The 144,179-nt window shown below is 44.7% G+C and overlaps 1 pseudogene; it reads right to left on the reverse strand.

Moving 5' to 3' along the window:
- Positions 1–26,290: 26,290 nt before the first annotated feature.
- Positions 26,291–89,336, reverse strand: LOC148534869 (dynein axonemal assembly factor 1-like; annotated as a pseudogene).
- Positions 89,337–144,179: the final 54,843 nt, after the last annotated feature.

A 144,179-nucleotide genomic window follows, 5' to 3' on the forward strand; every position in this document is an offset into this window, starting at 1 on the left:
GCCTGGAGTGGGGGGATCAGGCATAACCTCAGTATAGAAGGGCGTGCACATGTAAATATAATACTTGCCCTGGTGGTGCTAGGAGGTACTGCATGCTGTATGTGCTATCTTGCCTGGCAGATCTGTAAATTATAGACACCTCCACACCAACAGATGGCCAGCCCAGTGGCTAATGCAGGATTTCTAGAGGAGGGTTTCCAAATGCGTGATTTTAGAGTGAGTGTAGCCAGTCCATGAAGAGGGCATAGTTAGCACTTATCCAGCTGTAATATGCATCATACAATGTGTATTGTGTGTCATAATTCCAGCATATACAGGACCAGAGATCACAGTAAGCCATTAAATACTGCAGTAGGGCCATCCTGCCTGAGCTGAATGTTTTTAGTTTAGATGTGAGCACCATTCCAGGGCGTGGGAGCAAGTCCGGGAGTCTGGGGGAGCAGCAGAAGAACCTAGCACTACCCTGGACATATATGTACATATTGGGCTCTATAGCAGTGCATCCCTAACAGTGCATGTCTTCCAGATATCCTAGTTGGTGCACAGGTGTATTTATTACTGGCTGATACATGTTAAAAGATCCACAGGTGGTGCTAATTATTTCATTTGTGATACTGAGAAGAACATGTAGCACTAGTCAAATTCTATTATATTACTATTTCTACTGTGGTCATGGTATGTGCTGGGGAGGGGGGGTTCCAGGCAGACAGAAACCCCCCCTGCGTTTGCCTATGCCAGCCCAAGGCTAATATTGTAAGCACGGTATGGCGCTACAGGTATCAGCCTGCACTGACATAAACATACTGATAGAATAAATGTTTTTTTTTTTTTTTTTTTACAAAAATGGACCCTTGTTTGGGTGATAAAACATTAGACTATAAGCTCCAATGGTGCAGGCACTGATGTGAATGGTTGTATAGAACAGCAACTGGGGGCGCTCAAGATGGCTGCCTTACCCTCTGCAATACCGCAAATCGCTTTCTGCACTATTGGGAGAAATTAGTTATGCAAATAAATAATTTTACAGTATTATTACTGACTATTGCAGTGAAACACGTGGGCACTGCAAGTGATGGCCCCCTTAGTATAAGGAATACCTGGCAGTGCCCACTTTCTATAAGAAAGACATCATCATTATTATTACCTGGTTTAGATATCTGGCGACTCAGGAATGCCTCTATATCGTCTTCCGAGGTTTGACGTCCGGTAGGTGTTTAGCCAGGTGCTCCGTCAGGTGATCCCTCAGCTGTTCAGTCAGCTCTTCAGACCGATCGCTCAAACACTCTCTTAGGGATTTGAAGCTGAATGGTAAATATAATGAGACGCTTTCAGATGATAACAGCACACGCAGCACGGCCCAGAAACTGGTTCCCCCAGTTTACCCATCACTGAGTCATAATCTTATTCCCAGCATCTTTGTGTCCTGTACACTATCTATCTTATTTATTGTCCTTCTGACGTTATGTCACTCCCATAATGACACCTTCACTTAAGGCAGAGGTTTCCAAACGTGGTCCTTGAGGCACCCTAACAGTTCAGGTTTTAGAGATATCCATGGTTGAGCACAGATGGATAAATCAAATTGACCAAGGTACTAATTTAGTCACCTGTGGACCGGCATGGATATCTAGTGATCATTCTAGCACCTGTCACAACCCGTGCCATTCTTCTTTCCTGCCTGGGGTGTCGCTTTCTGCCCTGGCGCATCAGTCACCTACTGACATTGGAGGCAGCCATTTTGCGGGTTAAACCAAAATTCACGGGAATGCAGCCGAACAATTCATTGGGTACCAATGATATTACTGAGGCACCTCCTGACCAATATTCACAAGGCAACGGTTCCTGTTGAATTATTAGGCTGCATCCTTAAGAATATTGGTTAAATCTGCAAAATGGTTTCCTCCATCATGTTTATGCAGCAAGTGCACTTCAAGAATAGTAGATATTTGAGGTTAGAGTGCCTATAAAATAATGTAATATAATGTCTATAGAATGTTAGTAACTTACCAGGCACGACAGAAAATACATGCTCCCGCCAGTATTGCGATGCACAGGAGGCCTGTGCTAGCCACCACCACCTTAGCCACGAAGCCTCACCCTGGTATAACTGATCAGGAAAGAAAGAAAGATGAGAGAAGCACGTAGGGAGACTGGGATTTGTGTGAGGTGTCTATATATACTGTAGCTGATATCTGCCAATTGTGCTGGTACCGTAGCATGTGGCTACTGCAAACAGCTGTGGTGCCTATCGGGAAGATGGACACTGCACACATAACTGCTGTCTACCTATCACATGTGGTTATTTATGACAAGGCTAAGAATGGAGGAATCTTGTCTAATTCAGAAACTGAACAATAATCCTGTCACAGCACCGTGAAAGAGACAGTGACATGTACAGGCCTATGCGTGCTGCCTGCAGAGAGGTTCTATCTGCCTGAGGTGGCATCTCTTACACACACTACCATCCATATGGGAACTATGTGCACTTTAGGGGGCTATTATAATGTAGTTTCCAGCCCACCAGGTATATACCACTAATTTAGACTTTTACATCAAGTGAATTGGGGCAGGGGATAAAATAAAATAATTACTGTACTTGAATCCCAATTAAAGCTCCTCTTTTCTCTCAGATGTTCCCTGGTAGCCTCTGCTGATCCTTTAAAATAAACAGAAATACAATCATAATATATATAAATATATATCTATCTGGGCACGTGTCTTTATTAAGAAAATATGTCCCACTATAGGGCATGCTAATGAAAACTTGCTGCCAGCCCCCCAAAATTATGATTCCCCTACTGCTCATGCCCAAAACACTGGGGAAAATGGCTAAGGCGGCCATTTTCCAGATGTTTATGAAGAGCTGCTACATCTGACCCGAGACTTTGGAGAGGTAAGTATTAAAAATATGGGTGTGGGGTGTGCAGTGTGCACCACACACCCTGCACCCATTATAGATAGATGCGTCCCTGCCCAGTCAATATATTGTATATATTCAGCATATAATAACATGGAAATTGCTGTGTAGGTGGCTTATTACAGTATTGGCTATTATAGTGATGACCAGGGCCGGACTGACATTACTCAGCCGCTTCAGGCATACTGGCCCAGGGCAGTAATAGTAACATACTGCTTAGCTGGGCCAGTCTCTGTGGTTTTGTATGTACATTAGCCGCCTTGTGCAGCTACAGTGGAACTGAATGCCCATATATGTTCATTGGTTTCTGTATTTCCAGCAAAGCTAAACCTGTGTATTGTGGTCATGATTTGTCCCTCTGCAAAAAAGCTAAATCAATAAAATTATTATTATTGGTATTATTATTATCAGTGGCGGATTTTACCTATAGGCCGTAGGGCTGCAGCCTCCTCAGTATAATCCACCACTGCAGTGACATCACAATGGAAGCGCTCCCTGCTGATCAAATGCTGTACAGGCTGTCCCCTGCTATTACACCAGCCCTACCCGGCTTCTAGGGACTGCAGCCAATGCATTCCCTTGAAGTCAACTTGCTGAGTTGTGCGCATACGCAGGATTGTGATCAGTGGCGGGCTGGGCCGGGGGGCAGGGTGCCATGTGCCCCCCGGGCCGCGGTGCAGACTGTGTCACTGTGACACAGACTGCACCACGTGTGTAGCGCTGACCGGACGGAGTTCGGTCAGCGCTACGCAGCACAAACACACAGCCGCCAGAGCCGGCAGCTGTGTGTTTGCTTTAGCAGCTGATGAGAGTCAGACAGACTCTCATCGGCTGCTGCTCCCACTGCCAGAGCCGGACATCTTCCGGCTCCCACAGTGGGTAAAATGTGAGTGACGCGTCACTCCCATGACGCGTCACTCCCATAATGCAAAGCGACGGACGGAGGAGCTGATCTCGGCGGCGGGACCAGGAGCAGGAGCGGGTGTCAGGTAAGTGTGTGTTTTTTTTTTTTTTATTATGTCTCTACTGCGGGGGGGACGGACTACTGGGAGCACTACAAGGGGGGGACTCCTGGGAGCACTACAAGGGGGGGACTCCTGGGGGCACTACAAGGGGGGGGACTCCTGGGAGCACTACAAGGGGGGGACTCCTGGGAGCACTACAAGGGGGGGACTCCTGGGGGCACTACAAGGGGGGGACTCCTGGGGGCACTACAAGGGGGGGACTCCTGGGAGCACTACAAGGGGGGGGACTACTGGGAGCACTACAAGGGGGGGACTACTGGGAGCACTACAAGGGGGGGGACTACTAGGAGCACTACAAGGGGGGGACTACTGGGAGCACTACAAGGTGGAGACTCCTGGGAGCACTACAAGGGGGGGACTCCTCAGAGCACTACAAGGGGGGGGACTCCTGGGGGCACTACAAGGGGGGGACTCCTGGGAGCACTACAAGGGGGGGACTACTGGGAGCACTACAGGGGGGGAATACTACTGGGGGCACTACAAGGGGGGGACTCCTGGGAGCACTACAAGGGGGGAACTCCTCGGAGCACTACAAGGGGGGGACTCCTGGGGGCACTACAAGGTACAAGGGGGGGACTCCTGGGAGCACTACAAGGGGGGGACTACAGGGGGGGATACTACTGGAGGCACTACAAGGGGGACTCCTGGGAGCACTACAGGGGGGGGAATACTACTGGGGGCACTACAAGGGGGCGACTACTGGGAGCACTACAAGGGGGGGACTACTGGGAGCACTACAGGGGGGGGAATACTACTGGGGGCACTACAAGGGGGGAACTCCTGGGAGCACTACAGGGGGGGAATACTACTGGGAGCACTGCAAGGGGGGGACTACTACTACTGGGGGCACTACAAGGGCAGGACTACTACTAGTGGGGGCACTACAAGGGGGGTACTACTACTGGGGGCACTACTACTAGGGGCACTACAAGGGGAGGGGACTACTACTAGGGGCATTGCATAGGGGGGAGGGGACTACTACTAGGGGCACTACATAGGGGGGAGGGGACTACCACTGGGGGCACTGCATCGAGGGACCACTGCTGGGGGCTCTATATAAAGGGCAATAGTGGGGGTACTGCATAGGGGGAAGACTACAACTGGAGCCACTATTTAAGGGGCACTGCATAAGGGTTACCACTACTGGGGGCACTATATAAGGGGCTTACTACTGGGGGCACAAGGGGCACTGCATAGGGGGGGATCACTACTGGGGGCACTACTCGAGGCCTGCATAAGGGTGTCCTCCTGTGGCACAGGGTGGCACTGCATATGGGCACTACGACAGGGGGCTGCCCCATATATTTATTTTTACCTTACATTAATCCCATATGGACCCGCCTCCTCCCTAGAACGCTTGAGGGGGGGGCGCCGTAGCACGCACGTTTTTTCGAGCACCCTGGCTACACGCTACTCCTCTGCCAGGGCCGCCTGCATGCATTTGCCCCCCAGGCTAAAAGTTGCCAGCCAGCCCCTGATTGTGATCCTGTGCATGCGCATATTTACAGCCCCCCTCGGCAAATATTGGAAAGACACAGCTGATTATTATTATTATATTTGGATATTGTTAATAAAACAAAAAAAATGAATTAATTAATGTTTAAAAAGCAACTGCTATATGTTATTTTAATTATAAACATAATTTCAATACTAATACATTAGAAAAAATGACAGGACTAAAGTATTGTTGATGCTTTTGCTCTGGCAATGACATAATAGGATGGTGTACTCAGAACAGGAATTACAGCGGTACTTTTATCACTGCGACATACAGCATGAGTGGGTAAACACTTTGATAAATAGGGCTGATTTAATCTGCAATAGGGCTCTCCTATGATAAATAGTTATCCTATATGAATTAGTTTAGCAATCCTTATAACTAGAAACAAGTCATACAAATAATTCTCCCTTACCTACTGCTCTGTAGATAGGACGGCCTTCAGTCTCTGCGGTGATCAATATCACCAAAAAAATAAACTTTAACAGCATAATTGCTATCAATTTGCTCTATGACTCCTCCTCTCCAGATAACCACGCCTTCCCTTCCTGTTATCAGAGTCACACCACACAGTAGCAGCAATTTATTACCCCCCTAGTGTCTGTGATGTCATAATGACACCAGTGACCTGCTGCAGGTGGCCAGCTAGCTGGGATTAGGCCCAATAGGTTTAAATGGTGTATTAAAATTGCTGACAAAGCTGATAATATGTTTCACATCCATTTACTAAATTTTAGTTTAATACAATCAACACGTGGTTTAATTTATTTTATTAATGATTTGTAAAAAATATATCCATATCTAACTTATATATCTAGATGACATCTCATCATAGGGACAAGAGATATACAGGCTACTTTGACATAATGATGGAAAACACTAATATAATATAGAGTTCTCTATAAATAATGATAGTAGCACATGTTCGGGTATGCTTGCTAAGGAAATCATTTGATATCATCTAACAATTATTTACCAAATCCAGTGGCAGAAATGTTTTCCTTAGGGCAGATACTGTAGTTTTGCCCCTATACTGTAATTAAATTATACAAATCACTTCATTAATAAATGATCTCTAAGGACAACGAACGCTCCATACTAAGGAGTCTATTTACTAAGCAGTGTTAGGAGACAGAGTGAAAAGTGATAAGGTACCAGCCAATCAGCTCCTAACTGCCATCTCATAGGCTGTGTTTGAAAAATGACGGTTGGGAGCTGATTGGCTGGCACCTTATTATTTTTCACTCTGTCTCCTAACACTGCTTAGTAAATAGACCCCTAAATGATATAGGGAGGCTAGAATCCTGCTACAGATCTAGTAAGAATTAACTTGTCCCCTGGCACATAATAATGTTAATGTGTCACACCGCTCACTATAAGTTTGTACTCAAAATATATGTAGCTCACCTGTCTAAATTAGTGTTTCTTATATAGTACCAGTAGCACCATCATACCTATGTCTGCCAGAGCATTCTGAAACTTGGAGAACTACAAATGACAGTATTCCTTTGCAGCCATGGTATGGAAGAACCAGGGCCAAATTAAGATTTGTGGGGGCCCTGCAGCAACTAAGTTGTAGGGGACTTCTTCAAAAGAATTGACACCCTGCCACTATGTCCCTTGCCTTGCCGTATAGTGCCCCCCTTAAATGCCACACAGTGCCCACCCTCAATATCCCCCACAGTGCAACCTACATGCCACATGACGCACCCCAGTATGTCCGAAAGGCCCCCACCTGTGCCCCTAAGTACTCATCTCCCGTGGCCTGCTCCTCTTGAATGGTTCTGTCTCTGTGTTCTGCATACACATTGTATACAGTGCAGAGCATCTGTCCCCACAGGGGCGGTTCTAGGGATGGGCTAACAGGGCCATTGCCTGGAGCACCGGCCCCTAGAGGGCGCTGCTGAGCCCCCATCATTTTCAGGCTTTTTTTTTAAATTTTAATTGCTGGCTGCCGGGCAGCTGCTATTACTGGCAGCCTGATTTGTATAGCAGCTGCAGCAGCATACTCAGAGTCTCGGAGGCTGAGCTTGAAAAGCTCCGCCTCCTTCAGCTCTGAGGCCCCCATTTACAAACAAGTTTTAGCACCAAAACGAGTGATAAATGTCATTGTGTATGATAAATGATGCTCCAGCCAATCAGCTCCCAACTGTCAACTGTTAGAAAATGACAGATGGGAGCTGATTGGGTGGAGCACCATTTATCATACACAGTGACATTTATCACTCATTTTGGTGATAAAACTCATTAGTAAATGGGGGCCTGAGTCTACTCTCAGTGCTCTGGGAGCTTCCCGCCCAGGCATGGCTGCTTGCATGAAGGAAGGAAGTGTGTGGGAGGATGACAGCAGTACAGTGTACACAGCCAACTCGGACCGGAAGGGGAAGACCAGCATCAGGTAAGGATTTTTTTTTAAGTAGTGTACACAGTTGTAAGTGATGCTGGGGTGTTGGTAAGAGGGGAGGGGGTGTGTTGCGCTGGGGGGTTAATAAGGGGGAGGGGGGAGTGTGCTGGTGGTGCTGCTGGGGGGTTGGTAAGGGGAGCAGAGCATACTTGCCAACTCTCCCTCATTATCAGTGAGACTCCCTGAAATAGCAGCAATCTCCCTGTCTCCCTGAAGAGTCTACCAATCTCCCTCATTTCACCTTACCCTCATTATGACACTGTTATATAGAAGAAAAAACAGATATATATAAATTCAAATGGGATCATTAGTATAATGTCCCTGCATTGGTTATAAAGCACAATGATCCCTATGGTTACATGTATTTTCTGAGAAGTATGTGTGTTTTCATCAACAAGTAGATCTTACCAACTGCTTTGGGGCTCATTTACATGTGGATGTAAATAAATGTTATGTCACTCCTCTCAGATGTAACAGTACACGCCCACTTTACCGCCACGCTCATAGGTGCTGTTTTCACAATCTCCCTGAAATGCTTTTTAGAGATGAGCGGTTCGGATTCTGTGGGGATCTGAGTCCACCTGAACGCTGTTCGGGTGTTCCCTGCCTGACTCGGATCCCTGTTCGAGGCCGAGCCGCAGCCTCCTGATGTCGGATTCTCGCGAGAGAATCCGACGTCAGGGCTCCTCTAGTGTAGGGCAGACCGCTGTGATAGTGGTCTGTCCTACACAGATCAACCACACAGCCGCCAGCGGCAGCTGTGTGTTTGTAATAGCAGCCAATGAGAGTCACACAGACTCTCATTGGCTGCTGCACGGAGGGAGCCAGTTGGAGCTCACTCATGAGCTCCGTCTTCCGGCTCCCTCCGTGCGTTATCCAGCAGAGCAGAGCAGATGGCGGTGGGAGCGGGGATTCAGGTAAGTTTTTTTTTTTTATGTGTGTGTGTGTGTAAGGAGGCATTACTGGGGGCTATACTACTACTGGGGGCCTGCTAATGGGGGGCATACTACTACTGGGGGCCTGCTAAGTGGGGGCCTGCTAAGGGGGGTACTACTACTACTGGGGGCCTGCTAAGGGGGGGCATACTACACTGGGGGCCTGCTAATGGAGGCACTACTACTACTGGGAGCCTGCTAAGGGGGGGCACTACTACTACTGGAGGCCTGTTAAGGGGGGGCATACTACTACTGGGGGCATACTACTACTGGCCTGCTAAGGAGGGGCATACTAATACTGGGAGCCTGCTAAAGGGGGACATACTACTACTGGGGGCCTGCTAAGGGGGGGCATACTACTACTGGGGGCCTGCTAATGGGGGGCATACCACTACTGGGGGCATGTTAATGGGGGCACTTCTACTGGTGCACTACTACTAGTGCCAATAAGTATAAGTACTACTAGTAACAATAAGTATCCCCCAAATGTATGTACGGGGGACTGCAGCAGATATTGGTAATGTCTGTTGCAGTCTCCCATTTTCACACAGAAAAGTAGCCCTCCATAGGATTCAAAGCACAGGCTGATCCTGACTGTAAGGGATGTTGGTTGCTCCTCTTTTATTCCTGACTGGCTTCTGGATACCACAGAGGTACAGACAGTATTCTTACTAAATATCTGGGAAGACTGGCAAAGCAAATCTTCCTCAAAACTCACTGCCTGGAGACAAACAAGGTGGCAGAGTGGTCCTCACTGTCACAATCCGGTGAAAGTGATCCTCTGTGGAGGACGGTGAGCCGGGGGGTTCAGGCGACTATCGGAGTGACTGTGGCTAGACCTGTTTGCGGCCGAACCCAGGTTTGGCTAGACCTGCCCAGAGGCGCGGAGTCTAACTCACTTGGTGGTTTTCTCCAGTGACCCCTCCAATTGGGATTTGGTTTTCCGCTGCACCAAGTGAGCAGGTCGCGGCCCTCTGGACAGGTACCTGGGAATGGCAGAAGACCGGAACTATATTACGTTAAGTTATTGCTAGAACACTGGAGATACACTGGAACACAATTAGAAATCCTGATCACCGGCTTGCATGAGATTACTGAGAATGTACTAAGAATCACTAAGAAATCCAGGAGCTGACTAGCTCAGCAGCTCAGGGAGATGTGGAAACAGGCAGGTACTGGAGTTTGCTAAATATGCAGGAAAACACAAACATATACTGGGGATTGCACATACAAGAGTAGAGTGGACTCAAGGAATATATTGGGAATGCTAGAAATGTGGTACTGGACAAAGGCCAAATACTAGGAGAGCTAGAAATGCTGGTACTGGGCAAAGGCAAAATACTGGGAATAATTATATATGCAGGTGCAGATTGCACAGACAAGACATATAGAGAAGATAGGCATACACTGGGAGAGTGCTAACTGCAAGTGCAGATTTGCACTGACAAGACACAGAGCAGATTGACACAGACATGTGCTGGGGGGTACAGCTGTGAGCTAATTAATACCAGCAGGTAATCTGACACTTCAGTGATACAGGGTAATAGCCACAGAAAAGCTGCAATAAAATTAGCAGCACATATACAAAGACACACAGGGAAGGGACATGAAACACTGAAGTACTGTGAGAAAGCTAAAGTCTCAGAGTAAGGTTTAGCATGGAAGCTAATACAGGAAACTGGGAAACTGTGAGCAGGCTGAAGCAACACGCTGAAGGATTTAGCACAGAGCAACAGTGGGAGTAACACAGGCACTTGGAATAACAAAGTTGAACAGCATCTTCCTGAAGTTCTGGGGGCGGATTTATACCCAGGGGTAGCAGATTATTGGAGCACAGCATCAGCTGACTGAGATCATGCTACCATTGGTTAGGAGGACTGTCACATGAGAGGAACTGTCATGGCAGCGCCCATGATGGGAACTCCGATCCCCAAAACACACAGCCGACCATGGAAGTCCGCAAAAGCACCTAAGGTAGAATACTTAGCATCTCACCCCGCACCAGGCGTCTGACCACAAGGAAGTCAGGGGAAGCCGGCACGGAGGTAAGAGATAGCTGATCCTAGGCTGAACCCTGACAGTACCCCCTCCTTTTAGGGTGGGCACCGAACACCCATAAAAGCTCAGCTGGAACTCCTCAGAAAGACAAAAAAAATACTTGAAAACACAGGAAAGTCAAAAATCTTTGAAGACATAAGATGTTTTTGAAGATTAGAAGAACAAGGTACACAACTACCAGATGGTCTCTCAAACTTCAATTGGGACTAAATAATTGGAAAAAAATGGTCAACTTGTCATAGAAAGGTTGGTCACCAGGAAGTCATCGACTCTTCTTCTTTTTCCGAGACTTTTTCGAACCACTAGAAGTAGAAGACTTAAGTTGCAAAATATCTTTCACGGGAACTGCCGAAATTATTTTTTCATCGTACTCAGGATCGTAGTCAGAATCTGTATTATAATTAATCATCCTTATCCCTCCTTGAGTCTTATCCTTCGGGACAGGTTGTTTTTGAACTGGATCTTTTTGAGAAGGACTCAAAGAAATACATCTGAGCTTAATAGCAGAGGGTGGTACCCCAGAACTTGAGACTTTGTTGAGATGAGTATCATTGAGAGAACTGTAAGGATAAGTTGGACCAAATTCTTTAATGACTGCCGCAGTAAAGGCTACTAAATCTGACAGCATCGGATCCTTTGAATCATAAATAGGCTCAACCCAGTCCCAAGCTTTACCTCGGAAAGATGAAATTATAAATTTTACTACATTAGTAGCCTTGATTTCAGACCATGGAGAGGATTTCATAATAGCGATGAAATAATCCACCAAAGCATAATACTGCGTTATATCTCCATAAAAAAAATGGACATAGAAACATCAGATGGATCCTGAGGTATACCTTTAAATGTAGTGGTAGCATCATCTTGTGAACCTCTTAACGGATTGGGCACTAAAACATTTGACTTTGACACAACAATAGAAGATTATTCCTTGAGTAAAGAACCAGAGATCTTTCCTTGGGATACAGATTTTGAAATCCCTTTTTGAGATGTAAAACTTGAGACTTTCCCCTGGACTATGAGACTTGATACCCCCTGCCGGGGTACATAACTAGAAACCTCCTCTGGAGGTATGATGCTTGAACCCCCATCTTGGGGAGTAACACTTGGAAACCCTTGTTCTTGGGGTACAAGACTTGAGACCCCCTCCTGGGGTAAGACACTTGAACTCTTCTTCGGAAATGTAATACTCGAAATCCCCCCCTGGGGGATGGCACTAGGAATCCCATCCTGGGGTGAGACACTTGAAGTCCCCTCCAGGGGAATAACACCATGAACCCCATCTTGGGGCATTACACCGGGAACCCCGTCCTGGGGTAAGACACTTGAATTCCCCTCCTGGGGTATAACACTGGGAACCCCATCTTGGGATGAGGCACTTGAAATCCCCTCCTGGGGTATAACACTGGGAATCCCATCTTGAGGTATAACACTTGGAACCCCATCCTGGGGTGAGACACTTGAGGTCCCATCTTGGAGAATAACACTTGAAATTCCCCCTTGGGGCACAACACTGGGAACCCCATCCTGGGGTGAGACACTTGAAATCCCCTCCTGGGGTGAGGAAACTGAAACCCCCTCCTGGGGAGAAGAACTTGAAATAAGGACTTTCTCTTGAAACGTATCACTTGAAATCCCCTCCTGGGGTATAACACTGGAAACCCCATCCTGGGATAGGATACTTGGACCCTTGTCCTGGGGTGAAGAAGGACTTAGCACAGAGCAACAGTGGGAGTAACACAGGCACTTGGAATAACGAAGTTGAACAGCATCTTCCTGAAGTTCTGGGGGTGGATTTATACCCAGGGGTAGGAGATTATTGGAGCAGAGCGTCAGCTGACTGAGATCACGCTACCATTGGTTAGGAGGACTGTCATGGCGGCGCCCATGATGGGAACTTCGATCCCCAAAACACACAGCCGACCATGGAAGTCTGCAAAAGCACCTAAGGTAGAAAACTCAGCATCTCACCCCTCACTTCACCAGGCATCTGACCACAAGGAAGTCAGGGGAAGCCGGCACGGAGGCAAGAGATAGCCAATCCTAGGCTGAACCCTGACTCTCACCTTCAGTCACTTACTGTCTGGTTCAACTTCCTGTTGGTGTCATTTACTTACTATTTACATTGTCTTCCTGTCCTTCCACCCAGGCCATCTCCCAAACCCTTGGCAACTCCCTGTCCTTCCACCCAGGCCATCTCCCAATGCATTGGCAACTTCCTGTCTTACCACCCAGGCCATCTCCCAATGCCTTGGCAACTTCCTGTCCTACCGCCCAGGCCATCTCCCAATGCCTTGGCAACTATGTGTGCCTGGCTCACATATTTCCTATCATTTGACTTTACTAATTTCATAATAGGTGATTTTAACCTCCCTACTGAAAACCAAAGGTCACATCTACATATGCATCCTATGTGACCTTTCTTCTGCATTCACCCACTTCTCCTGCACACCTTTCACTCCATTGGCCGGACTCTCAAATCTTCCTGACTGTGAACAACACCACAGTTTCCAGTCTCTTAAGCCAGCTTCGTATTACTCTTGGCTCTGCATTACTCCTCACATCCAGTATATATTACCGTAATCAATCTTGATATTTTGTTAATCACTTACCAGGCGTTGGTGCATGGGAAGTGATGACAGGCAGGTGGGCTTCCCTGCTGCATTCTAATGTGACCGTATGCTATTTTGTTTCTCATCCTGAAGGGTCCAAGCTGTAATGTTGGCGGTAAGTGGTTTTTGTGCACCCCAGAATGCCTTTGCGATTGGCATTCTAAGGTGGTCATTCAGGGGACAAGCTGGAGAGTGAACTGAAGTTGAACATTGACCACCGATCTCAGCACACACGGAGGGGCTGATATGTGATCATCAGCCTCTGCTCAGTGGCGTAACTAAGGGGGGGGTCGAACAGGGCGTGTGCCCTGGGCGACGGGGGGGGAGGAAATGGGGGGAAGTTAGGCAGTGTAGCGCCGACCGCAGTGTGTGCGGTCAGAGCTACACATTTACAAAGGACCTGCGCTAGGCTTCCCTGCGCCCAGCGCCAGTCCTTTGCTGCTCAGCCAAGACCTTCCCACCCCCTGAGCGCTTACCCAATAGCGCCAGGTGGGTGGGAGGCGGGCGATCTCAGGCTGTGCAGTAACACACACATCACCGCCAGTGCGGTAGCGATGAGTGTGTTACCCAGCAGCCAATGAGAGTCAGACAGACTTTCATTGGCTACTGCTGCTGGCCTGCTGCACACACAACACAGCCGAGCGATATGGCGGCGCCGGGAACAGTGGCTGGAGCCGGAGCGTGGATTCAGGTAAGTGTATTTTTAAAAATTTTTTTTTTACTTGTGTTGTGTGTCTGCACATCAGGGGGGCACCATTATAGGGGGGGACCACTACTGGGGGCACCATTACAGGGGGGGACCACTACTGGGGGCACCATTACTGGGGGCACTATTACTGGGGGGACCACTACTGGGGGTGGGGCACTACTGGGGACTACAACTGGGGGGACTACTATTGGGGGCACTGCCTCAGGAGGGAAGGGAACTACTATGGGGGCACTATATAAGGGGCTTACTACTAGGAGACTAATACTGGGGGCGCTAATTAGGGAGGAAAACTACAGGGGGCACTGTATAAGGGACACTGGATAGGGGGGATCACTGCTGGGGGCCTGCATAAGGGGGACCACTACTGGGGGCACTGCATAAGGGGGGGGGACTACTGCTGGGGGCACTATATAAAGGAGCACTGCATAAGGGGGACCACTACTGGGGGCACTTCATAGGGGGGGCACTGCATAAGATAGACCACTACTGGGGTAGTGAATAAGGGGAACTAATGAGGGGCTGCATAAGGGGGACCACTACTGGGGGCATTGTATACTGGGGGTACTGTATAAGGGGAACTAATTGGGGGCTGCATAAGGGGGACCACTACTGGGGGTACTGTATAAGGGGCACTACTATGGGCCTGCATAAGAGGGACCACAACTGGGGACATTGCATACTGGGGGTACTGTATAAGGGACACTACTGGGGTTAAGGTGCATATGGAAAGGAATGTTCAGATTGACGATAAAAGCCCACTTTTTTGCCGCGCGCACATAGGGGTGGGGGGGACTCCATTTTACATTTGCCATGGGCTCCAAATACCCTAGTTACGCCACTGCCTCTGCTACATCCTGCTTCTGGGAACTGATCAGTCCCCACTGAGTTGCATGCTACACACTCTAATGTGTTGTATATATATATATATATTAATTATATATATATATATATATGTAAAAAGACAAGTTGTAGCACCCAAATGGTTCCCGTATATTACTTCCCCGGGCGCCCTCTGTAGAAACAGCTAAGCAACTGAAACAATATATAGATAGTTGATCACTCTGGTCAGTCAATAAATAGATACAAATGTGTTGATATTACTTCAAAGTTTCAGCGCTTTATTGCGCCTTCGTCAGGAAACAGCATCATGCATGCTGGCACGCCTCCAAATAACGTCACCTAGGGGTCGTGGCCTATGATAATTAGGCCATGCCCATTCTCTCCATAATACTCTCTTAGATCTGCCCCTGACCTGCACTGCATCTCCTCTCTCACCCCTACCCACATGGCTTATCCGCTGCACAGTTTTTGACTTCTGCCATGCTTCAAATTTTTAAACACTCTCTGAAAACCCACTTCTTTTATTAGAGCCTACCCTATTCACACCTATACTACTCACACTGGTACACCTTCATACTGTCACTTTATTCACCGAGCTATAATTGTTTCTCTTGTCTCCGCTTTACCCTAATCTCAAAAGGTTGTGATCAATTTGCAGGGCAGTCAGACGCATTACAAATCATCCACAACAATAATATAATAGGTCAGAGTCTCTGGATGCTGATAATGGATGCTGGATATCAGAGCCGTAACTAGACTTTTTGGTGCCCTGTGCCAGAAAGAGCATTGGCGCCCCCCTCATTTTTCAAAGGGACATAATGCACCCAAAAAAGGGGAATGGCCTCATGGGAAAGGGCCAGGGAAGAGATAGGAGAGGCCAGGAGATGCTGGGGATGAAATAAGGGGGATCTACAAGTGAGAATGAATAATAAACAGAAATTTGACAGGCCCAAACAGCGCCTCCTGACCTGTGGTGCTCTGTGCGATGGCACCGGCCGCACTACCCTAGCTAAGGCCCTGCTGGATACTGAGTTATGCGCTTGTCAAACGTTTGCTGCATGATGGTCAGGTTGGTTGCAGATTGCTGCTTACTGGTTAAAAGGTGCTGAGTGTTGATCAAATGTCTGATTCTCAAATGGCTGCTATGTAACATAGTGGCCCAATGCAGTATATTATTATGGTGGTGATGGGCCACCTGTGACATGTTATGTATTTATTTATTTACACAGTACCTTCTGTACTTTCAAATACAACCAATCTATATTTATATTAAATTATAACATGTGTACTGAATGCTATAAAACAGTGATTTTCGACCGTTTTCAACTCGCACACACCGAACAAGATTTTAAAATTGCTAAGGCACACCATCAGTCCGCGGGTTAAAAACAAGCACATTGGCCCCCACAGGAAAAAGACACTCAAAATCCCCCCCACCCACAGGAAAAAGAACAGACATTGGCCTCCACAGTAAAACAAACACACATTGAAAACACAATGGTCCCCACAGAACAAAAACAAACACACACATTGGCCCCCACAGAAAAAAAATCTAAAAGAAAATGTCCCCACAGGAAAAAAAAACAAACAATCTAATTGGCCCCCATAGAAAAAAAAACCTCAGTGACTGTGCACACAGTGCTGGGAGCAGTGTGCAGGCATCTCCATAGGTCACGGCCCAGGCTTGCCTGAGCCCCGGGCCAGCAGTACAAGTAAAGTCAGCTCTGACTGCACTGACCTCGCGGCACACTTGACAACGGCTCGCAACACACTAGTGTGCTACGGCCAGGGCCGGCGCTAGGCTTTACTGCAACCAGCGCCGTCCTGTGTTGCCGGCCCTTCCCTCCTCCACTCCCCATGAGCGTTTATCATCAAAATAGCGCCAGGTGGAGAGAGGGCTGTTCCTGCGCCAACTAATGGCACTCTGGGCGACAGACCGGCTTGCCCGTGTCTGGAGCTGCTACTGGCTACAGCACAGTGTTTGAAAAATGCTGCTATAAAAAGTTAATAGAAGATAATAATGGAAAAATAACAATGGAAACCTCCATGAGGTTATACTAATATACAGTGCTTAAAGTGGTCCTAGAGAAATGGTGGAACGCACTACCCCCCCTGTACCTTTTAAAAAAATATAAAGGGACATGGTCTCAAAAGACGGGGGCGTGGTCACACAATAGTATTCACAATTCAAATTACGCCACAGTAGCACAATCTTGATTCACCCGATTCACATGACATCACATAGTAGTGTCCCTTATTCATGACAAACAGCAGTGCCCCTTTTACATAATGCCCACATTTGTGCACCTTATACACAATGCCCACAGTAGTAGTGCCCCTAATACACATAATGCCCACAGTAGTAGTGCCCCTTACACATAATGAACACAGCAATAGCGCCCCTTATGCAATGCCCATTGTAGTGGAGCCACTTATGCAGTGCCCCCAGTAGTGGTGCCCCTTATGCAGTGCTGGTAGTGCCCCTTATGCAATGCCCCCAGTAGTGGTAGTGCCCCTTATGCAGTGCCCACAATGGTAGTGTCCCTTAGTCAGTGATCCCAGTAGTGGTGCCCCTTATGCAGTGCCCCCAGTAGTGGTGCCCCTTATGCAGTGCCTCCAGTAGTGGTGCCCCTTATGCAGTTCCCCCAGTAGTGGTAGTGCCCCTTATGCAGTGCCCACAGTGGTAGTGCCTCTTATGTAGTGCCCCCAGTAGTGGTGCCCCTTATGCAGTTCCCCCAGTAGTGGTAGTGCCCCTTATGCAGTGTCCACAATGGTAGTGTCCCTTATTCAGTGACCCCAGTAATGGTGCCTCTTATGCAGTGCCCCCAGTAGTGGTGCCCCATATGCAGTTCCCCCAGTAGTGGTAGTGCCCCTTATGCAGTGCCCACAGTGGTAGTGCCTCTTATGTAGTGCCCCCAGTAGTGGTGCCCCTTATGCAGTTCCCCCAGTAGTGGTAGTGCCCCTTATGAAGTTTCCCCAGTAGTGGTAGTACCCCTTATGCAATGCCCAGAGTGGTAGTGCCCCTTATTCAGTGCCTCCAGTAGTGGTTCCACTTATGCAGAGCCCACAGTGCTGGTAGTGCCCCTTATGCAGTGCCCTCAGGAGTGGTGCCCCTTAGGTAGTGCCCCCAGTAGTGGTAGTACCCCTTATGCAGTGCCCACAGTGGTAGTGTCCCTTATTCAGTGACCCCAGTAGTGGTGCCCCTTATGCAGTGCCCACAGTGGTAGTACCCCATATGCAGATCCCCTTCTTCAGTGCCCTCAGTAGTGGGGTCCCTTATGCAGTGCCCCCTATGCAATGCCCCCATTAGTAATGCCCCTTGAGTAATGCCCCCAGAAGTGATGTCCCTTATAGTGAAGCTGCTTATTACCTTAAGCCCCGCTCCTGCGTCCGCTGCCTCTGGTCCGCCCAGCTGCTCCTCTGAACTATGGGAGAGACGTCATGATGCCTCTCCCATAATGCACTGCACACTGCGGGAGCCGGAAACCGGAGCTCAGGAGTTAGCTCCAGCTTCCGGCTGCCGCTGCGGGGAGGGAGCCGGGCGCCCGCTGGAAACAAAATCTCAGCGGGCACTCGGCAAGTAGAGCCTCTCTGTTAATTTGTGAACAGATTTTTCCATCAAAATGAATTAAATCCTTACATGTGTGTAACATCAGTAGTTTCAGCCCAAAGCAATATTCTGTCTAACGTGCGTAGTTCAGAAAAACAAAGAGTTAAAAGTCAAAATAATGAGGTTACCACCCTTACAGTGTGCAATATTTTCCCTAGCAAGTTAGAATTTTAAGATTGTCTAACTTAGAAGGAACAGTGGACTTCATTCAGATGCGGTCGTTAGTTGTAAGAGGTCGCACTGAATCAGGGCGGCCGCTTGCATCCTGAACGGCCGCCTCCTTGTCGATCGTTAAGCTGTGGGTTACCACCCACAGCTTAATGACCGACCAGGTTGATGGTCGCGATGGTGATCACCATCACGACCATCGGGGCTTACGACCAGACCCTAAGGTTGGGTCTGGGCACTCGTAAGCCCCAGGAAGCTTTCTGCTGGCCGCTGCGCGTACGCAGGCCAAACCATCGAGTCAGTTACGAGCACATTGGCGCTCGCGACCGACTCTGAATGAGGTCCAGTGATCTAAAGATATCCAACACATGCAACAAATCAATACATCATAACTGAAAGTTCTTTTCATAAGTAATCTTTTTATGTAATGATTTATACACACATAGGACAAACCTTGGTATATGAAGCATGGGCAGGAAAGACACTGCACAATTAGAATCGCCCAATCTATCCATGTGCATGAAAGAGAACTTTATTCCAGTACTGAACTCTCACAACTTTCTGAGAGATCTTTTTGACATTATGTAACAATAAATGTAATTGTGTAGGCACCTTTACTATTAAACTTCTATTTAAACTTTATTTAATTAGTAAATATATTTGAAAATAACATTCTTCACTAAGAGTGACTTACCTAGCTGCAGATAATATCTAGCTGGGTAGAGTTTGCCCTGCATGACATACAGTTAGTACTTCCAATTATTGTATGTATAACATTCCACCAGACACTACATTTTACCTGTCCTTTGGAAAGATGGGTCTGTCATCAAGATAAGTTAGATCTTTCAACCACACTGTAACTATCTTTCTATAATTAGGAATATTCTTAATTACTTCATTTCCCATCAAGTTTAAAACATGATATAAGGAAAGAACAGAAGCAAAGATTAAGTATGGCAACATGCTACAAGGAAAGAACAGAAGCAAAGACTAAGGGCCTGATTCAGAGCCGGACGCTCTGATCAGAGCGCTCGCTCTGAATCAGGGCCCTCCTCCATGATAATGGAGCGTCCTCCTGGACGCTCGTATAGCTGTGGGTGACCACCCACAGCTATAGCGAGCGTCCATGATGATGGTTGCAATGGTCAAAGACCATCGCGACCATCGGGCTTGCGACGAGACCCTGCGGTAGGGTCTCGCTGCCGCAAGCCCAGGAGTGATTTTGGCTCTATCAGAGCCAAAGTCACTCCCACTGACATCATTACTGATGTCAGTGGGGCCGGACTCAGATGGTAGGCGTTCCCATGGGAACGCCTCCGTCTGGTAGCCACGCCCCCAGCACGCCCACCAAAGGGGGCGTGCTGTCAGTCACCATCGACAGCACGCCCCCTTTGATGCGAGACCGCGAGCGACGTATTTCTCGTCGCTCGCCGGGTCTCGCGCATGCGCAGTATCACAACATCGACCCGCTAGCGAGCGAAATTTGCTCGCGAGCGGGTCTGAATGACCCCCTAAGTATAGCAACATGCTATATGGGAAAAACAGAAGCAAAGACTAAGTATGGCAACATGCTATATGGGAAAAACGGAGGTAAAGACTAAGTATGGCAACATGCTACAAGGAAAGAACAGAAGCAAAGACTAAGTATGGCAACATGCTATATGGGAAGAACGGAGGCAAAGACTAAGTATGGCAACATGCTACAAGGAAAGAACAGAAGCAAAGACTAAGTATGGCAACATGCTATATGGGAAGAACAGAGGCAAAGACTAAGTATAGCAACATGCTACAAGGAAAGAACAGAAGCAAAGACTAAGTATGGTAACATGCTACAAGGAAAGAACAGAAGCAAAGACTAAGTATGGCAACATGTTATATGGGAAGAACAGAGGCAAAGACTAAGTATGGCAACATGCTATATGGGAAGAACAGAAGCAAAGACTAAGTATGGCAACATGCTATATGGGAAAAACGGAGGCAAAGACTAAGTATGGCAACATGCTACAAGGAAAGAACAGAAGCAAAGACTAAGTATGGCAACATGCTATATGGGAAGAACGGAGGCAAAGACTAAGTATGGCAACATGCTACAAGGAAAGAACAGAAGCAAAGACTTTTACTTGTGTTGTGTGTCTGCACATCAGGGGGGCACCATTATAGGGGGGGACCACTACTGGGGGCACCATTACAGGGGGGGACCACTACTGGGGGCACTATTACTGGGGGGACCACTACTGGGGGTGGGGCACTACTGGGGACTACAACTGGGGGGACTACTATTGGGGGCACTGCCTCAGGAGGGAAGGGAACTACTATGGGGGCACTATATAAGGGGCTTACTACTAGGAGACTAATACTGGGGGCGCTAATTAGGGAGGAAAACTACAGGGGGCACTGTATAAGGGACACTGGATAGGGGGGATCACTGCTGGGGGCCTGCATAAGGGGGACCACTACTGGGGGCACTGCATAAGGGGGGGGGGACTACTGCTGGGGGCACTATATAAAGGAGCACTGCATAAGGGGGACCACTACTGGGGGCACTTCATAGGGGGGGCACTGCATAAGAGAGACCACTACTGGGGTAGTGAATAAGGGGAACTAATGAGGGGCTGCATAAGGGGGACCACTACTGGGGGCATTGTATACTGGGGGTACTGTATAAGGGGAACTAATTGGGGGCTGCATAAGGGGGACCACTACTGGGGGTACTGTATAAGGGGCACTACTATGGGCCTGCATAAGAGGGACCACAACTGGGGACATTGCATACTGGGGGTACTGTATAAGGGACACTACTGGGGTTAAGGTGCATATGGAAAGGAATGTTCAGATTGACGATAAAAGCCCACTTTTTTGCCGCGCGCACATAGGGGTGGGGGGGACTCCATTTTACATTTGCCATGGGCTCCAAATACCCTAGTTACGCCACTGCCTCTGCTACATCCTGCTTCTGGGAACTGATCAGTCCCCACTGAGTTGCATGCTACACACTCTAATGTGTTGTATATATATATATATATTAATTATATATATATATATATATATATATATGTAAAAAGACAAGTTGTAGCACCCAAATGGTTCCCGTATATTACTTCCCCGGGCGCCCTCTGTAGAAACAGCTAAGCAACTGAAACAATATATAGATAGTTGATCACTCTGGTCAGTCAATAAATAGATACAAATGTGTTGATATTACTTCAAAGTTTCAGCGCTTTATTGCGCCTTCGTCAGGAAACAGCATCATGCATGCTGGCACGCCTCCAAATAACGTCACCTAGGGGTCGTGGCCTATGATAATTAGGCCATGCCCATTCTCTCCATAATACTCTCTTAGATCTGCCCCTGACCTGCACTGCATCTCCTCTCTCACCCCTACCCACATGGCTTATCCGCTGCACAGTTTTTGACTTCTGCCATGCTTCAAATTTTTAAACACTCTCTGAAAACCCACTTCTTTTATTAGAGCCTACCCTATTCACACCTATACTACTCACACTGGTACACCTTCATACTGTCACTTTATTCACCGAGCTATAATTGTTTCTCTTGTCTCCGCTTTACCCTAATCTCAAAAGGTTGTGATCAATTTGCAGGGCAGTCAGACGCATTACAAATCATCCACAACAATAATATAATAGGTCAGAGTCTCTGGATGCTGATAATGGATGCTGGATATCAGAGCCGTAACTAGACTTTTTGGTGCCCTGTGCCAGAAAGAGCATTGGCGCCCCCCTCATTTTTCAAAGGGACATAATGCACCCAAAAAAGGGGAATGGCCTCATGGGAAAGGGCCAGGGAAGAGATAGGAGAGGCCAGGAGATGCTGGGGATGAAATAAGGGGGATCTACAAGTGAGAATGAATAATAAACAGAAATTTGACAGGCCCAAACAGCGCCTCCTGACCTGTGGTGCTCTGTGCGATGGCACCGGCCGCACTACCCTAGCTAAGGCCCTGCTGGATACTGAGTTATGCGCTTGTCAAACGTTTGCTGCATGATGGTCAGGTTGGTTGCAGATTGCTGCTTACTGGTTAAAAGGTGCTGAGTGTTGATCAAATGTCTGATTCTCAAATGGCTGCTATGTAACATAGTGGCCCAATGCAGTATATTATTATGGTGGTGATGGGCCACCTGTGACATGTTATGTATTTATTTATTTACACAGTACCTTCTGTACTTTCAAATACAACCAATCTATATTTATATTAAATTATAACATGTGTACTGAATGCTATAAAACAGTGATTTTCGACCGTTTTCAACTCGCACACACCGAACAAGATTTTAAAATTGCTAAGGCACACCATCAGTCCGCGGGTTAAAAACAAGCACATTGGCCCCCACAGGAAAAAGACACTCAAAATCCCCCCCACCCACAGGAAAAAGAACAGACATTGGCCTCCACAGTAAAACAAACACACATTGAAAACACAATGGTCCCCACAGAACAAAAACAAACACACACATTGGCCCCCACAGAAAAAAAATCTAAAAGAAAATGTCCCCACAGGAAAAAAAAACAAACAATCTAATTGGCCCCCATAGAAAAAAAAACCTCAGTGACTGTGCACACAGTGCTGGGAGCAGTGTGCAGGCATCTCCATAGGTCACGGCCCAGGCTTGCCTGAGCCCCGGGCCAGCAGTACAAGTAAAGTCAGCTCTGACTGCACTGACCTCGCGGCACACTTGACAACGGCTCGCAACACACTAGTGTGCTACGGCCAGGGCCGGCGCTAGGCTTTACTGCAACCAGCGCCGTCCTGTGTTGCCGGCCCTTCCCTCCTCCACTCCCCATGAGCGTTTATCATCAAAATAGCGCCAGGTGGAGAGAGGGCTGTTCCTGCGCCAACTAATGGCACTCTGGGCGACAGACCGGCTTGCCCGTGTCTGGAGCTGCTACTGGCTACAGCACAGTGTTTGAAAAATGCTGCTATAAAAAGTTAATAGAAGATAATAATGGAAAAATAACAATGGAAACCTCCATGAGGTTATACTAATATACAGTGCTTAAAGTGGTCCTAGAGAAATGGTGGAACGCACTACCCCCCCTGTACCTTTTAAAAAAATATAAAGGGACATGGTCTCAAAAGACGGGGGCGTGGTCACACAATAGTATTCACAATTCAAATTACGCCACAGTAGCACAATCTTGATTCACCCGATTCACATGACATCACATAGTAGTGTCCCTTATTCATGACAAACAGCAGTGCCCCTTTTACATAATGCCCACATTTGTGCACCTTATACACAATGCCCACAGTAGTAGTGCCCCTAATACACATAATGCCCACAGTAGTAGTGCCCCTTACACATAATGAACACAGCAATAGCGCCCCTTATGCAATGCCCATTGTAGTGGAGCCACTTATGCAGTGCCCCCAGTAGTGGTGCCCCTTATGCAGTGCTGGTAGTGCCCCTTATGCAATGCCCCCAGTAGTGGTAGTGCCCCTTATGCAGTGCCCACAATGGTAGTGTCCCTTAGTCAGTGATCCCAGTAGTGGTGCCCCTTATGCAGTGCCCCCAGTAGTGGTGCCCCTTATGCAGTGCCTCCAGTAGTGGTGCCCCTTATGCAGTTCCCCCAGTAGTGGTAGTGCCCCTTATGCAGTGCCCACAGTGGTAGTGCCTCTTATGTAGTGCCCCCAGTAGTGGTGCCCCTTATGCAGTTCCCCCAGTAGTGGTAGTGCCCCTTATGCAGTGTCCACAATGGTAGTGTCCCTTATTCAGTGACCCCAGTAATGGTGCCCCTTATGCAGTGCCCCCAGTAGTGGTGCCCCATATGCAGTTCCCCCAGTAGTGGTAGTGCCCCTTATGCAGTGCCCACAGTGGTAGTGCCTCTTATGTAGTGCCCCCAGTAGTGGTGCCCCTTATGCAGTTCCCCCAGTAGTGGTAGTGCCCCTTATGAAGTTTCCCCAGTAGTGGTAGTACCCCTTATGCAATGCCCAGAGTGGTAGTGCCCCTTATTCAGTGCCTCCAGTAGTGGTTCCACTTATGCAGAGCCCACAGTGCTGGTAGTGCCCCTTATGCAGTGCCCTCAGGAGTGGTGCCCCTTAGGTAGTGCCCCCAGTAGTGGTAGTACCTCTTATGCAGTGCCCACAGTGGTAGTGTCCCTTATTCAGTGACCCCAGTAGTGGTGCCCCTTATGCAGTGCCCACAGTGGTAGTACCCCATATGCAGATCCCCTTCTTCAGTGCCCTCAGTAGTGGGGTCCCTTATGCAGTGCCCCCTATGCAATGCCCCCATTAGTAATGCCCCTTGAGTAATGCCCCCAGAAGTGATGTCCCTTATAGTGAAGCTGCTTATTACCTTAAGCCCCGCTCCTGCGTCCGCTGCCTCTGGTCCGCCCAGCTGCTCCTCTGAACTATGGGAGAGACGTCATGATGCCTCTCCCATAATGCACTGCACACTGCGGGAGCCGGAAACCGGAGCTCAGGAGTTAGCTCCAGCTTCCGGCTGCCGCTGCGGGGAGGGAGCCGGGCGCCCGCTGGAAACAAAATCTCAGCGGGCACTCGGCAAGTAGAGCCTCTCTGTTAATTTGTGAACAGATTTTTCCATCAAAATGAATTAAATCCTTACATGTGTGTAACATCAGTAGTTTCAGCCCAAAGCAATATTCTGTCTAACGTGCGTAGTTCAGAAAAACAAAGAGTTAAAAGTCAAAATAATGAGGTTACCACCCTTACAGTGTGCAATATTTTCCCTAGCAAGTTAGAATTTTAAGATTGTCTAACTTAGAAGGAACAGTGGACTTCATTCAGATGCGGTCGTTAGTTGTAAGAGGTCGCACTGAATCAGGGCGGCCGCTTGCATCCTGAACGGCCGCCTCCTTGTCGATCGTTAAGCTGTGGGTTACCACCCACAGCTTAATGACCGACCAGGTTGATGGTCGCGATGGTGATCACCATCACGACCATCGGGGCTTACGACCAGACCCTAAGGTTGGGTCTGGGCACTCGTAAGCCCCAGGAAGCTTTCTGCTGGCCGCTGCGCGTACGCAGGCCAAACCATCGAGTCAGTTACGAGCACATTGGCGCTCGCGACCGACTCTGAATGAGGTCCAGTGATCTAAAGATATCCAACACATGCAACAAATCAATACATCATAACTGAAAGTTCTTTTCATAAGTAATCTTTTTATGTAATGATTTATACACACATAGGACAAACCTTGGTATATGAAGCATGGGCAGGAAAGACACTGCACAATTAGAATCGCCCAATCTATCCATGTGCATGAAAGAGAACTTTATTCCAGTACTGAACTCTCACAACTTTCTGAGAGATCTTTTTGACATTATGTAACAATAAATGTAATTGTGTAGGCACCTTTACTATTAAACTTCTATTTAAACTTTATTTAATTAGTAAATATATTTGAAAATAACATTCTTCACTAAGAGTGACTTACCTAGCTGCAGATAATATCTAGCTGGGTAGAGTTTGCCCTGCATGACATACAGTTAGTACTTCCAATTATTGTATGTATAACATTCCACCAGACACTACATTTTACCTGTCCTTTGGAAAGATGGGTCTGTCATCAAGATAAGTTAGATCTTTCAACCACACTGTAACTATCTTTCTATAATTAGGAATATTCTTAATTACTTCATTTCCCATCAAGTTTAAAACATGATATAAGGAAAGAACAGAAGCAAAGATTAAGTATGGCAACATGCTACAAGGAAAGAACAGAAGCAAAGACTAAGGGCCTGATTCAGAGCCGGACGCTCTGATCAGAGCGCTCGCTCTGAATCAGGGCCCTCCTCCATGATAATGGAGCGTCCTCCTGGACGCTCGTATAGCTGTGGGTGACCACCCACAGCTATAGCGAGCGTCCATGATGATGGTTGCAATGGTCAAAGACCATCGCGACCATCGGGCTTGCGACGAGACCCTGCGGTAGGGTCTCGCTGCCGCAAGCCCAGGAGTGATTTTGGCTCTATCAGAGCCAAAGTCACTCCCACTGACATCATTACTGATGTCAGTGGGGCCGGACTCAGATGGTAGGCGTTCCCATGGGAACGCCTCCGTCTGGTAGCCACGCCCCCAGCACGCCCACCAAAGGGGGCGTGCTGTCAGTCACCATCGACAGCACGCCCCCTTTGATGCGAGACCGCGAGCGACGTATTTCTCGTCGCTCGCCGGGTCTCGAGCATGCGCACGACGGAGCTCCCTCCGTCGTGCGCATGCGCAGTATCACAACATCGACCCGCTAGCGAGCGAAATTTGCTCGCGAGCGGGTCTGAATGACCCCCTAAGTATAGCAACATGCTATATGGGAAAAACAGAAGCAAAGACTAAGTATGGCAACATGCTATATGGGAAAAACGGAGGTAAAGACTAAGTATGGCAACATGCTACAAGGAAAGAACAGAAGCAAAGACTAAGTATGGCAACATGCTATATGGGAAGAACGGAGGCAAAGACTAAGTATGGCAACATGCTACAAGGAAAGAACAGAAGCAAAGACTAAGTATGGCAACATGCTATATGGGAAGAACAGAGGCAAAGACTAAGTATAGCAACATGCTACAAGGAAAGAACAGAAGCAAAGACTAAGTATGGTAACATGCTACAAGGAAAGAACAGAAGCAAAGACTAAGTATGGCAACATGTTATATGGGAAGAACAGAGGCAAAGACTAAGTATGGCAACATGCTATATGGGAAGAACAGAAGCAAAGACTAAGTATGGCAACATGCTATATGGGAAAAACGGAGGCAAAGACTAAGTATGGCAACATGCTACAAGGAAAGAACAGAAGCAAAGACTAAGTATGGCAACATGCTATATGGGAAGAACGGAGGCAAAGACTAAGTATGGCAACATGCTACAAGGAAAGAACAGAAGCAAAGACTAAGTATGGCAACATGCTATATGGGAAGAACAGAGGCAAAGACTAAGTATAGCAACATGCTACAAGGAAAGAACAGAAGCAAAGACTAAGTATGGTAACATGCTACAAGGAAAGAACAGAAGCAAAGACTAAGTATGACAACATGTTATATGGGAAGAACAGAGGCAAAGACTAAGTATGGCAACATGCTACAAGGAAAGAACAGAAGCAAAGACTAAGTATGGCAACATGCTACAAGGAAAGAACAGAAGCAAAGACTAAGTATGGCAACATGCTACAAGGAAAGAACAGAAGCAAAGACTAAGTATGGCAACATGCTACAAGGAAAGAACAGAAGCAAAGACTAAGTATGGCAACATGCTACAAGGAAAGAACAGAAGCAAAGAAAAAGTATGGCAACATGCTGCAAGAAAAGAACAGAAGCAAAGATTAAGTATGGCAACATGCTACAAGGAAAGAACAGAAGCAAAGACTAAGTATGGCAACATGCTACAAGGAAAGAACAGAAGCAAAGACTAAGTATGGCAACATGCTACAAGGAAAGAACAGAAGCAAAGACTAAGTATGGCAACATGCTACAAGGAAAGAACAGAAGCAAAGAAAAAGTATGGCAACATGCCACAAGGAAAGAACAGAAGCAAAGATTAAGTATAGCAACATGCCACAAGGAAAGAACAGAAGCAAAGACTAAGTATGGTAACATGCTACAAGGAAAGAACAGAAGCAAAGACTAAGTATGGCAACATGCTACAAGGAAAGAACAGAAGCAAAGACTAAGTATGGCAACATGCTACAAGGAAAGAACAGAAGCAAAGACTATGTATGGCAACATGCTATATGGGAAGAACAGAGGCAAAGACTAAGTATGGCAACATGCTATATGGGAAGAACAGAAGCAAAGACTAAGTATAGCAACATGCTACAAGGAAAGAACAGAAGCAAAGACTAAGTATGGTAACATGCTACAAGGAAAGAACAGAAGCAAAGACTAAGTATGGCAACATGCTACAAGGAAAGAACAGAAGCAAAGAAAAAGTATGGCAACATGCCACAAGGAAAGAACAGAAGCAAAGATTAAGTATAGCAACATGCTACAAGGAAAGAACAGAAGCAAAGACTAAGTATGGCAACATGCTATATGGGAAGAACAGAAGCAAAGACTAAGTATAGCAACATGCTACAAGGAAAGAACAGAAGCAAAGACTAAGTATGGCAACATGCTATATGGGAAGAACAGAAGCAAAGACTAAGTATGGCAACATGCTACAAGGAAAGAACAGAAGCAAAGACTAAGTATGGCAACATGCTATAAGGGAAGAACATAGGCAAATACTAAGTATGGCAACATGCTATATGGGAAGAACAGAAGCAAAGATTAAGTATGGCAACATGCTACAAGGAAAGAACAGAAGCAAAGATTAAGTATGGCAACATGCTAAAAGGAAAGAACAGAAGCAAAGACTAAGTATGGTACCATGCTATATGGGAAGAACAGAAGCAAAGATTAAGTATGGCAACATGCTACAAGGAAAGAACAGAAGCAAAGACTAAGTATGGCAACATGCTACAAGGAAAGAACAGAAGCAAAGACTAAGTATGGCAACATGCTACAAGGAAAGAACAGAAGCAAAGAAAAAGTATGGCAACATGCCACAAGGAAAGAACAGAAGCAAAGATTAAGTATAGCAACATGCTACAAGGAAAGAACAGAAGCAAAGACTAAGTATGGTAACATGCTACAAGGAAAGAACAGAAGCAAAGACTAAGTATGGCAACATGCTACAAGGAAAGAACAGAAGCAAAGACTAAGTATGGCAACATGCTACAAGGAAAGAACAGAAGCAAAGACTATGTATGGCAACATGCTATATGGGAAGAACAGAGGCAAAGACTAAGTATGGCAACATGCTATATGGAAAGAACAGAAGCAAAGACTAAGTATAGCAACATGCTACAAGGAAAGAACAGAAGCAAAGACTAAGTATGGTAACATGCTACAAGGAAAGAACAGAAGCAAAGACTAAGTATGGCAACATGCTACAAGGAAAGAACAGAAGCAAAGAAAAAGTATGGCAACATGCCACAAGGAAAGAACAGAAGCAAAGATTAAGTATAGCAACATGCTACAAGGAAAGAACAGAAGCAAAGACTAAGTATGGCAACATGCTATATGGGAAGAACAGAAGCAAAGACTAAGTATAGCAACATGCTACAAGGAAAGAACAGAAGCAAAGACTAAGTATGGCAACATGCTATATGGGAAGAACAGAAGCAAAGACTAAGTATGGCAACATGCTACAAGGAAAGAACAGAAGCAAAGACTAAGTATGGCAACATGCTATAAGGGAAGAACAGAGGCAAATACTAAGTATGGCAACATGCTATATGGGAAGAACAGAAGCAAAGATTAAGTATGGCAACATGCTACAAGGAAAGAACAGAAGCAAAGATTAAGTATGGCAACATGCTACAAGGAAAGAACAGAAGCAAAGACTAAGTATGGTACCATGCTATATGGGAAGAACAGAAGCAAAGATTAAGTATGGCAACATGCTACAAGGAAAGAACAGAAGCAAAGACTAAGTATGGCAACATGCTACAAGGAAAGAACAGAAGCAAAGACTAAGTATGGCAACATGCTACAAGGAAAGAACAGAAGCAAAGATTAAGTATAGCAACATGCTACAAGGAAAGAACAGAAGCAAAGAAAAAGTATGGCAACATGCTACAAGAAAAGAACAGAAGCAAAGACTAAGTATGACAACATGCTACAAGGAAAGAACAGAAGCAAAGACTAAGTATGGCAACATGCTACAAGGAAAGAACAGAAGCAAAGACTAAGTATGGCAACATGCTACAAGGAAAGAACAGAAGCAAAGACTAAGTATGGCAACATGCTACAAGGAAAGAACAGAAGCAAAGAAAAAGTATGGCAACATGCCACAAGGAAAGAACAGAAGCAAAGATTAAGTATGGCAACATGCTACAAGGAAAGAACAGAAGCAAAGACTAAGTATGGCAACATGCTATATGGGAAGAACAGAAGCAAAGACTAAGTATAGCAACATGCTACAAGGAAAGAACAGAAGCAAAGACTAAGTATGGTAACATGCTACAAGGAAAGAACAGAAGCAAAGACTAAGTATGGCAACATGCTTCAAGGAAAGAACAGAAGCAAAGACTAAGTATGGCAACATGCTACAAGGAAAGAACAGAAGCAAAGACTAAGTATGGCAACATGCTACAAGAAAAGAACAGAAGCAAAGACTAAGTATGGCAACATACTACAAGGAAAGAACAGAAGCAAAGACTAAGTATGGCAACATGCTATATGGGAAGAACAGAGGCAAAGACTAAGTATGGCAACATGCTATATGGGAAGAACAGAAGCAAAGACTAAGTATGGCAACATGCTACAAGGAAAGAACAGAGGCAAAGACTAAGTATGGCAACATGCTACAAGGAAAGAACAGAAGCAAAGACTAAGGATGGCAACATGCTATATGGGAAGAACAGAGGCAAAGACTAAGTATGGCAACATGCTATATGGGAAGAACAGAAGCAAAGACTAAGTATGGCAACATGCTACAAGGAAAGAACAGAAGCAAAGACTAAGTATGGCAACATGCTACAAGGAAAGAACAGAAGCAAAGACTAAGTATGGTACCATGCTATATGGGAAGAACAGAAGCAAAGATTAAGTATGGCAACATGCTACAAGGAAAGAACAGAAGCAAAGACTAAGTATGGCAACATGCTACAAGGAAAGAACAGAAGCAAAGACTAAGTATAGCAACATGCTACAAGGAAAGAACAGAAGCAAAGACTAAGTATGGTAACATGCTACAAGGAAAGAACAGAAGCAAAGACTAAGTATGGCAACATGTTATATGGGAAGAACAGAGGCAAAGACTAAGTATGGCAACATGCTACAAGGAAAGAACAGAAGCAAAGACTAAGTATGGCAACATGCTACAAGGAAAGAACAGAAGCAAATACTAAGTATGGCAACATGCTACAAGGAAAGAACAGAAGCAAAGACTAAGTATGGCAACATGCTACAAGGAAAGAACAGAAGCAAAGACTAAGTATGGCAACATGCTACAAGGAAAGAACAGAAGCAAAGATTAAGTATAGCAACATGCTACAAGGAAAGAACAGAAGCAAAGAAAAAGTATGGCAACATGCTACAAGAAAAGAACAGAAGCAAAGACTAAGTATGACAACATGCTACAAGGAAAGAACAGAAGCAAAGACTAAGTATGGCAACATGCTACAAGGAAAGAACAGAAGCAAAGACTAAGTATGGCAACATGCTTCAAGGAAAGAACAGAAGCAAAGACTAAGTATGGCAACATGCTACAAGGAAAGAACAGAAGCAAAGACTAAGTATGGCAACATGCTACAAGAAAAGAACAGAAGCAAAGACTAAGTATGGCAACATACTACAAGGAAAGAACAGAAGCAAAGACTAAGTATGGCAACATGCTATATGGGAAGAACAGAGGCAAAGACTAAGTATGGCAACATGCTATATGGGAAGAACAGAAGCAAAGACTAAGTATGGCAACATGCTACAAGGAAAGAACAGAGGCAAAGACTAAGTATGGCAACATGCTACAAGGAAAGAACAGAAGCAAAGACTAAGTATGGCAACATGCTATATGGGAAGAACAGAGGCAAAGACTAAGTATGGCAACATGCTATATGGGAAGAACAGAAGCAAAGATTAAGTATGGCAACATGCTACAAGGAAAGAACAGAAGCAAAGACTAAGTATGGCAACATGCTACAAGGAAAGAACAGAAGCAAAGACTAAGTATGGTACCATGCTATATGGGAAGAACAGAAGCAAAGATTAAGTATGGCAACATGCTACAAGGAAAGAACAGAAGCAAAGACTAAGTATGGCAACATGCTACAAGGAAAGAACAGAAGCAAAGACTAAGTATAGCAACATGCTACAAGGAAAGAACAGAAGCAAAGACTAAGTATGGTAACATGCTACAAGGAAAGAACAGAAGCAAAGACTAAGTATGGCAACATGTTATATGGGAAGAACAGAGGCAAAGACTAAGTATGGCAACATGCTACAAGGAAAGAACAGAAGCAAAGACTAAGTATGGCAACATGCTACAAGGAAAGAACAGAAGCAAAGACTAAGTATGGCAACATGCTACAAGGAAAGAACAGAAGCAAAGACTAAGTATGGCAACATGCTACAAGGAAAGAACAGAAGCAAAGACTAAGTATGGCAACATGCTACAAGGAAAGAACAGAAGCAAAGATTAAGTATAGCAACATGCTACAAGGAAAGAACAGAAGCAAAGAAAAAGTATGGCAACATGCTACAAGAAAAGAACAGAAGCAAAGACTAAGTATGACAACATGCTACAAGGAAAGAACAGAAGCAAAGACTAAGTATGGCAACATGCTACAAGGAAAGAACAGAAGCAAAGACTAAGTATGGCAACATGCTTCAAGGAAAGAACAGAAGCAAAGACTAAGTATGGCAACATGCTACAAGGAAAGAACAGAAGCAAAGAAAAAGTATGGCAACATGCCACAAGGAAAGAACAGAAGCAAAGATTAAGTATAGCAACATGCTACAAGGAAAGAACAGAAGCAAAGACTAAGTATGGCAACATGCTATATGGGAAGAACAGAAGCAAAGACTAAGTATAGCAACATGCTACAAGGAAAGAACAGAAGCAAAGACTAAGTATGGTAACATGCTACAAGGAAATAACAGAAGCAAAGACTAAGTATGGCAACATGCTTCAAGGAAAGAACAGAAGCAAAGACTAAGTATGGCAACATGCTACAAGGAAAGAACAGAAGCAAAGACTAAGTATGGCAACATGCTACAAGAAAAGAACAGAAGCAAAGACTAAGTATGGCAACATACTACAAGGAAAGAACAGAAGCAAAGACTAAGTATGGCAACATGCTATATGGGAAGAACAGAGGCAAAGACTAAGTATGGCAACATGCTATATGGGAAGAACAGAAGCAAAGACTAAGTATGGCAACATGCTACAAGGAAAGAACAGAGGCAAAGACTAAGTATGGCAACATGCTACAAGGAAAGAACAGAAGCAAAGACTAAGTATGGCAACATGCTATATGGGAAGAACAGAGGCAAAGACTAAGTATGGCAACATGCTATATGGGAAGAACAGAAGCAAAGATTAAGTATGGCAACATGCTACAAGGAAAGAACAGAAGCAAAGACTAAGTATGGCAACATGCTACAAGGAAAGAACAGAAGCAAAGACTAAGTATGGTACCATGCTATATGGGAAGAACAGAAGCAAAGATTAAGTATGGCAACATGCTACAAGGAAAGAACAGAAGCAAAGACTAAGTATGGCACCATGCTATATGGGAAGAACAGAAGCAAAGATTAAGTATGGCAACATGTTATATGGGAAGAACAGAGGCAAAGACTAAGTATAGCAACATGCTACAAGGAAAGAACAGAAGCAAAGACTAAGTATGGCAACATGCTATATGGGAAGAACAGAAGCAAAGACTAAGTATAGCAACATGCTACAAGGAAAGAACAGAAGCAAAGACTAAGTATGGTAACATGCTACAAGGAAATAACAGAAGCAAAGACTAAGTATGGCAACATGCTTCAAGGAAAGAACAGAAGCAAAGACTAAGTATGGCAACATGCTACAAGGAAAGAACAGAAGCAAAGACTAAGTATGGCAACATGCTACAAGAAAAGAACAGAAGCAAAGACTAAGTATGGCAACATACTACAAGGAAAGAACAGAAGCAAAGACTAAGTATGGCAACATGCTATATGGGAAGAACAGAGGCAAAGACTAAGTATGGCAACATGCTATATGGGAAGAACAGAAGCAAAGACTAAGTATGGCAACATGCTACAAGGAAAGAACAGAGGCAAAGACTAAGTATGGCAACATGCTACAAGGAAAGAACAGAAGCAAAGACTAAGTATGGCAACATGCTATATGGGAAGAACAGAGGCAAAGACTAAGTATGGCAACATGCTATATGGGAAGAACAGAAGCAAAGATTAAGTATGGCAACATGCTACAAGGAAAGAACAGAAGCAAAGACTAAGTATGGCAACATGCTACAAGGAAAGAACAGAAGCAAAGACTAAGTATGGTACCATGCTATATGGGAAGAACAGAAGCAAAGATTAAGTATGGCAACATGCTACAAGGAAAGAACAGAAGCAAAGACTAAGTATGGCAACATGCTACAAGGAAAGAACAGAAGCAAAGACTAAGTATAGCAACATGCTACAAGGAAAGAACAGAAGCAAAGACTAAGTATGGTAACATGCTACAAGGAAAGAACAGAAGCAAAGACTAAGTATGGCAACATGTTATATGGGAAGAACAGAGGCAAAGACTAAGTATGGCAACATGCTACAAGGAAAGAACAGAAGCAAAGACTAAGTATGGCAACATGCTACAAGGAAAGAACAGAAGCAAAGACTAAGTATGGCAACATGCTACAAGGAAAGAACAGAAGCAAAGACTAAGTATGGCAACATGCTTCAAGGAAAGAACAGAAGCAAAGACTAAGTATGGCAACATGCTACAAGGAAAGAACAGAAGCAAAGAAAAAGTATGGCAACATGCCACAAGGAAAGAACAGAAGCAAAGATTAAGTATAGCAACATGCTACAAGGAAAGAACAGAAGCAAAGACTAAGTATGGCAACATGCTATATGGGAAGAACAGAAGCAAAGACTAAGTATAGCAACATGCTACAAGGAAAGAACAGAAGCAAAGACTAAGTATGGTAACATGCTACAAGGAAATAACAGAAGCAAAGACTAAGTATGGCAACATGCTTCAAGGAAAGAACAGAAGCAAAGACTAAGTATGGCAACATGCTACAAGGAAAGAACAGAAGCAAAGACTAAGTATGGCAACATGCTACAAGAAAAGAACAGAAGCAAAGACTAAGTATGGCAACATACTACAAGGAAAGAACAGAAGCAAAGACTAAGTATGGCAACATGCTATATGGGAAGAACAGAGGCAAAGACTAAGTATGGCAACATGCTATATGGGAAGAACAGAAGCAAAGACTAAGTATGGCAACATGCTACAAGGAAAGAACAGAGGCAAAGACTAAGTATGGCAACATGCTACAAGGAAAGAACAGAAGCAAAGACTAAGTATGGCAACATGCTATATGGGAAGAACAGAGGCAAAGACTAAGTATGGCAACATGCTATATGGGAAGAACAGAAGCAAAGATTAAGTATGGCAACATGCTACAAGGAAAGAACAGAAGCAAAGACTAAGTATGGCAACATGCTACAAGGAAAGAACAGAAGCAAAGACTAAGTATGGTACCATGCTATATGGGAAGAACAGAAGCAAAGATTAAGTATGGCAACATGCTACAAGGAAAGAACAGAAGCAAAGACTAAGTATGGCACCATGCTATATGGGAAGAACAGAAGCAAAGATTAAGTATGGCAATCAAGGCAAGAAAAAGTGACATTTCTGAGTATACCTGCAGCAGTCAGGCACAATGCACCTAAAATCTCCACTTCATGGTTGATGTTTGTTGTTGTTTTTAAAATCAGGTTATAGTGATTATTTAGCTACAGTGGATTACAATGCTATATGCCATCTGCTTCAGTGTCATTAAATGTTAATCTTCACTTCTCTAATGTATATGCAGCAGGGTTGGACAAAAAACTTTATTTTAAAAAAAAACAAACAAGAAAATAGGCTTATTGTTTGTTTAAACAGTTGTTTTTGGTTTAAACCAGTTTTTTGCATTAATGTTTAAATGAATAAAAAATTGAATCCTGCTTGTTATATTAATACTGTGAAACGTTGCTATCTATTAGAAACCTTGGACAATCACGTTTTAATGCTTTCTAACATTAACAATCCAAAGTTATTAGGGTTTGAAATTATTTATTTGACATCTTTCAATAAAACCAATTTAAAGGTCCCCACACACATAGCGATCTGCACACGATCAGCCGATGTGTACGATTTGTGTACGATTTCCCTTGCAACTTTCCCCGGCCGCTCTGCACACGATCTCCACATGATCTGCACACAATTTGGTGTCCAATCTTCATACGATCTCTCCTGCAGTCAGACTTTCACGCTGCATCGTGTCCTAGATTGTCAGATCTGCCCTACTGCATGGCAGATCTAAAGATGCGATGTGCGTCCAGCGGGGCGCATATCGCATCGTGATCGTGAGTGGGGACTCACGATTTACTCAGGATTTGGCCATGTTTTACATGATCTGTTGTTCCAATTTGTCGGAATCAGTCAGATCGGGTAAAATATCGCTATGTGTGTGGGCAGCTTTAGACTAAACATAATTAAAACATGCAAAAGCACTTTTCTGAGAAACACACACACACTCACACACAAAAGGAGTTAAGCATTAGAACTGGATATGTCACTGGCATTAAACATTTTTAAAATAAACACTAGTTTAGAGGCCTTTTCAGTTCCCGGTCTGTTTCGAAGCTTCAAGTGAACTAAACCGCAAGAAGAAAAAAAATATTTCTACACTAGCTGAAGATGTATGAGCAGTCAGACGTTGTTCAATAATGGGAAATACATTAGGGTTAACTCTTTCAATTGCGCTTTTTTGCTCGTCCACCATTCATAAGATGTCACTTGTGACACCACAGAGATTAAGGGCCAAATGTAATAGGGTGAGAGTTTGGCAAATGTGAGAGTTTAGCAAAAGTCAATGTAATAGAGTCACATGGTTTTTAGACTCAAAAAACTCTCACGATTTAAACTCTCATCCAGATGTTTTCCCATTTTGAAGATTAAACTCAACCAGTGTCAGAGTTTACCGCTAAACTGTCACATTTTCCAAACTGTCACCCTATTACATTTGGCCTTAAGTCTTTCTTTCTTCCACTCATCTCAAGAGGACTGAAGGTTTTGAATTTAAATACAAATGTAAACATGGAGATTAAACCATGAGGTGTTTCTCTGTGTATTGCCTGTTTTATGTGTTGGTGTTGCTTACTCTTTAAGATTGAGAATGTTAGTTGTGTTTTTTTTCCTGCCCTATTGGATTGTTGGGGGAGAAGTTTTAGCTTGATACTAGGCAGATTTAGCACCTCTCATCTGGTTCACCCTCCCTATATCTTTGTAGTGTGTGTGATTTACTGCATTGGTTCAGCTTACTCATATAAAGACCACAAGCATTGAGAATGTGGAATAATACCAGTCACAGCGTTATGCCTGTAGTCAAGCATAATTAAAAAAAACATTTGGTTTAAACAGAAGTGATTTAAACCAGCCAACCTTGATATGCAGCCTAGTAATTGATTGGCTGCAGGGCACTTTAACTTCACATACCAAGTATGGCATCTTCTCAAGGATATCAAATACAGCAGGATCATCCAGTTTATTATGAGATAAATCCAGGACACTAATACTGTGGCATTCCTGTAGGTGCTGTATATCTTCCACTGTGTGTAATTGATTGTGAGCAATTTGCAGGGTGGTCAGACCTGGGAGACAAGCTGGAACACAAGCACATTATTTAAAACAGTTTAATTTAGATAAGGGACACTCTACTGCCAAACTAAGGAGTTCGTTCAGACCTGATCGCAAGATGCGGCCACTCGCTGGCAAAAAGGGGCCGGATATTTAAATGAAGCGCTCACACTGCGTTGCGTAAGGACGCCCTCTATGTCTTAGCGAGCTACGGCAAAGTGCGCTCGCAAATGGGAATTGCAGGATTAATCGGTAACAGCGAGTCATCGGAGCTGCTCGCAGCCCTTGAGGTTGCCTTTCCCCACTGCAAGCACAGCGATCAGTGCGGGCTGAAATACATGCAGGTGACGTGTACAATGACACTACTTTGCTAATTATGCACGCCCTTTCAACAATGTTTTGGCGGCCTGACATGCCTGTGTCCGCAAAACCACTCCCCCGTTTACAAGCTCCTACCCCTGTTACCACCCACAAACGGCACTATCTGTCACTCAAAGTAACGACCTGATAGTGGATTAGGAGCAACCAAATTAGATCGCAAAGACTGGCTTGCGCACGCGCACTGCAAATTATACACATGTGCAGACAGGCGAAAATCGCTCAGAGCGAGTGAGCGCAACTTAGCGACCGGGTCTGAATCAGGTCCGAAGTACATTGTACTTAAATTCTGACATCAGTTGTTTTGTATTGCAATAACCCTCTATTGTGTTTTATTTTTAGCTTTACAGGGGTAGTATCTCAGCAGCAACAGAGGTTGTTCCAGAGCAATATGTGAGCTGACCACGTGACACTATACCATACACCCTGGGAGAATACATATTGTAATGCAGCCAAGAGCTTCCTGTTCCTTTAAAATAATATTTAAAATGAGATGTTTCATAACAACATTTTTATAGTTATATTCAAATATATTTACATTTCAGGCTATATTCTAGGGGTGAGCGGGTTCGGATTTCTGAAAGCCGAACCCCCCCGAGCCGAGGCCGATCCGAGTCAGGCTCGACTTTTTCCGCCTGACTCGGATCTGAAATCGAGGCAAAACGTCATCATCCCGCCTTCCGGGTTTCGCGGGTTTTGGATCCTATATAAGGTACCCACGTCGGTGCCATTTTCTCACTCGGCTGTGGACAGTGAAGAGGGAGGGTGGGAGTTAGGGCTGGCTGGGCTGTGTAGTGTAGTGCAGTGTAGTGTTGTGCTGTGCTGCGTTGTGCTGTTGTCCACAGGGGCTGTGTCCACTACTTCAAAGTCCATAGGGCCTGGCTGGACTGTGTTGTGCAGTCAGTTGTCCATAGGGGCTGTGTCCACTCCAAAGTCCTGTGCAATGTCCCAGTCCTAAAGGGGTGCTGTAGTGTTGTCCAGGGGGTGCTCTGTCCATCAGGTGTGCTTCCCCCAAGTGCAAAAAAAATAAATATTTTTTCTGTGTTTGTGAATTGTGTGCACTGTGGCTGCACGTGCATCAACAAAGGAGCAGCGCCAAGCGTGCGCCTGTGTCCTTTAAGTAAAAGGCCGGCTGGCTTGTCCGTTAAAGGGTGCTGTAACCCCCAAAGGGCACTCCAAACAAAATAAAAATATATATTTTTTTGTGTTTGTGAATTGTATGCGCAGTAGCCGCACGTGCATCAACAAAGTAGTGCCAAGCGTGCGCCTGTGTCCCATAAATAAAGGGCCGGCTGGATTGACCGCTAAAGGGTGCTGTAACCCCCAAAGGGCACTCCAAACAAAATAAAAAAATGTTTCTGTGTTTGTGAATTGTGTGCACTGTGGCTGCACGTGCATCAACAAAGGAGCAGCGCCAAACGTGCGCCTGTGTCCCATAAGTAAAGGCCGGCTGGCTTGTCCGTTAAAGGGTGCTGTAACCCCCAAAGGGCACTCCAAACAAAATAAAAATATATATTTTTTTGTGTTTGTGAATTGTGTGCGCAGTAGTCGCACGTGCATCAACAAAGTAGTGCCAAGCGTGCGCTTGTGTCCCATAAATAAAGGGCCAGCTGGATTGACCGCTAAAGGGTGCTGTAACCCCCAAAGGGCACTCCAAACAAAATAAAAATTTTTTTTATGTGTTTGTGAATTGTGTGCACTGTGGCTGCACGTGCATCAACAAAGGAGCAGCGCCAAGCGTGCGCCTGTGTCCCATAAGTAAAAGGCCGGCTGGCTTGTCCGTTAAAGGGTGCTGTAACCCCCAAAGGGCACTCCAAACAAAATAAAAAAATATATTTTTTTGTGTTTGTGAATTGTGTGCGCAGTAGCCGCACGTGCATCAACAAAGTAATGCCAAGCGTGCACCTGTGTCCCATAAATAAAGGGCCGGCTGGATTGACCGCTAAAGGGTGCTGTAACCCCCAAAGGGCACTCCAAACAAAATAAAAAAATATTTTCTGTGTTTGTGAATTGTGTGGGCTGTAGCTGCACTTGCATCAACAAAGGAGCAGCGCCAAGCGTGCGCCTGTGTCCCATAAGTAAAGGGCCGGCTGGCTCATTTCTTCAAGGGTGGTGTAACCCACAAAGTGTACTAGTCTCCAACAAGAATAAAAAATTATTTTCTGTGTTTGTGTGCGCCTTAGCCGCACGTATATATCAATATAACATAAATGGAGGACCAAACTTTCTCCAATAAAAATAAAATAGGGAAAGATCAAGAACCACTTCCTCCTAGTGCTGAAGCTGCTGCCACTAGTCATGACATAGACGATAACATGCCATCAACGTCGTTTGCCAAGGCCAATGCCCAATGTCATAGTAGAGGGCACATACAATCCCAAATGACAAAGTTCAGGAAAATGACCTTGAAAAAAACATTTAAATCATCTGAAGAGAAACGTAAACTTGCCAATATGCCATTTACGACACGGAGTGGCAAGGAATGGCTAAGGTCTTTCCATATGTTCATGACTAGTGGTTCAGCTTCACATGACGATGGAAGCCCTCCTCCCGCTAAAAAAATCAAATGAGTTAAGCTGGCAAAAGCACAGCGAAGAACTGTGCGTTCTAAGAAGATATCACAAATCCCCAAGGAGAGTCCAAGTGTGGTGGCGGTTGCGATGCCTGACCTTCTCAGCACTGGACGGGAAGAGGTGGCTCTTTCCACCATTTGCAAGTGCTGAAAGGAGCACCCACAGTCCACTTGCTGATATGCAAATTGAAGATGTCACTGTTGAAGTACAACAGGATTAGGATACTGGTGTGGCTGGCACTGAGGAGGAAGTTGGCGAGGAGGATTTTGATGGTGATGTGGTTTGTTTAAATCAGGCTCCGGGGGAGACAGTTGTTGTCCGTGGGATGAAAAGCCCATCACGGTCATGCCTGGGCAGAAGACCAAACATTCCACCTCTTTGGTCTGGCAATATTTCTATCCAAATCCGGACAACAACTGTCTTGCCATATGTACCATATGTAAAGGTGAAATAAGTAGGGGTAGGGACGTTAACCATCTAGGAACATCCTCCCTTATACGGCACCTGCAGCGCGTTCATAAAAAGTTACTGTCAAGTTCAGAAACTTTGCCTAAGACCGTAAGCAGTCCAGGGACACCTAAATCCCTTTTTCCTGTTTTATCCAAGGAATCGGTGGATGAGGAGGATGAGGACGACATCTTGCCTCCGTAGAGCCAGTTTGTGCAGGGACACATTAATTGCCAGCTTGTTTTGTGGGGGCCCAAACGAACCAATCATTTCAGCCACATTCATGTGGCAGACCCTGGCACTGAAATGATTGGTTTGTTAAAGTGTGCATGTCCTATTTATACAACATAAGGGTGGGTGGGAGGACCCAAGGACAATTCCATCTTGCACCTCTTTTTTTTCTTTGCAGTATGTACTGTTTGGGGCCTAGTTTTTCAAACTGCCATCCTGTCTGCCACTGCAGTGTCACTCCTAGATGGGCCACGTGTTTGTGCCGCCCACTCATGTCGCTTAGCATAGTCATCCAGCTACCTCGGTGCAATCTTTTGGCCATAAAAACAATATTGTGAGGTGTGAGGTGTTCAGAATAGACTGGAAATGAGTGGAAATGAAGGTTATTGAGGTTAATAATAGCATAGGAGCAGAAAAACCCACAAATTCTGTGATTTAAGCTGTTTTTATGCTTTTTTTCAAAAAAATACAGATCCAAAACACAAAACCCAGAACCCAAAACACGGAAGGGTGGTTTTGGCAAAACCAATCCAGATCCAAAACACGAAGAAAGATCCAGATCCAAAACCGAAACACAAAACACGAAAAGTGGCCGGTGCACATCCCTACTATATTCATATTCATATTTTTCTTTGATCCAATTATATTTTGTATGTGGATTTATCTACCATCTTTGTGATCTTTGACACAACAGCATTGGTACCAGGAATTGGGGTTTCCCCACTCCCCTCCCTCAGTTTACATTCATATTTTGTCTAAATACAGTATTTAAAAAAATATATTATTTTAAGGATTTAGAAGTGTAACAGTAGTCAAAATACGCTTGTTTAAGCAGCACGTGCCACTTACAGTGTAGACAGTCATTATGTGGGTTAAACCAACTTTATAAGGAGAATACAACCAATCAATTCAGTAGGAGGCAATTGATGTCTATACTCATGAAACACTAGTTCTTAGTAAATTGAAAGGTTGCATGATTATAAACATCAGCGCAGTTCATAAAATGGCTGCCTGAACGGTGTATATATGACAAGTAATAACACTATTTTTTTTTTAAGTGATTGCGTTATAAAATAAATCAAATAGATTACTATTACCATGATAACCCATTCACTAAGAGCACTTATAGATTGATGTGTATAACCAGGGCCGTAGCTATGGTAGTGCGGCCGGTGCCATCGCACAGGGCACAACAGGTCAGGGGGCGCTGTTTGGGCCTGTCAAATGTCTTTTTATAATCATTCTTGCTTGTAGTTTCCTCTTATTTCATCCCCAGCATCTCCTGGCCTCTCCTATCTCTTCCCTGGCCCTTCCCCATGAAGCCATGGCCCTTTTTTGGGTGCATTATGTCCCTTTGAAAAATGAGGGGGGCGCCAATGCTCTTTCTGGCACAGGGCACCAAAAAGTGTAGTTACGGCTCTACCCTCAAACAATGAAGTAGACTGGCAGTCCTTCACAGTAAAGAATATACAGTTCTCACTTTCTATGCGGCTACTTGTATAATGAACAGGGGCGTATCTACCCATTGGCCAGGATGTCACTTGCCAGGGGCGCCGGCCGAGGGGGGGCGCTGTCTGGCGGTGCCACCTGTGGCTAGGGGGTAGTCAGGATGGGTCTGCCAGGACTGGAGTCCCGAGCCCGCCCCTCATTCCTATGCAGTGCAGACATCCAGGGCTAGACAGCCGCTGGCGCTTGCACTTGCCGGCGGCTGCCTAGTTTAAATTAATATAGTTTTATTTTTTCTTTGAGACAAGGCGCGCGAGACGTTATGACGTCTTGTGCGCCTCATCACTGCACTGAGGAGGAGCCGGCCACTGCAGCTGCACTCAGAATATTGAAAATAAATTATGTAAGTGTCTCTGGTCTGCGGGGGATTGGGGGCTGGAGCTGGGGAAGGGGACTGACTGGTCAGACAGAAAGGGGGGGAAGGCTGGCCTCAGTAATGCTCCTGGCATCCTCCGGTGCCCGGCTTTTTGTGCAGTGAGCATCGCTCTCCTCCATTTCTCCTTGTTGGCCCCATCTTGGATCCTCTGTGCTATGCATGCTGCAAGCTCCTGTGCGGCAGTACTGAGCCTGATTGTTGACTGGATGTCTGGGGAGCCTGGCCCTGGGACTGGTCACCTCCTGGTCAGACAGGAGGGGGGGGGGCTGGATTTTTGTAGACATTAGGGGGTGCTGGCTGAACTGGAAGGAAGGTCCTTGGGGAATCCGACTGGGAGAAACATGGAAAGGTTACATTTTTGTTTTTCTTTTTCTTCTTCTTCTTCTTCTTCTTCTTATTATTATCTCTATAATTTTTTTTTTAATTAAATAAGTACCAAGTGTAATTATTCTGAAAATGTGGGGGTGGGGCGCCTGTCCAGTACTTTGCCAGGGGTGCTCTGACCCCTAGATACACCCCTGTATATGAACACTCACACAGGTTTTCTATGGTCCTGATGTAATTGTTTGAGAGGTTGAGAGAGTCCAGTTTTTGCAGGTGTTGAAGATTCTCAATTTAGTGGATCAGGTTTTGATGTAAAAAGAGGCAGCGCAGCTCCGGCTGAGCGTCGAGATTCTCAATCTTCTGCAGACCGTTACACTCCAGCAGGGGCGGATTGGGATGGAAAACCAGCCCGGGAAATTTATGGAAGCAGCCCTAATGGGGGCGGGGTCTGTTGAGGGGGGCGGGATCCCTCCTGATGCTGAGTTGGACACAGTTGCAGCTGTCTTTACATATTCAGGCAATAACGGACAGCACTCAGTGACTTACAAAATTCACAACAGACTCAGGAGCCTATGTATTAAGCCATTTTTTACATAAAATTATGTAGAAGCTGCAGTTTCTGCATAATTTTATGTATTGATCTTATGTACTAATATCACAATGCAGAAGATTTCACAGAAATCTCCTGCAAAGTGCTAATTAGCATTTCAGATTGCAATCCCCTTTAGTATCAATGGGGACTATGATCTGACCCCTAGGCTACAGTATGTACTAAACTCCAAAAAGCAATGCTTTTCGGAGTTTAGCACCGGTAGTTTACACCATCTCCAGATGGTGTAAACTACTGTTTGTCTATGGGGTGTCGAGGGGCAGGAGAGACATCTTTCCACAGTATCTCTCTCTCGCAGCCCCTGTCCGGCCCCGTAGGCTGACGCTGCGCGCATGTGCAGCGTCAGCTTTCCCCGGGAAAGTCTTTCACTTCAGTGAAAGACTTCTCCACTATGACGGGGAAATAACTCGTGGGGACAGCGGTTACTGCAACCGCTGTCCCTGCAAGTTCCCGGTAACACATAGCCAGGATATTTTCATTAAAAATGAAAATATTCCTGGCGAGTTGGAGCATTAATAATCACTAAGTACTGCGATTATTAATACATAGACCCCTCAGTGTGTCATAAGACATTTTGCAAGTCCCTGAGTGCTGTCCGTTATTACAATCTTTATTAAAAAATTGATAAAAAACAGCAATTGCGGGATCAACGTTTCGGTCCTACATTTGGACCTTTGTCAAGATACCTTGACAAAGGTTCAAAATTTAGGACCGAAACGTTGATCCCGCAATTGCTGTATTTTATCCATTTTTGAATAAAGATTGTCATTTAAGAAGACTGGTGAGTGCACCCCATTTTTTTCACTATATATATATATAGTATGCAGTCACATTGCCGGCGGACAGAATGCCATGCGTCGATATCCAGACACAGGACAGGATACTCCGATGCTCCACAATCCCAATGGTCTAGACAGGTAAGTACCGGCAAAGTCCCCGGGAAAGGGGGATTAGGTTTAGGCAGCACTCGGGGGGAGGTTAGGGTTAGGCACCACCGGGAGGGTTAGGCTAGGGGAAGGGGAGGTTAGGCACCACTGGGGGGGAGGTTAGGGTCAGGGACCACCAAGGGAGGGTTAGGGGGTTAAAGAGGTAGGTTAGTATACTTACCCACCGCTGTCGGCTTATCATACCCATTGTGTGTGTGTGTGTATGTATGTATATATATATATATATATATATATATATACATACACACACACATATTTATATATTCACACACATATATATATATATGAAGTAAATAAATATAGTTAAATATACATTTATGCATATAAGTATATATGAAATGTAATAAATAGCATATATACTATATATATATATATATATATATATATATATATATATATATATATATATATATATATGTTATATAATATATATATACACCATATAAAATATATATATATATATATATTACATAGTGGAGTGAACTTACTTTATTTAACATGTTGTATGTAATGTTGGTGCCTACCTGGTGATGCAGCACACTGAGCACAGAGACACTTGGCAGGCAGCCACCACCTCCCTCCACTGTCCTCGTGTTTGGCAACTCGCCGTTGGGTACTGTCTGGCAGCCTGAGCCTGGGGCCGTCAATCACTATTGACGGCTCCGCCTCCAGCTCTTCGGCAGCCCTCCTCCAGCCTCCTCATAGACATCGATCACACCATGCAGTGTGGAGCAGGGCTGCAGGAAAGGCTGGAGGTGGAGCCGTCAGTAGTGATTGACGGCCCCAGGCCCCGCAAAGGTTTCTGGGAGGAGCTGCTGAAGTTGAGCAGCTCCCCCGTCGGCCATTTTTTTTTTTCAATTTACTTTATCAATAATGTGCACTGTGCAGCTGCCGCGATCGCGGGGACGGTGCTGCGTAGGCAAGGGGGAGGCAGGACAGTCAGTCAGTCAGTGAAGGAAGGGCTGAGTGGCCGCCGGCCACCAAAGGCACCGGCCCAGCGGGAACTAGCCCGGCGTCCCGGCGGCCCAATCCGCCCCTGCACTCCAGCCACAGACATTTCAGGCCTGTGTATTCCTCCAGATTCTCAATACACATAAATCCTTTTTAGGACAAAAAGATTAAACAATGTAACAGTGCAATCAGAGAAACAAAATGACAGCAAGAGAAACACATTTCTGTAGCAGCTCTTCTATATGTTCTGTATGTGTGCCTCTTACTTGCCTATACACTTAAAGAAGGCAAACATCTCATCTTCTTGTTATTTCTCCGCAATTAAAGTGTGATGGAGGGGATTATATCTTAGTGGGGCATAATCATTGGGTTACATGCATTTATCTTTAGGAAGGGCATTAGGAGGTTCAATTGGAGATTTTGCCATTACATAACAATGTCAACAGCAAAAGGCCGACATTGGTGTTCTCAACATGGTTAAGATGTCGACATTGACAGAATGTCGACATTTCCATTGGGGTTTGGTTTAGTATTAGGGACAGAATTACAGACAAAAATAATATGTCAACATTTTCAACAATGCTAAAATAACATCAATATTGACATTATGAACACAACAACATTCTTATGTCGATGTAATGAATGTCGACTAAATATACCACACCCTTTTATTTAGTTTCAGCTGCACCAAAACTGAAAGCGGATGCTGCTGTGGGGGGTGTATAAATGGGAGGAGCCTGTTTCAGCACCAAAAATGTTAAAGTGCCCAGGTTCCTCTCATTGTACCCCATTGTTCCAGTATCCCCCATAGGAGGGAAGAGAAAATTTATATGCAAAACATTCCTGGTGTTTAAGATTATTGCCCATCTAAACCTTGTGGCCAGTTTTAATATAGCACTTGTCATCTTTTACTATAGCTCTCTTTTATATCTATGCAGACCTGGAATACATGAGGAATGGCAATAGCAATGTTTACAGCTCACAATAACATATTTATTGACATAGGTTGGGTTTGCTAGCCACGTAATTTACCAATAAAACTGCATTGCTATACTGTCATCATTAAACTTTGTGTCCATATAGGCACGTCATATAGATATGTCACCCTCACATGCCTCTAGAAATGTTGAAAGAATTGCAGCTTATGTCCAAACCTTTGTATTGTAGGTATAAAGTGTCATTTAGGTATGGGGTGCGGTATAGTCTTTGCTGCTTGCATAGTTCCTGCAGGTACTTTTTAGTTAACCTGAAACAGGATAAAAGTACGAAAAACAGAGAAAGTGTTAATTATTATATACTTTCAATAGCAATTAGGTTACAAATAGAATATATTGCAGTGTACAAGTAAAGATCAATAAAAGTAACCAAGCTCCAGCATGATCATATAAGGGCTTTATGTTGCAGGCTGATCATCTTTATGGCGCATACAATACCATGTGCGGACTTCTAAAAGAAGTGTATGTGTAGTGGCCTAGAAAGCATGTGGTCATTCCTCCCACACAAACACAACGAAATACACAAATGCCAGATTACCCACATAGACATATTACATTAGAACAATATAATCATATTTAAAAAAAACATCAAACTATCCAGTAGGGGGTGATAAAAGCTGATAAATGACCATAAACCTCCTCTGACACTCGTGCTGCTGTGAGAGGCATTGAGCTATAATTACAAAGTAGCTTCACGGTGGATTGGAGCCGAAAAATTAAGGTGGCACTAACATTCAGTGTAAATATAGCCTACTGTGTGATTGAGATGGCACAGGATCCATGATCAGGTGACATGGCTGGCAGTTCAATCATTTAGAAATGAAAAACTTAGTACTCATGTGATTTGTAGTTTGCTTTTGGGATGCAAATAAAGAAAAACCTACTGTATTTTACTTGTATTGTTAATTCAAGCACATCAGTACAAGCAATAAAAGTAAAACAATTGTCTTAGGAATCCATGACAGACATATACCCTAAACATGACACAAAGAAACAGTCGCAGTGGTTTGACTCGACAACTGCCAACACCAACTGAATGGAAGACTAGTGACCCACAGAAAGACTATGGGGTAGATGTACTAAGCCTAATGCCGGGCACACACCAGACAATATGTCGTCCGATTCGTCGGATCAGACGACATATCAGGCACATTGGTCAATGTGTACCCGCTATATCACTGAGGATGCGCCCTTGTGCGTCGTCAGCGACATCACCTACATGCATGTCCGGCGCGTGATATCTTTAGCGGGGGCAATGCTGTCGAATGCATTATGGCCCCTGCTATTACTCCGTCGCTGCCGGCATCAAGAAGTGTGTATGCACTTGCCGTTGTTGGCACCCCTGCCAGGTCCCGCTGCACAAGACATCGGGCTGGGTACACATCGTTAAGTGTGTACCCAGGTTTAGAGACATACAGTGGAGAGAAAAGAATCCTATATAAGGTACCCGCGTCGGCGCCATTTTCTCACTCGGCTGTGGACAGTGAAGAGGGAGGGTGGGAGTTAGGGCTGTGTAGTGTAGTGTAGTGTAGTGTAGTGCTGCTGTTGTCCACTACTTCAAAGTCCATAGGGGCTGGCTGTGTTGTGCTGTGCTGCTGTTGTTAATAGGGGCTGTGTCCACTACTTCAAAGTCCATAGGGGCTGGCTGGACTGTGTTGTGCAGTCAGTTCTCCATAGGGGCTGTGTCCACTCCAAAGTCCTGTGCAGTGTCCCAGTCCTAAAGGGGTGCTGTAGTGTTGTCCAGGGGGTGCTCTGTCCATCAGGGGTGCTCCCCCCAAGTGCTAAAAAAATAAAATATTTTCTGTGTTTGTGAATTGTGTGCGCAGTAGCCGCACGTGCATCAAAAAAGTAGTGCCAAGCGTGCGCCTGTGTCATAAGTAAAGGGCCGGCTGGCTTGACCGTTAAGGGTGCTGTAACCCCCGAAAGTACACTCCAGTCCAAACCAAAAAAAAAATTATTTTCTGTGTTTGTGAATTGTGTGCGCAGTAGCCGCACGTGCATCAACAAAGTAGTGCCAAGCGTGCGCCTGTGTCATAAGTAAAGGGCCGGCTGGCTTGACCGTTAAGGGTGCTGTAACCCCCGAAAGTACACTCCAGTCCAAACCAAAAAAAAAATTATTTTCTGTGTTTGTGAATTGTGTGCGCAGTAGCCGCACGTGCATCAACAAAGTAGTGCCAAGCGTGCGCCTGTGTCATAAGTAAAGGGCCGGCTGGCTTGACCGTTAAGGGTGCTGTAACCCCCGAAAGTACACTCCAGTCCAAACCAAAAAAATAATTATTTTCTGTGTTTGTGAATTGTGTGCGCAGTAGCCGCACGTGCATCAACAAAGTAGTGCCAAGCGTGCGCCTGTGTCATAAGTAAAGGGCCGGCTGGCTTGACCGTTAAAGGGTGCTGTAACCCCCGAAAGTACACTCCAGTCCAAACCAAAAAAAAAATTATTTTCTGTGTTTGTGAATTGTGTGCGCAGTAGCCGCACGTGCATCAACAAAGTAGTGCCAAGCGTGCGCCTGTGTCATAAGTAAAGGGCCGGCTGGCTTGACCGTTAAGGGTGCTGTAACCCCCGAAAGTACACTCCAGTCCAAACCAAAAAAAAAATTATTTTCTGTGTTTGTGAATTGTGTGCGCAGTAGCCGCACGTGCATCAACAAAGTAGTGCCAAGCGTGCGCCTGTGTCATAAGTAAAGGGCCGGCTGGCTTGACCGTTAAGGGTGCTGTAACCCCCGAAAGTACACTCCAGTCCAAACCAAAAAAAAAATTATTTTCTGTGTTTGTGAATTGTGTGCGCAGTAGCCGCACGTGCATCAACAAAGTAGTGCCAAGCGTGCGCCTGTATCATAAGTAAAGGGCCGGCTGGCTTGACCGTTAAAGGGTGCTGTAACCCCCGAAAGTACACTCCAGTCCAAACCAAAAAAAAAATTATTTTCTGTGTTTGTGAATTGTGTGCGCAGTAGCCGCACGTGCATCAACAAAGTAGTGCCAAGCGTGCGCCTGTGTCATAAGTAAAGGGCCGGCTGGCTTGACCGTTAAGGGTGCTGTAACCCCCGAAAGTACACTCCAGTCCAAACCAAAAAAAAAATTATTTTCTGTGTTTGTGAATTGTGTGCGCAGTAGCCGCACGTGCATCAACAAAGTAGTGCCAAGCGTGCGCCTGTGTCATAAGTAAAGGGCCGGCTGGCTTGACCGTTAAGGGTGCTGTAACCCCCGAAAGTACACTCCAGTCCAAACCAAAAAAAAAATTATTTTCTGTGTTTGTGAATTGTGTGCGCAGTAGCCGCACGTGCATCAACAAAGCAGTGCCAAGCGTGCGCCTGTATCATAAGTAAAGGGCCGGCTGGCTTGACCGTTAAAGGGTGCTGTAACCCCCGAAAGTACACTCCAGTCCAAACCAAAAAAAAAATTATTTTCTCTGTTTGTGAATTGTGTGCGCAGTAGCCGCACGTGCATCAACAAAGTAGTGCCAAGCGTGCGCCTGTGTCATAAGTAAAGGGCCGGCTGGCTTGACCGTTAAGGGTGCTGTAACCCCCGAAAGTACACTCCAGTCCAAACCAAAAAAAAAATTATTTTCTGTGTTTGTGAATTGTGTGCGCAGTAGCCGCACGTGCATCAACAAAGTATTGTATTGTATTGTATTGTATTTATTGTTGTCATCAGCAAAACAAGTTTGACAGACGAAATTACATTGCACTTTTTTAAAACAGTGAATAGCAATCCATGGTAAAGGTTATCACAAACAATTTCACAAAAATAATAAAATTAAAATTAACTAAAGAGATACAATCATAGCATTCAACATGCGCACAGCAGATGGAAGAAAACTAACCCTCAAGCGACTCGTACGTGCCCGAAGTACTCTAAACCGCTTTAAAGATGGGAGCTTATCAAAAAATTCATGAAATGGATGGCTTGGATCCGATATGATACCTTTGGTTCTCTTTAGAACCCTAAGCCCATAAACATCATGAATAGTTGGCAGCTGCACGCCAATGATTTTGCTGGCGGTCCTAACAACCCGTTCCAGTGCACTTCTTTCACTCGCTGTGCAGTTGCCATACCAGATAATGATACCAAACGTCAGAATGCTCTCAATTGAGCATCTGTAAAAGTTTAGCATAGTTACTTTGCTAACTCCCGAGGCCCTCAAACGTCTTAGGAAAAACAAACGCTGTTGCGCCTTTTTAATTAGGGACAGTGTATTTAAAGACCATGTCAAATCTGCCGCAACCTGGATACCCAGAAATTTAAAAGACTCAACTATATCAACATCCTGGTTGTTAATAGACACTGGCAATTTCTGCTCTAAACATCTCCTATGAAAATCAATTACCAGTTCTTTTGTCTTGTCACCATTTAGGAGCAAGTGATTATCACCACTCCAAGAAACCAAATTTTTGATCTCTTTCCTATAATGGGACTCATCATTCCTGCTAATTAACCCAACGACTGCAATATCATCAGCAAATTTGATGATTTTCACAGAATCAGAAGTCGACACGCAATCGTGGGTAAATAGCGAGTATAATAGGGGGCTGAGAACACAACCCTGGGGAACACCAGTCTTAATCAACACTTCCCCCGACACAGCACCTCCAATTCTAACTACTTGTGGTCTATCAGTTAAAAAGTTTAAAACCCAGTTACAAATAGACCCACTTAACCCCAAGTCAAACAACTTAGATGTTAGTGAGATGGGAATAACCGTATTAAAAGCAGAACTAAAATCAACAAAGAGTATCCGAACATAAGAATCCCTCACTTCCAAATGAGCTAAAATAGAGTGAAGTGCTGTAAGTACCGCATCATCAGTGCAACGATTTTTCCTATATGCAAACTGAAAAGGATCAAAATCTACTGGGAAAAAAGATTGAATATGTCCTAATACCAGCCTTTCAAAGCATTTCATTATCAATGAAGTTAGTGCAATTGGGCGATAATCATTAAGGCATTTTACTACCCCCTTTTTTGGAACTGGAACAATATTTGCCTTCTTAAAACATCTCGGCACTACACAATTAAAAAGGGACAAATTAAATAAGACCGTTAATATCCAACTTAACTGGTCTGCACACCCCTTGAGGACTTTACCGCTAATCCCATCCGGGCCGGCTGATTTACACAAATCAACCCGACGTAGACATTTAATCACATCATACTCCTCCAACATAAGAGGAGACTCCCCCACCCGGGGAATTTGGGGCGTAACAGAAAAACTATTCTCTTGATCAAACCTAGAGTAGAACAGGTTCAAATCTTCAGCTAATAGATTATTGTCATTGCTAATCACCTCCTTTTTTATTTTACAACCAGTAATATCCTGGATCATCTGCCACAGGCTTCTCGGATTCCTGTTATCATGACTTCTAGCTTCAATCTTTGCGGAGTAACTAATTTTAGCCCTCCTAATACCTTTCTGCAATTCACACCTGGAAGATTTCAACATTTCTAAATCACCAGATTTAAACGCTCTATCACGAGCCTTGAGTAGAGATCGAACTTCCCCGTTCAACCAAGGCTTCACGTTGGGAAATATTTTAATACTCTTTGTTACTGTAACACTATCCGTACAGCAACCGATGTAACCTAATATCAATGATGCTAGAGAGTCAATATCTATATCGCCATTTGCCCTACTCTCATCAATAAACAAATCCCAAGTTTGTGAATTCCAACATATCCTGTAATCTAGTCAGTGCGTCCTCCGGCCATATAGTTACCAGACGTCTGACCGGTCGCACTCTCCTAACTAATGACCTGTAAACAGGTATGAGAAACAGGGACATATGATCGGATCTGCCAATATGGGGGCAAACAACAGTTTCATAAGCTGACTTGAGGTTTGTATACACCTGGTCCAAGGTACGCATGCCCCTAGTTGGAGCCGATACATTTTTATATAACTTAGGCAATACTTTCCTCAGGTCAGCTTGATTGAAATCACCTGCTATAATGAAAACTGCCTCAACATACACAGATTGTAATTTCGCAATTTCCTCGTAAAGAATTCCCAGGGCAATTGTCACATTAGCCTGAGGGGGAATATAAACGGCAATGATAATTGCCACCGAAACTTCTCTGGGCAAATAAAAGGGTCTACATTTGACAGACAGATATTCAATATCCACTGAGCAATGATTACCAATACAGATAGCATCAATACACCAGGTACGCAGGACATACAAACACAGCCCCCCACCCCTACTTTTCCCTGATGAAGAAGTTCTGTCTGCTCTGAACAGAATCCTGTTTCCAAAAGAGACCGCAGTATCCAGAACTAAGTCATTTAGCCAAGTCTCGGTAAAAATTAATACAGAGCAGGACTCCAGATGCTTCATGTATGAAAGAACTGCATGTAATTCGTCCAGTTTACTAGTCAGGGACTGAACATTTGCTAGAAATAAGCTAGGCAAAGGGGGTTTGATAAAACATAAATTGAGCCTGGCTCTAGTACCAGCTCGTTTACCCCTTTTTTGCCTCCTCTCCCTCCTCCGATGCCTCTTCCAACCCTGCCTGCGTCTCCAGGGATAACCGAGTCTCCAGAAATGCCCCCCTCCAGAGCGCTGCCCACCCCCATAATCTCTACTTCCATTGCCGTGCACATGGCTCTTCTCACAACTCCAGTCTCCAGACCAGCCACCACTCACCACCCCAGCTGCGACAGACCCATCCAGGGCCGCCACGCTTGCAGGCACAGTAACTCCAGGGGCAGCAGACACACAAGCTCCAGAAGCGGCAGCAATCCCAGCCACCCCCGCTCCACCCACAATGCCTGTGGCTGAGGGGTTACCCGGGGCTGTACCTCCCTCAGAGACCTGCACAGCCTCCGCGCCGGACCCAACAGCCCCTGCAAGCGGCTCCACCCCACCAGCTCCGGAACCTGCCACTCCACTCCAAACTCCAGTCAGGCGGAGACCAAGGAGCACCCCGCGGGGGTATGTGATCCCACACCAGCCGCCGTCACCACACAGGACTCCGACAAGCAGGAACAGGAACAACCACACCACATCCGGAGCGCGCAACACACGGACACCCGGACCACAGGAATCGCCATCACCGGCACCAACGGTAAGTGCAGCCGCAGCGTATACACGCGCCGCCATTTCCCAAGATGAAGACAATCCTGTATAAGCCACGATGGGGATCTGCTATTTCCACAAAGTAGTGCCAAGCGTGCGCCTGTGTCATAAGTAAAGGGCTGGCTGGCTTGACCGTTAAAGGGTGCTGTAACCCCCGAAAGTACACTCCAGTCCAAACCAAAAAAAAAATTATTTTCTGTGTTTGTGAATTGTGTGCGCAGTAGCCGCACGTGCATCAACAAAGTAGTGCCAAGCGTGCGCCTGTGTCATAAGTAAAGGGCCGGCTGGCTTGACCGTTAAGGGTGCTGTAACCCCCGAAAGTACACTCCAGTCCAAACCAAAAAAAAAAATATTTTCTGTGTTTGTGAATTGTGTGCGCAGTAGCCGCACGTGCATCAACAAAGTAGTGCCAAGCGTGCGCCTGTGTCATAAGTAAAGGGCCGGCTGGCTTGACCGTTAAGGGTGCTGTAACCCCCGAAAGTACACTCCAGTCCAAACCAAAAAAAAAATTATTTTCTGTGTTTGTGAATTGTGTGCGCAGTAGCCGCACGTGCATCAACAAAGTAGTGCCAAGCGTGCGCCTGTGTCATAAGTAAAGGGCCGGCTGGCTTGACCGTTAAGGGTGCTGTAACCCCCGAAAGTACACTCCAGTCCAAACCAAAAAAAAAATTATTTTCTGTGTTTGTGAATTGTGTGCGCAGTAGCCGCACGTGCATCAACAAAGTAGTGCCAAGCGTGCGCCTGTATCATAAGTAAAGGGCCGGCTGGCTTGACCGTTAAAGGGTGCTGTAACCCCCGAAAGTACACTCCAGTCCAAACCAAAAAAAAAATTATTTTCTGTGTTTGTGAATTGTGTGCGCAGTAGCCGCACGTGCATCAACAAAGTAGTGCCAAGCGTGCGCCTGTGTCATAAGTAAAGGGCCGGCTGGCTTGACCGTTAAGGGTGCTGTAACCCCCAAAAGTACACTCCAGTCCAAACCAAAAAAAAAATTATTTTCTGTGTTTGTGAATTGTGTGAGCAGTAGCCGCACGTGCATCAGCAAAGTAGTGCCAAGCGTGCGCCTGTGTCATAAGTAAAGGGCCGGCTGGCTTGACCGTTAAAGGGTGCTGTAACCCCCGAAAGTACACTCCAGTCCAAACCAAAAAAAAAATTATTTTCTGTGTTTGTGAATTGTGTGCGCAGTAGCCGCACGTGCATCAACAAAGTAGTGCCAAGCGTGCGCCTGTGTCATAAGTAAAGGGCCGGCTGGCTTGACCGTTAAGGGTGCTGTAACCCCCGAAAGTACACTCCAGTCCAAACCAAAAAAAAAATTATTTTCTGTGTTTGTGAATTGTGTGCGCAGTAGCCGCACGTGCATCAACAAAGTAGTGCCAAGCGTGCGCCTGTGTCATAAGTAAAGGGCCGGCTGGCTTGACCGTTAAAGGGTGCTGTAACCCCCGAAAGTACACTCCAGTCCAAACCAAAAAAAAAATTATTTTCTGTGTTTGTGAATTGTGTGCGCAGTAGCCGCACGTGCATCAACAAAGTAGTGCCAAGCGTGCGCCTGTGTCATAAGTAAAGGGCCGGCTGGCTTGACCGTTAAGGGTGCTGTAACCCCCGAAAGTACACTCCAGTCCAAACCAAAAAAAAAAATATTTTCTGTGTTTGTGAATTGTGTGCGCAGTAGCCGCACGTGCATCAACAAAGTAGTGCCAAGCGTGCGCCTGTGTCATAAGTAAAGGGCCGGCTGGCTTGACCGTTAAGGGTGCTGTAACCCCCGAAAGTACACTCCAGTCCAAACCAAAAAAAAAATTATTTTCTGTGTTTGTGAATTGTGTGCGCAGTAGCCGCACGTGCATCAACAAAGTAGTGCCAAGCGTGCGCCTGTGTCATAAGTAAAGGGCCGGCTGGCTTGACCGTTAAAGGGTGCTGTAACCCCCAAAGTACACTCCAGTCCAAACCAAAAAAAAAATTATTTTCTGTGTTTGTGAATTGTGTGCGCAGTAGCCGCACGTGCATCAACAAAGTAGTGCCAAGCATGCGCCTGTGTCATAAGTAAAGGGCCGGCTGGCTTGACCGTTAAAGGGCGCTGTAACCCCCAAAGTACACTCCAGTCCAAACCAAAAAAAAAATTATTTTCTGTGTTTGTGAATTGTGTGCGCAGTAGCCGCACGTGCATCAACAAAGTAGTGCCAAGCGTGCACCTGTGTCATAAGTAAAGGGCCGGCTGGCTTGACCGTTAAAGGGTGCTGTAACCCCCAAAGTACACTCCAGTCCAAACCAAAAAAAAAATTATTTTATGTGTTTAGCCGCACGTATATATCAAATCGATATAACATAAATGGAGGACCAAACTTTCTCCGATAAAAATAAAATAGAGAAGGATCAAGAACCACTTCCTCCTAGTGCTGAAGCTGCTGCCACTAGTCATGACATAGACGATAACATGCCATCAACGTCGTCTGCCAAGGCCGATGCCCAATGTCATAGTAGAGGGCACATACAATCCCAAATGGCAAAGTTCAGGAAAATGACCTTGAAAAAGACATTTAAATCAGCTGAAGAGAAACGTAAACTTGCCAATATGCCATTTACGACACGGAGTAGCAAGGAACGGCTAAGGTCGATCCCTAGTATGTTCATGACTAGTGGTTCAGCTTCACATGACGATGGAAGCCCTCCTCCCACTAAAAAAATCAAAAGAGTTAAGCTGGCAAAAGCACAGCGAAGAACTGTGCTTTCTAAGAAGATATCACAAATCCCCAAGGAGAGTCCAAGTGTGGTGGTGGTTGCGATGCCTGACCTTCCCAGCACTGGACGGGAACAGGTGGCTCTTTCCACCATTTGCACGCCCCCTGCAAGTGCTGAAAGGAGCACCCACAGTCCACTTGCTGATATGCAAATTGAAGATGTCACTGTTGAAGTACAACAGGATGAGGATACTGGTGTAGCTGGCGCTGAGGAGGAAGTTGGCGAGGAGGATTCTGATGGTGATGTGGTTTGTTTAAATCAGGCTCCGGGGGAGACAGTTGTTGTCCGTGGGATGAAAAAGCCCATCACGGTCATGCCTGGGCAGAAGACCAAACATTCCACCTCTTTGGTCTGGCAATATTTCTATCCAAATCCGGACAACAACTGTCTTGCCATATGTACCATATGTAAAGGTGAAATAAGTAGGGGTAGGGACGTCAACCACCTAGGAACATCCTCCCTTATACGGCACCTGCAGCGCGTTCATAAAAAGTTACTGTCAAGTTCAGAAACTTTGGCTAAGACCGTAAGCAGTCCAGGGACACCTAAATCCCGTTGTCCTGTTGTATCCAAGCGCCTGCAAACCACACCGTCAACTCCCTCCTCGTCAATTTCCTCCTTAGTCAGGATCGGAAGTAGTCCTGCAGGCCATGTCACTGGCATGACTGACTCTCCTATCCGGGATTCCTCCGGAGGATCCTGCATTGCTACGCCTACTGCTGCCGCTGCTGCTGTTGCTGCTGCTGGGAGTCGTTCATCATCCCAGAGAGGAAGTAGGAACACCACTACTTTTACTAAACAATTGACCCTCCAACAGTCCTTAGCGAGGAGGATGAAGTACGACAGCAGTCATCCTGAAGCAAAACGTATAACTGAGGCCTTGACTGCTATGTTGGTGTTAGACGTGCGTCCGGTATCCGCCATTAGTGCAGTGGGATTTAGACAATTGATGGAGGTAGTGTGTCCCCGGTTCCAAATCCCGTCTAGATTCCACCTCACTAGGCAGGCGATACCGAGACTGTACAGAAACGTCAGAAAAAGTGTCCTCAGTGTCCTAAAAAATGCCGTTGTACACAATGTCCACTTAACCACGGACATGTGGACAAGTGGAACAGGGCAGACTAAGGACTATATGACTGTGACAGCCCACTGGGTAGATGTATCACCTTACGCAGCAACAGCAGCAGCGTCACCAGTAGCAGCATCTCAGAAACGCCAGCTCGTTACAAGGCAGGCTACGCTGTGTATCACCGGTTTCAGTAAGAGGCACACCGCCGACAACCTCTTAGAGAAACTGAGGGAAATCATCGCCCAGTGGCTTACCCCACTTAGACTCTCCTGGGGATTTGTGATATCTGACAACGCCACCAATATTGTGCGGGCATTACATCTGGGCAAATTCCAGCACGTCCCATGTTTTGCTCACACAATAAACTTGGTGGTGCAGAATTTTCTGAAAAGCGACAGGGGCGTGCAAGAGACGCTTTGGGTGGCCCGAAAAATTTCTGGCCACTTTCGCCATTCAGCGACTGCGTGCCGAAGACTGGAGCGCCAGCAAACACTCTTGAACCTGCCCCGCCATCACCTGAAGCAAGAGGTTGTGACGCAGTGGAACTCAACCCTCTATATGCTTCAGAGGATGGAGGAGCAGCAAAAGGCCATACAAGCCTATACATCCACCTATGACATAGGCAAAGGAGGGGGTATGCACCTGACTCAAGCGCAGTGGAGAATGATTTCCGTGTTGTGCAAGGTTCTCCAGCCCTTCGAACTTGCCACACGTGAAGTCAGTTCAGACACTGCCTGCTTGAGTCAGGTCATTCCCCTCATCAGGCTTTTGCAGAAGCAGCTGGAGAAAGTGAAGGAGGAGCTAAGACGGAGCGATTCCGCTCGGCATGTGGGACTTGTGGATGAAGCCCTTCATTCGCTTTGCCAGGATTCCAGGGTGGTCAATCTGTTGAAATCAGACCACTACATTTTGGCCACCGTGCTCGATCCTAGGTTTAAAGCCTATGTGGTGTCTCTCTTTCCGGCCGACACAAGCCTGCAGAGGTGCAAAGACCTGCTGGTGAACACACTGTCAGCTGAAGCGGAACGTGACACGTCAACGGCTCCTTCTTCATTTTCTCCCGCAACTGGGGCTGCCAGGAAAAACTTAGATATCCTAAGCAACCCGCTGGCGGTGATGCAGGGCAGGCAGGACCAAGTTTGGACATCTGGTCCGGACTGAAGGACCTGGCAACAATTTCTGACATGTCTACTGTCACTGCATATGATACTGTCACCATTGACAGAATGGTGGAGGATTACATCAGTGACAGCATCCAAGTAGGCATGTCAGACAGTCCATACCTGTACTGGCAGGAAAAAGAGGCAATTTGGAGGCCCCTGTACAAACTGGCTCTATTTTACCTGAGTTGCCCCCCCTCCACAGAATGTGGAGAAGATGATGTTCATCAAAATGAATTATCAGCTCTTCCAGGGAGACCAGCCTCCAGAAGGTACAGAGGGACCTGTGGTGGTGGATTCAAGTGGGGACGAGTTAATACTTTGTGAGGATGAGGATGTACACACTGGGTGAGGAATCGGTGGATGAGGAGGATGAGGATGACATCTTGCCTCCGTAGAGCCAGTTTGTGCAGGGACACATTAATTGCCAGCTTGTATTGTGGGGGCCCAAACGAACCAATCATTTCAGCCACAGTTGTGTGGCAGACCCTTGCGCTGAAATGATTGATTTGTTAAAGTGTGCATGTCCTGTTTATACAACATAAGGGTGGGTGGGAGGGCCCAAGGACAATTCCATCTTGCACCTCTTTTTTTTCTTTGCATTATGTACAGTTTGGGGCCTAGTTTTTCTAACTGCCATCCTGTCTGCCACTGCAGTGTCACTCCTAGATGGGTCACATGTTTGTGCCGCCCACTCGTGTCGCTTAGCATAGTCATCCAGCTACCTCGGTGCAACCTTTTGGACATAAAAACACTATTGTGAGGTGTGAGGTGTTCAGAATAGACTGGAAATGAGTGGAAATTAAGGTTATTGAGGTTAATAATAGCATAGGAGCAGAAAAACCTACAAATTCTGTGATTTTAGCTGTTTTTATGCTTTTTTTTAAAAAAATACAGATCCAAAACACAAAACCCAGAACCCAAAACACGGAAGGGTGGTTTTGGCAAAACCGATCCAGATCCAAAACACGAAGAAAGATCCAGATCCAAAACCAAAACACAAAACACGAAAAGTGGCCGGTGCACACCCCTAATACAATACCATGCGCGGACTTCTAAAAGAAGTGTATGTGTAGTGGCCTAGAAAGCATGTGGTCATTTTTCCCACACAAACACAACGAAATACACAAATGCCAGATTACCCACATAGACATATTACATTAGAACAATATAATCATATTTAAAAAAAACATCAAACTATCCAGTAGGGGGTGATAAAAGCTGATAAATGACCATAAACCTCCTCTGACACTCGTGCTGCTGTGAGAGGCATTGAGCTATAATTACAAAGTAGCTTCACGGTGGATTGGAGCCGAAAAATTAAGGTGGCACTAACATTCAGTGTAAATATAGCCTACTGTGTGATTGAGATGGCACAGGATCCATGATCAGGTGACATGGCTGGCAGTTCAATCATTTAGAAATGAAAAACTTAGTACTCATGTGATTTGTAGTTTGCTTTTGGGATGCAAATAAAGAAAAACCTACTGTATTTTACTTGTATTGTTAATTCAAGCACATCAGTACAAGCAATAAAAGTAAAACAATTGACTTAGGAATCCATGACAGACATATACCCTAAACATGACACAAAGAAACAGTCGCAGTGGTTTGACTCGACAACTGCCAACACCAACTGAATGGAAGACTAGTGACCCACAGAAAGACTATGGGGTAGATGTACTAAGCCTAATGCCGGGCACACACCAGACAATATGTCGTCCGATTCGTCGGATCAGACGACATATCAGGCACATCGGTCAATGTGTACCCGCTATATCACTGAGGATGCGCCCTTGTGCGTCGTCAGCGACATCACCTACATGCATGTCCGGCGCGTGATATCTTTAGCGGGGGCAATGCTGTCGAATGCATTATGGCCCCTGCTATTACTCCGTCGCTGCCGGCATCAAGAAGTGTGTATGCACTTGCCGTTGCTGGCACCCCTGCCAGGTCCCGCTGCACAAGACATCGGGCTGGGTACACATCGTTAAGTGTGTACCCAGGTTTAGAGACATACAGTGGAGAGAAAAGAAAAACCAACCTATCAGCTCCTAACTGTCATTTTTCAAACCCAGGGCCTGATTCAGAGATTTTCGCAAAGCCCTTAGTTACGCGATCAAGCAAATGTCAGCCATTGCACATGTGTGTAAGTAGCACTGTGACTGCACTGCGATTACAATCATACAGATGAACCACTCGGCTCTATATTTCTAATGGATGTAGTTATCAGACCAGCGGATGGCATGCCGTCGGTCTGAATTCCGACGCTAATGGAAGCGCCGTTTGGATCGGCCCGTTGTATTATGCATACTAAGTATGGTACTTATGCAATAAGGTATTGTGATGTATGGTTTAAAATGACGATGAAGAGTGTTAGACCGTTTCCCAGAATTGGTAGTTTTGATAAAGATATATTAGATAATGTCCGGGATCACATCAGTCTGATGCGCTCCCGAGAGAAAAATGTCAAATATTATGAATGTTTAAAGTTGTGGCAGCATGAAGGGGATGCGTGGCTTAAAAATGAGCAAGCGACGCAAACTAGCGTTGCGAGCGCATTGCCAGAGAATACATCCGTGACACTGAATTGCAATGCGGGCGAGCTGCAAAATGGCGTGCACGTGCAGCAAGGTAGCATTGCGGAAGGTATTGCCAGCAGTTCACGCGCACCACCCCCACCTTATGTGGATGGAGGTGCAAGTACAGTAATCAAAAATACCCATAAAAATGTAACAAGCAATTTGTACCCTCTCTTAAGCAACTATAAAGAAAATGTTCATGATCTGGATGATGAGCCTATTGTAATGTCTGCCATTTCCCATGCTGTACAAATGATAGATGCTACGCCACAAGTGGTGCCGCCATCTCTATCGGTAACAGCAAGGGAAGTGCTAACACCCTCTGCACCCGTAGAGGAAGTTGTTAATACCATACGTAGCAGCAACAGATTAAACACACAGCCAGGTAACAAGGTCAAAGGTAGCAGCACTAGCGGTCTGCATCCCATTCGGACAATAACTGTTCCGAATGGAAATGCAGATGCGAACGGTGTAGTGCCCACGAGGGAAGTGGTAATGCATTGTCCTTGGATAAGAGCAGAACTGAATTCCATCATAAATGATTTCCCCGATCCCATGAGCCAACTAATAAAGATTGGCGTGTGGTGTTAAGGACCTGTCTACCACACAATACCGACATGACAAAATTTATCACGGATTGTGTATTGGATGGTGACGTTCCCTTAACGGACCAAGTAAACTAAGGTAACATTTCCCGCATTGTAACTCAATTGGGTATATATTTTCCGGTAGTAGTTAACTGGAACAAAATTTTCACCAAAAAGCGAAAGGAGAGTGAATCTGCAGAAGATTATTGCGACCGGGCTTTGCAGGCTATCACCCAGTACACTGGGATAGAAGATATTAAAGATAGCACTCACCACAGGGGAATGATAGTCACGGTACTCATGGACGGTCTTAAGGAAAACTTAAAGACTCGGGTTCAGACCTCATAACCTGGCTGGAGGGGAGTCACAATAGATACACTCATAGAATCTGCCATAGAACATGATAAGAACATCTCAAAGAAGAGAGAGACCCAGAGCGAAAAACTAATGGCTGTCAGTATTCAAGCTCTGGAAGGAATGACGGTAACATCACAGCCAACAGAAACACTTGCATCTACACACACACCAACACCTGAAGTTATATGCCCTCACTAATCCCACACAACAGCAAACACAGCTCTATTTTACTAACCCTACACAACCACAGGTCCCACACTACTCACAAACTTCATATCCCCCACAATACCCTTAGCCTCCATATCCCTACCCATATCCACCACCTTTTCCCCCTGCTCAAACCTCACAACAACCCGTGTCTTCATCCAATCCACGAATATGTTTTAATTGTAACCAGCCAGGACATGTAAGTAGAACCTGCAGAGTAAAAACGGTAGGACCCCCAAACCAGAGAGTACCTGGATATCTCCATAAGGGATACGCACAGAGACCAGCAAATATCCAGCTAGCACCAGCTCCAATTGTGGCCGTTAATGCTTTATTGGAGAATGGTAGCCAACGCTAGGGGTCAGGTCATACCTGTAGTCTACAGATAGTCAGGTTAACGGCAAACCACAATTTTATAGTCCAAGTAGAAGAAAATCTCTTCTGACAATAATTATTGTCCAACACTGTTAGACTGTAAGTAATAGGTCAGGTTTATGCTTAAAGGAAATTAATGTTCCATGCAAAATGGGATACAAAGTAGCCTATACACCCAGTCAATTAGGGGAATCTACACCCCAGAAGATCTATAAAAGCTAAGTGTTCTATACCCTAGCCAGTAATTAGACACAAATAGCTTTGTATGACTTTCTCCACCCTCACTCATATGTACATGCTTTTATGCTCATTCGTACATGCTGAAAGAAACACACAGTGGGACTTTTTTGCTTTAAATCACTGTTTTTATTAGCATTATACTCACAGGTATTTGTTTTTCTATGTATGTATTAAACATTTAGCTGTAGACATTTATATTTTATTAAGTAATAATAAAAGTTATATTTTAATTCAAACTAGTGCTCCTCCAAAGACAACTGCTGTCTACCCTTTTTGATGTGACCACAAGTGTGGCAGCAAGTAGACCCACTGTGTAGAAAGTGAGAACAAACCAGAGCCGCAGAGAGCAGACAAGTGCTGGGAAATAAGGAGGTGATGGGGGCGCGGACGCATGCAGAAATACAGGTGGCGTGGCCACATCCCCTCATAAAGAAATGTAAAAAAAATACTATGTGCCGTGCACTACAAAAGAAGGCATTTGCTGTTCCCCGTAACAGCTGACCAGGGGCCTCATCAGGCCCCTCCAAGAAGTTCGGGAAGGTGTACCCCCCTCAGCACTCCCCAGGAAAAGACATTACAAGGCAATGCTGCATCCCATGAAGGATATAAATTACACAAAGTGCTCACCTATTTGATATGGAGCGTACTGAGGGTCTGATTCAGAGCCGGACGCTATTTGCGCTCGCTCGTTCAGAAAATAGGGGTGGCTATTCAAATGAACTGCTCGCTCTTTGCGGTCTGTTCACTCCTCTAGGTCTGAACGAGCGAACCAAACATGCGGTCGTTTTTTTGAAAAATACGCCCCCTGGCCGCTCGCATCCTACGTCATGTCCGCTATTTATTAGATTAATCGAGTACATCGACCAGCGTATGAACTGCTCGCTATTCTTATGGTTGGTTTTTCCTACCGCAATCTTGCGAGCAGTTCTGACTATAAAATAACCAAGTGACGTGGTCAATGAGGCTGCTGTATTAATTATGCACACCCTTAAAATGCCCGTTTTGACCTTTAAGCACGCCTGCGTTCTGATCTCCACTCCCCGTTTTCAAGCACCTTCCCCTGTTACCACCCACATACGCCTCCTCCTGTCACTCAAAATAGCAGGCATTCGCTATTTAGCGAACAAACGATTTTCGGCCGTACTGACTGGTTCACGCATGCGTATTACGATCCGTACGCATGTGCAGTTGTGCAAACATCGCTCGGAACGAACGAGCGGCCGCTTACGAGCGGCTCTGAATCAGGCCCTGAGGTCTAAGGACCAATTGTCTCTATTTTGCAAATCAGGAATATCTAGGTGTATTAACGACTGACAAGTGAGTATGAAAATGGTAGAAAGTTTAATTTATAAGGAGACACAATGCTCCAATGAAATAAAGTTATCGATGGATGTATAATGACCTTGGACGGAGTGGTTGTTAGGGAAGTTCAGAGTGCCTCTCTCCGTAATACTAGTAGCACTACGTCTCCCTTGAAGCACCTCTGGTGCAACAAACTCCTAACACCTTCACCACAGTTGGGTCTAGGTGAATGGAATATATGCGCCTATGAATAGGCGAATAGGTGGTCATGGTGGTGTATGCTGCGTCCCAGACTGAGTGTTCTTCCTCACTTACTAAAGATGACATAATTACCTGGGACCACATTCCTTCTCCTTCTTGGTGTTTGCTGGGGCTAACTCCTTTATGTGATCGCCGTTTTCTGTACATACGGGACTGGTCGCTTTAAAGGAAAATAGAGGTTAAAACTATATGATGTAATAATTATATATCTCAGAGATATAGGGTCTCATTTAGAGGCGGTCGGAGGATGCAAGTGGTCGCTCAGAAACTGGGCGGCCACTTGCATCCTGACCGCCTGCCTCTGTTGCGGTCGTTAGGCTGTGAGTTAACACCCACAGCTCTAACGACCGCTCCGGTGATGGTCGCGATGGTCAGAGACCATCACGACCATCGGGGCTTACGACGAGACCCTAGGGTAGGGTCTCACTTGTCGTAAGCCCCGGAGAGCTTCTGGCTCTGTCAGAGCCGGAAGCTCTCCACTGACATCACTAGTGATGTCAGTGGGGCCGCCCCCAAACGGTAGGCGTTCCCATGGGAACGCCTCCGTTTGGGCTGCCACCCACCCGGCCCGTCTTCCAAACAGGACTCGCTGTCAATCAACATCGACAGCTCGCCCCCTTTGGATCGAGACCCGCTACGACCGGCGCTGTCGGTCGTAACGGGTCTCACGCATGTGCACGACGGCGCCGTCGCCGTCGTGCGCATGCTCTGTGGGGGGCCATCGACCCGGTCTGAGCGCATCGGCGCTAACGACCGGGTCTGAATGACCCCCATAGTGAGAATGGAATCCCATCAGCTGAAATAATGTGCATGAATGTATTTGAGCTGTACACTTATGGGTATATTTTTCCTAAACAGCAGATTTTCAAAGCCACCAATTATCAGTGTTTTAGCCCCAGAATTTAAAACAGCAATACTCTTATGTGCAAAACATTCTGACAAATGCAGATAACTGATGGCTTTGAAAAATGCTGTTTAGTAAACAAACTCCTTAATGTGTTTTCGCTCTGCTGTACAATAGTTACCGTACATATACTCAGAAAGTTCACCCAAGATTATGTACAGTAAATCTGGTACAATGCTAAACCACATAAATAAATAAGTAAATTATTTATGAATTCACAATTATTTACTAATATAACTTGAAAGTTTCACAGAGCAGAATTTGATAACAATCTACCAGCAATGAGCATTGGTGGGTATTGTGTACAATACTAATAAAAAATAGGGATGGGTACGGGATGCCGGCGCTCGGGATCCAGGCAGTCAGAATCCTGACAGGGTTAGAATACCAACACTTGTCAGTAGTATTCTATCCCTCCCCCTCTCCCTACCCTAATATTCCTCCCCGGTGCCTATACCTAACCTCTCCCTCCCCGCAACCACCTAACCCTCTCCCCATAGTGCCTAACCCTAACCCTCTCCATAGTGCTTAACCCTAACAGTAACCTTCCCTCCAACCCCGCTACTTACCTTTGGGATTCCGGCAGTCGAGATACCGGCGCTGGGATTCTGAGAAGTGTCGGGATTCCAATGCCGGCATTCTCAGCGCCAGAATCCTTGCGGTCTGGATATTGACCGCATCCCTAAAAAACAGAATCTGCTAGTTGCTATTGGTGAATGCACAGTGCAAATTTGTACGTTTGTTGGTAAATGAGATAGTTTCCAAATTGTATTAATGTGTGGGAGAGTAGAGGTGTAGTTACATTTGCCACTTAGTAAAAAATTAGAGAGGGAGTATGCTCAAGAAGTGGTCATCACTTATGGTGGAGCTACAAATTACAGCACCTCCATGAGATTATGGGCCCCGAGAGCAGCTCATAGTATCTGAAACATTAAGTTTAATTCACTGCATTAGCCTTCCAGCTGCTGAACTAGCTTCTGACTGGCTGGGCATGCTGGGGCTTGTAGTACCACCGGGACTGGACCAACAATACAGTACAATGCAGTCTCCAGTCTCACTTACCTTGCTGTTACGTGTCAGTAAGCACAGCACCAGCAGATGTTTCCTGTGCAGGTTGGTAGATGTCTCCTATGCTGATCTCCCCCATGTTATCCTTGCTTAGTACACCCCCCTCATGCTTCCCAGCTCCATACTCTGCCATTGCTGGATACATTGCACAGTCTTTCTCACAACTACAGAAAACAGAGCAAAACTATCACGGAATGTGCACTCCGGGTATACCAGGCACATAACAGGGAGCACTATGAGTGCGTAAAGGAGCCGCTTTCTAGCTCCATAAACTGCACAACGAGATCAGCGCGTCCATAGATACCATGGAAACACAATGTGCCACTCCCATCGGTCACTGCGGCCGGTAACTTCCTGCTGCTGCCCTACTCTAGCAACGGGAAAGCAGAGCAGACCTTGTGTCGCATGCCAGGCTGGATGCACCGACTTATTGTGTGCCTGTGTAGCATGACCTTCAAAGTGTGTGGCATACACTGGTATACATAAAGGGCCTGATTCAGAGATGGATGGTATTGCACAGCCTCCGATAAGTGACTGTGGCTGTGCAATACGCAGGGGCGGATTGGGATGGAAAATCAGCCCGGAAATTTCGGGAAGCAGACCTTATGGTGGCGGGTCTGTTGAGGGGGCGGGGTCTGTGGAGGAGGACAGGATACTCCCTCCTCTTAGGGCCTGGAGGGGCTTTTGCAAGCCACTGAGGGTAGCAGGGTCGGCAACAGAAATCTTGGTGAATGATGCACTCTTTTTGGGGATCCCCATCCCTCTGAACTAGGTACAGGCCAGTCAGTTTGGAAGTCTATTTTCTTACCTATATTGTGGTTTCTCTGCAACGGGGAAACTCTGACGAATTTGAGCCTCTCTGGACAGCGTCTTCAGCCGGTATTCACTATTCATGTAGGAGATCACATGGTCTGGAAGATGCCTGTTTACGTAGAAATTTAACCAATGTCATCATCATAACCAGATAATGTATAGTAACAGAAGTGAATGTGCAGGGCAAAATATGAATTTCCCTGATCAAACAATTTGTGTCTTTCCAGGCCCCTGTGTTACTCCAGGCCCCTTTACGTCTCTCCATCCTCAGGCCTCATATGGTTCTCCAGGCTCTCTGTGTCACTCCATCTCCAGGCCTCCATGTCTCTCTCCAGGATCCCATATGTCTCTCAGGACCCCCTGCGCCTCCCCATACCCAGGCCCACCTGTAGCTCTCAGCCTCATTTCCCCAGCCCCAGTGTGTCTCAACCCCATTCCCCAATCCCACTGTGTGTCAGCCTCATTCCCCCCAGCTACAGTGTGTATCTCAGCCCCATTCCCCAGCACCAGTGTGTATCTCAGCCCCATTCCCCAGCGCCAGTGTGTATCTCAGCCCCATTCCCCAGCGCCAGTGTGTGTCTCAACTCCATTCCCCAGCACCTGTGTATGTCAGCCTCATTTCCCCCTGCCCCTATGTGTGTGTCTCAGTCCCATTCCACCCAGCCCCAGTGTATGTGTCAGCCCCAGTGTGTCTCCCAGCCCCAGTGTGTCTCAGTCTCATTCCTCCCAGCCCCAGTGTGTGTCTCAGCCCCAGTGTGCCCTAGCCCCAATGTGCATCTCAGCCCCAGTGTGCCCTAGCCCCAATGTGCGTCTCAGCCCCAGTGTGCCCTAGCCCCAATGTGCATCTCAGCCCCAGTGTGCCCTAGCCCCAGTGTGCATCTCAGCCCCAGTGTGCCCTAGCCCCAGTGTGCGTCTCAGCCCCAGTGTGCGTCTCAGCCCCAGTGTGCGTGTTAGCCGCAGTGTGCCCTAGCCCCAGTGTGCCCTATCCCCAGTGTGTGTCTCAGACCCAGTGTGCGTCTCAGCCCCAGTGTGCCCTAGCCCCAGTGTGTGTCTCAGCCCCAGTGTGCCCTAGCCCCAGTGTGCGTCTCAGCCCCAGTGTGCGTCTCAGCCCTAGGGTGCATCTCAGCCGCAGTGTGCCCTAGCCCCAGTGTGCGTCTCAGCCCCAGTGTGTGTCTCAGCCGCAGTGTGCCCTAACCCCAGTATGCGTCTCAGCCCCAGTGTGCCCTAGCCACAGTGTGCCCTAGCCCCAGTGTGCATCTAAGCCCCAGTGTGCCCTAGCCCCAGTGTGTGTTTCAGCCCCAGTGTGCCCAAGCCCCAGTGTGTGTCTCAGCCCCAGTGTGCCCTAGCCCCAGTGTGCCCTAGCCCCAGTGTGCGTCTCAGCCCCAGTGTGCCCTTGCCCCAGTGTGTGTTTCAGCCCCAGTGTGCCCTAGCCCCAGTGTGTGTCTCAGCCCCAGTGTGCCCTAGCCCCAGTGTGCCCTAGCCCCAGTGTGCATCTCAGCCCCAGTGTGCCCTAGCCCCAGTGTACCCTAGCCCCAGTTTGCGTCTCAGCCCCAGTATGCCCTAGCCCCAGTGTGCCCTAGCCCCAGTGTGCATCTCAGCCCCAGTATGCCCTAGCCCCAGTGTGCCCTAGCCCCAGTGTGCATCTCAGCCGCAGTGTGTCAGCTTAATTTCCTCCAGCCCCTATGTGTGTGTCTCAGTCCCATTCCACCCATCCCCAGTGTGTATGTCAGCCCCAGTATGTGTGTCCATCCCAGTGTGTCCCTGCCCCAGTGTGTCCCTGCCCCAGTGTGTCCATGCCCCAGTGTGTCTCAGTCTCATTCCTCCCAGCCCATCTGTATCTCAGTCTCATTCCTCCCAGCCCATGTGTGTCTCAACAGCCCCTGTGTGCCCCAGCCCGTGTGTCAGGCTCATTCCCAACAGCCCCAGTGTTCTCTTAACCTTGCCCCCCCTCATTCCCCCAGTGCAGCCACCACCGCCACTTACTTACTGTACAGACAGCTCCTCTGTCTACCCGCAGCTTGACTCGGTCGCGCGGTGTCACTGTGCTGCTGTGCAGGCTGCTGCTTGGAGATGGGGAGCCGGGCTGCAGAAGGCCTGAACGGAGGCGGAGCCGTCAGTGGTGACTGACAAGCTCCGCAAAGGCTTGTGGGAGGAGTTGCTGCGGCTGTGTAGCAGCTCCCCCGTCAGCCTTTTTTTCCCTCATCAGCTCAGCCGAGTTTGCGCTTGCGCTGCATAACTATATCTCTGCCCGATCGGAGCTGCGGCAGCGGGGGGTGGGCAAGTGCTGGCTAGCCGCCAGCCACTGAGGGGACTGGCCCAGTGGGAACCAGCCCGGTTTCCCGGCGGCCCAATCCGCCCCTGAATAGGTATGTACTTAGGACCAGGGGTAATTAGACCAATTTCGAGCTATGAACTTCTGCTCAATTGGGCAAAATCCCACTGTACATATTTGGGCATTAAGCTGTCTAAACATCTCTCAGAACTATATCGGTTAAACATAGGGGATGCAATATCGGCTATTTCAAGTGAATTAGAAGGATGGAATCATTTGACTCTTTCCTACCTAGGCAGAGCGAATCTAATTAAGATGTCAACTTTCCCACGTCTTTTGTATTTAATGCAATCCCTAATGTTACTGATAGGCAATACTGACCTGATAAAAATGAATGGTCTTTTCCGCAAATTAATTTGGAAAGGAAAGAGACCAAGGATAGCAATGATAAAGCTCCAACAACATAAATCGAACTGAGGTATTAACTTTCCCCAGATTCAAATATACAATCATGCAGCTATAATGAGACATCTGTGAGATTGGATTTCAAACAGCGACATTTATACTAACACAGCGTTAGACGCCCAATTCCTTTCAAACGGTAATCTAACGACCCTTCTTCACTGCTTTGAAGCGGAGATAGATCAGGACATAAAAGATAACCCTTTACTCTGGTCGACATATCGCTTATGGCATAGACCGAGACGTAAAGCGAATCTAAATGAATGCAAGTCTCTATTTGTGACATTTCTAGATTATAAGGCTTTCCAGCATTGGGAGGCTGCTCATCCTTTTACAATTTTTTGGGAAAAGGGACTTAAAAATCTTAGAGGGGTAGAGGACTTCTCTGCCAGAAAGCTTTTACGCTTTGATGAGGCCAAAACAAACTTTCCAATTCTACAACGCTTCCCACTGGCTTATTTCCAGATACAACATTATGCAGCCTCTGTTGCTGAGACATTCTGGGAAGGAGATTGGTCGAATACGCTAGATGAACTGTTGGGTTCCCCGCCTGCCGCCAGAAAAGCCATATCTGCACATTACATATTTTTATGTTCCCTGATGGACCATTCTACTAGTCATTCAGGAGTACGACAATGGCTAGTGGATTTCCCAGATCTTAATTGTCCCTTATTAGTTAAAAACTTAGGCCCTCATTCAGAGCCGTACGCTCTGAGCAGAGCGCACGCTCTGAATGAGGGCCGGGCTCCATTTTCATGGAGCGTCCTCCTGGACGCTCGTATAGCTGTGGGTCACCACCCACAGGCTATACGAGGGTGCTTTGTGATGGCCGCGATGGTCGAGACCATCGAGACCATCGAAATTGCGAGCCGGAGCCTGCGGTTGAGGTTTTCAACCGCAAGCTCCGGCGTGATTTTGGCTCTATCAGAGCCAAAATCACTCCCACTGACATCACTAGTGATGTCAGTGGGCCGGCTTCTGACGGGAGGCGTTCCCGTGGGAACGCCCCCGTCAGGGAGGCACGCCCCCGGCACGCCCACCAAAGGGGGCGTGCTGTCAATCAACATTGACAGCACGCCCCCTTTGATCGGACACAACGAGCGAAGGACTTTCCTTCGCTCGTCGCGTCTGGCGCATGCGCACGACGGAGCTCTCTCCGTCGTGCGCATGCTCAGTGCATAACATCGACCCACTTGCGAGCGGACAGCCGCTCGTGAGTGGGTCTGAATCAGGCCCTTAATTTCTTAATGTTGCTTAATCCCTTCAATGCAATACCAGGAATTGTTTTCCAACATATTTCACAGAGCTTAGTACTCACCCCACAGAGAATACTTGGCAGGAATGTCCACTTCTCATGAGTGCCTCCACTGCCGAGCACCTAGGGCAGATCTTTTTCACTGCCTCTGGGCATGCCCTCTAATACGACACTTCTGGATCCTGGTTAAAAAAATTTCTATGGATCATTTAGTGAATTATCTGCCATTTACAGCAGAATGGGCTATTTTTGGTATTATACCAGAGAATCAGCGGGTCTCTAAAGGCTGCAGAAAACTGCTACTAGCAATTAGTGCAGCTGCACGCAAATCCATCCTACAGGAGTGGATTCTGACGCCCCCGCCCTCCTTAAAATTATTTAAACAGAAAATCCACCACATTTTTCAGATGAATTGGTTGGAGACAACTTTAAATAAAGACAGATTAGTTGCTAAATTTTTTGATTCTTGGGAGAGTTACATCTCCATCTTACCAATGGATCTCCAGAGTTGAATTAAACACTCACTTCATAACACAGAATGGTATGAGACAAGAATTCTACTGGGTGAACCTCCCATATTACTAGAGAACTAGCTTTTACTTGATAGATTGTCTATTAATTTTGGGCTCTTCTTGGCTCTCCTCATTTCTAGGTCCTAGCTGGAATATATCTCCAAGATATCAGCTATTCTGCGGTATATACGCCTATGTATAGGAGCACTGCCACTTTATTTATATGTATCAGTGTGTAATTTTGTATTTTGTTGTGTGGAATTGCAGACGCATATATATTAGGGGTGTGCACCGGCCACTTTTCGTGTTTTGTGTTTTGGTTTTGGATCTGGATCTTTCTTCGTGTTTTGGATCTGGATTGGTTTTGCCAAAACCACCCTTCCGTGTTTTGGGTTCTGGGTTTTGTGTTTTGGATCTGTATTTTTTTTAAAAAAAGCATAAAAACAGCTAAAATCACAGAATTTGTTGGTTTCTCTGCTCCTATGCTATTATTAACCTCAATAACCTTAATTTCCACTCATTTCCAGTCTATTCTGAACACCTCACACCTCACAATAGTGTTTTTATGTCCAAAAGGTTGCACCGAGGTAGCTGGATGACTATGCTAAGCGACACGAGTGGGCGGCACAAACACGTGACACTGCAGTGGCAGACAGGATGGCAGTTAGAAAAACTGGGCCCCAAACTGTACATAATGCAAAGAAAAAAAGAAGTGCAAGATGGAATTGTCCTTGGGCCCTCCCACCCACCCTTATGTTGTATAAACAGGACATGCACACTTTAACAAATCAATCATTTCAGCGCCAGGGTCTGCCAAACAACTGTGGCTGAAATGATTGGTTCGTTTGGGCCCCCACAAAACAAGCTGGCAATTAATGTGTCCCTGCACAAACTGGCTCTACGGAGGCAAGATGTCATCCTCATCCTCCTCATCCACCGATTCCTCACCCTCTTCAGTGTGTACATCCTCATCCTCACAAAGTATTAACTCGTCCCCACTTGAATCCACCACCACAGGTCCCTCTGTACCTTCTGGAGGCTGGTCTCCCTGGAAGAGCTGATAATTCATTTTGATGAACATCATCTTCTCCACATTCTGTGGAAGCAACCTCCTACGCCTTTCGCTGACAAGGTTCCCGGCTGCACTAAACACTCTTTCGGAGTACACACTGGAGGGGGGGCAACTCAGGTAAAATAGAGCCAGCTTGTACAGGGGCCTCCAAATTGCCTCTTTTTCCTGCCAGTACAGGTATGGACTGTCTGACATGCCTACTTGGATGCTGTCACCGATGTAATCCTCCACCATTCTGTCAATGGTGACAGTATCATATGCAGTGACAGTAGACATGTCAGAAATTGTTGCCAGGTCCTTCAGTCCGGACAAGATGTCCAAACTTGGTCCTGCCTGCCCTGCATCACCGCCAGCGGGTTGCTTAGGATACCTAAGTTTTTTCCTGGCAGCCCCAGTTGCGGGAGAAAATGAAGAAGGAGCCGTTGACGTGTCACGTTCCGCTTCAGCTGACAGTGTGTTCACCAGCAGGTCTTTGCACCTCTGCAGGCTTGTGTCGGCCGGAAAGAGAGACACCACATAGGCTTTAAACCTAGGATCAAGCACGGTGGCCAAAATGTAGTGGTCTGATTTCAACAGATTGACCACCCTGGAATCCTGGCAAAGCGAATGAAGGGCTTCATCCACAAGTCCCACATGCCGAGCGGAATCGCTCCGTCTTAGCTCCTCCTTCACTTTCTCCAGCTGCTTCTGCAAAAGCCTGATGAGGGGAATGACCTGACTCAAGCAGGCAGTGTCTGAACTGACTTCACGTGTGGCAAGTTCGAAGGGCTGGAGAACCTTGCACAACACGGAAATCATTCTCCACTGCGCTTGAGTCAGGTGCATACCCCCTCCTTTGCCTATGTCATAGGTGGATGTATAGGCTTGTATGGCCTTTTGCTGCTCCTCCATCCTCTGAAGCATATAGAGGGTTGAGTTCCACCGCATCACAACCTCTTGCTTCAGGTGATGGCGGGGCAGGTTCAAGAGTGTTTGCTGGCGCTCCAGTCTTCGGCACGCAGTCGCTGAATGGCGAAAGTGACCAGAAATTTTTCGGGCCACCCAAAGCATCTCCTACACGCCCCTGTCGCTTTTCAGAAAATTCTGCACCACCAAGTTTATTGTGTGAGCAAAACATGGGACGTGCTGGAATTTGCCCAGATGTAATGCCCGCACAATATTGGTGGCGTTGTCAGATATCACAAATCCCCAGGAGAGTCTAAGTGGGGTAAGCCACTGGGCGATGATTTCCCTCAGTTTCTCTAAGAGGTTGTCGGCGGTGTGCCTCTTACTGAAACCGGTGATACACAGCGTAGCCTGCCTTGTAACGAGCTGGCGTTTCTGAGATGCTGCTACTGGTGACGCTGCTGCTGTTGCTGCGTAAGGTGATACATCTACCCAGTGGGCTGTCACAGTCATATAGTCCTTAGTCTGCCCTGTTCCACTTGTCCACATGTCCGTGGTTAAGTGGACATTGTGTACAACGGCATTTTTCAGGACACTGAGGACACTTTTTCTGACGTTTCTGTACAGTCTCGGTATCGCCTGCCTAGTGAAGTGGAATCTAGACGGGATTTGGAACCGGGGACACACTACCTCCATCAATTGTCTAAATCCCACTGCACTAATGGCGGATACCGGACGCACGTCTAACACCAACATAGCAGTCAAGGCCTCAGTTATACGTTTTGCTTCAGGATGACTGCTGTCGTACTTCATCCTCCTCGCTAAGGACTGTTGGAGGGTCAATTGTTTAGTAAAAGTAGTGGTGTTCCTACTTCCTCTCTGGGATGATGAACGACTCCCAGCAGCAGCAACAGCAGCAGCGGCAGCAGGAGGCGTAGCAATGCAGGATCCTCCAGAGGAATCCCGGATAGGAGAGTCAGTCATGCCAGTGACATGGCCTGCAGGACTACTTCCGATCCTGACTAAGGAGGAAATTGACGAGGAGGGAGTTGACGGTGTGGTTTGCAGGCGCTTGGATACAACAGGACAACGGGATTTAGGTGTCCCTGGACTGCTTACGGTCTTAGCCAAAGTTTCTGAACTTGACAGTAACTTTTTATGAACGCGCTGCAGGTGCCGTATAAGGGAGGATGTTCCTAGGTGGTTGACGTCCCTACCCCTACTTATTTCACCTTTACATATGGTACATATGGCAAGACAGTTGTTGTCCGGATTTGGATAGAAATATTGCCAGACCAAAGAGGTGGAATGTTTGGTCTTCTGCCCAGGCATGACCGTGATGGGCTTTTTCATCCCACGGACAACAACTGTCTCCCCCAGAGCCTGATTTAAACAAACCACATCACCATCAGAATCCTCCTCGCCAACTTCCTCCTCAGCGCCAGCTACACCAGTATCCTCATCCTGTTGTACTTCAACAGTGACATCTTCAATTTGCATATCAGCAAGTGGACTGTGGGTGCTCCTTTCAGCACTTGCAGGGGGCGTGCAAATGGTGGAAAGAGCCACCTCTTCCCGTCCAGTGCTGGGAAGGTCAGGCATCGCAACCACCACCACACTTGGACTCTCCTTGGGGATTTGTGATATCTTCTTAGAAAGCACAGTTCTTCGCTGTGCTTTTGCCAGCTTAACTCTTTTGATTTTTTTAGTGGGAGGAGGGCTTCCATCGTCATGTGAAGCTGAACCACTAGTCATGAACATACTAGGGATCGACCTTAGCCGTTCCTTGCCACTCCGTGTCGTAAATGGCATATTGGCAAGTTTACGTTTCTCTTCAGCTGATTTAAATGTCTTTTTCAAGGTCATTTTCCTGAACTTTGCCATTTGGGATTGTATGTGCCCTCTACTATGACATTGGGCATCGGCCTTGGCAGACGACGTTGATGGCATGTTATCATCTATGTCATGACTAGTGGCAGCAGCTTCAGCACTAGGAGGAAGTGGTTCTTGATCTTTCTCTATTTTATTTTTATCGGAGAAAGTTTGGTCCTCCATTTATGTTATATCGATTTGATATATACGTGCGGCTAAACACAGAAAATAATTTTTTTTTTGGTTTGGACTGGAGTGTTCTTTCGGGGGTTACAGCACCCTTAACGGTCAAGCCAGCCGGCCCTTTACTTATGACACAGGCGCACGCTTGGCACTACTTTGTTGATGCACGTGCGGCTACTGCGCACACAATTCACAAACACAGAAAATAATTTTTTTTTTGGTTTGGACTGGAGTGTACTTTGGGGTTACAGCACCCTTTAACGGTCAAGCCAGCCGGCCCTTTACTTATGACACAGGCGCACGCTTGGCACTACTTTGTTGATGCACGTGCGGCTACTGCGCACACAACTCACAAACACAGAAAATAATTTTTTTTTTGGTTTGGACTGGAGTGTACTTTCGGGGGTTACAGCACCCTTAACGGTCAAGCCAGCCGGCCCTTTACTTATGACACAGGCGCACGCTTGGCACTACTTTGTTGATGCACGTGCGGCTACTGCGCACACAATTCACAAACACAGAAAATAATTTTTTTTTGGTTTGGACTGGAGTGTACTTTCGGGGGTTACAGCACCCTTTAACGGTCAAGCCAGCCGGCCCTTTACTTATGACACAGGCGCACGCTTGGCACTACTTTGTTGATGCACGTGCAGCTACTGCGCACACAATTCACAAACACAGAAAATAATTTTTTTTTGGTTTGGACTGGAATGTACTTTCGGGGGTTACAGCACCCTTTAACGGTCAAGCCAGCCGGCCCTTTACTTATGACACAGGCGCACGCTTGGCACTACTTTGTTGATGCACGTGCGGCTACTGCGCACACAATTCACAAACACAGAAAATAATTTTTTTTTGGTTTGGACTGGAGTGTACTTTCGGGGGTTACAGCACCCTTTAACGGTCAAGCCAGCTGGCCCTTTACTTATGACACAGGCGCACGCTTGGCACTACTTTGTTGATGCACGTGCGGCTACTGCGCACACAATTCACAAACACAGAAAATAATTTTTTTTTTGGTTTGGACTGGAGTGTACTTTGGGGGTTACAGCACCCTTTAACGGTCAAGCCAGCCGGCCCTTTACTTATGACACAGGCGCACGCTTGGCACTACTTTGTTGATGCACGTGCGGCTACTGCGCACACAATTCACAAACACAGAAAATAATTTTTTTTTTGGTTTGGACTGGAGTGTACTTTCGGGGGTTACAGCACCCTTAACGGTCAAGCCAGCCGGCCCTTTACTTATGACACAGGCGCACGCTTGGCACTACTTTGTTGATGCACGTGCGGCTACTGCGCACACAATTCACAAACACAGAAAATAATTTTTTTTTTGGTTTGGACTGGAGTGTACTTTCGGGGGTTACAGCACCCTTAACGGTCAAGCCAGCCGGCCCTTTACTTATGACACAGGCGCACGCTTGGCACTACTTTGTTGATGCACGTGCGGCTACTGCGCACACAATTCACAAACACAGAAAATAATTTTTTTTTGGTTTGGACTGGAGTGTACTTTCGGGGGTTACAGCACCCTTTAACGGTCAAGCCAGCCGGCCCTTTACTTATGACACAGGCGCACGCTTGGCACTACTTTGTTGATGCACGTGCGGCTACTGCGCACACAATTCACAAACACAGAAAATATATTATTTTTTTAGCACTTGGGGGGAGCACCCCTGATGGACAGAGCACCCCCTGGACAACACTACAGCACTCCTTTAGGACTGGGACACTGCACAGGACTTTGGAGTGGACAGCCCCTATGGAGAACTGACTGCACAACACAGTCCAGCCAGCCCCTATGGACTTTGAAGTAGTGGACACAGCCCCTATTAACAACAGCAGCACAGCACAACACAGCCAGCCCCTATGGACTTTGAAGTAGTGGACAACAGCAGCACTACACTACACTACACTACACTACACTACACTACACAGCCCTAACTCCCACCCTCCCTCTTCACTGTCCACAGCCGAGTGAGAAAATGGCGCCGACGCGGGTACCTTATATAGGATCCAAAACCCGCGAGACTCGGAAGGCGGGATGATGACGTTTTGCCTCGATTTCAGATCCGAGTCAGGCGGGAAAAGTCGAGCCTGACTCGGATCGGACTCGGATCGGGGGGGCTCGGGGGGGTTCGGATTTCAGAAATCCGAACCCGCTCACCCCTAATATATATGTACGCCAATATATCCTTTATTGTATTATACTATGATCGACTATTGTAATTTGATGTGATGCTTAAATAAAAGTAATTGAAAAAAAATAAAGAAGGATGCCGGCCTTCAGCAATAAATATTATAAACAATAGGAAAGAAAAACTGCGCTCTATAAACCTCTACTGTTATGTGTCAATAATGAGTGAAAAGAGAAAAGACCAAATAACATGTTTAGTAAAATATGTTTACTTTAGTGGATAAAGCATAGGTGAAATGTCCGGTAGGGGACTAAGTTGACAAATAGTATTAATAAAATAGTATTACTGTCACCCAGGTGTTATTAGGGGACTAAAATGGCAAATATTATTACTGTCACCCAGATGTTATTAGGGGACTAAGATGGTAAATATTATTACTGTCACCTAGATGTTATTAGGGGACTAAGATGGTAAATATTATTACTTCCACCGAGATGTTATTAGGGGACTAAGATGGTAAATATTATTACTTCCACCGAGATGTTATTAGGGGACTAAGATGGTAAATATTATTACTGTCACCCAGATGTTATTATATTGGTGGACTAAGATGGTAAATATTATTACTATCACCTAGATGTTATTAGGGGACTAAGATGGTAAATATTATTACTTCCACCGAGATGTTATTAGGGGACTAAGATGGTAAATATTATTGTAAATATTATTACTGTCACCCAGATGTTATTAGGGGATACAGCAACAGAGCAGCTGGCGACATCTTTTCCGCAGATAATGTAGCGCTGATTGCAGACGTGATCTCTTCTTTTTTGTGCCATTATCTGATGATTGATCCCTGTCTGCATCAGGCATGATGTCTTCTTCTATTTCCTCCATCTCTTCCGAGTTTACCTGGTGGAGATATAAATTATATACAGTATGTTATATGTGTCCTCTAAAGTGATATGAATAGTTCTGGCAGTATGACTATTACCAGACAATCTACTAGTTATTACTCAGACATTGTACAATAACTAATAGGTTCCATGGTTAATTCATTAAATATAACTCATATCCTATATCTATCTAAAGGAACCTAATGTTGCGGCAGTGATTACTTCTTAACTAGGTATTTGAAGGCCCCATAGCAAAGGTTTATAAGGGCCCCAATGTAAAACCCAATGGAAAAAATGTATATAACACAAGTAACTTTGACAAAGAAAATGGGCCCCCCCTAAGCTCTGGGCTCCATAGCAGCTGCACCCCTTGCACCTATGGTAGATACGGCCATGATAGTAAATGCAGAGATTTCAGTTACATACAATTGCAAACATATGCTTAAGTCACCAGCCACGCCAAGGTGTTTCTGCTTTTGGTGGTCCTACGTTATATAATAATAGCACCCACTTTGGGTCATATGTATTTCTAATTTCTGAGCTATGTCACCTGGTGGCCACCTATATCCCCCAATATGGCACAACAAGGATCAACACACATTCCAACTAGTGATCCCATCAATGGAAAGTAAATCAGAAAATATATGCCACCCGTGAAAAAAGAAATATATATACCTATTGTTATAAGGGATGGCACTCCTGGCCTCACATTAATAATGCACAGTAACAGCGACCCTAGTCATTTCCAATGTTTCATGTCTTTATGACATTTCTTCAGGGCTACTACATTACCTTACTGGTGGGAGGAGCACTCTGGCAAGCTGTACAGTGGTTGTGATGAGTGCCGGTCATTGCATACTATATGTTCTATAACCACACACACACAGGTGCAAGATTTGAATTTTCATCAGGGTGCATACATACATAATACCTAATACCCACACCGGACCGCCCATGGCGCCACTTCAATGCATGTGATGACATCACAGATCTCATGAGATTCAGTGCCATGGGACATCCGCACCACAAGTGAGCTGTATGTAAAGAATGTGATTGGGATCCTGCTGCGCCATTGTTGGTCACCTGAAAAAGTAACGTGGTCACTAGAAAAGGGGGCATGCCCAGCACTCCCGGAGATGCTGGGCTGCCCCCATGCTTTCTCAGCAGTGTAAATAGATGCCATGTGCATGAGCACGGCATCTATTCACTTGGCCTAGTTGCTGGTGACTGTTTCATTGGAACTTTTACCCCATGCGGGACACAGCGGCCCGCAGGTGGGATGGCTGTTTTAGCGGGGCGCCTTTCAGTTACTTCAAATCAGGTAGGGTGCGGCATCCTGTTGAGATGGCCTAGGAAGAACACTACAGATATACGGGTTAATACGGCCCTGGATGCCACATAAGTAAGCCATAGCTAGACATTTTGGTGCCCTGTGCTAGAGACAGAATTAGTACCAATTTACATTACACTGCACAGTTGTGTTCATTTGTCACATTAGACCATACTTGCCTACCATTTGCTTGTCCTCCCCTCCGTTACAGAGGAGGGCATATTTTAGCCACTGTGATGCCAAATGCAGCTTGGGCTTGCACTGCATGCGATAAGGTTAGCAATTTCTGAGTAAGGTCAGACCTTGTGCAAGTGTACGTGAGGCTGCAATGGTACTCAATGTTCCAGATGCTTTCGCAGACTTGCTAAGTGTGACCGATGTTTGTAAGGTAAAGTGGGTGTCCTTATGTTTGGCTGGGACGGCATTGTGATTGCAATCATCAGCATATTTTTGCAGTGAGACTGCATGCGATTATGCACCTGCGATAGCAATAGTGATCCGTGCTGAATCAGGCCCATGTTACGTTATACATGTTACACCACACTGTAGTTCCCTTTATACACCCAGACGGTATAAGTGTTAGCATTTCTGCCTCACAGCATTGAGATTGTGGGTTCGATTCTCACTATGCCCACAACTGTGTAGAGTTTGTATATTCTCCCTGTGCTTGCGTGGGTTTCCTCTGTGTACTCTGGTTTCCTCCCACACTCTAAAAATATACTGGTAGATTAATTGGCTCCCAAAAAATTAACCCCTAGTGTGTGTGTGTGTGTGTGTGTACATGTGGTAGGGAATATAGATTGTAAGCCCCGCTGGGGCAGGGGCTGATGTGAATGGTCAAATATTCTCTCTGTAAGGCACTGTGGAATATGTGTGCACTATATAAATAATAACTGGTAATACATAAATATATAAAATATGTTACACTACACAGTAGTGCCCCTTGTACACGTTATGCCACACAGTAGTGCCCTTTATACACATTACACCACAGTAGAGCCCCTTATACATGATACACCACAGTAGAGCCCCTTATACACATTAAGCTACAGTAGAGCCCCTTATACACAGTACACCACAGTAGAGCTGCTTATACACATTACACCACAGTAGAGCCCCTTATACATGTTACACCACAGTAGAGCCCCTTATACACATTAAGCTACAGTAGAGCCCCTTATACACAGTACACCACAGTAGAGCCCCTTATACACATTATGCCATGGTAGAACCCCTTATACACATATACCATGGTAGAGCCCCTTCATCTCATTCCTACTCCTCATTAAACTACAGTAAGTCATGTGCAGCTAAAGTCACAGCCCAGCATCTCTAGTACACTGTGAGTGGTGTTTTTCTGCAGTCTGTGATGCGAATAAGGTGCATAATTTAAAGAAAAAGATGGTACGCTACACCTTTCTACGTGGCTCAGTCGCACCAAGCTTCTTGTGCCATAAGGCGCAAAGACACTGCGGATATGAGGACTCAACTGTAGTAAATTTATTATGACTATTTACTTGTGCATATAAGTGATTACGCACCATTGTAACTTCATTGGTGATCATAAGATGTTGCAAGTTATCACGGTGATGGGGCACATCATTATATGACAGGATCTCACTCTGTAATAAAGAAAACCATAGTCCATTTAGAATAAAACAATGGTCCTCATTCAGAGCCACTCGCTAGCGGCAGTACGCTCGTTCCGAGCGATGTTCGCACATCTGCGCATGCGTACGGTTTTTAGTACGCATGCGCGAACCAGTCAGTGCGGCTGAAAATCGTTGGTATGCAATATAGCGAGGGCCTGCTATTTTGAGTGACAGAATGAGGCGTATGTGGGTGGTAACAGGGGAAGGTGCTTGAAAACGGGGAGTGGAGATCCGAACGCAGGCGTGCTTAAAGGTCAAAATGGGCGTTTTAAGGGAGTGCATAATTAATACAGCAGCGTCATTGACCACGTCATTTGGTTTTTTTTAACTCAGAACTGCTCGCAAAATAGCGGTTGAAAACACCAACCACAAGAATAGCGAGCAGTTCATACGCTGTACGATGTACTCGATTAATCTAATAAATAGCGGACATGACGTATGGTGCGTGCGGCCAGGGGGGCGTTTTTATCAAATAAACGAGCGTATGTTTTACCCGCTCGTTCAGACTTAGAGGTGTGAACAGACTGCAATTTGCGAACGGATCATTTGAATAGCCACCCCTTGTTTTTGAACGAACGACCGCAAATAGCGAACGGCTCTGAATCAGGCCCAATGTCCTTATTACTAAGGGGACCCAAATCTTACTCATTTATTGAACACATTTTGAGAGAAATATCTCATCCCCTGGATGCTATGGTTCCCCATGTCATTGTTACTATGGGGGCCCAAATCTTACACAGAAATATTGATTAAGTATTCTCAATAAAACACTTATTTATTAAACAAATTTTAAGAGAATTCCCTCATCCCCTGGATGCTATGGTTCCCCTGTTTCAGTTTGGAATTGCAGCCCCCATAAGTTTCTCTGGGGGCAGCTAAAATGTGAAATTTACCAATGTGGAGCATTCTGGAGCTTTGCCCCAGTAGCTAACTCCATCTTTATCCTATAGCCTACATATGGCACAATTTGCCAGTAGAGCAATCCATTGGATCCCCCTCTGGTAATGGCCATTGGATCCCCCTCTGGTAATGGCCGATGGTGCATAGTGCGCATGCATGTGCATCGCGGTACGCAGGTGTGAGATAGCATATAGCTTGAGTACTTACTGCGGGAGACGAGGTTAGCAATTTCTGAGTAAGGTCAGACCTCCTGTAATTGTGCATGAGGGACCAATGTTACTTGATGTTTCCAATGTGTACGCAGGACTACAAGGTATTACGGATGTGAGATAGTGGTAGTGGTTGTCTCTATGCTGGCTGTGCGACGGCTTTGTGATTCCATTCATTAGCAGATTTTCGCAGCAGACCTGTGTGTGCAATCGCAGCCGCGATCATAATAGCAATCCATGCTAAATCAGACCCAGTGATTGCATCAGTGATCACTTTACTCATCGCAGGGATGGGCTCCTATTAGCCCCTGTCCCTGGATGTGTTCCTTCATATATCTGGGAGGTATATAATTTCTTGTTGGTGAGAATATCAGTGATAGAAAATGCTAATTATTGGGTCTAAACCTGATAATTGATTAATTTGCCACTTTGTAAAGTATTTAGGCTATTTCAGAGTTGATAATAATAGTAAAACTACTACTACTACTACTACTACTACTACTAATTATAATACTATTAGCAATTTACTTGTGTAGTAAAAGTGATTACTCACCATTGTAATTCCCTGTGTGATTAAATATTGCGTCTCGTAGTTATTGGACACATCGTACAGGCTAGCAATGACTCTCAGTCCTGCCTATAATATAAATATGTATAAAACAGCCCATTTAGATAAAAAAAATGTTTTTGTTACATTGGCTGCCCAAATGTAATCATAAATATTGATTACAAAATATTCTCTATAAAACACTGTGTAGTATATTTTAACTATATAAAGGATATTGATAATAATAATTTGGCATTGTAACTAAGATATAACTCACCATTGTATGTGCTTGGGTTACAAAATACTCTGTACTGTTGCCGTTTAAATCTTCAAACACGTATGAATATGTTCTTACCTCGGTCTGTAATACAGATAATAGTAATCCTTTTTGATTAAAAACAATGTGCCAAAACAAAATAAAAAAATAATTAAAAACTGTAAAGTGCTGTGTATAATAATTTGTGAATATACTACTATTACTTCTGCTAAAAATACTATTATCAACAACAACAATAATAACAATACCACTACTACTACTACTACTACTAATAATAATAATAATAATAATAATAATAATAAGAATAATAATGTAATTTACCAATGCACTGAAATGATGACTCACCATTGTAATTTGCTGAAACATCAATGTTTCGATTATGTAACCACTGGGAGTCATATAAGTGTTGATGTAGACTCTGACCTCATTCTGTAATATAGATACCAGTAGTTTGTTTATATTAAAATCAATGTCTTTCTGACATATGGAGCCCAAAAAGGACTAAAAAAAACTTTTAAACATTCTCTAAAAAGCACTGTGTAATATGTTTGTGTAATATACATAAAGTATAATAATAATAATAATAATAATAATAATAATAATAATAATAATAATAATAATAATAATAATAATAAGGTATCTGTATAGGGAAGTAATACATTGCCATTTTTATTTGCTGTGTTTGCGTCTTTGTATTTGTGTCTAATGTCTCCTTACTTCTGTATGATTATTAATGTACAACCAGGCTCTTATATCGGTCTGTAATACAGAGACCAGCTGTCTGTATGATTATTAATGTACAACCAGGCTCTTATATCGGTCTGTAATACAGAGACCAGCTGTCTGTATGATTATTACTGTACAACCAGGCTCTTATATCGGTCTGTAATACAGAGACCAGTTGTCTGTATGATTATTAATGTACAACCAGGCTCTTATATCGGTCTGTAATACAAAGAACAGCTGTCTATATGATTATTAATGTACAATCAGGCTCTTATATCGGTCTGTAATACAGAGACCAGCTGTCTGTATGATTATTAATGTACAACCAGGCTCTTATATCGGTCTGTAATACAGAGAACAGCTGTCTGTATGATTATTAATGTACAAACTGGCTCTTATATCGGTCTATAATACAGAGACCAGCTGTCTGTATTTTTATTAATGTACAACCAGGCTCTTATATTGGTCTGTAATACAGAGACCAGCTGTCTGTATGATTATTAATGTACAACCAGGCTCTTATATCGGTCTGTAATACAGAGACCAGCTGTCTGTATGATTATTAATGTACAACCAGGCTCCTATATCGGTCTGTAATACAGAGACCAGCTGTCTGTATGATTATTAATGTACAATCAGGCTCTTATATCGGTCTGTAATACAGAGACCAGCTGTCTGTATGATTATTAATGTACAACCAGGATCGTATATCGGTCTGTAATACAGAGACCAGCTGTTAGTATGATTATTAATGTACAACCAGGCTCTTATATCAGTCTGTAATACAGAGAACAGCTGTCTGTATGATTATTAATGTACGACCGGGCTCTTATATCGGTCTGTAATACAGAGACCAGCTGTCTATATGATTATTAATGTACAACCAGGATCGTATATCGGTCTGTAATACAGAGACCAGCTGTCTGTATGATTATTAATGTACAACCAGGCTCTTATATCGGTCTGTAATACAGAGACCAGCTGTCTGTATGATTATTAATGTACAACCAGGCTCCTATATCGGTCTGTAATACAGAGACCAGCTGTCTGTATGATTATTAATGTACAACCAGGCTCCTATATCGGTCTGTAATACAGAGACCAGCTGTCTGTATGATTATTAATGTACAACCAGGCTCCTATATCGGTCTGTAATACAGAGACCAGCTGTCTGTATGATTATTAATGTACAACCAGGCTCCTATATCGGTCTGTAATACAGAGACCAGCTGTCTGTATGATTATTAATGTACAACCAGTCTCCTATATCGGTCTGTAATACAGAGACCAGCTGTCTGTATGATTATTAATGTACAACCAGGCTCTTATATCGGTCTGTAATACAGAGACCAGCTGTCTGTATGATTATTAATGTACAATCAGGCTCTTATATCGGTCTGTAATACAGAGACCAGCTGTCTGTATGATTATTAATGTACAATCAGGCTCTTATATCGGTCTGTAATACAGAGACCAGCTGTCTGTATGATTATTAATGTACAACCAGGATCGTATATCGGTCTGTAATACAGAGACCAGCTGTTAGTATGATTATTAATGTACAACCAGGCTCTTATATCAGTCTGTAATACAGAGAACAGCTGTCTGTATGATTATTAATGTACGACCGGGCTCTTATATCGGTCTGTAATACAGAGACCAGCTGTCTGTATGATTATTAATGTACAATCAGGTTCTTATATCGGTCTGTAATACAGAAACCAGCTGTCTGTATGATTATGAATGTACAACCAGGCTCTTATATCGGTCTGTAATATAGAGACCAGCTGTCTGTATGATTATTACTGTACAATCAGGTTCTTATATCGGTCTGTAATATACACATGTTTAATCTTCTCTCAGGTACAGTAAAAGCCCAGAGAGGAGATGCATAATTTAGGGGGCAGGGCTGGGCCCTTTACATCATTAGGTATGCGGTTGCGTCATTTTGGCTCTCTCCCCAACATACGGACTCGCCATTCCGGGTAATTGTCTCCCCATCCTGCACACTTCACTAGAAAATGGGCGAGATGCAGGAGATTCAGTCACTATTCCAAGTGTGCGGGGGGCTACTCGAAAAATCATAATCCTCCCGCACCTTCCGGGAGGGGAGGCTAGTATGGTATGAAGGGGCTGCAGAATTTACTGCAGGAAAAGGGGAAGCACATTGAACATACTGTATGCCATCATTCAGTTACACCATACTGCTGAACACTATTAAAAAGTCCCAATGAAGATGAAGGGAAGTCCTATGCACAGGCAGCACCGAGAAAGGTATTTCCAACAGGAATCTAAGGCTCTGTGTCACAAGAATTCTGCCAACTCCCTTTCTCTCACTCCCAGTCCCAGCCTGGACCACGGTCTAGGAAATTTGAAGAGTTATTTTTAAAATGGACTGGGCTACAGGGACATGACCCAAACCTGCATGTGCCACTAAAAATCTCTTGGCAGCCTCATCTAGGGCAGGATGTAGCAAGGGGAGAAATGTGGTCAAACCCCCAAAATTCGGGTTGGCAGCATTTCTCATATGCACCAAGCCCCGGAAAGCGATGCACTAGGGGGCCTGGTTACAGTGGGTAACGCCATCTTCCTGATGGCATTACCCTATAGTAGCCTATGGGCTTCTTTTGGGAGAGTACTGTGAAAGGGATCTAATTCTATCCCTCCCAGTACCCCCCGTGGTGCTTGGGTCCTTGTTCTCACACTGCAATGGGCCGCTGTTACCGAGAGAGCGGTCCTTTGCCATGTTCATCATGCATACTGGCGTATGCTAACGCCGGCATGCATGTGAAGGGTGGCAGGATGCATCACATCCCGAATGCGATGCCTCATGCATCCCAACCCTAGACAGACAAATTAAATATAGTTTGGGCACTTAATGTTCTCCTACTTTAGTGAATCAACTATAAAACAAGTAAAAGGACAGTTACTGTATCCTGTAGATAGCTATTCCAGTTTGTGAAAAGTACTCATATTCTAGTTGGTGGGTCCCTAAACTGTTCCCCCCTTCAGTGCTGGAGAAACACCAAGCTATTGTTATTAGCCTTCCCAGTGTGGACACACTGCCCTGCAGACCTAATATAGGGATGTGCCATGTCAGCACATCTGTCAAATCATGGTACAGCTACAGTGGCATAAGTTCATCCCAGACGCCCGGAGGCAAGTTGTAATTAGGTGCCCCCCCTCCGTCACAGCCGCTGACACTGTAATGTAGCAATTCGCATGCAGACAGGCAATAGCTAGACAAAGGCAGCAGATGATGGTCTGACATGGAGCTCTCCACTAGTTTATGGTGGCTTCTCAGGTGCCGGGAAGAGGTGCCATATATTGGTCGGCTGTGATGGTACACTCCAGGTACATAGTTACAGCCCTAAGTGGGGTGAATATGTTGTGGGCAATAGAGGAGGTGCCCCTTCAGAGCTGGAGCCCGGCGGCAGGCGCCTCCATTGTCTCCCATAGTTCTGCCCCTGTACAGCTATCTGAATTCTGCACACTGACCTTATGACATGTGTAAGTGATAGAGTGGTTACTATGGGTGTTGAAGCTTGCATATATCATTATGTCTAGTGTAGAGCAAAACCATGCTTCCCTACTCTGTAGCCTGTAAAGCAGGCTGGTTTTTCCTTTGTGGGGCCCAATTTCAGGGTGGCTCCCTGGTGATGAGGATTGTGGTACAAAGAGAGCAACCCCATAACTCTGGAATGGAAGGTTGGTAATGGTAAGTAACTCTTAATTGTGATGAAAGTCATTTTGCTCTTTCTTAGCATAGATAAATATGGTATTATGTACTATTTGTATATCATAGTTTATTAGCATAGATGTTTAAACATTTTGTAAACTACAGAAACTGGATTGACACTACAGTCATGGTCATTATCACTTACCCAGGTTACATAACTTGTAGGTGTTTCTCCCCAAGTGTCACCTGGAGGCCAGCCTTCCATGTCTACCTATTAGGTACAAATAGCAGTTGGATCATATGCACCCTGTATGTGTATATAGGAAGAGAACATAACCTCATAACTACAAATACTGGTAAGTTTCTCTCAGAAATGGTGTCTGGCTCCATACTGAGTCTATCAATAGATCAAATAGTGTTCCTTGCTCCGCAATTAATACACAGAGTAATGGGCACTGTTCTACATATAACATCTGCCCATCTTCTCTGTTTTGCTGACTGTAAGCTCTGGTAAATGTCAGAAGCCTATATCCACACAATACATTATATATAGAAAACATATTGAGGCAAATATTAAAATCAATTAAAATCTTAGAATTTTTTTTTTTAATACAATACACATTTGGAGATGCCACACATCAAGCACCTTATATAGAATAGCAGGAATAGTCATCAAATTAGATCTTGTGCACAGTATATTTAAATGAATGTAAGAGGCCTATTGAGAACTACATTCAGTTGGTAGTAATGCCTGATACTGATGCTATTTTGTGTCCTATTGGTTCATGCAATCTGTCACTCATCTACTCTAGTCTCTGTAATATTACATAAAAAGTCCTACATCTCTCTTCTGTATTGTTCACTTCTGAGGTGGGAGAAATATATGTGTTATGACAAGATTAGAATTGGACCCATTATACCATTAGTGATTGGCACTAGCTAAACCTGGGTACAGAGTATTGAGCTGATGATAATTTAGCCTGGCCATCAATGATATAACCATATGGTTACGGAGAGGAAGGTGTTAAAGTAATGAAAATAAAATCCTTCCAACTGAAGCTATCTCTAAACAGAGCCATAGCAGGGCTATAATCCACCCCATGCCACCCCCGCCCTCTGAAATTTCTCATGTCGTGGAATGACATCACATTGAGGAGGTGGGTCCACCAGGACAAATAGGAAAAAGAGTTCCCAGGAATGTTCAAAGGATGCTCCAGCAGCTCTACAGGCTGCAGGACACGTGCCTGGAGCACCCAAAGGTGGCTCTGTGATAGCTCTATAGGCTAAATTTCAGACACCCTAAAAGCCAAATGCAGGTGCAACAGGGCAGTTGAAGTGAGAAAAACAATAAATTTCCGCGCTCCAAAAACTAAAGAATGCCTCTGATATATATCTGGTGACCTACACACATCACCCAAGGTACAAAACAAAGTAAATGAAAATGCCAGCGCTCCCTCTAGGAGATACAGGGAATGTAATTATAGTGGTAAACCACACACTAGAAACGTAGAGTCACTGGAATAATATATAAATGTCAGTTTCCCAAAACAGTGAAAACTGATTTCTTTTCAAAATTCATTAAAATATCCTTAATAGATAGTGAAAAAACTGGTTTCTTAGATCCTCCTAGTTGTCACAATTGCTTCTTTAAAAACTTCTTCGTATATGACAGCACCTGGAAAGATCCTTTCCTTTGCGCCCTTTGGACTTTTTCGCAGACAGAGAACTATTTGGCTTAGAAGAAACTGCAGCAATTCCAACTCCAAAGCTGCTTCCATCCACGTCTCCCACCAGCCGGCTCTCTGCGTCCACCAGACCTGCCTTCTGCGCGGCTGAGATGGCGGCGTAGTCACCCTTATCTATCAGCGTGTATTTCTGCCTGAGCCTGGCCTCCACCTCCCGCTCCTGATGGCTTAGTATCAGCCTAAACTGGGAGAAGATCTCCTGAATTTGTCTGAGGTTTATGATAGCTTCTGTGATAGGAGCACTGTCACAGAAGCTATCATAAACCTCAGACAAATGGATGGAAGCAGCTTTGGAGTTGGAATTGCTGCAGTTTCTTCTAAGCCAAATAGTTCTCTGTCTGCGAAAAAGTCCAAAGGGCGCAAAGGAAAGGATCTTTCCAGGTGCTGTCATATACGAAGAAGTTTTCAAAGAAGCAATTGTGACAACTAGGAGGATCTAAGAAACCAGTTTTTTCACTGTCTATTAAGGATATTTTAATGAATTTTGAAAAGAAATCAGTTTTCACTGTTTTGGGAAACTGACATTTATATATTATTCCAGTGACTCTACGTTTCTAGTGTGTTGTTTACCACTATAATTACATTCCCTGTATCTCCTAGAGGGAGCGCTGGCATTTTCATTTACTTTGTTAGGGCAGTTGAAGTGTCACCCCAGGCATTGTGCCATGGATGGTGGCACTACGCACACATTCCTTGTTGCGGCTCTGAACTTAAAGTTCATACAAATTAATAGAAAATATCAATAAACTAAAAGTTAAAAATCTAAATCTAAATGAAGGGTCTGCAGCATCTATACATCCCCACTGCCATCACTAGCTCATGTATACATTACTCACTATGCCATTGGTTGGTTGGTGTGAGACACAGGCTATGCTTTGAGTTATCTAGTCCCTATAGCATTCACAGAATATTATAGATATAGTTTTACTTTGGTTCCCAAATATCACTAAAACCATACATTTTTTTTGTATACATTTATAATCCAAATTCAATATCTCTTTTCTGATTCACTCTTGATGCCTTTATCAGTATTGTTCTGTCAATTGATAATAATGATGTCTGAAACTATTACCATAACTTTTCATGCTGCAGTTTTATTACTAGAATAAATCCCTGACACAATGCAGCTGGCAATGTTATAGTTTCAGGCTAATAGGAGGAGTAGAACAAGAGACATCACCAAATGAGAAACCTACTCGTTATAAGAAGTCATATATGAGAACCTACTATAGTCACTTATATCTCTCACTTGCCTTATAGCAAAGCTTCTGCCTTATCACTCTATAAAGGTGTTTGTAATTATAATGTCCGTAGCCTCTGGTCTTTATTATCTGTATATAATGTATTTAGGCCAATATGATGCATGCATTATTCCTTGGTAAAATACTTCTATATATAAATAAAGTGGGCAGATCATTTTTATGTACTATTTCTACAGTTCCTAAAGTGGTATGTGTCTGCCCAGTCTAGCTAGATTATTAATATAACAGATTAAACAAATATTATGAACCACTATGAGATCTCAGTTTCATTACCTGTGCAGGTGAAGAGGCGGCCTCCTGGAATTGGGATTTGAATCTCTACAGTATAAAGAAAAATCCTATAACTGTGCAAATATCTGTCCTGGGACAAATTCTCTGAGAACCTCCCTGTCCAACCAACTCTCAGAGTAATGAGAATCCTGTGACATCACAGAGCTCAGGGAGACCTGACTATGACATAACAATGGAATTTCAGCCTTTTATGCTTTCATCATAAACACCTACAGTATATTTACTGTAGCCTAAATTCTGGCATAATGAATACACAGAATGAGTGAATGGTATAATGATCATATTTCAAATCATTAGCATTTTGAAATCCAAATTGACAAATGGCAAAATCCTATAGTACTTTTACAAGGACTCAATAAAAACACAGATTTTGCATTACATTATATTTGCGGATGCAATATCAATGCCATCAAGAAGCTGGTTTATTTCTTTTTTATAGTATTTACATATACCTTAGTCACCACATAACATTTCCCTATTTATTATGTGTAGGCCAAGTGGAGAATAGAATAACAACAAGCAACTATGATGATGTGAGCTGGGCACGGCCTACTAATCACAGATACAGAATGGGATGTATAAGGGGCGTTCATTCATATAATTATCTATACAGTAAAGTCCAACCAATTGGAAAAGCAGATAAATGGATTTATTTCAATTAGAGATGAGCAGGTTCGGATTAGTTCGGATTTCCACGCCGAGTTCAGATTTTTCCCGGCAAAAAACTGGACTCAGAAAGAGGCAAAACATCATTTTTCATGTAGAAACATCATCATTCCTGGACTTTTGACCAGGAATGATGATGTTTGTCCATGAAGATGACATTTTGCCTCTTTCTGAGTCCCGTTTTTTGCCAGAGAAATCCGAACTCGGCGTGGAAATCCAAACCCGCTCATCTCTATTTTCAATATTATTCAGTATTTGCACATAGTAAGCTATACTGTAATTTCCAACTCACTTACTGCAGACAATATGAAACATTTTAAATGAACCCATATATACAGTGTGATTAAAGGGAACCTCCATACAGTATTTAGGTATTTTGCATTACATTATATTTGTGGATTCATTATCAATGCCATCAAGAAGGTGGTTTATTTCTTAGTATTAGTATTGGTATGTGTCTTGTCACACATACTAATAATACGCAAATGCTAGCTGACGGGATGTTACAGGGTTTCCCACATCTCGCCAGCATATCAGAGGCCGAATCACATCTAGCAGCCTCTCATTGGCTGGAACCCATTTCTACCCCTACCAATGAGAGGCTGCTAGATGTGAAGCGGCCTCTGATTGGCTGGCGGAATGTGGGAAACCCCATGACGTCCAGTCAGCTGGCATTCACGTAGTATTGGTATGTGTGACAAGACACATACCAATTGTAGTCCGTATGGTATCGGGTAAGTGTGTTCTTATTTTGCCAAGACCCCCCCAGCGATCCTACGGAGACCAGTGTGAGGATCAGGTGAGTATAGGATCTTTGTTGCCGGTCCATACACGCGGATTCTACTCGGAGAAGAGGACAGAAACATCTGGTAGAAAGCAAGTATGTGTGATTGATGTATGTGTGTAATAAATCTTTACTAACAATGGTCTGTATGTCATGTCTTTATTTAACTATTTATTTTACAGTGGGTTTACAGTAGCCAGCCACCAGCTGGTTCTCGTAGTTCCACAAGTGCCAAAGGCATGCTGGCACCTGTAGTTCCACGGTAAAATACAATAGTTTACATCTATTTTACACTTTAGTACCCACGTAGAGCCCCAGGCTTCAGGCCAAGCCTGAGGTTATGGGAGAGGGGGACCCCTGTTTTCAGGGGTCCTCACCTCCCCTGAGATCCCCGGCTTGGCCTGACCAACTTGGTGTGAGAATGCTTAAGCTCTGGAGACCAGGTAATAGGGTCTCTGGGTTGTGGCATTACACCCCGGTCATTTTGGGTCCGGTGCTGGTTTTAATTATAGTGGAACTCCTACGTAATTTTTTCCCCCTATAATTAAAACCAGGACTGGCCCTGCAGCCTGATGCTCATACCTAAATTACGGTGGAACCCTGCTCATTTTGTTTTGGCGATTTACAGCGAGATTAATCTCTTTGCAAATCGGGTCAATCTCGAATCTTAGTAAATTTACCCCTAAGTGTCAACTGTGTGCTTCTGCTCCATTTATGAAATGCAACTAGTTTCATGCATGCGGGGTGCACAATGGGAAATATGGATGACAATGTGGGGGAGAGAGCGTATCATCATCGGCATAGCCAGTACACACTGGCCAGTGCTGACAATATGTTGTCCAATCTGCTAGATTGGACAAAATATCATCAGGTGTGTCTCCAGCATTACACTGTGATGTTTATTTTATTTATTATTAGGGGTGTGCACCGGCCACTTTTCGTGTTTTGTGTTTTGGTTTTGGATCTGGATCTTTCTTCGTGTTTTGGATCTGGATTGGTTTTGCCAAAACCACTCTTCCGTGTTTTGGGTTCTGGGTTTTGTGTTTTGGATCTGTATTTTTTTTTTTTTTTTTAAAAAGCATAAAAACAACTAAAATAACAGAATTTGTGGGTTTTTCTGCTCCTATGCTATTATTAACCTCAATAACCTTAATTTCCACTCATTTCCAGTCCATTCTGAACACCTCACACCTCACAATAGTGTTTTTATGTCCAAAAGGTAGAACCGAGGTAGCTGGATGACTATGCTAAGCGACACTAGTGGGCGGCACAAACACGTGGCCCATCTAGGAGTGACACTGCAGTGGCAGACAGGATGACAGTTTGGCTCCATGGAGGCAAGATGTCGTCCTCCTCCTCCTCATTCACCGATTCCTCACCCTCTTCAGTGTTGTGTACATCCTCATCCTCACAGAGTATTAATTCGTCCCCGCTGGAATCCACCACCACAGGTCCCTCTGTACATTCTGGAAGCTGGTCTCCCTGGAAGAGTTGATAATTCATAGTTATGAACATCATCTTCTCCACATTTTGTGGAAGCAACCTCCTATGCCTTTCGCTGACAATGTTCCCGGCTGCACTAAACACTATTTCGGAGTACACACTGGAGGGGGGGCAACTCAGGTAAAATAGAGCCAGTTTATACAGGGGCCTCCAAATTGCCTCTTTTTCCTGCAAGTACAGGTACGGACTGTCTGACATGCCTACTTGGATGCTGTCACCGATGTAATCCTCCACCATTCTGTCAATGGTGACAGTATCATATGCAGTGACAGTAGACTTGTCAGAAATTGTTGGCACATCCTTCAGTCCAGACCAGATGTCCAAACCGGCCCTTGACTTATGACACAGGTGCACGCTTGGCGCTGCTGCTGTGTTGATGCACGTGTGGCTACTGCGCATACATTTTGCACACAAACACAGAAAAAAAAGAATTGTTTATTTTTTTATGGAGTGCACTTTGGGGGTTACACCACCTTTTAACAGACTTATGGCGCACACTTGGCGCTGCTCCTTTGTTGATGCACGTACAGTGCACACAATTCACAAACACAGAAGAAAATGTTTTATTTTTGTTGAAGTGCACTTTGGGGGTTACACCACCCTTTAACAAACAGACACACACTTGTCGATGCTGCTTTGAGGATGCAGGTGCGGCTGGAGCCCACACAATTCACAAAGGCAAAAAAAAAAGAATTTTTTATTTTTTGTGGAGCGCACTTTGAGGGTTACACCACCCTTTAACAGACAGACGCACGCTTGTCGCTGCTGCTTTGAGGATGCAGGTGCGGCTACAGCCCACACAATTCACAAAGACAGAAAAAAAATATTTTTTTATTTTTTGTGGGGTTACAGCACCCTTTCACGGACAAGACATCCGGCCCTTTACTTGGACACAGGCGCACGCTTGGCGCTGCTCCTTTGTTGATGCACATGCAGCCACAGTGCACACAATTTACAAACACAGAAAATAATTCCTCCACCATTCTGTCAGTGGTGACAGTATCATATGCAGTGACAGTAGACATGTCAGAAATTTACATTGTTGGTACGTTCTTCAGTCCGGGCCAGATGTCCAAACCGGCCCTTGACTTATGACACAGTCGCACTCTTGGCGCTGCTGCTGTGTTGATGCACGTGCGGCTACTGCGCATACATTTCGAACACAAACACAGAAAAAGAATTGTTTCTTTTTTGTGGAGTGCACTTTGGGGGTTACACCACCCTTTAACAGGCTTATGGGACACAGGCGCACGCTTGGCGCTGCTCCTTTGTTGATGCACGTGCAGCCACAGTGCACACAATTCACAAACACAGAAAATATTTTTTTATTTTGTTTGGAGTGCACTTTGGGGGTTACACCACCCTTTAACAGATGAGCCAGCCGGCCCTTTACTTATGACACAGGCGCAAGCTTGGCGCTACTTTGTTGATGCACATGCGGCCACAGTGCACACAATTCACAAACACAGAAAATTATTTTTTATTTTGTTTGGAGTGCACTTTGGGGGTTACACCACCCTTTAACGGTCAAGCCAGCCGGCCCTTTACTTATGACACAGGCGCACGCTTGGTGCTACTTTGTTGATGCACATGCGGCTACTGCGCACACAATTCACAAACAGAAAAAAAAAATTGTTTATTTGGAGTGCACTTTGGGGGAGCACTCCTGATGCACAGATCACCCCCTGGACAACACTACAGCACCCCTCTAGGACTACAGCCTTTATGGGACACTGCACAACACAGTCCAGCTAGCCCCTATAGACTTTGGAGTGGACACAGCCCCTATGGACAACTGACTGCACAACACAGCCCAGCCAGCCCCTATGATAGCAGCACAACATAGCCTAGCCAGCCCCTATGGACAACAGCAGCACAACACAGCCCAGCCAGCCCTAGCTCCCACCCTCCCTCTTCACTGTAGACAGCCGGAGTGAGAAATGGCACCGACGCGGGGACCTTTTATAGAATCCAAAACCCACGAGATCCGGAAGGCGGGATGATGACGTTTTGCCTGGATTTCAGATCCGAGTCAGGCGGGAAAAGTCAAGCCTGACTCGGATCGGCCTCGGATCGGGGGGGCTCGGGGGGGGTTCAGATTTCAGAAATCCAAACCCGCTCATCCCTATTTATTATTTTTATAATCTTGTGCATAAGTTTTTATGTTATGTTACTGTTTGCATTTGTACATAAAGTGTCAGAAATATGCTGATATTCTTTTTTTAATTTCTATTTCAGATGCAGAAAGGCCTGATTGTCAGGATGCACTCAGGAGGGAGTTGAACCTCCTGAGCAATTATTTGGGGCTTATCCAAGAGTCCGTGGAGAGGATGAGGAGTGTTTTGAGGTAAAATTTTGATTTTGTTTTTTAAAAAAAAATGTATAACTCCAATCCAGTTTTTTTTGTTTATATCATGTGTTGTGTAATTATTATATGTTAGCTTATTATAGTTTAGACGTGAGTATATGTAATAAACTAATCATTTTTGTTGTTTGAAATACTACAGGGAAAGTGTAGGTCTATGGTTCTTTATTAATTGCACAGATGGGTAAAGGTCAATACGCAGGCAAATAAGATCTCCAAGATCTTCTCACCTAATTTAATTATTTTGGTTGCTTAGAACAAAACAAATAATAGTTCCTACATTCAATGTATATTATCAATACAATTCATTTATAGTCAAGACACACAGTAATGAGTATCATTTATTTTACTGGAACTCAGCTACTGCTAACTGGAAGGAACCTATGAGCTTGCAAAGGTTAGCATCTATCAGGTAACAATCAGCATATATATACAATTTATACAATTGTTATTAATTCCTAGTACAGTGTACAACACATTACCTTACCTATGCTATGAACTTTTAATTTATATACCCTTAAAGTAGCTTTCATTTTTCATTCTACTAGTTAATTCTCACTAAGGTTCACAGTTCAGCGCTGTCCAGTGGTGTAACTTCATCTGAGACACCCGGAGGCAAGTTATTATTTGGTGCCTCCCTCCCCGTCACAGCCGCTGACACTATAATGTAGCAATTTGCATGCAGACAGGCTATAGATAAATGAAGGGGGCAGCTGATGGTGTGACATGGAGCTCTCCACTAGTGCATGGTGGCTTCTCAGGTGCCGGGAAGGGGTGCCATGTATTGTGCGGCCATGATGGTACACTCCGGGTACATAGTTACAGCCCTAAGTGGGGTGAATATGTTGTGGACAATGGAGGAGGTGCCCCTTCAGAGCTGGAGCCCGGCGGCAGGCGCCTCCATTGTCTCCCATAGTTCTGCCTCTGGCGCTGTCTAATTTAAAGTAAAGTTGCATTGCTCGTTGCCCGGGTTGTTGAAAGCTTTTTGGTTGTTAGTGTGCACTATTTGGAGCAGGTCCCTCGTTGTTGGGAATTAATCTGTTATAGTCTACGATTTCCCTCAATGTGATTTCCCAGGGAAGGAGGCACTTTAATCTACCTCGTATAATCTCTGAGAGTAACAGGCATATGCCCTCCAATGAAGGGGTAACCTAAAGGCTCTGGGCTAGTCTCCGATTCTGATCTGGCTCTCACTTTATAAGGCAGCAATATGTCCCTAATGGAGGCTCAGGGGTAATGGTGCGTACACACTGGGCGATTAAAGTGGACGACTGAACGATAACGATATCGTTATCGTTCAGTCGTCCACTTTATCGTCCATGTTTAACACAAAAAAGATGAACGATGACGACGACGCGCGTTCCCGCGGGTCGTTCGTCATCCTCGTTCATCGGGCTGACATGCAGGCCAACCTGACGACCTCGTCAGGTTGCTGCATGTCAGGGAATGGGTGAGAGAGCCCGGCGCTGAACGATATCGCTAATGATATCGTTCAGCGGCTGTGCTCAATGTCATGAACGACATTGAGCACAGCCTGCCGGGGACACACTAGACGATATCGCTCAGGGAGCATATCGTCTAGTGTGTATGCACCTTAACTGTTATACTGAGGCAGTATTGTTAATTATGTCTATGTAGGTGCTGTCTATGTGAGACTGAGATGAGAGGGTGAGTGTTTGGCTCTCCTTAGCCCAGGAGTCCCACCTCCGGTCCGCCTGTTATTCAACCAGCCATTCCAGCTTTATTTCTTATCCGCCGCTCAACCTGTCAGCCTGTCTCCGCTGGATGGAAGAGGAAACATTTAGGCTGCACTGCCTTCAGATGTCTGCCGCCTCCACCTTGCACTCTGTCCGCTAATGAGTGAGTTTGCTGTCGTTAATGGTAAGCGCTGGTGTTGCCGGCTACCAGTCTCCACTCAGCTGTCTCACGAACTGCCCTGATCAGCTGCTGCCTACTTCCAACTGTCACTGGCCTGACACTGGTCATGTGACCTGCTGCTCCTGACTTCTACAGCAGCTGCAGAGACTGCTGGCAACTGTCTGCCTATGTAATGCCAAGTCGGACATAATAACTCACCTAGTGGGGTATTACATACATATTAACAATCCACAAAGGAAAAAAAAACACACATATGCCCTGATTATCGGGAATCTGCGCATGCGCAGGACCCATTCTGCGAGTGGGCAGAATGGGTCCTGCGTTTTCACACGCAGTGATTCCCACCATGACTCTATTTAAACAAGCTGATTCTAAGCTTAAATATTTGGGTGTACAAATTACTTCTGATCTGTCTCAGCTTTATACCGCTAATTTCTCTGCTATTATAGACTAAATTGTCACTATGCTTGACAGTTGGAAATTACTGCTATTGCCAGTTTTGGGGCATGCGGCTTTCCTAAAAAACATTATCTTCCCAAAGATTTTTTATTTCATGCAAATGTTGCCAATTAGCTTGTCTAAATCAGATATTATTTTTTTTAAATAAGATAATGACCTGCTTTCTGTGGCAAGGCAAGAAACCGAAAGTGGCCCTTTCAAGGGTATACAATCGGTAAGCCGGCTGCCGGAATTTAAATTTAAATTTTGTGGTCACACTTGCTAGGGCACCCTGTTTTTCAAATGTAAGACAAACTTTTTTCTTTTTCCAGGTGCTTATTAACTGATAGCCCTGGGTGTGGTCCTGTCTCTTTAAGGCAGGACCCAGTTTCATGTTTAGAATGTATGCAAGCTTGAGCCCAAGATGGCAGATCAAGTTCATTTATCTGAGAATCAGTGTAGGGACTGACTAGATGGGAATGACCGTGAAGAGGTGGCCAGCTTAACAAATTATTGCAATATTTTGGAACTAACATTCCCTATGTTCAAAGGAGTTGCAGTTTGAAAAGCATGTGAGTGCTGAGTTTCTATGATATTTTTTATGTAGATGGTGTGGTCACATACCAAGGGCACCCCAGATGGTTGAGTGCCGTGGATTGAGCCTGTCGTTTATATATATATATATATATATATGTATATATATATATATATATATATATATATATATATAATGGGGGGAGTGTTTGGAGCTGTGAGGTGAGAGCTGGAAGGGGGACCTGTTAGGGGAAGCTGAGAGTGCCGTGGATGGAGGAAGTGTTTGGAGCCGTAAGGATAGAGCAGGAAAGAGGGCATGTGTGTGTGTGGGCGGGGGTTGTAGCTGTGAGAAAAGAGCAGGAGAGGGAACATATGTTGGTAAGGGGGGTTTGGATAGGGTGTGGGAAGTGTTTGGAGCTGTGAGGTGTAGGGGTAGAGAGCAGGATAGATGTTCACCACTTCAGTGCTGGAGGAATTTGTGATACTCTAGGTTTCGTTTGTTTGTTTTCATGAGGGTGTTTACTGTATGTCACAGTCACAATCTACCACACTGGCATTAATTGTATATATACATCTCCCAGTATATTATTGTGTCCTACCTTCAGTCCTCCTCTCTAGCCTGCCATTCAAGCTGCTTGTTGGTGCAGAGTGCACCGCAGTCACAGTCAGGGCCGGCAACAGAAATCTTGGGGCCCGGTACACTCATGTTTTTGGGGGCCCCTATCCTCTCTTTTAGCCCTTATCCTAGCCTGTCACACCTCCCCCTCTTCCACATCCCTTGTGTCTGATACACCTCCCCCTCTTCCACATCCCTTGTGTCTGATACACCTCCCCCAGCCCCTGTGTCTGATACACCTCCCCCCTCTTCCACATCCCTTGTGTCTGATACACCTCCCCCTCTTCCCCAGCCCCTGTGTCTGATACACCTCCCCCACTTCCCCAGCCCCTGTGTCTGATACACCTCCCCCTCTTTCCCAGCCCCTGTGTCTGATACACCTCCCCCTCTTCCACATCCCTTGTGTCTGATACACCTCCCCCTCTTCTCCAGCCCATGTGTCTGATACACCTCCCCCTCTTCTACATCCCTTGTGTCTGATACACCTCCCCCTCTTCCCCAGCCCCTGTGTCTGATACACCTCCCCCTCTTCCCCAGCCCCTGTGTCTGATACACCTCCACCTCTTCCCCAGCCCCTATGTCTGATACACCTCCCCCTCTTCCCCAGCCCCTGTGTCTGATACACCTCCCCCACTTCCCCAGCCCCTGTGTCTGATACACCTCCCCTTCTTTCCCAGCCCCTGTGTCTGATACACCTCCCCCTCTTCCACATCCCTTGTGTCTGATACACCTCCCCCTCTTCTCCAGCCCCTGTGTCTGATACACCTCCCCCTCTTCTACATCCCTTGTGTCTGATACACCTCCCCCTCTTCCCCAGCCCCTGTGTCTGATACACCTCCCCCTCTTCCCCAGCCCCTGTGTCTGATACATCTCCCCCTCTTCCCCAGCCCCTGCATCTGATACACCTCCCCCTCATCCCCAGCCCCTGCGTCTGATACAACTCCCCCTCTTCCCCACCCTGTGTCTGATACACCTCTCCCTCTTCCCCAGCCCGTGTCTGATACACCTCCCCCTCTTCCCCAGCCTGTGTCTGATACACCTCCCCCGCTTCCCCAGCCCGTATCTGATACACCTCCCCCAGCCAACACTTACCTGCTGCGCTGGGCTGCCTGTGTTCCATCCTCAGCCTTCCCTGGTGGTGGCGGGCGGCTCTCAGACCTGGCGCGCGGCTCCTCTATATAATACTAGCAGTGTTGTGGCGTCATGATGTCACGCACGCTGCATGTCCCCCTTGTCACTGCCACGACTCTCTGGAGGATCTCCTGTCACTGCAGCGACTCGTTGTTCCGGTCTGGAGGCGGAGCCGTCAGTGGTGACTGACAGGCTCCGCAGCTCCAGCTCCCCCGTCTGCCATTTTTTTCTATAGCCTCAGTGAGCTGAGCTGCTGGCTGCTCATGCAGAGGCTGTAAACGCTTACCGATCGGAGCTGAGCTCAGATCGTGGCAGCCAGTGGAACAGGTGAGGATGTAAATGGCAGCTGCTGGGCATTAAAAAAGAATAAAGGGACTCTGCGGCGCCCTCTAGGGAGCGGCGCTCCAGGCGACGGCCCTGTTAGCCCACCCCAGAACCGACCCTGCAAATAGTAGTGATGTCACCCATGTGTTATTAAGGACTTTGATGACAAATAGTATTAATATCACCTAGTTGTTAATAAGGACTAAGAAGATGAATAGTATTAATGTCACCCAGGTGTTTTTAGGGACTAAGCCGACAAATATTTCTAATGTCACCCAGATGTTATTAGGGGACTAAGATGACATACAGTATTAACGTCCCCCAGGTGTTTTTAGGGGACTAAGATGACAAATAGTTTTAATGTCACCAGGTGTTATTAAGAACTTAAATGAAAGTATTGATGTCACCCAGGTGTTTTTAGGGACCTAGATGACAAACAGTTTTAATGTCACTCTGGTGTTATTAGGGGACTAAGATGACGAATAGTATTAATGTCACCCATGTGTTGTTAAGGACTAAGATGACAAATAGTATTAATGTAACCCATGTGTTATGAGAGGACTAAGATGATAAATAGTATTAATGTCACCCAGGTGTTTTTAGGGACTAAAATTACAAATAGTATTACTGTCACCCAGGTGTTATTAGGGACTAAGATGACAAATAGTATTAAAGTCACCTGGGTGTTATTAAGGACTAAGATGACAAAGTATTAATGTCACCTAGTTGTTATTAAGGACTAAGATGACAAACAGTATTAATGTCACCCAGGTGTTTTTAGAGACTAAAATAACTAATACTATTAAAGTCACCCAGGTGTTATTAAGGAGTACGATGACAAATTGTATTACTGTCACCCATGTGTTATTAGAGGACTATGATGACAAATAGTATTAATGTAACCCAGGTGTTATAAGGGACTAAGATGACAAATAGTATTAAAGTCAGCCAGGTGTTATTAAGGACTTACATGAAAGTATTGATGATTAATAGCTTTAATGTCACCCAGATGTTGGTAAGGACTAAGATGACAAATAGTATTACTGTCACACAGGTGTTGTTAAGGACTAAGATGACAAATAGTATTAATGTCACTTAGTTGTTATTTAGTACTAAGATAACAAATAGTATTAATGTCACCCATGTGTTATTAAGGACTCTGATGACAAATAGTATTAACATCAACCAGGTTTTATTAAGGACTAAGATGACAAATAGTATTAATGTCACCTAGTTGTTATTAAGGACTAAGATGATGAATAGTATTAATGTGACCCAGGTGTTTTTAAGGACTAAGATGATAAATGGTTTTATGGTCACCCCGGTGTTATTAGGGGACTAAGATTACAAATAGTATTAATGTCACCCATGTGCTAATAGGGACTAAGATGAGCAATAGTTTTAATGTCACCCAGGTATTATCAGGGACTATGATTACAGTATTATTGTCACCCAGGTGTTACTAAGGACTAAGATGACAAATAATACTAATGTCACTGAAGTATTATTAAGTTATTAGGGGACTAAGATGATAAATAGTATTATTATCATCCATGGTGTTTTTAGGGGACTAAAATGATTAATAGTATTAATGTCACCCTTGTGTTATAAGTGGATTAAGATGACAAATAGTACTAAAGTCACCCAGGTGTTATTAAGGACTAAGGTGACAAATAGTATTGATGTCACCCAGGTGTTCGTAGTGGTAAGATGAGAAATAGTATAAATGTCACCCAGGTGTCATTAGGACTAAGATGACAAATAGTATTAATGTCACCCAGGTGTGTTTAGGGGACTAAGATGACAAATAATATTAATGTCACCCATTTGTTATTAAGTACTAAGAAGATGAATAGTATTAATGTCACCCAGGTGTTAGGGACTAAGATGACAGTATTAATGTCACACAGGTGTTATTAAGGACTTAGATGACTAATAGTATTAATGTCACCCAGGTTTTATTAAGGACTAAGGTGACAAAGAGTATTAATGTGACCCAAGTGTTAGTAAGGACTAAGATGACAAATACTATTAATGTCACCTACTTGTCATTAAAGACTATGGTGACATTTTTTTGTCACCCATGTGTTCTTAGGGACTAAGATAACAGTATTAATGTCACCCAGGTGTTATTAGTGGACTAAGATGACAAATATTACTAAAGTCACCCATGGGTTTTTAAGGACTAAGATGATAAATAGTAGAAATGTCACCACAGTGTTATTAAGGAATAAGTAGATAAATAGTATTAATGTCTCCCAGGTGTTATTAAGGATTAAGAAGACAAATAGTATTAATGTCACCCAGGTGTTCTTAACAACTAAGATGACAAATAGTATTAATGTCACCTAGTTGTTATTAAGGACTAAAATCACAAATAGTATTAAAGTCACCTATATGTTTTTGTAAGGACTAAGATGACAAATAGTATTAATGTCACCCAGGTGTTATTAAGGACTAAGATGACAAAAAGTATTACTGTCCCCAATTTGTTATTAAGGCCTAAGATGACAAATAGTTTTCATGTCACCCATGTGTTATTAGGGACAAAGATGACAAAAAGTATTAATGTCACCCAGGTGTTATTAGGGACAAAGATGACAAATAGTATTAATGACACCCATGTGTTATTAGTTGGGGACTAAGATGGCAAATAGTATTAAAGTCAACCCTGTGTTATTAGGGACTAAGATGACAAACAGTATTAAAGTCAACCATGTGTTATTAAGGACTGGGATGACAAATAGTATTAATGTCACCAAAGTGTTATTAAGGAATAAGTAGATAAATAGTATTAATATCACCTAGTTGTTATTAAGGACTAAAATGACAAATAGTATTAAAGTCACCTATATGTTTTTGTAAGGACTGAGATGACAAATAGTATTAATGTCACCCAGTTGTTATTAAGGACTAAGATGACAAAAAGTATTACTGTCCCCAAGTTGTTATTAAAGACTAAGATGACGAATAGTATTATGTCACCTAGGGGTTTTTAGGGATTAAGATGACAAAAAGTATTAATATTACCCCGCTGTTATTAGGGACTACGATGACAAATAGTATTAATGTCACCCAGGTGTTTTTAGGGACTAAGATGACAAATAGTTTTCATGTCACCCAGGTGTTATTAGGGGACTATGATGACAAATAGTTTTAATGTCACCCCGGGGTTATTAGGGACTAAGATGACAAAAAGTATTAATATTACCCCACTGTTATTAGGGACTACGATGACAAATAGTATTAATGTCACCCAGGTGTTTTTAGGGACTAAGATGACAAATAGTTTTCATGTCACCCAGGTGTTATTAGGGGACTATGATGACAAATAGTTTTAATGTTATCCAGGGGTTATTAGGGACTAAGATGACAAAAAGTATAAATGTCACCCAGGTGTTATTAGGGACAAAGATGACAAATAGTATTAATTTCACCTATGAGTTATTAGGGGACTAAGATGGCAAATTGTATTAATGTTACCCAGGTGTTATTAGGGACTAAGATGACAAATAGTATTAAAGTCACCTATGTGTTATTAAGGACTAAGATGACAAATAGTATTAATGTAACCCATGTGTTATGAGGGGACTAAGATGATAAATAGTATTAATGTCACCCAGGTGTTTTTAGGGACTAAGTTGACAAATAGTATTAATGTCACCCATGTGTTATTATGGGACTATGATGACAAATACTGTAGTATTAATGTAACCCCGGTGTTATTAGGGACTAAGATGACAAATAGTATTAAATTCACCTGGGTGTTATTAAGGACTAAGATGACAAATAGTATTAATGTCACCTAGTTGTTATTAAGCACTAAGATGACAAATAGTATTAATGTCACCCAGGTGTTTTTAGGGACTAAAATGACAAATAGTATTAACGTCACCCAGGTGTTATTAAGGACTAAGATGACAAACAGTCTTAATGTCACCCCTGTGTTATTAGGGGACTATGATGACAAATAGTATCAATGTAACCTAGGTGTTATTAGGGACTAAGATTACAAATATTATTAAAGTCACCTAGGTGTTATTAAGGAATAACATGACAAATAGTATTAATGTCACCCATGTGTTTTTAAGGACTAAGATGATAAATGGTATTATTATCATCCATGGTGTTTTTAGGGGACTAAGATGAGAAATAGTTTTAATGTCACCTAAGTGTTTTTTAGGGAACTATGATGACAAATAGTATTAATGTAACCCATGTGTTATTAGGGACTAAGATGACAAATAGTATTAAAGTCACCTAGGTGTTCTTAAGGACTAAGATGACAAATAGTATTAATGTCTCCCAGGTGTTATTAGGGACTAAGATGACAAATGAAAAGAATAATTGGTCACTGCGCACAGGTGATTAATAAATAGTGTGGGGTGGGCTGCAGTTGTTAGAAGGATGCCCGGCCTTAATAAGTACATAAGCTTAAAGATAGACAGCTATTTGATTCCTTTCTAACTTCACAGGCACAACAATCAAGGAGGAGGAATTGGACTATGTGATCTCTGGTTTGTTGCCTCACAAGGCCCCAGGGCTGGATGATTTAACTGTAGCATATTTTAAGATGCTCAAAGGTGAAATCATACCCACACTCCTTGAATTGTTTAATACAATTTATAGATCCCATCCTGAATACCCTTCCTTTACCAAAGCATTCACTACACTTATTCCTAAACCGGGAAAAGACCCGATGTCGGTGGAATCCTACAGGCCAATTGCTCTCCTAAACATAGATTTTAAAGTATTTTCAAAGATACTGGCTGATAGGTTACATCAGACCCTTCCGGAGCTTCTAACTTCCCACCAACTAGGTATTGTTCGGCGATGACACTCTGTAAAATTAATATGCACTGCGATAGCGGCAACAGTGGCTGCGTCTCAAGGGGGAAAAGGGGAACATATGCTCTTAAGTTTAGACACACATAAGGCCTTTGACACCGTGGCCTGGCCCCATCTGTTTAAGGTGTTGGAGGACAGAGAATTTGATGACAACTTTATAAAACTTAATCGTTACTTTTATACAATGCCCTCCACTTCCCTTCTAGTTAACGGCCTTAGAGGAGAACAATTGACTATGCAACGGGGTACAAGGCAAGGGTGCCCATTATCGCCGCTTCTCTATAACTTATCAATTGACCCTTTACTGCATCTTTTGCAAGATTCATCTATATTTTAGAGAATCCAAATAGGTAATATGGAGGTAAAAATATCTGCGTTCGCGGATGATATATTGCTATACATAAGCAACCCCCAAAATTCACTGCCCAAAGTCCTAGACCTCTTGCGAGACTTTGGAAGTGTGTCAGGATTTGAGGTCAACTTCTCAAAGTCAATACGTATGTACTTAGGACCAGGGGTAATTAGGCCAACTTGGAGCCGAGAACTTCTGCTCAATTGGGCAAAATCCCACTTTACATATTTGGGCATTAGGCTGTCTAAACATCCCTCAAAACTATATCGGTTAAACATAGGAGATGCAATATCGGCTATTTCAAGTGAATTAGAAGGATGGAATCATTTGACTCTTTCCTACCTAGGCACAGCGAATCTAATTAAGATGTCAACTTTCCCACATCTTTTATATTTAATGCAATCCCTACCGCTACTGATAGGCAATACTGACCTGATAAAAATGAATTGTCTTTTCCGCAAATTAATTTGGAAAGGAAAGAGACCAAGGATAGCAATGATAAAGCTCCAACAACATAAGTCGAATGGAGGTATTAACTTTCCCCAGATTCAAATATACAATCATGCAGCTATAATGAGACATCTGTGAGATTGGATTTCAAACAGCGACATTTATACTAACACAGAGTTAGACGCCCAATTCCTTTCAAACGGTAATCTAACGACCCTTCTTCACTGCTTTGAAGCAGAGATAGATCAGGACATAAAAGATAACCCTTTACTCTGGTCGACATATCGCTTATGGCATAGACCGAGACGTAAAGCGAATCTAAATGAATGCAAGTCTCTATTTGTGACATTTCTAGATAATAAGGCTTTCCAGCATGGGGAGGCTGCTCATCCTTTTACAATTTTTTGGGAAAAGGGACTTAAAAATCTTAGAGGGGTAGAGGACTTCTCTGCCAGAAAGCTTTTACGCTTTGATGAGGCCAAAACAAACTTTCCAATTCTACAACGCTTCCCACTGGATTATTTTCAGATGCAACATTACGCAGCCTCTGTTGCTGAGACATTCTGGGAAGGAGATTGGTCGAATACGCTAGATGAAATGTTGGGTTCCCCGCCTGAGCCAGAAAAGCCATATCTGCACATAACATATTTTTATGTTCCCCGATGGACCATTCTACTAGTCATTCAGGAGTACGACAATGGCTAGTGGATTTCCCAGAACTTAATTGTCCCTTATTACTTAAAAACTTAGGCCCTCATTCAGAGCCATACGCTCTGAGCAGAGCGCACGCTCTGAATGAGGGCTGCCCTCCGTAAAAATGGAGCGTCCTCCTGGACGCTCGTATAGCTGTGGGTCACCACCCACAGCCTATACGAGCGTGCAGTTTGATGGCCGCGATGGTCGAAACTGCGAGCCGGAGCCTGCGGTTGAGGTTTTCAACCGCAAGGCCTGGAGTGATTTTGGCTCTATCAGAGCCAAAATCACTCCCACTGACATCCCGTGGGAACGCCCCCATCAGGGAGGCACGCCCCCGGCACGCCCACCAAAGGGGGTGTGCTGTCAATCAACATCATTGATCAGACACAATGAGCGAAGGACTTTCCTTCGCTCGTCGCGTCTGGCGCATGCACACGACGGAGCTCCCTCCGTCGTGCGCATGCTCAGTGCAGACCATCGACCCACTTGCGAGTGGACAGCCGCTTGCGAGTGGGTCTGAATCAGGGCCTTAATTTCTTCATGTTGCTTAATCCCTTCAATGCAATACCAGGAATTGTTTTCCAACATATTTCACAGAGCTTACTACTGACCCCACAGAGAATACTTGGCAGGAATGTCCACTTCTCATGAGTGCCTCCGCTGCCGAGCACCTAGGGCAGATCTTTTTCACTGCCTCTGGGCATGCCCTCTAATATGACACTTCTGGATCCTGTTTAAAAAAAAATCTATGGATCATTTAGTGAATTATCTGCCATTTACAGCAGAATGGGCTATTTTTGGTATTATACCAGAGAATCAGCGGGTCTCTAAAGGCTGCAGAAAACTGCTACTAGCAATTAGTGCAGCTGCACGCAAATCCATCCTACAGGAGTGGATTCTGACGCCCTCGCCCTCCAGCTTAATTGACAGATTAATTGCTAAATTTTTGGATTCTTGGGAGAGTTACATCTCCATCTTACCAATGGATCTCCAGAGTTGAATTAAACACTCACTTCATAACACAGAATGGTATGAGACAAGAATTCTACTGGGTGAACCTCCCATATTACTAGAGAACTAGCTTTTACTTGATAGATTGTCTATTAATTTTGGGCTCTTCTTGGCTCTCCTCATTTCTAGGTCCTAGCTGGAATATATCTCCAAGATATCAGCTATTCTGCGGTATATACGCCTATGTATAGGAGCACTGCCACTTTATTTATATGTATCAGTCTGTAATTTTGTATTCTGTTGTGTGGAATTGCAGACGCATATATATGTACACCAATATATCCTTTATTGTATTATACTATGATCGACTATTGTAATTTGATGTGATGCTTAAATAAAAGTATATGAAAAAAAAAAAGAAAGATGCCGGCCTTCAGCAATAAATATTATAAACAATAGGAAAGAAAAACTGCGCTCTATAAACCTCTACTGTTATGTGTCAATAATGAGTGAAAAGAGAAAAGACCAAATAACATGTTTAGTAAAATATCTTTACTTAATGAGTGTGTAAAGGACAATTAAATCTGATGTCACCTTACAAAAAATCTGATATCATACATGTATACATACAATGCATCAAACAAAAGATTGATAGGGAGCACTAAATACAAAATGATGCTGCAGATCTTTGTGGTCCACTTGTATGCCGATGTAGGGTATGGTCTGATTATATGCATATACAGGGTATGAGAGGTTATGCAATGATTCCTTTATGGCCACAGATTGTGAGGACATTGGCCAAATGGTGTGAGTCAGGTCTGGGTAGAAAGGAGTCAATAGGTTCCACCAGAGCCGTAGCTAGACTTTTTGGTGCCATGTGCCAGAAAGAGCTTTGCTGCCCCCCTCATTTTTCAAAGAGACATAATGCACCCAAAAAAGGGGAATGGCCTCATGGGGAAGGGCCACTTAGGGCACTAAGGTGGTAAATATTATTACTATCACCTAGATGTTATTAGGGGACTAAGGCCCTCATTCAGAGCCGCTCGTTAGTGGCAGTACGCTCGTTCCGAGCGATGTTTGCACATCTGCGCATGCGTACGGTTTTTAGTACGCATGCGCGAACCAGTCAGTGCGGCCAAAAATCGTTTGTACGCTATATAGCGAATGCCTGCTATTTTGAGTGACAGAATAAGGCGTATGTGGGTGGTAACAGGGGAAGGTGCTTGAAAATGGGGAGTGGAGATCCGAACGCAGGCGTGCTTAAAGGTCAAAACGGGCGTTTTATGGGTGTGCATAATTAATACAGCAGCGTCATTGACCACGTCACTGGGTTATTTTATAGCCAGAACTGCTCGCAAATTTGTGGTAGCAAACACCAACCACAAGAATAGCGAGCAGTTCATACGCTGGTCGATGTACTCGATTAATCTAATAAATAGCGGACATGACGTATGGTGCGAGTGGCCAGGGGGCGTTTTTAACAAATAAACGAGCGTATGTTTTGCTCGCTCGTTCAGACTTAGAGGTGTGAACAGACTGCAATTTGCGAACGGATCATTTGAATAGCCACCCCTTGTTTTTGAACGAACGACCGCAAATAGCGAACGGCTCTGAATCAGGCCCTAAGATGGTAAATATTAATACTGCCACCCAGATGTTATTAGGGGACTAAGATGGTAAATATTATTACTGTCACCCAGATGTTATTAGGGGACTAAGATGGTAAATATTATTACTGTCACCCAGATGTTATTAGGGGACTAAGATGGTAAATATTATTGCTGTCACCCAGATGTTATTAGGGGATACAGCAACAGAGCAGCTGGCGACATCTTTTGCGCAGGTAATGTAGCGCTGATTGCAGACGTGATCTCTTCTTTTTTGTGCCATTATCTGATGATTGATCCCTATCTGCATCAGACATGATGTCTTCTTCTATTTCCTCCATCTCTTCCGAGTTCACCTGGTGGAGATATAAATTATATATAGTATGTTATATGTGTCCTCTAAAGTGATATGAACAGTTCTGGCAGTATGACTATTACCAGACAATCTACTAGTTATTACTCAGACATTGTACAATAACTAATAGGTTCCATGTTTAATTCATTAAATATAACTCATATCCTATATCTATATAAATGAACTATATGCTGCGGCAGTGATTACTTCTTAACTAGGTGTTTGAAGGCCCCATAGCAAAGGTTTATAAGGGCCCCAATGTACCACCCAATGGGAAACAATGTATATAACACATGTAACTTTGACAAAGAAAATGGGCCCCCCCTAAGCTCTGGGCTCCATAGCAGCTGCACCCCTTGCACCTATGGTAGATACGGCCATAATAGTCAATGCAGAGATCTCAGGCCCTGATTCAGAGCCGGACGCTCTGACAGAGCGCTCGCTCTGAATCAGGGCCATCCCTCTTACTGTTTGGAGCGGCCTCCTGGCCGCTCGCATAGCTGTGGGTGACCACCCACAGCTATAGCGAGCGGCCAAAACCATCGCGACCATCAGGCATGCGACAAGACCCTTGCGGTAGGGTCTCACTGCCGCAAGCCCTGGAGTGCTTTTGGCTCTATCAGAGCCAAAAGCACTCCCACTGACATCACTAGTGATGTCAGTGGGGCCGGCCCCAGATGGTAGGCATTCCCATAGGAACGCCTCCGTCAGGGCAGCCACGCCCTTGGCACGCCCACCAAAGGGGGCGTGCTGTCAATCACCGTCGTTATTTGGGTCTCGCGCATGCGCACGACAGAGCCGCCTCCATCGTGCGCATGCACACTTGGGCAACATCGACAAGCGAGTCTGAATCAGGCCCTCAGTTACATACAATTGCAAACATATGGTTAAGCCACCAGCCACGCCAAGGTGTTTCTGCTTTTGGTGGTCCTACGTTATATAATAATAGCACCCATTTTGGGTCATATGTATTTCTAATTTCTGAGCTAACTCACCTGGTGGCCACCTATATCCTCCAATATGGCACAACAAGGATCAACACACATTCCAACTACTGATCCCATCAATGGAAAGTAAAGCAGAAAATATATGCCACCCATGAAAAATAAATATATTTACCTATTGTTATAAGGGATGGCACTTCTGGCCTCACATTAATAATGCACAGTAACAGCGACCCTAGTCAATTCCAATGTTTCATGTCTTTATGACATTTCTTCAGGGTTACTACATTACCTTACTGGAGGGAGGAGCACTCTGGCAAGCTGTACAGTGGTTGTGATGAGTGCCGGTCATTGCATACTATATGTTCTATATCCACACACAGGTGCAAGATTCTAATTTTCATCAGGGTGTATACAGACATAATACATAATACCCACACCGGGCCACACGGCGCCCCTTCAATGCATGTGATGACGTCATAAATATCACGGGATTCAGTGCCATGGGACATCCGCACCACAAGTGAGCTGTATATAAAGGATGTTATTGGGATCCTGCTGCGCCATTGTTGGTAACCTGAAAAAGGAGCGTGGTCACTAAAAAAGGGGGCATGCCCAGCACTCACGGAGATGCTGGGCTACCCCCAAGCTTTCTCAGCAGTGTAAATAGATGCCGTGTGCATGTGCATGGCAACTATTCACTTGGCTGAGTTGCTGGTGACTGTTTCATTGGAACTTTTCAACCCCATGCGGGACACAGCGGCCCGCAGGTGGGATGGCTGTTTCAGCGGGGCGCCTTTCAGTTACTTCAAATCATGTAGGGTGCGGCATCCTGTTGAGATGGCCTAGGAGGAACACTATAGATATACGGGTTAATACGGCCCTGGATGCCACATAAGTAAGCCGTAGCTAGACATTTTGGTGACCTGTGCTAGAGAGAGAATTAGTACCAATTTACATTACACTGCATAGTTGTGTTCGTTTGTCACATTAGACCATACTTGCCTACCATTTGCTTGTCCTCCCAGTCCCCGCCGTTACAGAGGAGGGCATATTTTAGCAACTGCGATGCCAAATGCAGCTTGGGCTTGCACTGCATGCGATGAGGTTAGCAATTTCTGAGTAAGGTCAGATCTTGTGCAAGTGTACGTGAGGCTGCACTGGTACTCGATGTTCCAGATGCTTTCGCAGACTTGCCAAGTGTGACGGATGTTTGTAAGGTAAAGTGGGTGTCCTTATGTTTGGTTGGGATGGCATTGTGATTGCAATCATTAGCATATTTTCGCAGTGAGACTGCATGCGATTATGGAGCTACGATAGCAATAGTGATCCGTGCTGAATCATGATCAATGTTACGTTATACATGTTACACCACACTGTAGTTCCCTTTATACACACAGACGGTGTAATTGTTAGCATTTCTGTCTCACAGCATTGAGGTTGTGGGTTTGATTCTCACTATGTCCACAACTGTGTAGAGTTTCTATATTCTCCCTGTGCTTGCGTGGGTTTCCTCTGGGTACTCTGGTTTCTTCCCACACTCTAAAAATATACTGGTAGATTAATTGGCTCCCAACAAAATTAACCCCTAGTGTGTATGTGTGTGTACATGTGGTAGGGAATATAGATTGTAAGCTTCTCTCTGTAAGGCATTGCGGAATATGTGTGCACTATATAATTAATAACTGGTAATACATAAATAAAATAAATAATATACATTACACTACACAGTAGTGCCCCTTGTACATGTTATGTCACACAGTAGTGCCCTTTATATACATTACACCACAGTAGACCCCTTATACATGTTACACCACAGTAGAGCTGCTTCACTGTGAGTGGTGTTTTTCTGCAGTCTGTGATGTGAATAAGGTGCATAATTTAAAGAAAAAGATGGTACGCTACACCTTTCTACGTGGCTCAGTCGCACCAAGCTTCTTGTGCCATAAGGTGCAAAGACACTGCGGATATGAGGACTCATCTGTAGTAAATTTATTATGACTATTTACTTGTGCATATAAGTGATTACGCACCATTGTAACTTCATTGGTGATCATAAGATGTGGCAAGTTACCACGGTGATGGGGCACATCATTATATGACAGGATCTCACTCTGTAATAAAGAAAACCATAGTCTATTTAGAATAAAACAATGTCCTTATTACTATGGGGGCTGACGCCTATCTTAATCCTGATGCTGGAATACCGACCCCCAACATCCCGATTGACATCGGACGGGTAAGTATAACACTTAGCTCGGGGATGTGGGGGGGTTAGGTTTAGGGACCCCCGGGGGGACTTAGTTTTAGGCACCCCCCTGGGGTAGGTTAGGGTTAGGCTAGGGGAAGGGGGGGGTTAGGCACTAGGGGGGAGGCTAGGGTTAGGCACTCCCGGGAGGGTTAGGTTTAGGGTGCGGGGAGGGGGGGTTAGGTTTAGGCACCCCTGGGGGGAAGGTTAGGCACTAAGGGGGAGGTCTGGGGGGGAGAGAGGGGAGGGTTAGGTTACTTACAGGGGCGTCAGTTCATTCCAGTCGCCCGGAGGCGATTTAGAGTTTGGCGCCCCCCCACAAAACAAATATACCCACGCAATCACACCTGGAAAGAATATATGAAGATGATTCAATGGGGCCTAGATATGATAATTTACATAAGAGGTATAAATGAATAAGAGGGTCTGTGCCTGATTTAGTGCTACCAAGCCCCAGGTTTTTGCAGTGTCAAGACCCAGGTATAATTCTCTTAACATTAGTTCATAGGTACAAACATATATATGTAGTATTCACAATTTGTACATGAAGCATCAGATATACAGCAGGACACAAACATGCGTTTCGCTGTGGCTTTTAGCCTTGGTAGCACCGAATCAGTCACAGATGCTCATATACCATTATACCTAATATATAAATTTTGTTCCATGGCTCCAGGTGGTGGGTCATTGTCAGACAGAATCACAGCGTTTCAGCCACCTCTGCAGCAGCATACTGTATGCTGGTGAGCAGTCGTTTGTTGTGATGCATAATCGGCGGTTACCAGTGTATGGATCTCTGTCCTGGTGGTCCCTGGGATAGGTGTCTCAGGTCCCAGCACACTGTCCAGCAGCAGTGACGGGTGCACTGTCGCTTGCTGCAGCACAGGCTGAGGGTATCAGATGGGAGCCTTCCTGTCCCATTTTGCAGGTGTTAGCAGGGCTCCCGGGACAGAGCTAATCAATGCTGCAGCAGCAGGTACATCGCTGCAGAGCTACAATGGAAGATCAGCGGTCACACTCGTTTTCCTCTGTGAATCACACTATTGCTGCTGTACATGCTATAGATGGAGGAGCCCCTTCAGGGCTTGGCACCCGGTGGCAGGCGCCTCCATTGTCTCTGGGAGTTACGCCCCTGGTTACTTACCTTTACCTGTCAGGATTTCGACCCGCTGGCCTGCCACTGTCAGTATTTGATCTGGCGGCTAAACAGCCGCCGGCATTACATACCGATTCCAGCCTATGTATGTCTACAGAGAGACAGCAAAGTCCTGGGTGTTTATTTACTAAGCCTCGGGTTCTAAAACACGGCTCTTCCAATCAGGTTTATGGCCGAAATTTAAAGGGCAATGCTTTTACTAACCGTGTTTTGCAGGAGAGAGAGACAGCAGTCCTGAGAGAGACTGCTGACAGACAGAGGGTTTGAGTGTGATTGACATACAAGTTGAAATGCCACTAGTAATTTTAGGAAACTGTGCATGCGCAGCACTATACATACACATGCATACACACACACGTGTGCGGCCGGTTCCCCTTAGGCCTGTGTTGTGGAAGTGTCATGGGCATGTAACCAGTGTTCCATGCTATTCTTAGGAATGGATATGATAAAGGGACGCCTGATTCTGAAGGATATGTTACACCCAGCAAGGGGCAGGTATAAGTGCTGATACTAATGACGATGACTTCAGCTGTGGATGGAAAAACAACGCTTGGTGTGACTATACGCATGAAGGCGTACAGACACTTGCATTAGCATATGCTAGTAACACTGGCAGTCTGAATGCCACTCGTAGCACACACACCAGACTCTTATGCTGCTCTGATGAGTGGGTAGTCGTCCCGTGAAATGTGTGTAACTGCTAATTGTCTTGCTGTATGTATACCTCACTTATCTGTGACTTTTTATCATACATGGAAAATGTTTTATTTTTAAATGTAATCCTGTGGAACGGTTTCATTACACACTATGTCTTCTATGTAGCTTATTATATGGTACACCTGCACCTGAGAGAACCACTGTATTTCATTTCCAGCTTTAGGGGATCCTGGGTCCCCCTTTTAAAAGCCTTAATGGCTGCAGCCAATACCACAAAGCCTGTTTACTTTACTGAAGTGACACAGAACCCACCTTTCAAACATCTTACCTGTGAGTATAAAAGATGCTGAAAATCGCAGTACACAATGCAGACACATAACATTAAATAAAGGTATTGTGCAGATAATAAGTACCCAAGTGTAGAGGTGAAACTAGGCTGTTACCTATGAGGTGAATATCAAGTTCGGTACAAGACCCACCCCCACCCCACCCTTCTTTGGTTTGCTTGAATACTGAGGAGTGGATCACAGACCTCATTAGCAAACAGGTCAACATTGCAAAGGCTGAAATGTTTGTAGGATGAGGACAAAACCCAATTTTATGAAATCACATTAAGGTGACAGCACGTGCTGCATTCATTCTGTGTTGGGTGTCTTATTTTTTAAATGGAGCATGGAAGTTCCACTGTTTTAAGACTAAAAAGGTAAGTACTGTATCACTGCTTGTACTATACTACCTCACCGACTACAGATAACATTGCAGTGACTGCTTTATGATACAAAAATGATCGCAGTTACCACCATATAGTGTAGAGAATATCAGTGACTACCAAAAAATACAGAGAATATGACAGTGAACGCCATCAAATGTAGAGAACATCAGTGACCACCCTACAATACAGAGAAAATCAAGTGACCACCATAAAATACAGAGAATATAGCAGTGATCACAATATAATGCAGACAGCATTACATTGACCACCATAGTAACACAGAACATCATAGTGACCACCATATAATGCAGAAAACATCACAGTGACTATCATATAATAACTGAAATATTAAAAACCAGTAACAAAAATATATAATTATAACCGATCCCACTATAAAGAGACAAACTTCCTTCCTATGACAGATTACACAGTGGTGCTACCTTCACTCACTTACTGTTTCTTAACTAAAATGTTCTGCAACAGAAATACCTCATAGAATACCATAAATCCTATGCTCTGAGACTCCCTTTGCAGTCATGTCTGCAGGAGCCGATGTTTTTGTGGTGAACTCCACAGCCCACCATAAGTCTGATCTGCTGCCACGCTGCAGCCATGGACAGTGCCCATAGCTGGTGGCAATTGTATTCAATATTTTATAAGTTTAATAAATATTTAATAAACTGTATTTTGCACATATTACCTGTGCTTCCTAGTTTTTCACTATTACTGTTTTGGCAATATTAATTTTCCAATTAGAATCCAATGTCAAACATTGCACTGCCAACCTGATAATTGCCACTACCACATTTATCTATTACTAAGAAATACTGGTATTAGATTTGGGGACATTACATTCATGGTGAATTCTAAGAAAACGTAGTTAAACACAAATATGCCTAAACAGCCTTCTAAACACTTCGCTTCTTAAATCAGTACATTTTATTAATACTATTTGGTATCCAATGAGTCATTTTCCCAAGGACATCCACATATTAAGCCATATAATATTAAACACAGAGGGCTCTATTTATTAACATTATTTTTACTAAAATAAAGTGAAAAAGGGTGTTTTCACACCCTTTTCACATTATTTTAGTTTCACCTGTAGTTATTACAGGGCAATTGGAGTAGAATTAGTAAAATTCTACTCCAACCCCTAGTATCACTTATTTTTTAGTAAAGCAGATCGCATTTCCCATAATTGTAATGGGAAATGTGATCCTACCTAAGTTACTAAAAATAAATTGTAAAAAAATACCGGGGGAAGCCCTGTGATAATAACGCCACCTGGAGGTGGCGTTATCCAGGGTCTCCCCCGGTTATCGGGCTCCCACTCTGCTCTAACGGGGAGAGCAGAGGCGGGAGCCGGTACCAGTAATCAGCTATGTGGTCTAAGCAGACCGCAAGCTGATTACTGTAAAAAAAAGAAAAAAAAATTAAACATTTTTTTTTTCACTTACCTGAATCCAGGGACCTGTGATCGGGCCTCCGGTGATGGCTCCTCTCCGGTCAGCTGGTCTCCCATAGTACACTGGGGCCCGGTCATCAGGTGATCGGGCCCCAGTGCAGTATGGGAGATCACCTGATCGGGAAGCCCGGAGAAGATCACCGGAGGCCAGGAGCTGCAGGTAAGTGTAATAAAGGGAGGGGGGGTCGCGGGGGGAGGGAGGGGGGGTCGCGGGGGCGGGGCTTAGCACCGGGGGCGGGGCTTAGCGTCGGTGGGGGGGTAGTAGCGGTGGTCGGTCGGCGCATGCGCGGGCTCTTAGTCGTGGTATTTTTTCCGAAAATACCGCAACTAGAGTGCGGATGGGATCCGCAGGGACAGGGCTTTATCGCAAGCTCTGTCCCTGCAAGGGATTTATAGTAAATCCCTGTGATATTGCCTGAATTCGCAATGCGAATTCACTCGGTAATATCACACTACAATCCGCATTCAATATGCGGATTGTAATAAATAGAGCCCAGAATGTTTATTCTTCTTGTTATCAGACTTGCCTTTTAATGTTTACTGCATTTTGTACCCAGAAGGAAGCAAAGAATATAACAACTCAGGGGAAAAAAAATTCTATTTGTACATGATCAGGAAAAAGTGTTAACCACCCCCGTCCCCAAAAAAAACCCCAAAACATTTATATACATACATTTAAAAATAGTATACATTTTTAATAAAATAATCAGTTTAACTTGGTGTGTCCAATTCTGAATGTGAAAATAAACTCCTATCGATAACTGTAATCTGCTCTTCTATAGTAGAAGTTTAAGGTTATGGAACAATATAATAAATGCACAATTACTGCCATTACTGTTATCTATCACTAAAAACTCCGTGCCAGGGCTCTAGTAATGCTAACATAGCTAACATAGGACAGGCTCGGGTGGTCTGAATCGACCCCTCTGTATCGTGAGCACTCTTGTAGAAAAACTAATAAATATCTAAAACATTACTATAATCTCCTACTATAAAACAAATATCCCAAGGTTTTCAGACAAGAACATCAACATACATAGATCACATGGATTGTGCACAAAATATTGGACAAGCCTGTCTAACTGTTGTTTCTAAGGGTACACTGCCCTCCGGTAATCTCTCGCTCCTCACAGATGGCATTTGCAAAGGTGAGGAGCAGTAGCATGAGGAGCCGCAGATCTTCTCCCTGTCTTTCCTAAGTTCAACATACCCGCAGTATCACATATGATAAGATTTTATAAGGGGTAAAAAATTTGTTGTATTGAGATGTGGTATTATAAACCTCACATTGAAAATTGATATAACCCTATATTTCGCCCCAGCAGGAGGAGATAGAAATTCTGCCACTTTCCCTCCCTTACGTTTTCTTTCTTTTTCATATTTATGTGTGAATATACAGATTTTGTCCAATATTATTATATATTATGTATGTTGATGTTCTTGTCTAAAAACCTTGGGATATTTATTTTATGTTAAAAGTTATGTTTTAGATATTTATTAGTTTTTCTACAAGAATGCTCACGACCAGGGGCAGAACTATGGGAGACAATGGAGGGCCTGCCGCTGGGCGCCAGCACAGAAGGGGCATCTCCTCCATTGCCCACAATATATTCACCCCACTTAAGGCTATTTTATATGTGTTTTTGTGCATATGTGATAGATAGATAGATAGATAGATAGATAGATAGACGTGAGATAGATAGATAGATAAATAGATAGATAGATAGATGGATAGACGTGAGATAGATGGATAGATGTGAGATAGATATGCACCATATATATTTTCCCTTTTTTTTTTTTTTTATGAAGGGGGGAGGGCAACAAATTATAACTTGCCTCTGCGCGTCTGGGATGAACTTACGCCACTGCTCACGACACAGAGGGCCTGATTCAGACCCGGACGGTATCTGCAGTCCGTTCGCAATTGCCGATGGTTGCTAATCTGCGCATGCGTATGCATCGCAGGGCGCATGCGTGAACTACACTGAGCGATCACAGATCCCTCGCTCGCAGAGCAAAACCAGCCCAGCAGAGTGAGTGACAGGAGAGGCCGTTTGTGGGTGGTGACAGGGGCAGTCCAGTAAAAATGGGGGGTTGGAGATGCGAACGCAGGCCTGCCCGAGTGTTTCAATGCCGTTTTAGAGGCATGCATAATTAACAAGCAGCGTCATAGTACACGTCACCAGCCATTTTTTTCCTCTGTTTTCCTCGCAATGCTTGCGGTAAAAAAAAGCTACCACAAGCACTGCGTTCACATCCGATAGTGGTCGATGTACCAATGTTTTCATAAACTTCCAGGAGATTACGTGGGGCAGTGGGCGTCTCTGCATACGCTAAGGGGAGTCTGCATACACAAAGTGAACGCTCGTACAGGTACGATGGGCGTGCTTATGCCTTGGCGAGCGATCGCTCCCCGCCGAGTCACTTTCAAATATTTACATACGCATCATGCGAGCGTACGCTCATAGCGACCGGGTCTGAATCAGGTCCAGAGTTCCTTCCCCTTTTCTCTAGATTTTATTGACGTCAGTACTTTGTAGGTCCACCATGTGCAGTGATTACTGCAGACACCCTTCTTGGCAAACCGTTTACAAGTTCCTGGACAATAGCAGGCGGTATGTTTTGCCATTCCACCTTAAGTACAGTAACCAACTGTGACACTGAAGAAGGTTGAGTTGGCCTAGAAAGCACTCGTTGCTCCAATTTGTCCCAGAGGTTGTCAATGGGGTTAAGATCTGGACTCTGAGCTGGCCAGTCCAATTTTCTGTATGCCAGTCCAGCGTCGCCCTGGAAACATGACAGGTGGCATTGCTGCCCTGATAAAAACATTTGTTGTTTCCATAGTACTACAAGTGCATGGGGCTCCCTACGAAGTGTTCTTGTCAAAACCGCCACATTAGTGGCCATTTGGAAGTCGTGTGCAATGGTATTCATGGGACCATTTCACTTGAGCAGGGGTGTCATCTACATAGTAGACGCCGTCCAGACCGATGGCTGCACCAGCACATGGAGTGATATTTTGTCTATATAGGTAAGCACTTGGGTTATAATTTTTATGCTCCTGACGAAAGTTGAAATTTACTGAAACCAGGGGCGTGTTAACAATGGATGCAGGGTGTGCAATGCACATGGGCCCACGATCCAAGGGTGCCCCAAGGCACTTACTCTACACCAAGCATCGATCTGACACAGTTTCTCTAAGTGCTATTTCTTTGAGTAAAGAAAGAGACTTACTCCATCAGCGTGGCATTTGGCTCCGCCCCCATCAGCCATAGGGCCTCATTCATACCCGCTCGCAAGAGCTGAGAGCTCGCAAGCGGGTCGATGTTGAGGCCCTGTGCACGTGCAACGCGTGCACTGCGCGTGTGCAAGCCCCGGAGTGAGAGAGAAATTCTCTCGCTCTGGGGCTCACTACAAACGGGCAGCTGTCGATATTGATCGACAGCTCACCCCGTTTTGTAGACAGGGAGGGGGGGTGGCTGGGCAAATTGAGGCGTTCCTTAAGGAACGCCTGACATTTGTGGGCGGCCCCACTGACATCACCAGTGATGTCAGTAGGGAGCTTCCTGTCTACCACAGTCTGTTTGTCACTTACTCAGCACTGATCCATGCTTAGGAGGAGGTGAGTATGGATTTTTTTTTACAGGTACTCGTGGATTATCTACTTGGAAAAGGGGATGTGATTGGCTTTAGGGATACATAGGTGAGTGTGTGAGATCGTGTGTACATGTGTATGCCCATGTATGTTTTAATAAACGTTCACTTTCACGGTATGAGTCTTGTCGTTTTTTTTCATATCTCTTTTACAGGTGAACTACAGGTACCAGCAGGCCGTAATACCGCACATGCAGGGGATGCTTGCTGGGACCTGTAGTTCTACTGCAAAAGACAATATTTTTATTCTTTCAAATGCGCCACATTTTTACACAATCAACCCGGCACCCACCGCTCCAGGGGTACCGGGTATAGCCTCGGGCTATCAGCCTAGTCCTGGGGTGCACTGGAGAGGGGGACCCCTTTATTGGAGGGTCCCCAGTTCCCCAGGGATCCTGGGCTGACTAGCGGTCAGGGGTAATGCTTTGGCTGGGGGACCCAGTGTAAGGGTTCCCCTGGCTGTGGCATTACTCCCCCACTAGAAAGGGTCCAGGGCTGGTTATGGATAATACAGGGGACCCCTACGCTTTCTGTCCTCTGTGTTTCCAGAACTAGGACCACCTTGGCTGAGCCCAGTGCTGGTTGTGCTAAATACAGGGGACCCCCTACGTGTTTCGTCCCCTGTATGTTGACAACCAGGACTGGCTCATAAAAGCCTGGTGCAGGTTGTGCAAAATACAGGGGACCCCTACATCGTTTGTCCCTTGTATTTAGCACAACCAGAACCGGCTATTAAAAACCCGGGGCTGGTTGTGCTCTGGAGGGGTGGGGGACGAAGGGTTTTTTCCACTTTGTTTAAACATTTTTTAACATAGATGCAAGGACAGATCTCACTGATCTGTCCCTCATCTGTGTCTTTTATCACAGGTGCTTGCCGCACGGATCACACTGATCCATGCGGATATCTGTGTCTTGATGCATGCATCACAGCCAGTGGCGTAACTAGGGTATTTGGAGCCCAGGGCAAATTTGAAAAGGGAGCCCTTCCCCCCTGATGTGCGTGAAAAAATGGGCGTGGTCACTTAAAAATGGGGCGTGTCAACATGACACACCCCTTTATTTTCACACTGAACATTCCTATCCATATGCACCTTAACCCCAGTAGTACCCCTTATACAGTACCCCCAGTATGGAGTTGTGGTCCCTCTTATGCAGGCCCATAGTAGTGCCCCTTATACAGTATCCCCAGTAGTGGTCACCCCAAATGCAGTGCCCCATGTAGTGTTCCCCCTTATGCAGTGCCCCCAGTAGCAGTCCCCACAATGCAGTGTGCCCAGTAGCAGTATCCCCTTATGCAGTGCCCTTTATATGGTGCCCCCAGTAGTAGTCCCCCCCTCTCTATGCAGTGCCCTTTATATAGAGCCCCCAGCAGTAGTCCCCCCCCATGCAGTTTTCCCAGTAGTGGTCCCCTTATGCAGGCACCCAGTAGTGATCCCTCCTATCCAGTGCCCCCTGTAGTGGCTCTTCCTATTATTGCCCCCAGTAGTGGTCCCCCAAGTGCAGTGCCTCTACTAGTAGGCCCCTTTTATAATGCCCCCAGTCTTAGTTCCCCCCCAAGTAGTAGTCTCCAGTAGAGGTTCCCCCTCCCGATTAAGTGCCCCCAGTAGTAGCCCTCCCCCCAGTAGAGGTCCTCCCAATAATGGTGCCCCCCCCCGCAAGTAGAGGTCTTCCCAGTAGTAGCCACCCCCCTCCCCCGTTCTGCAGATAGGTTAAAAAAAATATATATATATATATATAAAAACATACTTACCTGCTGCTCCGGTCCGCGCCGCCGCCGCCCGCCAATCCTCCCGGACTGGCGCGCTCAGCATTATGGGACAGACGTCATGACGTCAGTCCCATTACCCACTGCAGGAGCCGGACGGAAGTCCGGCTCTTGCAGTGGGTGCTGCTGCAGTCAATGAGAGTCTATCTGACTCTATCTGACTCTCATTGGCTGATGTTTAACACACGCATCGCCGCCAGCGCTGGCGGCGATGTGTGTGTTATGCACAGCCTGAGCCCGCCTCCTGGTGCTATTGGGCAAGCGCTCAGGGGGAGGGAACGGGCTCAGGCGTGCAGCACAGGACCGGCGCTGGAAGCCTAGCGCCGGTCCTGTGTAAATGTGTAGCGCCGACCGCAATCACTGTGGTCGGCGCTACACTTGTGGCTAACTAGGGCGGGCTGGACTGTGGCCGGCGGCGCCCCCCCGTGCCGCCGGTCCCACGGCGCCCAGGGCACGCTCCCTGCCCGACCCCCCCTAGTTACGCCACTGATCACAGCTATCCCTGATCCATGCATGCAGCATCATGCAGATTCAAACGACATATTCAGGCATACACAGTTATATGCCGCGGGATCGTGTACGATACCGACAGATCTTTCCTGCAGCAGGAAAGATCTGACAAGACGATGAATGACCCACGGGTACGCGCATCAATATCATGAGTGGACAGATACGATTCATCTAAAACGGCCAGTTCGTGCATAATATTGTACCATGTGTGGGGCCCTTTACAGTCTATGGGCCTAATTCAATAGCAGACGCAATTGCAATCGGCTGCAGATTGCAGTTGCTAAAATATGCTAATGCCAAAGCACAGCTGACATAAATACGCCCACTGCTGCCTTCTCATACCCGTCCAATATCACTCATCTGCATAAATATCTGTACCATCGACGCAAGATTTGCAACATGTCTGACCAGTTGCAAAAACTGCAAGCCTCCGCGCACGCAGAGAGCTCTCATGCTGCGTATGTAATTACAGTGGCCAAGTTATGCACGCCCATCAAACGGTATTCCTATCGACAGACACGCCTGCGTTTTTACCACCACCCCCCTGTCACCATCCCAAACGCTGACAGCCTGTCACTCATTTTGGGATGGATTCCTCTGTGCATGCATAATCACAATGGCTGCACACACGCGGTGCATCTTATACACATGCACGGTGTCAAACAATCGCTCTACATGCTGCCTCTTCCTGCCGCCACTTCATTTTTGCTGCAGAAGATGTACCAGGGCGAATTGCAGAGGTCTTGAAAAAGAAGTGTCAACACTGAAAATATTGACTCTTTGCATATACTTAATGTACTTGTCAATTAAAGCCTTTGACACTTATGAAATGCTTGTAATTTTACATCAGTATACCATAGTAACATCTGACAAAAAGGTTTAAAAACACTGAAGCAGCAAACTTTGTGAAAGTCAATACTTGTGTCATTCTCAAAAATTTTGGAAATGGCTGTATATATATATTGTGATAGAAGCACTGGAGAAGTGCTGAGTGGCTTCTATGTGTGTCCCAGATTCCTGTCTTATGTGTTTTAAGACCCCCAGGAGAAGTCTGTTTGTAAAAACAGACAAGAAATGTCGGCTTTGGAGAAAATGGGTCCTGGGGGTGTAGATGTGAGGAGAGGGAGGGCTCTATCCACAGGCCACTCCAGGTCTTGGGCCTTTCAGCCTGGTAACAGGCTCATTAGGGCTTGCAGCTGGAAATGGCTAATTTAAACAAGGTTTGTTTGTGGCTGAGTGTCTCACACCCGGGGAAGTAGGCATGCAGGCTAGCATGTCCAGAGACACTGTATGATTAGCCTGTAAGTACTGTGCAAATGCTGTTATTGATGGTGTGGGCAGTAGGCCCTATCATTCTGGTAGTAATGGTACCCACTGTTAGTGCCCAGACGGGCTAGGATTTTGTTTTGTTTCATTTTGTTTATGCGTTGGGTACATTAAAGACTGGCGCCGACCAGTTTGTACAAGAACCCCAGACTTGTGTCCTGTTTCTCCGGTTGCTGTGTGTGTAAAGAGGAAGTCCATCTACCCCAGGAGAGGGACCTCTATCCCGAATGTTTCACAATATATATATATATATATATATATATATTCATTTAGACTACAACACCTCATTATCTTTATGTATTGTATTTTTAAATTATACAACAGAACAGGCTCTGTCGTAAATGTAGGATTTTGTTTCCTTTCAAATGCTCACATGCCCCCACATGTTGGCCACGACCCCAAATCAGTACAGGTGACGGGGGCGCTGCAATATACCATTGCTCTGGGCACCATGGCTCCTAGCTACACCTCTGGTTGTTTAAGAAATTAGTGTTTTTCTGAAAATTTGAGTTCTGGTGATTGATGGGTTCACCACTGGACTTTGCACACAGTCCCAGTAATTTCTAAAAACGCCCCTGACTGAAACATTGAGATATGAAGTAGGTCTCCTGACCCGTTTGTACATCTTATTTATTGTGAGTGCCACCATTCTCTGGACATTTGTCTATTTCTATTGTGAAAAGCACCCGGAACCTTGATATTATGCCTTTGTAAGTACCAAGCCAGTGGACTGTCGTGCCAGACATAATCCCCACATGCTCAGCAAAATGGCCATTTCGGTGCAGTACATGCACCTTCAGCAGGAGCATAAAGCATAATGCCACAAAATAGCCTCTATATACCTGCCAGCCAGCTGATGGGATAATATAAAATTAAACTCATCTGTTATCATTGACAAAAGAACCCGCCATTTATCTCCGGTCACAGTGCGCAGCAGGGAAGTATGTAATAATATTGCATCACATGCTGCACTATTGACCATAGGGTAAATACATCCCACAACATGTGCACGGCATCCGGACGCGGCACCACACACCAACATCCAGACGCCAGCGTACGTCACCACATCAACAGACATCCCCAGCAGCCAGAAGTGACACGATGTCCACAAACCAACCGGAACTTAGCACGCGTCACCACGACAACTGGGGAAAATAAATATCTTACTAACACCCTTTGGGAGGTGTCAGATTCAATAAACAACAGAAATCAGACGCAAAGAGGTAGGAAGAAATAGTTATTTTCAACCTACCTAGATATACACCTACATCCTCAGAAATGTCTGTTCTTTGAAAAGGTCTCTCATTTGAGAACCTTTAGACAACACCCATTTGATTTTGAGATAGAATTGTATCAATTCCCTCGTTTATCAATGCTCAAAGATCACTTTACTAAACATCCGCAACAGTCAGGCAGTGACACTAGATTCAAACCTAAAAGCATTTTCGATCCACCTGGATTGAATTTGTCTGTTGAAACTTTTATTAACTTAGGCCCTCATTCAGAGCCGTATGCTCTGAGCAGAGCGCACGCTCTGAATGAGGGCCGCCCTCCATAATTATGGAGCATCCTCCTGGACGCTCGTATAGCTGTGGGTCACCACCCACAGCCTATACGAGCGTGCAGTTTGATGGCCGCGATGGTCTTGACCATTGCCACTGCGAGCCGGAGCCTGCGGTTGAGTTTTTCAACCGCAAGGCCCGGAGTGATTTTGGCTCTATCAGAGCCAAAATCACTCCCACTGACATCACTAGTGATGTCAGTGGGCCGGCTTCTGACGGTAGGCGTTCCCTTGGGAACGCCCCCGTCAGGGAGGCACGCCCCCGGCACGCCCACCAAAGGGGGCGTGCTGTCAATCAACATCGACAGCACGCCCCCTTTGATCAGACACAACGAGCGAAGGGGGGGATAAGGGGGGAGGTATTGTAATCCTGAATCGGACAGACTATGTGTCTGAGATTGAAAGACAGCTAGCAGACATGGAGTGTTACAAATTATTGACTCATGATCCCACATATATGTTTAAAAAAGAAATCGATGCTGTTTCAATTTGGGCTTAAATAATGGTTGGATTGATGAATCTACATCTTTTTTTCTGACTCTAACACAACCTAGGACCCCAATACTCTACATATTGCCAAAGGTGCACAAAACCTTAATTAGGTTTTTGCCATGTAGGCCCATCATTTCATCTTGTGGCTCCCTTTGCCAACTTTTCTCAATATGTGGACTTTTGGTTACAACCTGTTGTGCAAAACATTTGTTGTTATGTGAAGGATACCACTGATTTCATCAATAAATAAAAAATGCTTGGACCACTCCCTGACTCCAGCTTGCTCGTTATACTGGACATTATGAACTTATATGCAAACATAGACCATATAGAGGGTGTTAATGCTGTCCGGAGTCTAATTTCCAGCAGTCCACACTACAAGGGTCCGCACCTAGAATTTATTCTGTTACTAATAGAAATAGTTTTACGCAAAAACTATTTCCTGCTTGAGAACTCTTTCTATCTTCAATTGTGGGGAACCGCAATGAGGTCCAATATGCTAACTTATACATGCATATGTATGAAAAAAATTAATGGCGAACCCCAATTTTTCTAAATACATATATTTCTATGTTCGATATATTGATGACCTATTTCTAGTGTGGACTAGGGTTCCAGAGCTTCTGACAGAATTTACAGACACCCTTAGCCACTTAGACACTACCATCCAATTGACACTTTTTAGTGACTCAGGCCCTGATTCAGAGCCGGACGCTCTGACAGAGCGCTCGCTCTGAATCAGGGCCGGTCTTTTTTTTTTTTTTGAACGGCCTCCTGGCCACACGCATAGCTGTGGGTGACCACCCACAGCTATAGCGAGCGGCCAGGAAGATGGTCGCGATGGTCAAGACCATCGTGACCATCGGGCTTGCGACTAGACCCTTGTGGTAGGGTCTCGTTCCCGCAAGCCCCAGAGAGATTTCGGCTCTAACAGAGCCGAAATCTCTCCCACTGACATCACTCGTGATGTCAGTTGGGCCGGCCCCAAATGTAGGCGTTCACATGGGAATGCCTCCGTTTGGGCAGCCACTCCCCCGCCCCGCCCACCAAAGGGGGCGTACTGTCACTCAACATTGACAGCATGCCCCCTTTGGTGCGAGACCCAGAGTGACGGATTGCCGGTCGCTATCCGGGTCTTGCGCATGCACACGACGGAGCCGGCTCCATCATGCGCATGCGCTCTGGGCCACCATTGACCCGGTTGCGAGCGGTCAGCGCTTGCGACCGGGTCTGCATCAGGCCCTCTGTCATCAATTATCTTGATATATGCTTATATAAGCAGAGCAATCACCTATTGACCAAGATCTATAGGAAACCTACTAACAAAAACACGTTACTAATGGTGAATTGCTTCCATCCTTTTCCACTTAAATGTGGCTTATCTCTTTCACGGCTTTTAAGAGTGGTACATAATATGGCAGATGTATCAGAACTCCTATTAGTCCTGAAAGAGATGGGTGATAAGTTTATTGAAGGGGAAATTGATGAAGCTATTGCCCATTGTTGCAGTCTGACACAATCACAAGCATTGTCTAATACAAAGTGTAGTGACCAGACCCAACGTCTGACATTTATATCCACCTACTCCATTTCATCTAGTTTTATCTGGAAAACGGTGCTAATACATTGGCACATTATTCAGGCCAATGAAACGATTGGACATTTATGTCAGGAGAAACCACTTTTCTGTTACAAGAGAAGTAATAATATTACAGATGTGGTGGCCAAATCAGACATTGGACCTATTAAAACAAATACATGGTTGAAACCAAAGAATGGAATTTATAAGTGCCATGTGTGTGTTAAGGCACACATCCACTAAATGACAGGCAAAAGACTGCACAATTACGACATTGTAATCGTGCAGTCATTTGTCTGTCTGTGATGTGACTTCACTGAATGAGCAGTCATTCAGTGAAGGCACATTAATCATCTGCAAACATGTTGAACATGACAATATTGTCAGGTTGTACAACATATTTGTACGATGATAGATGTCTAAACGACCAACGATGTTCAAACAATTATCGAGCGATAACAATATCATTCAATCGCTCAAGTTAACCGTCTAGTGGATGTGTGCCTTAACAGTCCTGGTTTTAGTGATATCCATGCTTTAGCACAGATGGTTAATCTAAATAACTAAGGTACTAATTAAGTCACCTGTGCTCAACTATGGCTATCCTTAAAACCTGGACTGTTAGTGTGCCTTGAGGACTGTGTTTGGGAACCCCTGCTGTATAGTAAGTAGATGGATCATGGCCTTTACAATAGGCCAGTGGTTCTCAAACTCAGTCCTCAGGACCCCACAACCTCACATTTTCCAGGTCACTCAGCAGGTGCACAGGTGAATTCATTACTCACTGACACATTTGAAAAGATCCACAGGTGGAGCAAATGATTCAGATTGTGATTCTGTGAGGAGACCTGGAAAACATGCACTGTTTGGGGGTCCTGAGGACTGAGTTTGAGAACCTGTGCAATAGGCTACAGCAGTTTCCTAAACTTCATTACAGTCCAGGTTTTAAGGCTATCCATGCAGGTCACTCATACGCCTTTTCAACCAAAAACCCAGGTCTGACCCCATGTTTTTGAACATGGCTCCAACCCATGCCAGAGGTGGATCAGACCCAGTTTACACTGCACCTTGGATCCGGATTATTCCTGAGTCGGACCTGCCCGAATCAGGGCCTGCCCTGCCCTGCAAAACCTGTATATGTCATTAGAAATGGCTTTTTTCAGGCTCACAATCATGAGGTAATAAAAAGTGGATGGTGACTACTTACTGACGCTCCAATCAGTGGCTTTTTGCATGGCCCTGGAGGGATAACCCAGGTTGCGCAGTTTACACCAGACTGTTACCCGGGTCCATCCCGGGTAACTACCAGGGTCGGATTTCCGGATCACTCGACCTGGGTTATTTGTTTATTTTGTTTCAATAATAATTTTTATTGGCTTGCAAAAACAAATACATTTAATACATAGTGTCTACTGAAAAGTAACATTACAATTAGGGATGTGCAGGCTCGGATAGGTTCGAGTTTGCACGTTGAGTTCGGATTTTTCCCTCCAAAAAAACGGAACTCAGAAAGAGGCAAAACGTCATCTTGCATGGACGAACATCATCATTCCTGGACTTTTGTCATTCACAACAGAATGTCAATAGAATATTTAACAATGATCCATATGTATACAGGAGCTAACATTTAAGAATTTACACATTATATCTTAATTACATATCTCATTGATCTGTGGGTTAGGAGCCCCTTTCAATAATAGTCGAGTAGAATTTGTAACTAGTCTCAAAAGGGAACACCTCCATCCAGGACCATCATGTTGTACCATGTTAATTGGAAACATGTTCTGAGTGTTTGTTTCAACTCTCGGGATTGGGTCTTTATATATGGTAACCAAATAGAGAAAAACTTTTCTGCCACACCTTCTCTGTTAGTAGACGTACCTGTCCATTCCATGTGAAACAGATATGAAACTCTGGGCAGGAATAGCGTAAGGCTTGGTGTAGTGGGTTCTATCCACTGTGATAAAATTGTTTTCTTGGCTGCCCCTGCAGTCTTAACCAAGAGCAGTTTATTACCCCTGATTATATTGTAAGAAGGATCCTTTGGGAATATGCCCCAAAATATGCAGTTTTGTGAAAGGGGAATGTTTATCGCTAGGGTTTGTTGAATATATTGGTGAACTTGGTTCCAAAATTCTATTACTCTGGGGCATTGCCAAAGACAGTGGTATATGTCCACCCCTGGCGAACCACACTTATAACAATTGGAGTTATCAGATTGTCCTATTAAAAATTAGAGTGTAGGAGTAAAGTATGCTCTGTGGAGAATCTTATAATTAATTTCCGCATACGACACAGCAATCAACTGTTTGTTTAGTTTTTGGGTGGCTATTGTTAATTGGGATAAACTAAATTCTGGAAGGCTTCTCTCCATTTAGCCAACCCTCCTGTAATAGTCTCCAAGTCTATAACAGAGCGAGTAAAAGTGTAAATGTATGAAGATGAAAAGGGTTCGAAAGGCCTTAGACACAGAGCATTGTCCAATCTAAATTGTTTATCTTCATCAGACATCAATCTAAGTGTTATCACAAGATAACTTGACATTTGTAAATAAGGAAACAGCGGAATGATTACGTGAGGAAATTTGGCTTGTAGTTGGCTAAGTGTGTGAGGTTTGGCAGTATTGACATCTAAAAATTGGTGTAGATATTTCAGACCACCTAGGTACCACTTTTTGATATATTGTGGTGATCGGCCTCTAGAAAAAGCAGGGTTGTTTAATAACGGGACAAAGAGGGAATGAAACGAAGAAATTCCCAAGTATGACCTGAGCTGCCTCCAAGCACTACAAGTGGAGGAGAGAAGCACGTTATCTCTGATTTGTTTTGGCATCAATGAGGGCTTGGTGTGTAATAACACTACTAAATGTATATCTGGGTTAAATGCCTGTACTAGTGAAAATAAAGAGTAGTTGTTGGCCCCACTGATCCAATCCAATCCATAGCAAAGCGGTAATTAGCTGCTATAGAATAACGTTTTATACATGGAAGGGTTAAACCTCCCAGGTCTGTGGTTTGTTGTAGCTTATAAAGGGAGATCCTAGGGCGTTTGTTAGCCCATATGAATCGCTGCATTTCTTTGTTAAGTGTTTGGAGATCTTTTTTTGATACAAGGATGGGTAGCATTTGAATCAAATATAGTATACGGGGAAAGCTGATCATTTTAATGACATGGCATCTGCCTATGTATGAAAGGGGTAAGGTACTCCATTTACAAAAGTCTTCTAGTTTTTGTGTTAAAAGTTTTTTGTAGTTCACTGAGTATAAGTTAGAAGGGTGCGGGGGAAACCATACACCCAAATATTTCAAAGTGGAGTTAGTCCATTTGAATGACAAGGAATTATTCCAGCTCATACGAGCATCAGGATAAAGTGCTAGAGCTTCTGTTTACTGTTTAGGATGTATTGACCATAAATCCTGCTATCTTAGTTAAATCCTGTAGTTTCTCCACTAACAAGGGAATAGCCTGTTTAGGATTATGAAAATACAATAGCAGGTCGTCTGCAAAAGCAGAAACTTTCATTTCATGATCAGCCACATAGATAACTCGCCAATCAGACAGTTGGTAAACATGACAGATTAGCGGATCTATTGCTAAACTGAAGAGTAGTGGTGATAGTGGGCACCCTTGCCTAGTCCCCCTGTGAAGAGAAAAGCGTCTATTATTTAATGTATTGATAGTTAAATAAGCAGTTGGGGACTTATACAGTGTTTGAAAAATAGGGGCCAAAACCTTGTAAATTAAAAATGCAAAGAAGATGGGGCCAGCTGACCCTATCAAATGAATTGTCAGTATCACAGCTGACCACTACGTTTTTGTTTTTCATTTGCTTGGAAAGTATGTTCCATTGCTGCTATGTATTCTAATATTTCTAACAGAATGCCGACCTTTTATGAACCCAGTTTGTGTTGGGTGAATTAATTTGGTTAGTATTTCTATCTTCAATTGTGGGGAACCGCAATGAGGTCCAATATGCTAACTTATACATGCATATGTATGAAAAAAATTAATGGCGAACCCCAATTTTTCTAAATACATATATTTCTATGTTCGATATATTGATGACCTATTTCTAGTGTGGACTAGGGTTCCAGAGCTTCTGACAGAATTTACAGACACCCTTAGCCACTTAGACACTACCATCCAATTGACACTTTTTAGTGACTCAGGCCCTGATTCAGAGCCGGACGCTCTGACAGAGCGCTCGCTCTGAATCAGGGCCGGTCTTTTTTTTTTTTTTGAACGGCCTCCTGGCCACACGCATAGCTGTGGGTGACCACCCACAGCTATAGCGAGCGGCCAGGAAGATGGTCGCGATGGTCAAGACCATCGTGACCATCGGGCTTGCGACTAGACCCTTGTGGTAGGGTCTCGTTCCCGCAAGCCCCAGAGAGATTTCGGCTCTAACAGAGCCGAAATCTCTCCCACTGACATCACTCGTGATGTCAGTTGGGCCGGCCCCAAATGTAGGCGTTCACATGGGAATGCCTCCGTTTGGGCAGCCACTCCCCCGCCCCGCCCACCAAAGGGGGCGTACTGTCACTCAACATTGACAGCATGCCCCCTTTGGTGCGAGACCCAGAGTGACGGATTGCCGGTCGCTATCCGGGTCTTGCGCATGCACACGACGGAGCCGGCTCCATCATGCGCATGCGCTCTGGGCCACCATTGACCCGGTTGCGAGCGGTCAGCGCTTGCGACCGGGTCTGCATCAGGCCCTCTGTCATCAATTATCTTGATATATGCTTATATAAGCAGAGCAATCACCTATTGACCAAGATCTATAGGAAACCTACTAACAAAAACACGTTACTAATGGTGAATTGCTTCCATCCTTTTCCACTTAAATGTGGCTTATCTCTTTCACGGCTTTTAAGAGTGGTACATAATATGGCAGATGTATCAGAACTCCTATTAGTCCTGAAAGAGATGGGTGATAAGTTTATTGAAGGGGAAATTGATGAAGCTATTGCCCATTGTTGCAGTCTGACACAATCACAAGCATTGTCTAATACAAAGTGTAGTGACCAGACCCAACGTCTGACATTTATATCCACCTACTCCATTTCATCTAGTTTTATCTGGAAAACGGTGCTAATACATTGGCACATTATTCAGGCCAATGAAACGATTGGACATTTATGTCAGGAGAAACCACTTTTCTGTTACAAGAGAAGTAATAATATTACAGATGTGGTGGCCAAATCAGACATTGGACCTATTAAAACAAATACATGGTTGAAACCAAAGAATGGAATTTATAAGTGCCATGTGTGTGTTAAGGCACACATCCACTAAATGACAGGCAAAAGACTGCACAATTACGACATTGTAATCGTGCAGTCATTTGTCTGTCTGTGATGTGACTTCACTGAATGAGCAGTCATTCAGTGAAGGCACATTAATCATCTGCAAACATGTTGAACATGACAATATTGTCAGGTTGTACAACATATTTGTACGATGATAGATGTCTAAACGACCAACGATGTTCAAACAATTATCGAGCGATAACAATATCATTCAATCGCTCAAGTTAACCGTCTAGTGGATGTGTGCCTTAACAGTCCTGGTTTTAGTGATATCCATGCTTTAGCACAGATGGTTAATCTAAATAACTAAGGTACTAATTAAGTCACCTGTGCTCAACTATGGCTATCCTTAAAACCTGGACTGTTAGTGTGCCTTGAGGACTGTGTTTGGGAACCCCTGCTGTATAGTAAGTAGATGGATCATGGCCTTTACAATAGGCCAGTGGTTCTCAAACTCAGTCCTCAGGACCCCACAACCTCACATTTTCCAGGTCACTCAGCAGGTGCACAGGTGAATTCATTACTCACTGACACATTTGAAAAGATCCACAGGTGGAGCAAATGATTCAGATTGTGATTCTGTGAGGAGACCTGGAAAACATGCACTGTTTGGGGGTCCTGAGGACTGAGTTTGAGAACCTGTGCAATAGGCTACAGCAGTTTCCTAAACTTCATTACAGTCCAGGTTTTAAGGCTATCCATGCAGGTCACTCATACGCCTTTTCAACCAAAAACCCAGGTCTGACCCCATGTTTTTGAACATGGCTCCAACCCATGCCAGAGGTGGATCAGACCCAGTTTACACTGCACCTTGGATCCGGATTATTCCTGAGTCGGACCTGCCCGAATCAGGGCCTGCCCTGCCCTGCAAAACCTGTATATGTCATTAGAAATGGCTTTTTTCAGGCTCACAATCATGAGGTAATAAAAAGTGGATGGTGACTACTTACTGACGCTCCAATCAGTGGCTTTTTGCATGGCCCTGGAGGGATAACCCAGGTTGCGCAGTTTACACCAGACTGTTACCCGGGTCCATCCCGGGTAACTACCAGGGTCGGATTTCCGGATCACTCGACCTGGGTTATTTGTTTATTTTGTTTCAATAATAATTTTTATTGGCTTGCAAAAACAAATACATTTAATACATAGTGTCTACTGAAAAGTAACATTACAATTAGGGATGTGCAGGCTCGGATAGGTTCGAGTTTGCACGTTGAGTTCGGATTTTTCCCTCCAAAAAAACGGAACTCAGAAAGAGGCAAAACGTCATCTTGCATGGACGAACATCATCATTCCTGGACTTTTGTCATTCACAACAGAATGTCAATAGAATATTTAACAATGATCCATATGTATACAGGAGCTAACATTTAAGAATTTACACATTATATCTTAATTACATATCTCATTGATCTGTGGGTTAGGAGCCCCTTTCAATAATAGTCGAGTAGAATTTGTAACTAGTCTCAAAAGGGAACACCTCCATCCAGGACCATCATGTTGTACCATGTTAATTGGAAACATGTTCTGAGTGTTTGTTTCAACTCTCGGGATTGGGTCTTTATATATGGTAACCAAATAGAGAAAAACTTTTCTGCCACACCTTCTCTGTTAGTAGACGTACCTGTCCATTCCATGTGAAACAGATATGAAACTCTGGGCAGGAATAGCGTAAGGCTTGGTGTAGTGGGTTCTATCCACTGTGATAAAATTGTTTTCTTGGCTGCCCCTGCAGTCTTAACCAAGAGCAGTTTATTACCCCTGATTATATTGTAAGAAGGATCCTTTGGGAATATGCCCCAAAATATGCAGTTTTGTGAAAGGGGAATGTTTATCGCTAGGGTTTGTTGAATATATTGGTGAACTTGGTTCCAAAATTCTATTACTCTGGGGCATTGCCAAAGACAGTGGTATATGTCCACCCCTGGCGAACCACACTTATAACAATTGGAGTTATCAGATTGTCCTATTAAAAATTAGAGTGTAGGAGTAAAGTATGCTCTGTGGAGAATCTTATAATTAATTTCCGCATACGACACAGCAATCAACTGTTTGTTTAGTTTTTGGGTGGCTATTGTTAATTGGGATAAACTAAATTCTGGAAGGCTTCTCTCCATTTAGCCAACCCTCCTGTAATAGTCTCCAAGTCTATAACAGAGCGAGTAAAAGTGTAAATGTATGAAGATGAAAAGGGTTCGAAAGGCCTTAGACACAGAGCATTGTCCAATCTAAATTGTTTATCTTCATCAGACATCAATCTAAGTGTTATCACAAGATAACTTGACATTTGTAAATAAGGAAACAGCGGAATGATTACGTGAGGAAATTTGGCTTGTAGTTGGCTAAGTGTGTGAGGTTTGGCAGTATTGACATCTAAAAATTGGTGTAGATATTTCAGACCACCTAGGTACCACTTTTTGATATATTGTGGTGATCGGCCTCTAGAAAAAGCAGGGTTGTTTAATAACGGGACAAAGAGGGAATGAAACGAAGAAATTCCCAAGTATGACCTGAGCTGCCTCCAAGCACTACAAGTGGAGGAGAGAAGCACGTTATCTCTGATTTGTTTTGGCATCAATGAGGGCTTGGTGTGTAATAACACTACTAAATGTATATCTGGGTTAAATGCCTGTACTAGTGAAAATAAAGAGTAGTTGTTGGCCCCACTGATCCAATCCAATCCATAGCAAAGCGGTAATTAGCTGCTATAGAATAACGTTTTATACATGGAAGGGTTAAACCTCCCAGGTCTGTGGTTTGTTGTAGCTTATAAAGGGAGATCCTAGGGCGTTTGTTAGCCCATATGAATCGCTGCATTTCTTTGTTAAGTGTTTGGAGATCTTTTTTTGATACAAGGATGGGTAGCATTTGAATCAAATATAGTATACGGGGAAAGCTGATCATTTTAATGACATGGCATCTGCCTATGTATGAAAGGGGTAAGGTACTCCATTTACAAAAGTCTTCTAGTTTTTGTGTTAAAAGTTTTTTGTAGTTCACTGAGTATAAGTTAGAAGGGTGCGGGGGAAACCATACACCCAAATATTTCAAAGTGGAGTTAGTCCATTTGAATGACAAGGAATTATTCCAGCTCATACGAGCATCAGGATAAAGTGCTAGAGCTTCTGTTTACTGTTTAGGATGTATTGACCATAAATCCTGCTATCTTAGTTAAATCCTGTAGTTTCTCCACTAACAAGGGAATAGCCTGTTTAGGATTATGAAAATACAATAGCAGGTCGTCTGCAAAAGCAGAAACTTTCATTTCATGATCAGCCACATAGATAACTCGCCAATCAGACAGTTGGTAAACATGACAGATTAGCGGATCTATTGCTAAACTGAAGAGTAGTGGTGATAGTGGGCACCCTTGCCTAGTCCCCCTGTGAAGAGAAAAGCGTCTATTATTTAATGTATTGATAGTTAAATAAGCAGTTGGGGACTTATACAGTGTTTGAAAAATAGGGGCCAAAACCTTGTAAATTAAAAATGCAAAGAAGATGGGGCCAGCTGACCCTATCAAATGAATTGTCAGTATCACAGCTGACCACTACGTTTTTGTTTTTCATTTGCTTGGAAAGTATGTTCCATTGCTGCTATGTATTCTAATATTTCTAACAGAATGCCGACCTTTTATGAACCCAGTTTGTGTTGGGTGAATTAATTTGGTTAGTATTGGTTGCAAGCGTTGGACTATGAGTTTAGAAATTATTTTTAAGTCTTGGTTGAGGAGTGATATAGGCTGATAGGATGTTACAGAGGTGGGGTCTCTACCCGGTTTTGGCAAGATGATAATACGTGCCATGTTGAAGTCAGGGGGTGCTACCCCTCCCTTCATTATAGAATTGTATAAATTAGTTAAATGAGGGGTTACTTGGGGCGATATTTTGTAATAGTCGGCACCTGGTGTCTTACCAGTAGGTAGAGTATGAATAATTCCCCTTACTTCTTCCTCTGTGATAGGGGCATTTAACTGATCTTGGTCCTCTATTGCAATATGTGGTAGGCCTGCTTGATGTAAGAAATCTGCACCTAGAGCAGGGTCATCTGGGGGAGCAGAGTATAAGTTTTCGTTATAACGTAGGTATTCCTCCGCTATCTGGTCTGGACTCGTTAAAGTGTCTACGTTTGTAGACTTAATTTTAGTTATGTATTTAGGAGTTGCTTTTTGCCATAACATAGAGGCGAGTAGCTTCCCTGATCTATTGCCCCATTTGAAGAATTTATGCTTTTGAAAGGATACATCTATAAGAGCCTTTTCAGAACATAGGGTGTCATAAAAGTTTTTTGCCTCAAGGTATTGTTGTTTCGCATTCTCAGATGGTGCGAGAAGAAAAGTAGAGTAAGTGTCCGATAAATTTTTGCTCAACCATTTATACTCATCTTGCATAGTTTTGCGTTTGTAGGCGAAATGTGCTATTTTATGTCCTCTCAGGATGGGTTTGGAGACAGCCCAGAAGAGATTAATATCTTGCATATGTTGTGAGTTGTCAGTCACATAGTTATTAAAGTGTGATTCCAACAATTTCTTGAAATCTTCTGAGGTACTTAAATAGGAAGGGAATCTCCAGTTATAGTTACTGTGAATAGGGGATTTTAATTGTAGTGTTATCCAGATGGGTGCATGATCTGAGATTACTATATTATTAATGCCAGAGTCCACTACTCTGTGGAGTATTTGTGGAGAAACTAACCAGAAATCAATTCTATCAAAGGTATCGTGGGGGTGGGAGTAGAAGGAGTAGTGTCTGTCAGTGGGGTATCTGCATCTCCAAGGATCAAAAAGTTGTAGTGAGTCAGTCATATGACAATAAGAAGACGGGAATGGAGGCAGTCGAATTCTCCTTGAGCTCCAGACCTCTATAGCTCCAGCGAGCCCCAGCAGCCTTTATTGTGGCTAAAGCCCAGCACCTGCTCTCCCCCATACCCCTGCTTCTTGTGTAGCCTAAGCGGGTAGCGTCCGTAGAATCGGGGCGTGCTAGGCGCGCTCACGGATTGCAGCCTACCTGCTTACTCCTGAGCCAGGGACTGGAGTCTGGAGACCAGCCGCAGCGGACCTCTGGAGGTGTCTGGTTGGCGCATCCCTGTCTACGGGTGCCCGACGGAGTGCTCTCCACTCCCCACCGCTGACCACAGGCCACCTCTCTGGACCACCAACCCTTGCCTCCTTGTTGCTGTCGGGTCCTGTGCTCCTGATCTTGAGGACGGCTCCGGAAAGACTCCTCAGCCTCCGGCGGCCATATTGGATTTTTTTTTTCTGTCCTCAGCAAATCTCAGCCTGGCTGCCAGTTTTACAGTGCCTTCTCAAACGGAGGTACTCTGGAGAGTGATAGAGGGGTGGTGAGTCCCTGAAGGGAGACTATATAATTTTATTATATAATATAATCCTGTTTTGCCTCCCCCTCTGCCCCCCTTTGCATCTGCATTGTGGTCTTGAGACCTGTTGGCCTTATATCAGTACCTGGAACCCTGCATAACTAACAGCATATGCCCCTTTTCATATATCTCACAGGGTTAATATTTCTCACTTATTTTTGTCTGCTTTCCTCTTGAAAGTTTTCACTCTGGTACTTGTATTTGCTATTTCTTATACACCGGCCCCCTCTTATGGTACTTAGTGATTACTACATTAAGCTTTGAAAGTGGCACTGGCTATTATATATTCATTATTTTTATTTTTTCTTGTCTCTAATGATCCCCCTTAAGTGCACGAGCTAGAGATGTATGCCTAATATTACAAATCAGCCTACCTGGATCAATATTGTAGAACCCTGTGTCTTATTTTTCATACGGTACTTTTTTGTGTTTTTTTCGTTGTCTCATGATGTCGCAAAGAAGCAAAAACCTCCACCGTCCACTGCAAATTTTTTCGGATCTAAATCTAAGGGCTCTCAGAATTCTTCATTGCTTCCAGAATCCCCGTCCTCTACATGTTCGTCTGATGCTGGTATTGATCCCCAGATTCAAGCGGTTATGACGGGTTTGTTGGAGGGAGTCCAATCTGCATTCAAACACGAACTATCTAAAGCCATAACAGAGTTTAAGTCGGAACTGACGTCTCTTGGCAACAGAACAGATACTCTGGAGTCCAAATCGGATGATTTATGCCGTTCCCAACAACGCCTCGATACAGAACTCTCTAGACTTCATGATGAGATGGAGACACTCAAAGAAAGACAGGAAGACCAAGAGAATCGTTCTCGCTGTAATAACTTACGTATCCGTAACATAGCAGAATCAGTCCTTGGTTCTTCTTTAGCATCCATTCTAAAAGACTTTTTTCAACACATGGTGCCAACCTTTTCAGATGAAGATTGTTTATGTGACAGAGCCCATAGGGCACTTCGTCCGAAGCCCTCTCCTACTCAACCACCTAGGGACATCATTGTTCGTTTTCATTACTTCCATTCAAGGAACGGATCTTGTCAGCTATCCGAGACTCTCCAGTGATTCCCTTCCAAGATATGCAGCTGCAAGTTTTTCAGGACCTGTCCCCTTCCACTATTCAAAAACGGCGAGACCTTTAGCCGGTCACTAAGATTCTACGACAGCATCAAATTCGTTATCGCTGGGGATTCCCCTTTATGCTTCAGGTCTCAGCAAATAACTCATAATGTTAAGACCCTAACTCAAGGTCAATAATTACTAGCCAAGCTTAATCTCCTCCCGACGCCAACCTCTGCTCCGGTAACTGCTACACTTTCTCCCAAACCACAACGCTCTCATCCTCCGTTACCAGAGTGGACAAGGGTATCCCGACACCATTCTGAGAACTCTAATCCCACTTGAACTGTGAGGTCAATCTACGGTTATTGACTTTCTCTAAGATAGGGTTTAATTCCCTTGCACTGTAATTTTCTTATGTTACTTGGGAGGAACAGTCCTCTCTTTGGTTCTTTGCGAACATATGTTATTATTTCTATGTATATTCAGATTTATATGAATATGACTCTATTAGACAGTTCTTCCGCTACCACCATGCTCCCTTTTATACTCTTGATAAATGTTATGTTGATTGATTTTATTGCGGTCCTTATTTGGGACCCAATTTACCAGGGTTTTTACCCAAATGGGTTTTCTGTTTCTTTTTCTTTCTGTTTCTTTTTTCTGTGGCTCTCCTATGTATCCCCCCCACATTTCATTCCTTTCTGTTCCCAAGGGTGGCTATACTTCAGCCAAATTTCTGACTCATTATATCTGTGTGTTATGCATATAGCATTTCTTTATATATTTTTCCATGTCTTTAAAATTGCGTACTGTATTCTTGGGGGCTTGTAGGAGGGAGAAGGCTGATATTGATTTCATACAAGAGACGCATTTTACGGGCCTGCATTCCCAACTTCGAGGTAGGTGGTTCACCCAGACCTTCTTTGCTTCAGCGAATTGTAAAAAACGTGGGGTAGCCATTTTAATTCAGTGTAATGTCCCTTTTGTCCATATTAAAACTGTGATAGACCAAGAGGGTCGATTCCTTATAGTGATCGGGACCATCCGTACTGAGATTTTCACCTTGGTATCAGTGTACGCTCCTAATCAATACCAGCCCCAATTCTTTGATTCTATGTTCAGGCGTATCAGCAGAGTGGCACAGGGCCATATCATTATGAGTGGAGATTTTAATACCACTATTGATGATAATGTGTCTAAACAACCAACGATGTTCAAACGATTATCGAGCGATAACCATATCGTTCAATCACTCAATTTAATCGTCTAGTGGATGTGTGCCTTAACAGTCCTGGTTTTAGTGATATGCATGCTTCAGCACAGATGGTTAAATCTAAATAACTAAGGTACTAATTAAGTCACCTGTGCTCAACTATGGCTATCCTTAACACCTGGACTGTTAGTGTGCCTTGAGGACTGTGGTTGGGAACCCCTGCTGTATAGTAAGTAGATGGATCATGGCCTTTACAATAGGCCAGTTGTTCTCAAACTCAGTCTTCAGGACCCCACAACCTCACGTTTTCCAGGTCACTCAGCAGGTGCACAGGTGAATTCATTACTCACTGACACATTTGAAAAGATCCACAGGTAGAGCAAATTATTCAGATTGTGATTCTGTGAGGAGACCTGGAAAACATGCACTGTTTGGGGGTCCTGAGGACCGGGTTTGAGAACCTGTGCAATAGGCTACAGCAGTTTCCTACACTGCACCTTGAATCCGGAATATTCCTGAGTCAGACCTGTTTACACCGAACTAGGGCCTGCCCAGCCCTGCAAAACCTGTGTATGTCATTAAAAATGGCTTTTTTCAGGCTCACAAACATGAGGTAATAAAAAGTGGGTGGTGACTGCTTACTGATGCTCCAATCAGCGGCTTTTTGCGTGACCCTGGAGGGATAACCCAGGTTGCGCAGTTTACACCAGACTGTTACCGGGGCCTTCCCGGGTATCTACCAGGGTCGGATTACCGGATCACTCAACCTGGGTTATTTTTTTTTTTTTTCAATAATAATTTTTATTGGCTTGCAAAAACAAATACAATTATTACATAGTGTCTACTGAAAAGTAAAATTACAAAATATTAAGGTCATTCACAACAGAATGTCAATAGAATATTTAACAATGATCCATATGTATACAGGAGCTAACATTTAAGAATTTACACATTATATCTTAATTACATATCTCATTGATCTGTGGGTTAGGAGCCCCTTTCAATAATAGTCGAGTAGAATTCGTAACTAGTCTCAAAAGGGAACACCTCCATCCAGGACCATCATGTTGTACCATGTTGTTAATTGGAAACATGTTCTGAGTGTTTGTTTCAACTCTCGGGATTGGGTCTTTATATACGATAACCGTTAGAGAAAAACTTTTCTGCCACACCTTCTCTGTTAGTAGACGTACCTGTCCATTCCATGTGAAACAGATATGAAACTCTGGGCAGGAATAGCGTAAGGCTTGGTGTCGTGGGTTCTATCC

Source organism: Taudactylus pleione, unplaced genomic scaffold, assembly GCF_031769625.1.
Source record: "Taudactylus pleione unplaced genomic scaffold, aTauple2 ptg000062l, whole genome shotgun sequence".
NCBI lineage: Eukaryota > Metazoa > Chordata > Amphibia > Anura > Myobatrachidae > Taudactylus > Taudactylus pleione.